Source organism: Lithobates pipiens, unplaced genomic scaffold, assembly GCF_037356315.1.
Source record: "Lithobates pipiens isolate NorthernLeopardFrog02 unplaced genomic scaffold, aLitPip1_a1.2 Scaffold_22, whole genome shotgun sequence".
In the NCBI taxonomy this organism is placed as follows: domain Eukaryota; kingdom Metazoa; phylum Chordata; class Amphibia; order Anura; family Ranidae; genus Lithobates; species Lithobates pipiens.
This window is the reverse complement of record NW_027507784.1, coordinates 97,346,959-97,485,472: the sequence shown is the minus strand read 5'-3', so window position 1 is coordinate 97,485,472 and position 138,514 is coordinate 97,346,959. Positions and strand designations below refer to the sequence as shown.

Sequence of the window (138,514 nt, the reverse complement as noted above, 5' to 3'; positions counted from 1 at the left end):
CATCTCTTCTGCTTCTTATTGCTCTCTCTTTTTGCAGAAAAATAGGATTTTCAACTTACCGGTAAGCAGGAGAGGGTGTGCTTAGTTGGGAAAGCCCCTCCTCCCCTACTGAAGACTCCTGGGATGTATGACATAATTTGCCTAGGCATGGAAACCAGGAAGTAACTGAAGAAATGTAAAAAAAAAGAGGTTTAAAACAAGCAAATATGATATACTTTCCTATCCATTTACTAATGCTAGTGGCATAAGGATTAAAAAATATCAATGTCAAATGAGAGAGTGAAGTTCTGCTTTAAGGATGAGGTATTTACAGCTACCTTTTGGCAATTGGACAATGATTACAAAAAAATAAAATAAAATCAGCTACAGGGATATTACCTATACATCCCCTCCCATATCTAGATGGCTTCGGTTTTGTAAGAAAGCAGTAAAGGAGAGGGGAGGAACCTATGTCTCATAGAGCCATGTCATTAAAGCCAGTGACCAAAAAGCAGGAGACTGTACTGGCCTTTAGGACAGTAGGTCTGGATAAACCAGAAGGGCCCACAGTGTGTCTGCTAGGAGTCTGAATATGTTTGATTACCACATTAGGCCAATTCAGCTTTACAAGAATCACCAGTATCCCCTCCATCTCAACTCTGTTGAGCAGGTGAAGGAGAATCTGGAGGGGCAGAAAAGCATAGATCAGTGAGATCAACTGATCCCATTGAGTCACCAGAGCATTTACTGCGAAGGCCCGTGGATCCCTAGAACTAGCGACAAACCTATCCAGTTTGTTGTTGCATTTGGACACTAGAAGATCCACATCCAGAATCCCCCATTTGTGACAAAGGGCTTGAAACACATCCAAATGGAATGCCCATTCCCACAGATCCAAACTTGATGAAGTTCACCTCACAAATTCCCATGCGTGGGATGTAGACAGTAAACAGAACTGCAGCTTGTAGTTCTACTCTAAGTGAGCATCATGTTTGCTTCCTTTTGAACTGGTGTCACATCAGTTTTTGATGTAGGCCACAACCATGTTGATTTCCGACTGGATTGTCACCAAATTCCCTCACAATTTGAATGGTCCAGTGTTCAAAGGAAAACCAAATTGCCCTTCGTTTTAGGATATTGATGTTAGTGTTAATGTTAGTTAGTGTGCTCAATACTTTTTCTCTGTGTCATTCCATTTTATTACACATAACTTCATTTCTAAACGTATTTGTTTTAGTTTTTTGTATGTATGGATTGCATGGGTTGTTACATAGTTAGTCAGGTTGAAAAAAGGTACAAGTCCATCTAGTTCAACCATAAAAAATAAAATAAAATAAAAAATATCATACAATCCCATATACCCAATCCTATACCCACAGTTGATCCAGAGGACAAACATGAATGCAACATAAAAAACATGTGACATGTGGTGAACATTTCATGTAAGTAGCACCTTTAGAAATATATTTACCTACAAAAATGGTGACGTGTTCAATATTTATTTTATGCTAGAGATATATATACATAGACAATTCTGGACTTAATTTTAAACTAATATAAACTTCTTCATTTATTCTTTTATTACGTCATTTTTTTGGGCTAGCCTTTCATTGGCCTACACTGGCCTCTACTGTTGTGGAACCCCTATTGTTGACATGTTGCTATAGCAACAGGGTTGGAACTTCTGCCAACACTGCTATTGCTATGTCAACCTGTGAACAACTGGGCTCCCACGCTGTGTGCTTACTGAGCATGCGCAAGAATCGGATGTGCATGCTGGGTAAGCCACATGCACAAATTCCAGGAAGTAAAGGGTGCTGGCTTTGGGTGCCCTTCCTTAGCATGGATGCTGGCACACTGAAGGTATGTGCCCCTTCTGTCACAAATAAAAACACAGCATTTTACTATAATTTAGGTGCCTAATTACACAGATCGCTCCCTAAAGTGGTTGTAAACTCTGTGCTACCACTTTTACCTACAGGTAAGTCTATAATAAAGCTTAACTGTAGGTACCGTGAATATCTCCTAAGCTTGCACCATTTAGGAGATATTCACTGTATTGGCACATGCGCACTAAAGAAATGTCTCGCTCATGCCGTTTCTTTAGTAGCTGTGCCGTGACTGGCAGCTCCCATGCACATGAATGACGTCATTGCGGCTGTGGCCATGCACAGCGCTAGAGCCCACAAACTTGAAAAATAACTCCGGTAAACATGTCGCCGGTCACACTGGTGTACGGGGGCCACTGCAACAGCTTCGATCTAAGGTAGGTATTTCATAATGAGCTAGTATGCGATGCATACTAGCTCATTATGCCTTTGTCTTGCAGGTTGTTGTTTTTTTGAGAGAGAGTTTACAACCATTTTAAGGAAAATTTAAGTGTTTTTTATGGGAAATAATGTACTGGGACTGAAGCTCCTCTAAGTTAACACTTGCTAAATATATAGCGGACAGTAACATGAACCAACGCACCTCCAACGTTAATGCCAACCTTATGTTAATTACACTACCAAAATTAGTGTGTGCTGTAAATTGCCTCCAGCATTGCTCCGGTTTATTTTTGCTGGAGGTGGCCATTGTGCTAATGCCCAGAGCCTCAGCAGTAAATCATAAAGCAGAACTAAACCTACTGATTTAAAAGTCTCAAAAAACAGTTACATTCCTGGAATGCCGGGTTTGCTGACTGTCACATTTGCTTTTGTCCTCAATCAAACTGTTAAATCATCAAATGCCTAGTGTCATAACTGATCATATGTGCAGCACCATGGCAGTTGCAACTTCAGCTGATTGGCCTCTACAATCTCGGCAGTGTCTAAAAATGGAGAGCAACCGAGTATGTGCAAACAGTGTATTACAGAATTTTATACAGTATATGCACTTATTTTTAACGTTTTACATAGCTATACCTGTAAAAGGGGCCAGCCTGAAGTCATCTTGCAAGAGTTAATTTTCTGACTAAAGTTCCACTTTAACGACGTTCGGACTAACCACGGTGGATATACGTTGCTACTTTGACTTTAAATGCTGGGGTTATGGCAGCAGATAGCTGTGGGTAGGTGGTCCATTTTAACATAAAAGTGGTTTCAGCAGCGGATTCGCCATGAGATCACTTTTACGGGTGGCGGGAGAGGCTCCTCCCGCCACTTCCCAGTAGTCTCCACCGCTTACAGAGCTGTCGGTAGTGGCGGAACTGATCCGATCCCCAAGATGGATGGGTAGGAAGTCGAATGAGGGCAAGATGGCCCCCGCTCAAATCTATGCCCTTGGAGAACTGAAGCAATGTCAAAACGTCACTTACACCCTCCAGCCTTAAAAGAGACACATTTTTTTTTTTTTTATGTTGCATTCAGGTGTAAAATGTGAGATCTGAGGTCTTTTTGACCCTAGATCTCACATTAAAGAGGCCCTTTCGGGGCATGGCTTGGACATGGCGGAGTGAAGACGATCATTGCAAGAGCTCCTGACCCACTTAACAAGGCTGATATGCCCTCTCCCAGTAGCTCCTTTCCCAGTCATGAGCTACTGAACAATAAGGTATATCAGGGGTTCTTCTAAAGCGGCACCAGTGGCCCAGATATTCTGATCCCTCCAAGACTTATGCCGAACGGTTCCAGTGGCACTTGCTGAGCAAACATGTGGCGACCTTGGGCCTTCATCCTCGCTCTCCTCTTCAGTGGTGGCCTTGCAAAACTTAGTGCCTCACTCCTTGAGGGGACTGTCGGCTCTCCTGGATTCCTTGTCCAGCACCCTGAGCAGCCCTGGGCTCCCTACACAGCCTTCACAGGCCAACGCTGACAGAGTCATGTTGTGGGCTCTCCCCACAAAATCAGACATGGAGGCACTGGTGCTGTAGGTGGAGGAATAGCACAAGCTTGACTTCCAGCAGTTACGCCGGTCAACAGTGAGTGCCTTGAAAATCCAGTTTGCTCACTCACTCTACCAAGACCAGCTGGCAGAGGTGTAGCTCCACATGGAAGATTTGGAGAACTGGAGCAGCCGTAACAACCTATGGATCTGGGGGCCCAACTGGCCCAGAGAACTTGGCGGAGACCTTCCAAGCGATCCTGCAAAAAATTCTGGACTCTGACCCGTCCGCCTCCATGGACCTCGACAGGGTGCACAGGATGCACGGTCCCAAGCCTGGCAGAATGCAGAAGATCACATCTCGCCCTCAAGATGTGATCTTCTGCTTGCATCCCTACAGCCAGAAGGAGATAATCATGAGAGCTCCCTGGCTTAAGAGACAGATAGACATTGATGGTGCCCCTATCCTAAATGTATCGCAGGCTACCCTGCATAGGAGAGCGATGTTGAAACCACTGCTGGAGACATTATGCCACGCAGAGCTGCCGTATCATTGGGGCTTCCCCATCTGCAAAGGAGGCTTCTCGTTCACCCTTAACTGCTATGCAGTTCTCCTGGACCTATTTGCTTTCCTGGAGATGGAGGCAATTCCCCTCCAGGACTTGGCTGCGTCTTTTGTCCAGCAGAGATCCTCGCCAAGCGCCTCAGGTAACCAGATCGGATCTGCCACGCCGCTCATAAAGACGCCGCCGGGGGGGATCAGACACTGATTAGGGTGAACGATCCAGAGATGTGATTCTACAAGGATCTCCACATGAGTAGCCTACCAACTGATCAGCCTGCAGCTTGAGTGTGTGGTTTGTTATGCCTACCTGATGGAACCTGGGCCTCCTCAGGACTCCCCTCCTTGTCTTTTTCCTGGACTTCATTGCCCCCCCGATTGTTCTCCCCCCACACCCCAACACACAGCTATTTTGGTGGCCCATCGGGAGCCTTTTCTGGCCTGCACATAGGACGATATGTGCCTGGCCTGCCATCGTGGATGTCGGGTAAGACCCTCCAACCTGAGACTGTAGCTCAGATTTTGATTTGCAAGGCCTCAAACGGACTGTAGCTTGGGCTTGTGTCTTGCTCTATGCACTACAGTTTAGTCTTTTTTTTCCCTCTTAGCATGTGGAGGGCGGGGGGAGGTTGGGGTTATGTTGGATGATTTTGTGGGGTTATTATCTACTTGTTTTTGTGGGTGGTGTGTATTTTAGGGTTTTTGGGTGTTAAACAACTCTCTTTCCTCCACATATTCATCTTTGGGGTAGAGGAGGGGAACTTGAGGAGACTTTAGAATTACCCTGGAGCTATAGTTATTGTATATTTCATGGTCAGGCCCCCCTCCAGGTGACATCCAGGATGTTTGTGCTTCCTCCTTCCCATTTTCCCTTTCTCCCCACTGTTTTCCCTCTCTCCTTCCCTTCCTTCCTCCCCCCACTCCCCGTGCTTAGATAACCAACCTCCTTCCCTCACTACAGTGTCACATGAGCTGGGCTGGGTGGATCTACCTCTTTGTGTTATGCTCTGGGGGGTTTTGCTCCTTAGGAGAGGCATTGGTTTAATAGTCTAATGCACACCAAGCTGTATACCTTGTACTGTTCTGTTGCATGGTTCCTCACGTGGGGTCTTTAACCCCCCCCCCCCCCAATACTTCACTCCTTTAGATGTTTATTGGAGGGCTCTATTGTATAATCCTCTGTTGCTGCCATTATCTGAGCAACATGGATAAGCTCGTAGGCCTGGACATTGTGTGCCTGAGCGTACGCTCCAGGGCCGCAGTGCCAGCTTGGCTGGGCATGTCAGCCAATTGAATTGTCTTTTATGCATTTTTCTGTTGAAAATTTTACTGTGGTTTGGGTCGGGCTAGGGAGCTTCTGAGCCCTGCTGTATACAACCACTTTCCCCACGTAGGGCCGCACCCAGTTGGTGGTTCTGTTAGAGAATCACTGGGGTGTTCTGGTCACTAGGTCTTCTTCACATCCTTGGCGTATTAGTATTCTGTGATTTATTTTTTTGTCTTTTTACGCTTTTCTTCCCCTATAAACCCCCCCTTTTTTTCATCTTCCAGCAGTCCCCGTGCAGATAAAATACCAAGACTCCATGACCGCTTTTTCCTGATGGCTTACCACGGCTGCTCTTCCGATTCTAAGTGGAAGGGTGTGAGTATTTTGGTCCGTAGCACAACTCTGTGGTTGTTGTGGGATCAGTGGAGTGACGTGGAAGGAAGGGCTCCGTTTGTGAAGGGGACCTTGGGTAGCACCTCGGTGAACCTCTACCTCCCCAACTTGAATCAGATAGACTTCCTGGAATCAATTCTTACCCAGCTGGGTGACTTTGCGGAGGGTACGGTGATCCTGGGGGGGGGAGATGAACTTCACCATGGATCCGACCCTAGATGTGTCAAGAAATAGCTCTCAGATTTCTTATGCGGTGCTGAAACGTCTCAAGAAGAATTTCTATGCTTTCCATCTTGTGGATGTCTGGAGGATACTGAAAGCGACTCAAAGGGGTTATACATTTTACTCGCATTCCCCATGACTCCTACACCAGAAGTGATCTCTTCATGATGCCCCAGTCACTCCTATCCAGGGTGACGTCTGCCTCTATTGGCTCCATTACTTTCTTGGACCATGCACCGGTCTTCATGGATGTCGACTTGTTGCCTCCCATCCCCAAACAGTGGATGTGGAAACTTGGAGACTCTTTGATTCAGACTCCTGAAGTTGTTGAAGATGTGTCCATGGAAATTAAAATGTTTTTCTCTTCCAATGTGCTCCCATGATGATGGTCTGGGAGGCTCACAAGAGCTACATCGGGGAATCTTGATTAAGATTGGATCCCGACTTAAGAAGGCCAGAGCTCAGCAATTTGTAGACCTCCTGGAAAGGATCAGGTCCTTGGAGGCTGTTCATAAAAGATTGTTAGCTGCTTGGACTCTAATGGACCTTACTAGTCTGAGAAACCAGATGCATTCCCTGGCATTAGGGCCAAGGAAGTGATTGCTAAATGCAAACAAATGTTTTACGAACATAGCAACAAGTACAGAAAACTGTTAGCAAGGGCCCTGAGAGCGCAACAAGCCTGAGCCTGTGTGCCTGAACTCCTTAGTGGTAGTAATACCAGGGTCCATGCTATGGAGGAGATAGCTGATCTGTTTTCGTAAGTGCTACACTTCTCTTTACAACTTTCCATGCCCATCCTTGGAGAGGGCGATATCTTCCGAACAAGGAGCCATACACAAATACTTGCAAAAATCGGGGCTGCCCTGTCTATCTGACGAGATATTGTCAGCCCTGGAAGCCTCCCCGTCCAGTGATGAAGTGTCCCTGGCAACTTCCTGAATGCAAGCCGACAAAGCCCAGATGGTTATTCCCTCCTGTATTACAAGACCTTTGGGAATCTATTGCACCCACATTTTCTTGCAACATTTAATGCCGCTGGAGAGGGGGTGATTCCCTCGGAGGCTTACATTATAGTGATCCCTAAGGAGGGCAAAACTATCGGCTGATATCCAGGGCAGGACTTAGGGTGGTGGGGGCCCCTGGGCTTGAGTCACTTTCGGGCCCTACCTTCTATACATTACCATATTTATTGGCGTATAACACGCGCCGGCGTATAACACGCACCCCAAGTTTAGGAGGGAAGTTTAAGGAAAAAAACTTTCGTTTAAACGCCCATCAATGCAGCCTTGTCCAGTGTCATTTGCAGTCTTGTCATTGCAGTCTTGAAGTTTAAAAATTGCGCCGCCGAGATACAGAGTCCTGTGTATCTCGGGTCCTCTTGGCAGCTCTTGGCGGCTCTCAGGTCCTCTTGGCGGCTCTCGGGTCCTCTCGCAGTCCCGAGTGGAGCCAAGAGTAGCCGAGTGTACTCGGCTCGGCTCACAGTCACACCCATTCCCTGTTTTATGTCCATCATAAGGCGGGACTGGGCGTACACTCGGCTATGTATCTCGGTGGGGCCCCCTATTGGGCGGGGCCCATGGGCTTGAGCCCAGTCAAGCCCAATGGTAAGTCCTGCCCTGCTGATATCTCTCCTAAATGTGGATCTAAAAATTTTCACTAAAATCCTTTCAATTTGCTTAATGGAATTGATCCCCCAATTAGTCCATTCCAACCAAGTGGGTTTTGTACCCACGAGGGAGGCTCGGGACAACACTACAAGGGCGATAGACCTGATTCATGCTGCTCGTTTACAGGGGACCCCTGTGCTGCTCCTCTCAACCCACACTGAAAAGGCGTTTGACAGGGTAAACTGACCCTTCCTGATTGAAACCCTTCGGTGTGGGGTTAAGACAACAGATGATGAACTGGGTACAAGAAATCTATTCTCACCCATCGGGTGAAGGTAAATGGTCACCTCTCCCCATCCTTTGGGATAGCCAATGGGACGACAGGGTTGTTCCTGACCCTTGAATCCTTTCTTCACTCAGTCAGGCACAATCCCAATACCATGGGCCTACGCTTAGACGATACGCTATCCCCAACAATTGTGGCGTTTGCAGACGATCTCTTGTTCTTCATAACCAATCCCCTGGTGTCTATCCCAAACCTGCTATTGGAATTGAAGACATATGGAGCACTATCTTTTTTTCAAAATTAACTACCAGAAATCAAAGGCGTTGAACATCTCTGTGCCGGCCTCCCTGGCTTCCCTACTTCGGGGCAGACTTTCCCTTCAAATGGGCAGTGTCACACATCAAATACCTGGGCATCCTCCTGCTAAGTAGGACGGCAGACATTTTCCCCCTCAATTTCCCTGCCCTGCTGACAGCCATCAAAAAAAGACCTTCAGTCTTGGCAGCACGGACTTTTCCGCTGGTTCGGAAGATGTGGCATAATTAAAATGAACATTATGCCTCAGTTGTTGTATGATCTGCAGGCCCTCCCCATCTGGATCCAGAGTTCCTTTCTTAGGGCGGTTAATCGCACTGTTGTCATTTTCCTATGGGCCCAGAAACCCCTGCGACTGGCCCAGTCAATTTTACGATTATTAAAGTTGCTGGGCGGTATGGCTTTACCAGATGTCAACCTCTACCACATGGCTTGCCATTTGACACGAATCTTGGACTGGTGCCATGGCCCTCTGAAAAAGTGGGTACAAATGAACAGCTACTAGCTGGGGTCCAGCTGGATGTGCCAGACGATTCTGTCCAGGCAGACACTGGACCACTCCCACTGTGGGGGAGATGTGGCGAATTGCCCAAAAAGATTTTTGCTATTTTTCCATAGCACCCACTCCTTCACCGCTCACCCTGGTTGTTGGGAACCCATCCTTCAGCCTGAGACTCAGTGGCCCTAGATTGCAGGATCAAAAAAGGGGAAGATCTAAGGTCCATTTCCTCAATGGCCAGTGGATGACCAGGCAACGAATCATGGATGACCCGTACTTGGCGGGGCTTTCATTCTGGCAAAAACTACAGTTAGCTCATTTCATTGGCTCTTCCTTCCCCAGAGCCCTTTAGGAGGAGACTTACTACCTTCAAAACGTTGTGCCTGGAACAGTCCCCTACACGCCATGCAGTCTCTCAGACTTATCATTTGTTCGTATCACCACCCCCAGATTTCAGACCTCCCTATATATCCAAGTGGAAGCAAGAACTAGGACTTCAATTCATGGAGAAGCAAGTGAAGAGACTTTGTCTATTCTCTTCTAAAACTTCGGTTTCCGTTAATTATCCAGAGGCGGGGTCGAAGGTGTTGACCCGGTGGTACTATACACCTGTGAGAATCCATAAGATCTTTCACCAGAGATCAAATTTGTGCTGGAGGTGTGGAGAGGAACCAGGCTCGCTCCTCCACATCTTCTGGTCTTGCTGCCTTGTGCTACCTTTTTGGACCGAGGTCCATCGCATTGTCCAGAAGTTTACTAATCGGGCGTTGCCTTGGACTCCCGTGTTCTTCCTCTTACATCACCATGAGATTTCAAGGAAGATCTATAGGATATCCATCTTACCGCTCCTGCTTACATCAGCAAAGAGTTGCATCCCACTTTTTTTGGAAGCAGACTCAGCTGCTGGCCATCTGGTTGAAAAGAGTAGCTGAAATCAGTGCAATGGAGAACTTGGTGGCAACGGACAGGGGTCTATGTGAGAAGTTCCTCAAGAAATGATTTTATAGGTACGAGTTTGTATATTCAGTGTTTATTACGCTTTTTGTCCCAGATATTTCATTAGTGGCTACCTCTTGGATTCAAGGAAATTAGGCTCCACAATATTCTTTGCCCTCGGTGAGTCTCTTATGATAGGACTAATTGATTATTTATTAAAATTTGTTTACATTGGGTCAGCCAGTCGTTTTGAGTACCTCTTGGTACATTGTGAAATTATTGTGAACATTATTTATTCGTGGCATGTTTATATATACATGCTCAATATATGTTATTTGAAGAACATTTAAAATAAATGTAATAATTGTAGAATATAAATCATAAATTACATTTCATACACTGCAATAAATTAAAGAGAACATAATCTCTGTAATATCCCTCTTTGTTTATAGGTTACGCCGGGGATTTAACCTCCTTGGGCTGAGGTCTGATTTATAGATCCTGAACCTCCTTCTTTATTCTGTTGTTTTGGCCAGTGATGATTGTTGGAGATTTAGTGCCCCCTGCTGTGTGAACTCCAGGAATTGATAGATTTTGATAAGCAGCCTTTTTGGAGTAAGTTCTCGTTAGAGAAATGACTACATGAGTACTCTTCGTATTATGTTATACACGCCCCCATGGTGACTTTATGTTCCTTATTCCCTCTCCCGGTTGGTGAGCTCCTGACACCTTTCAGTCTCCTGGACACCGTACACTTATATTGTTTTCTATTCCTCTTAATACACCATTATGAATTTGAATGGCTATATAAGTATGTTTATATATATATTTTTTTTGATGTTGATTTTGTTTCTCTATTTTTCCATCAGTCACAATAATACAAGCTCCAGAAGAAGTGTGTATTGCACGCGAAACATGTTGAGCCTTCTTCTCCAAATATATACATTATACCACGAATACTGTTCCTTGATTTTTTTCACAGGAATACTGATGTAAATGTGAATTACTCTTCAATCTTGTTTATTTTCAGTGTCTATTTGAAAAATTAACAGATTACAGTAGCGGTAATTGTATCAAATGTTATATATTGAACATGATTATTGTTGTGGAACATGGTTTTAAAGTGTCTGAAGAGTTGTACAATAATTTTTAAGAAATAAAAACATTTATTTTATATATAGTATTGGTGTCTCTGTCTACGGTGCCTAAAAAGTCCATAAGCCCCCCTTAGTAGCCACCCCCTAAGTAGCATATAAATATATATATATATTAGTAGTAATAGTAAATAAATAATAAGGAGACATCTATAATTTCCTCTATATTTCTCCAACACAATTTTTTTCCACATCACAGATATTTTATAAATGCATGCATTACCATACTTGAATGGAAGGAGTTGGCACAGACTTTACATGTAGCAGTGTTTTTCCAGCACAGCAGCATGAAGCAACACAAACACTACATGTTTTATTAAATGGGAACAGTTCTGCCCACTTTCCAGACATACATTGTGGGCTGCAATGGCTATGCAATTCAGGGAGCGATGGTAAAAATTAGCCTAACCCTATTTTTCTAATACTAGTGTGAATGAGGGCTATATGAGGATTTTCTTGCTTTTTTTTTTTTTTATTATTTATTTCAAAGGTTTACAATCACTTTAACCACTCGACCTCTAGAAGTTTTTACCCCCCTCAGGACCAGGCCATTTTTTTCTATTCAGCATTGTGCTACTGGCAATTGCAACACAGTATTCAAAAGGTATATTATATATAAATATGTATTTAAACACCACTGGATTTTTTATTATATAAAACAAAAAAAAGACTGAAAATGTTAATATATATTTAAAAAAATAAAATAAAAAATCTGTTATAAAACATATCCAATCAAAAAATCGAATTTTCTTTATAAATTGAGGCCAAAATGTATTCTGCTATATGTCTTTGATTATAAATAAAAAAAAATCTCAATAAGTGCATATATATACTATGGTATATATACACTGGAATTTAGTGTGGCAGGCAATCTGGCGCTAACACACACTGTCCGGGAGAGTCACTGACGGACACTGGTGTCGCTAGTGACACTAATTCAATGATAATACTAATGACACTGTCAGGGAAAGGGGGGGAGGGTACTGTACAACGTGCCCAGATCGCTGTTCTCTATATACAGAGTTATGCGTGTTTAAGAACACAGAAGTCAGTGTGTGATTGGACACAGCCGATCAGCAGGTTTTAGCCAAAATCATTGTCTGAAATCTGCTGCCAAACTCATGCTGTGTTCAATTCCAGAACAAGTCAGCAGGGGGCGCGCACATGCTCCAAATCTGTGTCCTCTTCAAATGGAAACTTTTTTATAAGGTTACTGGAAAATAAAGGTTTGCACTCTTGATTTTCCCACTCCAGCTTGATTGTATCAAAAAGGGAACTATGCACAGAAAAAACTCTCACCTTTTTCTTATGCAAACCTTTGTACATAAGGTCATGTTTAGACAATTGTACCTTCTCCTCTTCTATATCAAGTGTCGTATATATAGCCTTTAATAAGTCATCAACATCATCCAACGATAACTTATACCTCGAGCCCCTTATGGATTCTTTAGCCCTAGGCCCTGTATCTGACCCGATTCTTCTGGAGAAGAAAGGGCAGATACGGCTTCAGCCTCAGTCTTCACTCTCCGCACTCTGCTGTGGTGTGCTAGGATCGGCTGAAGTCCTAACTGGAGATGGACCCTCTAATTGAATCTGGTCAATTAGAGAGTTTTAAATGAGCTAAACATGGACATAAGCTCATCTGTAACAGAAGTTAGCATTTTCTGACAGGAGACTACTGGATCATCCTTAACTAGGCTGTCTACAGATGTGCGACAAACTGCTTTGCTCCATAAGGAGCTCAATTTGTTTCTGCAAACCGTACATTTATTTTTTTGAGGCTGTACTTGGGCCTTGTCCTGAGTCTTGGCCTGCAAGAGAACAAATGACCCCAATAAATTTTATGCCACCTACACTCCATAACACCCTGTGCAGGAGGAAAGGGAAGAAAATGTGCCCCCTTCACCTAGTTCCTACTGGTAACAAGAGGGAGAACACTCAGAGGATGTGCAAGTTAAATACACTTCAGGCTTACCTGTGAGGTGCTGGTGTTAGGGCCTTCTTCTGGTGCATATATCGCAGGGGAGTCCATACCGCCCCTGCAGTGGTCAGCAGCCTCTGCTGGTTTCACTCTTTTAGACACCAGCTTCCCAGCATCCCTGATTGCGCCGTTTAGAGCCATAAACTAGCGTCTCCAGCGCCTGCTGATGACGCCACACTCCCTGGAAGTGACCTGCCGGGTACTTCCTGTGGGCCAGCTTGGAACGCATAAAGTTGCATCCCTTCATGCGCACGGCTTCTTCTCTTCCCCTGCACACTTCAGCCACGCTGTTTAACAGGGTGAGAACAGCCAACTGTCGCCACACAGCTCGCAGACTGGAGCTCTGACGTATACACTGTGGTGCTGGCATTCCCCATGCACTGAGAAGTAGGGACAGTAGCCACAAGCCTACAATCCCCTGGTGGATGTGCCACTCTGGGACCTAAGAAGAAGGTAGGAATACCACCCAAAACGCCACAGGAGCCATGCTCATGAGACCTAGGAGAACTAGTTCCAGGAAACATGTTACCCCTCGTCCGGAGGAAACACCAACCCTGACATGGGGCTTGGAGGACAGCCCTTTTATCTGGTGGGGGTTAGCGTGTTTCTTGTCCTGGTAGGAGGAGCCCTAGGTCTCATGGTCTGTCCTGGAAGACGCTTAGAGAAAAATAGTCACATGATATTACCGCAAAGGCCTAAGAAAATGCAAAATTTCAGTTTAAAAAAAAACAAAACACTCTATTTAATCTGAGTTTTATTGAAAATGTATTAGACAAATAACATATATTACATATATTAATGGTATTGTCATACCATCAAAACATCTTACAAATACATTTTTCCAGTGGACGACATTATCTCTAACGAAACGGCGTAGGGAGGAGCGGCGTGCTGACATCACCGCAAATCTACGCTGACCCCGGAAGCAACGGGCAGCGATACAGAAGCCGGCTGGCTGGAAGTTTTTATGTTTGATGCTATTTTTTACAAGAGTTATGTAAGTGCAATTTTCTATTTTTATATTAAACATCTTGGCAATATTACACTATGGTGGTTCCTTCCTTTTATCCATGGGGTGGGAAATGAGCGGTTTGGCCGTAGGAATATATTATCGTTGGAGTGGAATGCTTTAAAGGATATATCCTCCATGCAGTTCAGATCTCGATTGAGTGACAAGTTAATGGCGATATCTGATCTCTCACAAGGGATCTAATTAGCTGGTAAGCGTCAGTATTGTCGGTGGCAGAGGATCCTTTCTCACCTTCTTTGTGACAATTTTTTGTTGGTGTGGTGTGTTTCATCACAGTGGAGATTATAAGCAACAAGTGTTCTCATTTGGAGATGGACTCATTTTGGCACTAAGGGTTAAATCATCTTAGTGGTGCATGAATTTATTTATTTTTTATTTATTTTAAAATTTAATCCACTTTGCATGATTTATATTTCACTTTATTCATGTGTATTAATTGACCTTTTGTCTCTGTATTCACATGCATTTAATTGCTTTGGGTCGATCATTACAGCGCAGCTTTTTTTGAAAATACCTAGAAAGATACGTTGTAATCAAGTTGAGCATTGATACAAACAATAGCTTATAGCTTGTTTCTTGGGCTTTTGTTGCCAATGACAAACAATGTGTGAGGGGAAAAAAGACTTATCCCACTCTTCTGTTCTGATTTCATCATTAAGATCCAATGCCCATTTATTTGTAAATGCTGGGAACTCGGGATGATTTTTTTTCAATAAGAATCTTATATATTTCTGATGTTTTGGTCTAGTGTTTTGCACCAAAATGGACTCAAAGAGATTGAAAGCTCTGTTAAAAGATTTATTTGAAGGAATAGAGGACAAAAAAAAGATAATTGCTGATATTCCATCCATTGCCTAAATGAAGGCTGTTGTGTATGCATTAAGTTCATTATGTGTGGGAGTTTACCCTGACAAAGAATTTAAATTAACTCTTCAGTGGTACTTATTCCACATAAGAAAATGTATCCGGTCTACTGCAGGTGGAAATTGTGGGTTGCCCAATAAGGGTGTTATTGGTCCCATTTGTGAAGAGAGCCCTAAACACAGAATAATTTTGTGCCAAATGCTCCATAAATGGGACGTAAGAAAGGGTAGGGAAGAGCACATATCTCAAGGAGTGCCCAGATAAGATAGATCTAACCAAGGTAGCGCCTGGAGGTCAAACTGATTCAACCCTTGTTCTATTGATACCCATTGTTTAGTGTCAGAGTGATGGAACCAATTCACTAGTCTGGTAAGGACTGCCGCAACATACCGTATTTTTTGGACTATAAAGGCGCACCGGATTATAAGGCGCACTAGCAACGACCGGCTGATAAAATGGATATTTCCATATATAAGGCGCATCGGACTATAAGGCGCACCGGATTATAAGGCGCACTAGCAACGACCGGCTGATAAAATGGATATTTCCATATATATAAAGCGCATCGGACTATAAGGCGCACGGTCGATTTTGTGAGAAAATTTAGGCTTTTACGTGCGCCTTATAGTCCGAAGGTTTACGTCAAGATGACAGATACTGTTAACAAAGAACTCCAGCGATGTCAACAGGTCATATATAAGGCGCACCGGACTATAAGGCGCACGGTCGTTTTTGGGAGAAAATTTAGGCTTTTACGTGCGCCTTATAGTCCGAAAAATACGGTAATAGTAATAAAGATCCGGTGCACCCGCTCCTCCTTTCTTTTTAGGTAATGTTAACGTTTTCCAATTTAATCTAGATCTCTTGTTCCCCCAGATGAACTTGACAAAGGCAGATTGTAAAATAGAGAAGATCGATCTGGGATAGAAACAGGGATAGTTTGAAAAAAAGATACAGAAAATGCAGTATTATGTCCATTTTCAATATGTTAATCCTCCCGAACCAGGAGTATAAATTTGAGTCTTTTTTTAGATCTTGTAGAGTACGTTGTATGAGAGGGATATAATTAGCCAAATATAAATGGGTCAAATCTGTGGGTATATTAATTCCTAGATATTTTAAAATGTAGAGGAGCAGAATTTAAACGAGAAATTATTCTTCAGCATCGTCACTTGGTGTGATGAAAGTGACACATTAAAATGTTCCAATTTTTAAACATTTACTTTGAAATTACTCAGGACTCCAAATCACTTAGATTCAGATAGAATAGAAGGCATAGGGATATGAGGATTGATAACAGATTGTCAGCAAAGGAGAGTTTTATTTCTTGTCTTTCCAATTTTATGCCAGCGATAGAGGGGTTCTGTCTGATTGCTATCGCTAAACGTTCCATCACTAGGACATAAAGCAAGAGAGATAAAGGGCATCCCTGACGGGTACCATTTTTTTTTTATAGGGAAGCTTGTAGTTAATGATCCATCGATCCTTATTCTAGCCTTTGGTTTAGTATATAGCACCAAGATCTTAAGTAAATTTTGGCCCATCCCTGGTATTTTAGCTGTTTGGGCATGGTCCATGAGTAAAAATGTTTTTATTGTGTTGTTGCCAGTTTCTCTTCCTTGGATAAATCCGGCCTGGTCTTAATGTACTAGGCTAGGAATAATAGATTGGAGCCGCAACGCAATTAATTTAGCGTACATTTTTATATCTACTCCAATTAAGGATATTGGGCAATAACTAAAGTAGAACGTTAAATATTTACCTGGTTTCAGAATCAGCTTCCAATGTTTGGGTCAGAAATGGGTTAGAGGAAGCGATGGAGTTATAATAGTATAATCTTTGTATGTTTTGTAAAAATTTGGAGTAAATCCATCAGGACCAGGACTCTTACCTGATGGAATTTCTGCGATTACGCCTAATAGTTCTTCCATTGAAAAAGAGCAATCTAATGATTTCCTATAATCATCATCTTATGTCGGAATAGCAGTTTCCTGCATGTAATCATCAATGCTACAAGTATCAGACTCCATGTCTTCCATAAGAGATGATTGTGCCAGATTATAAAGAGCTGAGAAGTATTCCCTAAATCAGTGATATGCAATTAGTGGACCTCCAGCTGTTGCAGAACTACAAGTCCCATGAGGCATAGCAAGACTCTGACAGCCACAAGCATGACACCCAGAGGCAGAGGCATTATGGGACTTGTAGTTTTGCAACAGCTGGAGGTCCGCTAATTGCATATCCCTGCCCTAACTGTTTGTTGGAGACTTTGCGGGTCTGAGGTAATCTCCCCGGACGATGTCCTAATACTAGGTATAAAAGTCTGAGAACAGGGGTGTAATGTGCAAGCTAATTGTCTCCCACGTTTATTTCCATATCTATAATTGCTTAAGGCACATTTATCTTGATATGAACTATGAGATTTTTCCATAAGCTTCAACAAAGATGCTCTAGTAGAGGTGATTGTAGACCGTGAAGCTTTGTGAAGAGTTTGTAATGAATGGAGCTTTGATAAAGTATTTTGAATGGCCACAGATCTTTCTTTTTTTAAGACAAGAACCATGTTGAATAAACAACCCTCGTAGTACTGCTTTAAGAGCTTCCCATTTTAATGGTAATGTAGTCTGGTCCTCTTCATGGTCAAAGACAAAATTACTAATTGCTTCTACAACTGTCTTATTGCAAAGTGGATCAGACATAAGCGTATCATTCAAGCACCAGGTCCAACTTGTGCCTCGAGTCTGGGGAGGATATATTGATAAAAAACACTGGCAAATGGTCAGACCAAATAAATAACCCCATTTCCAAAGGATTCCAGTCCAGAACCTTTGGACCTGATAGGAAATAATCTAGTCTACTGTAAGATTTATGTGCTGATGAAAAATATGTATAATTGTGATCTTTAGGATATAAAAGCCTCCATAAATCAAGTAGTCTGTTTAAACAGTTTTTTTTTTTTTTAAGGGCCCTCACCCGAGAGTGAGAAATATTGGAACGCTGGGCAGAAGTATCTAATTGTGGTTCTAAGGCTAGATTGAGATCTCCTCCTAAAAGAACGAAATCTTCAGCAAAATCCACTAGAAGACGAAGATAGCGAGAAATTTACGTTGTTTGATCGTGGTTAGGACTGTAAAAATTAGCAACTGTGAAAAGGTTATCCCTAGGGCTGCAACTAATGATTATTTTCATAATCGATTAGTTGGCCGATTATTGTTTCGATTAATCGGTTAATAACCTTTAAAAAAAAAAAAAAAAAAAAGTGGGTCAAATTGACGTTCATTTTCAACCACAGAGATGGGAAAATTTGGAAATAATAGAAAACTTCTTAGTCAAAGGAATTTTCAGACAATGTATGTGGTTTTCGTTCAGAAATTACATAAATTTTAAACACAGAATGTTAAAAACAAGTGAAAATTTCAAACAAATTCTTTCATTCAGCGAATGTACAAAGATATTTCGTCTGAATATTCTCATCTGAAAATTGATCCGTGTGGCCAACATAAGGCTCGGTGAACACTTATGCAGTTTGCTTTTGATCTGTTTCTGCCGTGCTTTTTGCTGTATGTTTTGATTTTTGCGCACATGATTTTATTGCAATTTGCATTTTTTTTTGGGCAGATTAAAAAACACAAATTGCTGCAAAAACACATTACATGCTTTTCTGCAGCTTCTCCGTTGAAGTATATTGATCCAATAAAGCACCATTTTGCGTTAAAAGTCCCTGACCCTTTCAGATGTGAACGTGTCCTATAGGAAACAATGTAAATCAACTGTAGTGCATTTCTGCAAAAAGCACCAATAAACACATAGATGTGAACCAGGTCTAAGACGTTTAGTAACATAATGGGGTTGAAAAAAAAGCAGATAATCACTACTGTAAGGGGTTTATTTTTTTTATTATAGAACAGTGAAAGTAATATTTACAGTAGCGATTATTTGCTCTTTTTGTACTATAAAGGGCTAATTTTAGTTTTTTTTAACCCCATTATGTTACTGGCTGATTAATCGATTATGAAAATAGCAATTGATTAATTTCATAATTGATTAGTTGTTTCAGCCCTAGTTATCCCGCAACCATAATTTGAGTAGAAGATATTAATTAATATGTTATATGCTATATGTTCCAAGTGCTGGGCCGGTAAATTTTTCTGAAAAGTGATGGAGACCCCCTAGCCTTCAAACTGGACATACTTCTATGAAACCACTGGGAAAAGTTTTACAAGAGCATACAGGAATGCCCTCTATGCAAAAACATGTCTCCTGGAAGCGTATGTCTGCCTTTGCTTTATGCAAACTATATAGGATCTGTCCTCTTTTTGACTCGTTATTCAGACCTTTGACATTATAGGTAGAGAGTTTCAGTAAAGATGCTAAAGGAAGACCTTTTCGCCATCTCCAAAAACACACTAAAGTTAATTTAAAGGCACACAAACGCAATAAATGATGCAATTTTGGTAAAATATAAAAAAACATGAGGTTGCACTCAGTAAATAGATAGCCAACATGTCAAACCTTAAATATGCGTGTGCCTGTGAAATAGCAACAAACTTCTGTACCCTATATTTCCTATTTTAAAAAAAAAAACCCTATATGTCATCAGTTTAGTAGAAAAATAGAAAAAAATCTGCGCTTAGTAAGAAAACAATAAAATATCAGCAGCTGAACACCATAACCAGTATACTGGGCACAAAGAAAATAAAATAAAAAAAAAAGTACAGTGCTTGGCCACTAAATGTAAATGTGACCTGAACATTTATATCAAGAAAAAAACTGAAACCGAAAATGCTGTGAAAAAAAATATTGTGGAAATTTTATTTTTATTTTTTAACTCAAGTGTCCAATAAATTAATATAAAAAACTAATTGTGAGTTCAAATGTCCATATATAAATTAACATAAAATATAAGTATTGTCCAGTGTATATATATATATATATATATATATATATAAAATAAGTAACTGTAGAAATAACTGAAACTTGTTTATTCAATGAAATTGTACTTGACCACGTGGACCCGTCACCTCTAAACACCACTAATAGATGGAGGCTTACCAGATACCCAGTGACCCCCCCCCCCCCCCGTTAGGGGAGGTCAAACTGCGCGAATTGGATCACAGATCACACTTTCGTTTGTTTTTTAAACAGCATTTGTACTTTTTTTCTTATGACTCAGTGGAGTCGTTTTAAGCGCTTGAGTATTCGGCCTCCATCTATTAGTGGTGTTTAGAGGTGACGGGTCCACGTGGTCAAGTACAATTTAATTGAATAAACAAGTTTCAGTTATTTCTACAGTTACTTTATATATACACTGGACAATACTTATATTTTATGTTAATTTACATATGGACATTTGAACTCACAATTTGTTTTTTTATATTCATTTATTGCACACTTGAGTTAAAAAAAAAAAAAAAATTCCATATTTTTTTTCACAGCATTTGTGTATTCGGTTTCACAGCTTTTTCCTGATATAAATTTTTTTACACATTTTTTTTAGGTCATCAGTTTAGTGTTACGGAGGAGGTCTAGTGCTAGAAATTTTGCTCTCACTCCACAGTGTGTGAGGACAAGTAATGTGTATCGCAATCGGTATTTTCATGCTATTTGTTTACATTTGTAAATATGTATATATGTGAGGGTGGGATTTTGTGTGCTTGGGTGTAACTAATTTTTTTTCATTACATAGGGGACAAAAAGTCCATGTAATTTTTTTTTTTTTTTTTTTTTTTTTGGCGACAGGTTCTCTTTAATGAGACATCAAGGTTTTAAAAACCCTGGATGTTTCCTGTGCTTTACTGAATGTAGATTGTCCATGGTTTTCCACAATTTTGTTCTCAAATCTTCAAACAATTCTTTGCTGCGCTCTCTCTACTCCATTGCTCTGGGTAGCACACAACAGAAAAGTAAATTTTTCACCCTTTTAACTGCGTGCCGGTCGGGACCCCCGTGAGTCCGGTCGCGGGTCCTGCGGACTCGATCGCCGCGGGCATACCCGCGATAGTCTCACGGGACGGCTGAATGGAGGAAATGCCGTGTAAAAAGCATTTATCCATTCTGCCTAGCAACTAGTGACGCTGATCTCTGCTCCATGTGATTGGAGCAGCGATCAGTGTTCACTAAATGAAAGCCCAACCCCCCCACAGTTAGTAACACACCCCTAGGAACACTTAACCCCTACACTGCCACCCAATGGTTAACCCCTTTACTGCCAATGTCAATTACACAGGAATCACTGCATTTATATAGCAGTGATTACTGTATAAATGACGATGGTCCCAAAAATGTGTAAAAAAAATGTCCGATGTGTCCGCCACAATGTCACAGTCACAATAAAAATCACTGATCGCCGCCATTACTAGTAAAAAAAAAAAAAATAATACAAAAAATTATTAATAAAAATGCCATAAAACTATCCCTATTTTGTAAACTATAACTTTTGCGCAAACCAATCAATCGCTTATTGCGATTTTTTTTTACCAAAAATATGTAAAAATACGTATCGGCCTAAACCGAGGGAAATTTTTTTTTTATATATTTTTGGGGGATATTATAACAAAAAGTAAAAAATAATGTGTTTTTTTTTAAATTGTCGCTCTATTTTTGTTTATATCGCTAAAAATAAAAACCGCAGGGGTGATCAAATACCACCAAAAGAAAGCTCTATTTGTGGGGAAAAAAAGGACGTCAATTTTGTTTGGAAGCCACGTCGCACGACTGCGCAATTGTCAGTTAAAAAGACGCAGTGCTGAATCGCAAAAAGTGGTCTAGTCTTTGACCAGCAAAATGGTCCGGTCTTTAAGTGGTTAAAGAGCCGACATACAGCTACGACAGCTAGGGGGAGCCAACCTGCTGCAGTATAACTGTGGCGGCTGGTTGGGAAGGGGTTAATAAATTTTATTGCACACAAACGCAATTTAATACCTAATATTTTTGTCAAATATAAAAGATGTCACGTTAAGTAAATAGATACCCAACATGTCACGCTTTAAAATTGCGTCCGCCCGTGGAATGGCGGCAAACTGCAGTAATTAAAATTATCCACAGGTGATGCTTTAAATGCCTTCACAGGTTACCGCTTTAGAGATTCACAGGAGGTTTGGTGCTAGAATTATTGCTCTCATTCTGATGTTCACGACAATACTTCACGTGTGGTGCGATCACTGTTTACATATGTGTAGGAGTAACGTGTATGTTCGCTTTGGCATTAGCATGGGGGGGGGGGGGGGGGGCACTTTAAATTTTCTTTATTTATTGTATACATAACTTTTTTTTATGCACCATTTTTAAAGGGTTTGTAAAGTCACTTTTTGTTCCTATGAAAATAACAAACATGTTATACTTGCCTGCTCTGTTGCAGTGAATTTGCAGAGGGCAGACCAGATTCTCCTCTTCTCAGATCCCTCTTTGTTGCTCCTGGCCCCTCCCTCCTATTCAGTGCCCCCACAGCAAGCTTTGGGGCACCCGAGCTGAGTCACTTGGGTCCTAGAAGTCCTAGAAGGCTGGCATCTGTTGTCACCACTTTCCAGGATTCTGGCAGAAAACATTTCCCATTTGAGGTTGCTGGATATCAACCACCAATTTAAGCTTGGACGTACGTCTGGAGCCAAGCGTATTGGAAAAATCCAAAGCCTGAATCTTTGTTCCAGACCAACAGGATGGTGTTTTGTAGCAGTCTTGAGTGAAACTGCGCGTAAGGGACGGCCTCGAAGGAGGGCACCATTTTCCCTAACAATCTCATGCACAGGCGAATGGAAGGATTTTTCTTTGTTTTGACAATTTGAATTAGTCCTATAATGGAACTGATTGTCTGGGGTAAGAATACCTTCTTCTGTACAGCATCTATGACCAACCCCCAAGTACTGTAATCTCCTTGATGGTTTTAAGGAGTATTTTGCTAGGTTGAGTATCCAACCCAGAGATTCCAGGTAGTTTACAGCTGTGATTAGGACTGGTGGTTTAGACCTGAGACTGAATGATCTATTAAAAGTAGATAGTCTAAATAGGCTAGGGCCGTTATTCCCTGAGCCCTTAATCTGACTGCCTAGAGGCTGATGCCCCCTGGCACAGGTGAGGAAGCACGTTTAAAAAAAAAAAAAAAAAAAGGACAAATGTTGAAACTACATCTTTACTGGTAAAAGAGCTTTTCCCATTAGAGATCCTTTGGATGTAGTTATCCAGATCACCACCAAATAGCCGTTCACCATCAAAAGGGGAAACTGGCCAAGAGTTTTACACAGTGCTTCGGCTGACCAATTTTTCAGCCATAGAATTCTATGAGAATACACTAGTCCAAGCATAAGCCGTGAGGCTTGAATGATAGTCTTTCATAGAATCTACTGTGAAAACACAGACATGAATAAGGAGGAGGAGGGCGGGTTTAAAAAAAAACCCGACTCCTCCTACAAACTCAGGCCAGCCTGCAGCCAGCCTTACCATTTGTCTCAATCAGAGATTGAGTAAGAACACGATAAAGAAACAAATGGAAAAGACCTGGGGTGTGCAAAAAGGTCACGCGGTCAGTATGCCTAAAGGGGGCAAAAAAAAACAAACATAGGGTGAATCAGTGACAGATTTATTGGAAGTAACATGACAACAGTCAGTCAGGTAAATGCCTTAAAGCCTGAGCCATCTCGAGATGAGTTCTATCTATCCAACTTTTTGGTGACATGAGCCAGGATTCCCTGGCAAGAAGCTGCCCCAATTCTGAATGAGTGACCAGAAAGACCTGCCGGGTTCAACCTAGGCAGGACCATAGCGTGCAGCAATGCTTAGTGAACTGCGCCATCGTGAGGGGAGCATGAGGAAAGGGTAACCAGGGACTATCCCTAGGTTTGTCTGGGACCAGCGCCATGAGCTGGTCTAAAACTGCCACGGGGCACCATGCACTGCCAGACTTTTAGAATCTAACAGCCCCAAACTGCTGCGCCTTGCATGCAGTCAGATGCAACCTGAAATGGCCGGATGTCTGACCAAATGACTGACCATGAGTACCCGGGAACCCGAGCAGGTACGGGTTAAATTCGCCCAACCCGAGGAATCCAAAAAAGCCAAATATATGGCAGCTTTAAGGACCAAACTGAGGAGCCTCTCCTAAGGCAACCTGTCCAGCAAATCAGACATACCCCAGAAGATATGCCCCGTGACCGGAAGTCTGCTGACAGAAGGACGATTCCTTTGGATGCCCCTCAGAATGGCCTTAACAGCATGGGCAGCAAAGATGGAAGTTCCATTCGGATCCTGAAGAGATAAATGGTGCTAAACCCCTGCAAGATATGTCTTAATCGTGCCATGTGACAACTTCAGTTGCGAGTGGCAGAACGCCACAAAAGCCAGCATATAACAAACAACAACATGACCATCGAAACGCGGATACCGGGACTGGAAAATCTGAAAGGTGTTCCAGGCAGAGGTGTAAGCCTTCCTGGTGTTGGTTGATAACGATACATTGGTCAAAGCTGCTGCATCAAGCCAATGGGAGTCTAGTCCATCATCAGAAGTGAGGGCTGCGGGGATGGCATAGCGCATGTGTCTGCATCCCGGGACCTGTCGGAAAAACAATGGGTAATTGAGCCATGCAGAGCATCTGCAGCAACATTCTCTGCTCCACTGATGAACTTACAATGAATATGAAACTGTAGGGACAACCAAAATTAGCCTGTGTACAAAGGACATGATGACCAATGACCTGGATCTACCCTTGTTGATAATCTCCATGGCCGCCTGATTGTCTGTAGAGAAAACCACTGTCGGCCTTGACCATGACCTACCCCACACCCGAGCTTCTGACACTATGGGGAAAATCTCAAACATCGCTGAAGATTCCGTGAACCCTGGGATGGCCAAGATTTCCTCCAGCCAATCAGTCGCTGGAGGCCAAAAATGGCAGCATAACCTACCATGGCCACTGAATCCGTCCCAACCTGAGGAGAGGATATGGACTCCACGGGGATAAACATGGCAATCCCATTCCAATGCCGGAGGAATTAGTCCAGCATGCGTAGGTCAGCCAGTGCGGCAGCATCCAGCTTGAGCTGGGAGTCTAAATCCGGGGCTGATGGCAATAAAGCCAACAACCTATATATGAAAGACCTACCTTGAGGAATGATCCTCATGGCAAAGTTCAACATACCCAACAAAGATAACAACTCCACCCTGGAACAAGCCTGAGAGACAGTAACGGTATGAATACAATCTTTAAAGCGGGACTGCACTGCGGAAAAAAATATTAAAAGCCAGCAGCTACAAATACTGCAGCTGCTGACTTTTAATAAATGGACACTCACCTGTCCCGGGTCCAGCGATGCCAGCAGCCGAGGCCGATCGATCGCTCAGCTCTTGGCTGCTGCCGCCACCATTCTAGGTGAGGGAATCAGGAAATCAAGTGAAGCGGCTTCACTTCCCGGTTCCCTACTGCGCATGCGCGAGTCGTGCAGCGCAATAGTGGGTGTAAATACCTGTCTTTGACAGGTATCTGGACCCCCTCCCCCCTGAAAGGTGCCAATTGTGACACCGGAGGGTTCCAATCAGCGGAAGTTCCACTTTAGGGTGGAACCCCGCTTTAATCTTGTTGAGTTTATATCAGCCGGAAAGCTGGCCTGCATGGCCTCACTATCCAAATTATCCCTTAAAAAAAAAAAAAAAAAAAAAGGTAAGCACCGTCGCCAGGCCCTCCAACTTCTTGACTGCCAGCGGAACATTGAATGTTGCAAAAAACTGGAGTTAGTACTTACCGGTAACTCCTTTTCCGGTGGTCTTCCAGGACAGCCCTTGAGAGATGGAGCTCCTCCCATCGACACAGGAAACACATTGCCACAGTTCAAAAGGCGGTCCCTCAGGTCCCTGGTCAGTCATTCACCAAGAACCGAAGGATGGAACTGAAAAACATATAAACCATAACAGGTAATAACATTAGTACATCACTATAATCAAATAAAGGGTGGGATCGTGCTGTCCTGGAAGACCACCGGAAAAGGAGTTACCGGTAAGTACTAACTCCAGTTTTCCCAAGTGTTCTTCCAGGACAGCCCTTGAGAGGATCCCCAAGTACTTACCAGATTAGGGGGGGACCACGGCCTGGAGGACTTTCCTCCCAAAGGCCTGATCCTGACTAGACATTAAGTCCAGTCGGTAATGCCTTGTAAAGGTGGAAAAGCTTGACCATGTGGCTGCTTTACATACCTGCTCCGGGGTGGCACCAGCTCTTTCTGCCCAGGATGCAGACAACGCTCTTGTGGAGTGAGCTTTAACACCCTCAGGAGGATCTCTATTCAAGGCCTTATACCCCTCTGCTATAGCTAGCCTAATCCATCTAGCTATGGTTACTTTTGAAGCTTTCTGTCCCCTACGCTGTCCGGAAAAAAGGACAAAAAGGGAGTCTGAGATTCTGAATGGATTTGTTACTTTAAGGTATTCTAGAATACACCTCCTCACATCCAATAAATGAAAACGTTCCTCTTTCTCATTTGCTGCATTTTGACAAAATGAAGGGAGGACAATATCTTGGGACCTATGGAAGCTAGATGCTACCTTTGGTAAGAACCCAGGGTCTGTCTTTAGTATGACTCTGTCTTCTAGGATCTGTAGAAAAGGTTCCCTGATGGAAAGGGCTTAGATTTCACTGACCCTACGGGCTGAAGTGATTGCCACCAGGAGTACTGTCTTAAATGTAATAAGCCTTAAGGAGGCCTCTGAGATAGGCTCAAAGGGTGACCCCAAGAAAGCTTTTAGTACAACTGCTAAATCCCAGGATGGGACTTTGGTGATTCTGACTGGCTTGCGTCTAGCGACTGCCTTACAGAATCTAGCGACAAAAGGATTTTCCTGTAAGCGTTCATCTAGGTACACACTTAAGGCAGCTATCTGTACCTTAATAGTACTTAGGGTTAAACCCTTGTTTACGCCTTCCTATAAAAACTGTAGAATATTAGCCGTATTTATGTCACGGCTAGGCTATTCAGCCAGCTATTAAATTTTTTCCAGACTTATTTGTAAATAGCCCTCGTGACTGGTTTGCGACTCTGTAGTAAGGTCACAATTACCTCATCTGACAGGCCCTTACTCCTTAAGATTTCCTCCTCAGTAACCACGCTGAAAGCTTCAGTGTGGCGATCTGTGGATGGTAAAGAGGTCCCTGCGACAGGAGGTCCTGTCTGTAGGGAAGACTTAGAGGCGGACAATCTGTCAATTGTAGCAACGTTGTGAACCATGGTCTCCTGGGCCAAAAAGGTGCTACTAGAATCAAACAGGTTTTCTCCTTGAGGAATCTTGCTAGGACCCTCGGAATGAGATGAAGAGGGGGAAATGCATACGCCAGACTGAAAGTCCATGGAGTTTGCAAGGCATCTATAGCCAGGGGCTGATCTCCTGGGTTTAGCGAGAAAAAATTTGGAACTTTTGCATTCTTTTTGTTCGCAAAAAGGTCTACCTCTGGTTTTCCCCAGTGAGTTGTTATGAGATTGAATGCCTCTGGGTGTAAGGACCATTCTTGGTTCGAAATCTTTTGTCGACTCAAGAAGTCCGCCGTGTTGTTCAGTTCCCCTTTCAGGTGAACTGCAGAAATAGATTCCAGATTGGCTTCTGCCCACTGGAAAATGCGTCTGGCTACCAACATCAAACGAGGACTTTTGGTACCTCCTTGTTTGTTTATGTATGCTACAGCCGTCGTATTGTCTGAACGGACCTGTAGATGGTGACCCTGTATTGTGGGGTGAAAAGCTAGAACAGCTCTCAGGATTGCTGTTAGCTCTTTCCAATTGGAAGAGAAACATTTCTCTTCCGGGGTCCACTTGTCCTGGACCCAGTTTGAGCCGAGGTGGGCTCCCCAGCCCCAACTGCTCGCATCCGTTGTTAGTGTTGAAGTGATAGGAAGGACCCAATGAACCCCTTTGTTTAGGTTCTCCCTGTCCTTCCACCACCAGAGGGAGCGTTATATCTTTGAGGGGATCGATACCTCCTCCTCCAGATCTCTGCCCTTTAATTGTTCCAGCAGAAATCCCTGAAGGTCTCTCTGGTGGAACCTGGCCCATTGTACGGCTGGAATGGCTGCCGTCATAAGACCTAAGACCGACATTACTTCCCTCACCGTACATTTGGGGCTGCATTGAAGAAAAGATATTCTCTGCCACAGATTCAAAATCTTTCCTTCCGGCAGTATAATTTTCTGATCTACAGACTTGATCCAGTAACCCAGATACAGGATCTCCTGTGTTGGGGTTGTCTTGGATTTCTCCTGACTGACAATCCACCCTAATCAACTCAGGTTGAGTTGAGTCAATTCCAGATCCTGAGAAAGACGACTCTCTGAGTGTGCTGTTAGGAGCAGATCGTCTAGATAGGGGATAATTGAGACTGATTGAAGCCTCAGTGGAACTAAAGCCTCTCCGAGAACCTTGGTAAAGATTCTTGGGGAGGATGACAGACCGAAGGGGAGCGCTCTGCACTGAAAGTGGTAAACCTTTGTGTCTATCTGCACTGCCATCCGAAGGAATTTCTGGCATTCCTTCCTTATTGGAATATGCAGATAAGCATCCCTTAGATCCAGGGTCGCCATAAATATCTCTTTCTGCAGGAGATTCTTTATGGAATAAATGGACTCCATCCGGAATCTCTTGTAACGGATGGAGCGATTCAATGGTCGGAGGTTCATAATTAGCCTGAATCTCCCTGACGGCTTTTTTACCACAAAAATGTGCGAGTAAAAACCGTCTCCTTGTTCCTGAATAGGGACTGGTGTCAATACCTCTTGATCCACCATTTCCCCTATCAGTAAAGGTAAGGCCCTGGCCTTTTCTGAGTGACTTGGAAGCTTTGTCACCAGAAATTTGGAAGGAGGGCTGCTGTGGAATTCCAGCGCATGACCCCTTATTATGTTTAAGACAAACTCGTTCGAGGTTGTCTCTTCCCATTGTGGAAGAAATTTGCTTAATCTTCCTCCCACAGGAACCCTGACGTCACTGGGGTTTGGGATCCTGATTGGGGCGGCTAAACAGTATGCCCCCTTTTCCTTTATGTCCCGACCAATGTTTTTTGAGGGTTGAACTCTTCTCTGATTTAGAGGGTTCCTTAAAGGGACGAAAAAATTTTCTTTGAAAATTTTTCTTTTTTGCGGAAAAGGTTTTCTTTTTATCCGCCGTCCTTTCTAAGGCGGAGTCTAATTCAGGCCCGAAGACTAAGTCTCCTGTAAAAGGGACGCTGCACAGGCGGGTTTTAGACGCCGTGTCTCCCCCCCCAAGTTTTCATCCATATTGACCTCCTAGCTGCCACTGAAAGTGCTGCTGACTTGGCCGTAAATTTTACGGAGTCCGTGGAGGCGTCAGATGAAACTGGTGGCCTTAAAAAGCATAGGGAAGGATTTCAGAAGCTCCCCCCTAGGAGTGCCTGCTTTTAAATGTTCCTGTAGTTGTCCATGGGATCTTTCAGATGGCCCATATCCTCAAAGGCCAGATCAGCTTGTTTTGAGATTTTGGACAGAGGGGCGTCTAGTTTAGGATTTTTATTCCAGACCGCCTCTGGGCTCTCATCAAAAGGGAACCTTCTCTTAAGGGATTTAGGAAAGAAAACCTTTTTATCTGGTTCCGACCACTCCTTAAGGACAAGGTCAGAAAGCACCTTGTGTATAGGGAAAACCCTTGCTTTCTTTTTTCCCAGAGCCTCATACATCATATCATGTCTGGATAACTGAGTTTCTTCCTCCTCAATTTCCAGCGTGTCATAGATAGCCCCCATTAGCTCATCTACTTCCTCAAGAGACAATCTATACTTTGAGGCTTTGGATGTTGCTTGATCCTCTTCCTGATCGGAATCAGTGTCAGAGGAATCGGGGCTAATCAACGTGGGGCTAGGCTCCCTGAACATACGGGGCTCCCCTGAGCTGGGTGTTGTAAAGCATGGTGAGGAGGAGACTGCAGTTGTTTTACTCGTGGAGGCAGCCGCAGCTGACCCCACGTCAGTGATTAACTCTCGGAGGGACTTAAAGGTCGACGCCATTTCCTCTTTAAAGGAGCCCAAAAATTTTGCCAAAGGGGAATCTGTCTCAGATTTAAGCAGGTTTGTAATGCATTGCTTGCATAGGGCTTTGTTAGAGCCAGAGGACAACCTATTCCCACAATTAGGGCACTTTTTGCGGCCTGCCTTGTCTTCCTTTGGTATCTCTTTAACCTGAAAATAAGAAGACAAAGGATTTTTAGCACCAGCCCCCTGTCCCTCCTTAGAATCACCACTAACTGCACACAACCTAGACTGTGAGTAACCACCACCGTGGGGCACTACAGAACCCATCCTACAAACACCACCGCTCCACCAGAGTAATAGCATGCCCGGCAGCCTACCTGGGATTGGCTGGTGCCTGTCTCCGCCGGAGTGTCCTGGGGAATAGTCTCCATAGTCCCCCTCTGGCGCTCCGGATCCCGCCGCTAGTCCGGTATTGCTGGACGCTGGTCGGGCTTTACAGGCACAGCGCTGGCTCTCCCTCTCCCCCTTGTACCCTAGAGACCCGGAACCGGAAGTCTCGGCACACAGAGATGACGCGGTTCCGCCGGAAGTGAACGCTCGGCGTCTCCGACCCCCTGCAACGAGGAGGGAAGATGGAAAGTTCCACTCACCACTCCTGGGGGAAACCGGCGTCATTCTGCCCCTGGCCACCTCGGCACTGGAAGGAGGAGGGTAACGGGTCTGCTCCGGTTCAGCTGGACGGTACCCGAGCCAAAGAAAAAAGGTATGGACCCAAACTGCAGCCATAAACCAGGACCCGGTCCCTTAGGCTTGCAGGTTCTCAGGCAGCCCCTGAGAGGGGCCTCCAGGTTCCTGGCAACATGTTCCTCCGACGGAGGAAACACAAATGACTGACCAGGGACCTGAGGGACCGCCTTTTGAACTGTGGCAATGTGTTTCCTGTGTCGATGGGAGGAGCTCCATCTCTCAAGGGCTGTCCTGGAAGAACACTTGGGAAACTGACAATTTCTGTAGATCTACAGGGGCTTGCTTGGGACTCTCAATGAGGAGGAAGTCATCCAGGTAGTGAATGACTGACTGACAACACTCCACATGAATGAGAATCCACCTGAGTGCTTGGGCAAAAAGTATCAGACGAGGACTACTTTTGGAACCAAAGGCGATTTTGGTGGCAAAATAGTACAGCCCCCTCCATTTCACCCCATGCCACTGAGTGACAGCATGATTCGGAGGAGTTTGAATGCATTAGCTATGTCCACTTTGGACAGCCAAGCACCCTTCCCAACCCCGATGATCTGCTGGATGGCCTGATCCACTGACGCATACTTCAAAAGAAAATCCCTCAGACGGGTTTAGGGAATTCAAGCTAGGTACCACGGCGAAATGAGGGATGGAAAAATCATAAAATTAAACTTAATTTATTAGAAAATTCCTTCGACCAACCCCAGAGGATTGACCCTCCAATGCTGGACCAATAATGAACCCTTTGTCCAGTTCCGACTGGAGTAACACGTCCACCGCCCCCAAATCTACCGCAGAAAATCTGAGATTAGGACTCTCAAAAGTGCCGGAAGGTAATGTGACAAACCCTGTATGGAAGCCCCTTGTGAACCCATCCACCAGAAAAGGACAAACTGGGAGAAGGGTGGGAGAACAAGCAGTCGTGCAAAAAAAAAAAAAAAAAAAATAACAGACATTGATATGGCTTAGTCAGCTGCTCTTGCCCTGCCTAAGCAAGCAGGATGACTTTGGATGAGCCCTAAAACAGTCAGAGCAAACATGCAGCAGACGGCACTGACCGTAGTTACAAACACTGTAGTTGAAATTGTTGGAAATCTGCGATTTCCCCAGATAGCGGACAGGCTGACCTAACTTAAGAGTAGCAGCCTGAACAGGAGCTGGCAGAGAACTGGGGAAAGCCCTGGAAGTGCCCGGGAGAACACAGTGTGGAATGATGAGTGGCATGTGGTGCAAACGGGTGACCTCAAACCAGCAAAATGAAGGCAAAAAAGTTCTGTGTACACCCCGCTCCAAACAGTGACCACCTGATGTTGGGAAAACATGGCAGAGGCTTTGGCGGAGAATGACCGGTGATAGTCACAGAAAGCGGTGCCTCCGAACTTGTGATCCAACTACCACCGCATACAGGTAATGGTCCAGCTCCTCCCTCCTCTGGGGACTCACAGAGCATACAATATCCCTGAACATGCTAAACACCAACACAAACTCAGGGATAGAGAGCTTACGGTACAGCCTGTGGTCCCTAGACTTTATGATCACTGACACATCGCCACAAGCATAGGATTTGTTATTCGCCACATCATGGGTAGCAATCAATAAGGATGCCAGATTGACAACCTTGCCTTCCAAAATATCCTTCCTGATATTCCCTGGGATGAAATGGGCCGGGATGACAGAGGGGGACACTAGAGCTAGTACCTGCAGCCAACGGCAAGGGCCTCAAAGCCATGGGGACCTCAGACCCTGCCGCTACCCCAGGAATTGCAAGATCCGGGCCGGATTTGGACTGGTTTCCAGAACCTCCTCCCTGGCCCGCAACACCTGAAATGAGCTTGCCAGGGAGCTTAGGGTAGAAAGGATCTCCGTAAGGGATGTAGCAACCATACACCTGACATGCTCCGCACCAGGATCTGAAGAGGTAGGAAACGATAGTCTGAAAAGTTCAGCCTTGCGGGCTGATGCCGGGTACGAGATACCCCTAAGACGTAATTCCGTAATTAGTCTTGGGCAGACCAGGACCTCAGAAGGCGTGCCGCCCTGTTCCGAACCCCCAGCTGGAGAAGGGGGAAAGGAGGCAAAGTCATCAATGTCCGCTGCTTGCGATATGCCCTAAATTAAAACAAAAAAGAAGATAACAGAAACCAACACTAATGGACCCCCAAACAACCCTCTACCCCCCCACTTCTGCCGCCTCCCAAACCATGACCAAAACCCAAGTGTGCCCAAGAAAATGTACACCCTACCCAACTAAAAAGGCCAAGCAACCTGCAGTCCACAGGCCAATTAAAAAAACGTACACTCAGGCCCTCCAGAACCTGAAAACGTGACAGGTCCAACATGACTAAAAACTTAAAGAATCATGACCAATGACAAAAGGCCTAACAAAAGTAGGATAGAGAAAACGGGTGAGGAGACTTGCCACTGCCCAAGCCAATTAAAAATGATCATCTAAACCCGCTAAGAGCTAAAATGTCACAGTGGAGAATGAGACCTAAAAGTGTGAAAGTAAATGAGCGATAAGAGAATGGAGCACCAGCCAAAATGAGACTTACCTTTGACCGAGCCACCCTTTACCCTAGCGAATGGAGGCTTGCTTCTGACGCCCGAAGCCCACCCTAAAATAAAATCTACAAAAACGGGACTGAAAACGTGTCAGACCCTTGAACAAAGAACGTGAATCTGAAGCAAAGCAGATGCCATGTGAAAAACCCACCTACGAGACCTGCAAAAAGTCCCAGGCAACTGAACGAGTACAACAACGTGAAGCATGATCGTTACATGACGTGACTACAAACAGCTGAGGAGACTTGCCACATCTCAAGTCAGTCAATTAAAAAGCTAAACATCTCAAACCATAGACCCCGCATTGGTCACTTCTAAAATCCCATGAGGCCTGAGAAAGGCTAATGACACCTGTGCGTGCAAGACCTTGCCCAACCCAAAACCAGCCTCCCCAGGTGCATCTGTCACTAAGGTGAACCTATGAACTCCCAGGAGTGGAACTAGCACCCCGGCCGTGGATGACCAGAACATTACACTTACTGAAAAAACACACTGAAACAAACACAGATTGACGAAACGCAAGCACTTTAATCAAAGTCCTAAAAAAAGAAATAATATGACAGACATATGCATCAAAACCTGCAGAGATATGACATGTATAATGACAACTTGACGGTATCGAGATGCAGACTGCGCATGCAAGTTTTTCACTCTGTTGCATTGCAGCCATTTGCTAAAATGTTTTTAAGAGTACAGTGACCTCCATAATCTTTAAATGGAAACGTTTGGGACAACCAGAACCCTTCCTAGAGCTGGCCATGCAACCAAACTGAGCTATCAGGAGAGAAGAGCCTTGGTGAGAGAGGTAAAGAGGAACCCAAAGATCACTGTGGCTGAGCTCCAGAGATGCAGTCAGAAGTTGGGAGAAAGTTGTAGAAAAAGTCAACCATCAACTGCAGCCCTCCACCAGTCAGGGCTTTATGGCAGAGTGGCCTGACGGAAGCCTCAGAGCAAGACACATGAAAGCACGCATGGAATTTGCTAAAAACAACACCTGAAGGACAAGATGGTGAAAAATAAGATTCTCTGGTCTGATGAGACCAAGGTAGAACTTTTTGCCCTTGATTCTAAGGGGTATGTGTCGAGAAAACCAGGCACTGCTCATTGCCTGTCCAATACAGTCCCAACAGTGAAGCATGGTGGTGGCATCATGCTGTGGGGGTGTTTTTCATCTGCAGGGACAACTGGTTGCAATCGAGTGAAAGATGAATGCGGCCAAGTACAGGGATATCCTAGACGTGGCTTCACAACAACTCCGTGACGGTTCTTGAATGGCCCAGACAGAGCATTGACTTAAATCCCAATTGAGCCTCTCTGGAGAGACCTAAAAATGCTGTCTACCAACATTTACTATCCAACCTGACAGAACTGGAGAGGATCTGCAAGGAGGAATGGCAGAGGATTCCAAAATCCAGGTGTGAAAAACTTGTTGCATCTTTCCCAAAAAGACTCATGGCTGTATTAGATCAAAAGGGTGCTTCTACTAAATACTGAGCAAAGGGTTTGAATATTTAGGACCGTGTGATTTTTAGTTTCTTTAATAAATCTGCAAAAATTTCAACAATTCTGTATATGTGTATATATATATATATATATATATATATATATATATATATATATATATATATATATATATATATAGTTTGGGGGTTCCAAGTAATTTTCTAGCAGAAAAAGGTTTAAACTTTAAGTGGTTAAACTTCCTGCATATTCACACAGAAGTTTTATCCCTTTGATCCAAGATGGAAGAGTTACAATGTTAAAAACTTGTTAGACTGCCAGAGTGAGCAGAGAACTCTATACTTGTTAGATGAAAGAAATGGGAAACACTGCAATACAGATCAGAGGGGGTGAATGAGATTGCGATCTTTTAACGATTAATTGTGCAGCTCTAATTCACACTATAGAGGAATTGGATGCAGGTTTATCCACAATCAATTTGACCTTCAGGAAACGGACTGGCTCTCGATGGAGCCGGTTCACACACTCCAGGATGGCTGTGGAGCGAATTGCAGAGGGCCTGTGCGTCTTCTGGTCCGTTTCAGGCCCGAACTCAGCCAAAAATTCAGCCCTGAAATGGTGAACAGGGAACACACTGGACCCCTGCTGTGAGACACTCCGCACAGCCGTGTGAACCCAGCATGAAGCAACTGCACTTTGCAATGTCTGCTTGCCTTTATTCAAGTCAACCCCTATGTGCAGTGACAGAAGATTTTACCTCAGTGAAAAATGTCACTGTAGGGACAAACAGTAAACAATACTTCCTTGTGTCCGATTCGCACTGCAACGCAGAATAGCGCCGCAGCGAATGCAGACATGCTGCGCACCGGCCAAATCGCACTGCAGTGTCAGGCGGCGCAGTACAGCACTGAAGTGTACATTTTGCACACTTCACATGAAGTTGGTTCAAATAAATTTATAAAATAAAAATGGGGACGGTGCAGTGTGCTGAACGGTGCACCACACTGCCCCCCTAGCAAACAGCAATGCAGATCTCCGGCTGCTCTGCAATTTGACTGAGGGCCAGTGTGTATTGGCCCTGAAGCCTGATACAATTCACTCAAGGGCAAAGTGAATTTCCATGGATTAAATACCCTTGGCGTTATTACCTCAAAAAAAATTAAATTAGTATCCAGATAGATTTTATGTATTTTAAGGGCTGGAAAAATTGGCAAGGTATAAAGGACGTCTTGAAAGGAAGATGAGAATGTATGTGAATTCACATGAAATTATAAGGGCATTGCAATACTTGCAGTCATTTTCTGTACCTGCTGAAAATGTTTTTGAAAAATGACTGCAGCCACAATATCGAATGATTGGAAACTTAGGTTTAGATATGCTTTAAAAATATTGGATAGGACAGTTTGGATAGAACAATTGAAGCTACATTGCCATGAGATTTTAGTGACTTACAAAAATTGATGCAGGGGGTGGGGGGTTTACACTTTTTTTAGAAATATATTTAAAATAGCTAAACCAAAAATAACAGACGAAGACAAGTGTCGTGGTCAAATCGAAATCTGTACACGCTAAAAATATGTATTATCCACAACTTTGACACAGACTTAGCTACTAATACATACATTTTACGCAGATTAACAGGACAGAATAAGAAACACAGCCATAGTTTGAGTAACCAAAAAAAGTCTCAATATCCAAATTTCATTTAACAGTTAATAAAGTGGATTATATGCATGCTTAAAAGGGTTTCCACATCTAAAATTAGAGTTCTGCTTAAGACCCCTCTGTATCTCCTCTATCTCCTTTTTGCATAGCTGAAAGTCAGAGACCAGCAGTAAAACTGCTCTAGGTGAAACTTCATATCATTACAGTATAACAGATTCTTGCAAGGACAAGGCCAACTATTGCTTTCAAGCCGAGTGTTTGCGGGTAGGATCAATACAGGGTTGTAAAGCAAAGGTCTCCTCTTAAAAACGGACTTTCCGCTTTATGAAAAGTTTTTGCTTAATTCAGCCTCCACCATACAGCAAACCTTTACAATCAAGAGGCAATCAGAGACCATGTGCTGGAGAAAAAAATGCTCATGTTTTGACTGTGGTGCTATACCAGATTTCACCTGGCGCATCTCCCTACCGAAATATAAACTACATCAACGATCCAGGAGGAAAAAAAAAAATAAAAATAAAAAAAAAGTGGGGTGGGGGCTGTATCAAGCGTGTTCAGTTTTATATTAACAGGAAAACCCCATTAAGGGCAGCGAACAAACCACACTTTAAATGTATGCAGCAGAAAACATTTAGTATACGTTTCATACTATACATATATATTACCCAAGCCTTTAAAAAAATACTTGTAAACATACTTCAAAAGTTTCTAAGATGTTACGTATAGTCTTTTACAGTTACGGTGTAGATGCCATTAGAAACGTGACATAACATCAGGAACCAAAGCACAGTATTTTATCAAAGCATGAACACATGCGTTTTCTGAAGAGCTAATAAGGGAAAACCAAAACTTTCCAGCCCAGAAAAACTAGAGAAAAAAAAAACCCTCAACCAATTTAAAAACACAAAATGTTGACAATGTTATACACCTAAAATTCTTTCATGGAACATTTATTAAAACATGAGCAATACAAATGATCCAGGTTGGGGATTATACAAGAAAAAAAAAAAAAAAAAAAAGCAGACGAGTGAAAGTCTATAAAAACAAAAAAAAAAAAAAAAAAATCCAAAAATATGTCTAATTGTATTACTCATTTTTATTGTCAACACTGTTGGGACTCGACTGACTATTTATTCTTTGTTCCTTTGAGCTGGAAGTACGTCTTTCACGACTGCGGGACCTTTTGCCGTTTTCTTTTTCGTGTGAATATCTTCCATCTTTTTCCCGGTCTCCACTTTTCTCATTGGACGATTGGTCCTCTCTGCAAGTGCTATGCACAGTGTTGGAGTCTGGACTCGTATGATTTCGGCTAGATTTTCTGGTTTGTTTACTGTCTGGACTGCTGCTGCGAGATAACTTCCTTTTGTAGCTTTCACGTTCTGGGGACTTTTTTGGAGAGCCTTTTTTTCCTTCTTTTTTTGCAGAGTCTTCGTTTTTGCTGTGACTGGCCTCGCGATCGGAAGATTTGGAGTCATCCCGGCTCCTACTTCGTTTGCTTCTGCACCTTTCTGGGGTTCTTTTTCGATCTCTGCTTCTGGACCGACCCCTTGCCTTGGATTCTTTGTCTTTGCTTTTAGCGCAATCTCGACTTCTGGTTCGGTCACTGTCCCGGCTTCTTGATGGAGCTCTTTTAGTGTTTTCTTTGCTTTTGCTTCTCTCTTTAGCTGTGCTGTTGGATCTATGTTTTGCTTTCACAGATTCGCGTTCCTTACTCCTTGCTCTTTCATGCCTCTCTTTGCTCTTGTCTTGTTCCTTGCTTTTACCTCGCTCCTTGCTCTTACTTCTACCCCGTTCTTTACTTTTCACTCTCTCCTTGCTCTTACTTCTACCCCGTTCTTTACTTTTCACTCTCTCCTTGCTCTTACTTCTACCCCGTTCTTTACTTTTCACTCTCTCCTTGCTCTTACTTCTACTCCGTTCTTTACTTTTGCCTCGCTCCTTGCTTTTACTTCTAACCCGATCTTTACTTTTCCTTCTTTCCTTGCTTTTACTTCTACCTCGTTCCTTACTTTTCCTTCTTGCCTTGCTTTTACTGCTACCTCGTTCCTTACTTTTCCTTCTTTCCTTGCTTTTACTTCTATCCCGTTCTTTACTTTTTCTTTTTTCCTTACTTTTACTTCTACCCCGTTCTTTGCTTCTCCTTATCTCTTTACTCTTACTTCTTGCTCTCTCTTTGCTCCTTGCTCTGTCCTTGTCATTTTTTGACTTGCTTTGTTTTGCTCTCTCCTTACTTCTGCTTCTCTCTTTGTCTTTTGTTTTGTTGTCCGAATGTTTTCCTTTTTCCCGTTCATGTCCTTTTTCCTTGCTTCTTGATCTGGTCTTATCACGCCTGCTGTGCTTTGCCTCTCTGTTGCTTTTAGCGTTCTCTTTACTTTCACTCCGTCTATCGGACTTTGTCCTTTTTGTGCTCCAGGATTTATCCTCCTTTTCGCCATGTTTCTTAGACTCCCTTTCCCTGCTGCTTGATTTGCGATCCTTGCTTTTCTTCCCATGATCATTTTTTTTGCTTGGACTCTCAGACGGAGCTCTTTGGTCAGACTGTTTCCTCTCCCTTCCCCTTACTGGACTTTTTTGATTGTCTTTTTCATTCATTTCACTCCTGCAAAAATCAACAATTTGTAGTGTAATTAGCAGTGAAAGGACAACACAGTCTAATATAACATTTTTCAGAGAAGTCTTCTGAGTAGACTACAGATATGCCCTTGCCTGCCTAAGATTTATCACAAAACTAAGGTGTAAACTTCTCTGGCATCTCCACCCAAAATACTGCAAATCACAGCCATGCTCTGCAAATCCCAAAGGCTAAGCAACGTCAGTTCTAGGCTTTGTTTTTGCGCAGTTAACATTTCTTTTAAACAATTCATTTACAACAAATTCAAATAAACATGCTGCCGATGTCAAGTTTGCCGACAAGAAGCTCAATCATTCAGTAGCAAGTTAAAACTGCCTGTGTGCCTTCGCCCTAAGCAGTGGTAATTTTAGCTCAGCCAGGACAACAATCTTCAAAAATAAAAGGACAATTATTGTTAATGAAACCTTTCTAAAAGGGCAAACCTGTAATTATTAATTCATGAAGACTAAAACTTTTCTGAACTCTACAGAGATGAGGCATGTCTTCTTTCTAAAGTCTTAAAAGCAAGATGTGGTTTTTCATTACACAATTTGGAATAATTAAAAAATAAGAGACTTGTTATATGAACATTTTACTTGTTTTATGGTCATATCCATGCAAAGTGTTTCTAAAGCCCAAGCCAGATCTGAATCCAAAGCTGTGCAAGAGAGCAACAGCTTTCTCTGCTCTCTTCTTCCTCACCAAGCAGATTGATAGCAGCCATTAGCTCCAGCTGTATCAATCAAATTCTGTGACAAGAGAGCAGGGGCTGGGGCTTGGGGCGGACTCTTGATCTGTGTCAATAAAAGCAAAAAAGGACACCTTGGAAGCGAGCCTGCACAAGTGTCTCCAAGAGCAGCTGTTTTGGGAGGAACTCCCTGAAAAGAAGGAGCCAGGATTGATGGCAAGGATCCCAGAACAGGAGGATTGGGGCTGCTTTGTACAAAACCATAGCACAGAGCAGGCAAGTCTGACAGGTTTGTTATTTTATTAAAAATAAAATGAAAGCTTTACAATCACTTTAAAAAGAATAGTATGCTGAACCTAAAACAGATGGAGGACAAAACAAAATAAGCTTTCCATCTCCAGTAGAAACTACTGCAAAGACATAGAACTGCTCTAGCCCGAAGAATTTGCTATTGAACTCCAATAAATCTAAGAGTCAGTCTATCCAAAGTGAATATTAGTAGTTGGTTTCATGTTATTTGCATTTTAGTTTGCAAATAGTGCATCTACGAAAGGTTATCTTTTAAGTGGTCAGATATTCACAATGCAGTTCCCAGGACTGCACACTAGCTTTGGCAACCCACTTTCCTAAGAGATGCAAGTATCCAGAGGTGATCCAGCCCACTAGATTTCACCACCAATACAGGAAAAGCATACTTGGATGGGCCGACTATTAAAAGTTCGCCCCCTACCCCACTTATGAGCCAAAGTTGTCAATGGAAATCCCTAGGGGTACTTCATAACAGAGACTGGGCTCACAGTTAAATACTGCATAGAACAGCACTCGTGTATTACAAGGTGAGCGCCGCTCTTTGCAGCAGTGAACCTTGACCACCACTGAAGTGAAGATGGGCCCTGCTTGTCACACAACTGTCTGAAAAATGCCTATATCTGTGATATGTAGCTGGGATTTTTTATTTTTTTTTACTTGCTGTGGAGAAGGGACTAAATTAGAGGTGTGTTTTCAGAACCCTAAAAGAACACTTGAAAGCAAAAACAAAATGACACATACTTATCTCCTTTGATCCACCGTTCTCCACTAGAATATCTCATCCTCTGTGTTCGCTGCATCTCTTGCCTCCAGTGTGGGGGAGTCTCACTTCTTCTAAATCGATCTCTAGATCTAGATCTTGATGGTGTACGGTAGCGCTAAAATAAAAATAAAAAAATAAAATGCTAAGTCATTTTGATTTCCAAGACTTAAGGGATCAATCCAAGTAAGCATATTCCACACATGGCTGATCCTTGTGGAGGTGAAGAATCAATGTGGTAGTCACTGCTACTACAGTGACCCTAGTTTCCTGGCCACATACTGGGTGGTTGCCCCGCTGCATTGCGGCGATTACAGGGAGATGTTGATTTCATTCATGTCGCTATACATTATTCCAATTGATAATATATAGTAAGTGTATGGAGCATATTTGATACACCAGATAAATTAATTCTATTTGCATTAATATACACACATACAAAAAAAATAAAAAATGTATATTATATATTATATATCATTTTTTTCAAACACACACTGCTGTGAATAAGTAAAGGTAAAATTTGCCCCTTCTCGATTTTTTTTTTGGCATAATTTCTCACACTTAAATGATCAAACAAATTTTAATATTACACAAAGATAACTGGAGTAAATCCAAGATGCAGTTTTTAAATTATTTCATTAAGGGAAAAAAAAGCAGTTTAAACCTGCCTGGCCCTGTGTGAAAAAGTAATTGCCCCCTCCCATGCTAAATCATGAACTGTGATTAAATCACATTTGTTTGGTAAGCAGAGTTAAAATTCACTTGCCAAACCCAGGACTGATGATTACTGGCAGACTTGTCGAATCAAGAATCACAAATAGAATCTGTCTGATAAAGTGAAGCACGCAAACAGATCACAAAAAGCCACACATGCCACAGTCTAAAAAAAAAATCAAGAGCAGGATTAGAAAAAAAGTAATGTACATGTATCAGTCTAGGAAGGGTTTCAAAGCCATTTCTAAAGGCTTTGGAACTCCAGTGAACCACAGGGAGAGCCATTAGCCACAAATGGAGATAACTTTGAACAGTGGTGAACCTTCCCAGGGAGTGGCTGGCTTACAAAAATTATTCCAAGAGCATGGCGACTCAAGGAGGTCATAAAAACACACAGAACATCTAAAGAACTCCAGGCCTCACTTGCCTCAGATAAGATCAGTGTTCATGATTCAATAAGAAAGACTGGCCAAAAAAAAAGGCATCCGTGGGGAGAGTTCCAAGGCCATAGCCACTGCTGACCAAAAAACACCACAAAACGCTCATCTCACATTTACCAAAAAACATCTCGATTATCCCCCAAGACTTTTAGGCAAATATTCTGTGGACTGATGAGACAAAAATTTTACTTTTTGGAAGGTGTGCGTTCCGTTACCTCTGGCATAAAATACAGCATTTTAGAACAAGAACATCATACAGTCAGACATGATGGTGGCAGTGTGATGGTCTGGGCCTGCTTTGCATCTTCAGGACCTGGACGACGTACCACAATTGATGGAACCATGAATTCTGAGCTCTACCAGAAAATCCTAAAGGAGAATGTCCAGCCATCAGTTTATGACCTCAAGCTCAAATGCACTTAGGTTATGCAGCAGGACAAGGATCCTAAACACAACAGTAAGTCCACCTCCAAATGGTTCATACAAAAGCAAAAACGTAGGTTTTGGAGTGGCCTATTCAAAGCCCGGACTTAAATCCAATAGAGATGCTGAATCATGACCTTACACGGGCCGTTCATGCTGGAAAACCCTCCAGTGTGGCTGAATTAAAACAATTCTGCAAAGAGTAGGCCGAAATTGCTCCACAGCAATGTGAAAGACTCCTTGCCAGTTACCGCAAAAGCTTGATTGCAGTTGTTGCCGCCAAGGGTGGCACATTCAGTTATTAAGTGGCAATTACTTTTTCACATAAAGCCAGGCAGGTTTGGCCAGCTTTTTTGTCTTAATGAAATCATCATTTAAAAACTGCATTTTGTATTTATTCGGGTTATCTTTGTGTTTTAATAAAATTTGTTTGATGATCTGAGCCATTTAAAGGGGTTGTAAAGGTAAACATTTTTTCACCTTAATGCATTAAGGTGAAAAAACATCTGGCAGTGTACTTACCTGACCCCTAGAAAGTCCCACACTCGCCTCCGACATACTCTTCGCCGCTCAGCCTGGCAGCTGATTGGCTAGAGTGGATGGATTGAAAGCAGCGCAGTCATTGGCTCGCACTGCTGCGCGCCGGGGCCAAGTGATACAGTGAGCGGCTATAGCCGCCGAATATCATGGGAGCATGCCCGCAAGTACTTTTCACCATGCAAGGGAGCTCAGATGAACGTGAGAAGTACTTGCGGGGGAATGCCGAGACAGCCGCCGAGTGACTCCAGAAGACCAGGTTCGGGGCCACTCTGCAAAACGAGCTGCACAGTGGAGGTAAGTAGAACATGTTTATTTTTAAAGCAAAATACCTTTACAACCACTTGTGTGGCAAATATGCAAAAAATAAATAAATAATAATAAAAAAATAAAAAAAACAGAAAGGGGGCAAATACTTTTTCAGAGAAAATTTATATACATACACACGCCCAAAATGCATCCCTGGGAATTACAGACCATATAGCCTAACAGCAATGGCATGCGAGCTCTTGGAGGGGGTAAGGGACTATATACAAGATTTTAGTAATGAGAACGGTATCATTAGCAGTAATCAGTATGGATTCATGAAGAATCGTTCTTGCCAAACAAACCTATTAACCTTCTATGAGGTGAGCTGCCATCTAGGTTTATCTGGATTTTGCAAAAGCATTTGACACAGTTCCCCATAAACATTTACTGTACTGTACATAATAAGGTCCATTGGCATGGACCACAGAGTGAGTACATGGATCGAAAACGGGCTACAAGGGCGAGTTCCGAGGGTGGTGATAAATGGGGAATACTCGGAATGATCAGGGGTGGGTAGTGGGGTCCCCCGGCGTTCTGTGCTGGGACTAATCCGATTTAATTTGTTCATAAACGACCTGGAGGATGGGGTAAACCGTTCAAGCTCTGTATTTCCAGGCGATACCAAGCTAAGCAGGGCAATAACTTCTCCGCAGGATGTGAAAACCTTGCAAAAAGATCTGAACAAATTAATGGGGTGGCAACTACATGGAAAATGAGGTTCAAGGTAGAAAAATGTAAAATGCATTTGGGTGGCAAAAATATGAATGCAATCCATACACTGGGGGGGGGGGGGGGAGAACCTCTGGAGGACTCTAGGATGGAGAAGGACCTGGGGGTCCTAGTAGATGATAGGCTAGGCAATGGCATGCAATGCCAAGCTGCTGCTAACAAAGCAAACAGAATATTGGCATGCATTAAAAAGGGGATTAATTCCAGAGATAAAATAATAATTCTTCCGCTCTACAAGACTCTGGTCTGGCCCCACCTAGAGTATGCTGTCCAGTTCTGGACACCATTCCTCAGGTAGGATGTACTGGAAATGGAGAGAGTACAAAGAAGGGCAACAAAGCTAATAGAGTCTGGAGGATGATATTAGTTATGAGGAAAGGTTGCGAGCACTGAACTTATTCTCTCTGGAGAAGAGACACTTGAGAGGGGATAGGATTTCAATATACAAATACCATACTGGTGACCCCATAATAGGGATAAAACTTTAACAAAATTTAGTTTAACAAGACTCGTGACCACTCATTAAAATGAGAAAAGAGGTTTAACCTTAAACTACGTAGAGGGTTCTTTACTGTAAGAGTGGCAAGAATGTGGAGGCAGGGGTCTCAGCTGGAGGCATATTACACACACACACACACACACACACACACACACACCCTTGCATTCTGTGTGTACAAATATAAGGCATTCTCTGAATGGTACTATGTGCCAAGCAAGCAACTCCCTGTGTTCATTGTGCAGCAGGATAGTCACTCAGCACAGTACCAGGAAGACCGCGAGGATCATTCACTTCCACAGATATCGGCGCGGTAGGGAATGTGTACAAAAACGATCCATGCTGGACCAATGTAACTATGCAAAAATATCCATACCTGGAATTCTGCCTTAACTTTAGTTGCTTTAGGTAACTTGCTTTCATATATGGACCAACAGTAACATGCTTTTCATATATACAGTGCCATGAAAAAGTATTCAAACCCCTTGAAATTTTCCACATTGTCATGTTACAACCAAAAATGTAAATATATTTTATTGGGGTGTTTGATAGACCAACACAAAAGTGGCACACAATTGTGAAGTGGAAGGAAAAATGATAAATGGTTTTCAAAACTAAATATGTAAAAAGTGTGGCGTGAGTGCGGAGGTTTCCTACTTTCTGGCGAGTCACTAAGCCTCTAATTGTTTAGGAAACTTTACGTACAGTGTTATTATAACTGCATAAAGTACAGATATAGGGATGCATAAAATTTGCCGTTATTATATTTGTTTTTGATGAACTATCTCTGCAAGTTGTACCTTGATAAATAAAGAATTGACAAAAAAAAAGTGTGCATTTGTGTTCAGCCCCCGAGTTAATACTTTGTAGAACCAGCTTTCGCTGCAATTACAGCTGCAAGTCTTTTTGGGAATGTCACTACCAGCTTTGCACATCTAGGAGAGAGTGACATTTCTGACCATTCTTCTTGCAAAATAGCTCAACCTCTGTCAGATTGGATGGAGAGCGTCTGAACAGCAATTTTCAAGTCTTGCTACAGATTCTCAATTGGATTTAGGTCTGGACATTGACTGGGCCATTCTAACACAAATATGCTTTGATCTAAACGATTCCATAGCTCTGGATGTATGTTTAGGGTCATCGTCCTGCTGGAAGGTTAACTCTGCCCCAGTCTCAAGTCTTCTACAGACTAACAGGTTTTCTTCTAAGATTGCTCTGTATTTGGCTCCACCCATCTTCCCATCAACTCTGACCAGCTTCCCTGTCAAGCAAAAGCATCCCTACCAGATGTGTGTTCAGGGTGATGTGCAGTGTTAGTTTTCCACCACACAGAATTTTGCTTTTAGGCCAAAAAGTTCAATTTTGGTTTCATCTGACCAGAGCACCTTCTTCCACGTTTGTTGTGGCTTCCCCATGGCTTTTAGCAAACTGTAAGCAGGACTTCTTATGGCTTTCTTGCCACTCTTATCACGCCATAAAGGCCAGATTTGTGGAGTGCATGACCAAGTTGTCCTGTGGACAGATTCTCCAATCTGAGCAGTGGATCTCTGCAGCCCCTCCAGAGTTACATTGGCCTCTTGGCTGCTTCTGATTATTGCTCTCCTTGCCTGGCCTGTCAGTTTAGGTGGACGGCCATGTTTTGGTAGGTTTGCAGTTGTGCCATACTCTCTCCATTTTCGGATGAGATTGAACAGTGCTCCATGAGATGTGCAGATTGGGATAGAGATATATATTTATATATATTTATTTTTTTAGAACCCAGCCTTGCCTGGTGTGCTTGCTTGGCCTTCATGATGCAGTTTGTTAACCAAGGTTCTCTAACAAACCTCTGAGGGCTTGACAGAACAGCTGTATATATAGTGAGATTAAATTACACACAGGTGGACTCTACTTACTAATTAGGTGACTTCTGAAGGCAATTGGCTTCACTAGATTTTTAGTTAGGGGTATCAGCATAAAATGGGCTGAATACAAATGGACACCACACTTTTCAGATATTTGTAAAAAAATTGGAAAACCATTTATCATTTTCCTTCCACTCCACAATTATGTGCCACTTTGTGTACTTTTGTTCACATAAAATCTTAATAAAATACATATACAGTTTTGGTTGCAAAATTTCAAGGGGTATGATTTTTTTTTTCAAGGCACTGTATCCACTTCATAAATTAACCCCTTTACAAATCAGGGCATTTCTAAAATTTCTGACATGCATATAAAAAATTTGCATTTTTTGTGCTAGAAAACTATAGATTTATTTAAGCAGAAGCCCTAGAGAATAAAATGGTGGTTGTTGCAATGTTTTATGCCACACAACACTTATCTTTGCAGCCGTTTTTAAAATGCACATTTTATATACACAATAGAATACTACATTTTTTCTAAAATATAAAAAAGACAATGTTACACCACATAAATAGTTATCAACAGGTCACGCTTTTAAATTGCATATGTCCATGGAAAAGCAACAATTGTACCTAAAAAAATGCAGCTTAAAGTTCGGTCTGGCCCTAGAATTATTGATGCAATACACATATTACCGTTTATCGCCATCTCTCCTACGTCTAATCTGTAAACAAAGCAAAATCAGTCCCAGGAGAGCCTGGTAAAAGTGGTGGTGCTGGACCCCTTCTGCTGCCTATAAAAAACTGGGTGGCTGCAAAGCCACTTGGATCACTTAACGTGTAGGGAATCACTGTCTCTAAAGATTGATTATCTGGATCATGGCTGTACCCATGACAGAGATATCAGCACCAGTTTTCAAGGACATATATATAGTACATTGGTCAGGAAGTAGTTAAAGGAACAAAAAATGTAAATCCCTGAATTTCCTCAAAAGCCAGAGCTCTTCAGAAAACTGATATATACCAGAGCTACGTTTATACAACCAATTATCTCCCCTTTCCATATCTAGGAAGAACACTTTTTTGCCTAAGCAGTGCCCTGAAAAAAACAAAACAAAAACAAAAAAAAAACCCCCACACACTATCTTTGAATACTTCCTGATTGAGCCTGTAAGCCCTTGTACACACGGTCGGACATTCCGACAACAAAATCCTTTAGATTTTTTCAGACGGATTTTGTCAGAAACTGCTGACACACGGTCAGACAAAGTTGTCAGAAAATCCAATCGTTGAGCATGACGACGTTGGTTCATTACGACGGGACTACGTTCAGACTAGTAGCCAATAGCTTTGGTCTTGTAATTTGATCTGAGCATGCGTGACACTTTGTCCGATCGGAATTCTCTACAAACAAATCGGACAAAGTCCGATCGGATCATGTTGTTGGAAAATTTTATATCCAGCTCTCAAACTTTGTTTATCGGACATTCCGACGGAAAAAGTCAGATGGAGCCCACACACGGTCGGAATATCCAATCAGATATTTTCCGTCGGAATTTCCGACCATGTGTACAAAGGCTAAGGGTGAATAGAGGGCTAGGAATGGGCGGTTACCAAGTGGGGATGGCAGCCCGTGGTGCCTGTTCAAAAAAGTTTAATGGAAGAAGTCATGTCATTGGTGTGACTGACTGTGCTTAGACAGACACTCTTGTAGCTCTTTTAATAATGTTCCTTTGGGATAAATAAAGTATTCTGAATCTAAAACCAATAGCTGTAAATCTGCTGTGTAAAAATCAAACACACTGCAGCCTCTGGCTCATGAGATGTGGTGATGTCACTGCTGTTCTATTCCACATTCTCCTCGTTTTCCTTACTGGAGAGGAAGTCGTACCTGAAAATCCAAAACTCTCCCTGCTTCATTCATTTTAAGGACCTGTGCTTTCGGTACACCTTACCTCTTAAACTTTACCCTATCAGTCATTATGGTGGTAGGTCCGAAATAAGTTAAGCACTGCTCCTCTAGGACCACCTCCACACAAACATTGGAGAACGAGGTATTGTAAAAGGCAGTACTGGAGAAAAATAAGCTACAGGGTGCCCAATGACAAGATTGGTTACTAGTCCTTTGCCTTGTACTTGCCTTTTTGGAGTACAGCACTTTGAGAGCCCAGATTGACTGGTTTGGAAAACAAGGATACGTGTTAATATAATTAAAACTTACTCTGGGGCCTCTTCCTTTAATTTTTCTTCCAGACCTCGTTACCAACAGTCTTCTCTGGTAAAGGGAATTGCTAAAACACAAAATATACAAAATCAAAACGAATGCAGGAAATACACACCATGGAGCTACAGTTTAGACAGTAAACACCATCAGTCTACAGCTTTTCATATGCAAAGCCATTCTTGGACAAATAAATAACTAAACCACTTGCTTTTCCCTTTCTCGTTCTCTGTCAATGGCTCTTGCTTCTTGCTCATCAACTCTCTGTGGACTCCTCCTCATTAAGAACTTGTTCTCTGGCACAGTGGGGATCTCTTCTGGACGTACAGTGGATGTGACTTGAACCTCATCTTCATGTTCACTCTCAGAACTAAGGAGCATTTGAAGTTTTGACAAAAAACAAAAAAACAAAACACAAATCCATAAGTAATGAAAAACCAAGCATGCCTACGAACCATCTAGATTTATTTAAAAGAAAATCGTGAAGAGCAACAATCATACACAAAAGTGCAGTAATGAAGGGCAAGTGGTTATCAAAATACTGCATACTGCTTGCTAAAGACTACTCTGTTCTCTGTAAATAAAAAAAGTTACGTTTCTGACACTTTCATTCGGCTAACACCAACAACAAGCTAAGGAACAACTTTGCTTGATTTATAAAATAGGATATCATTTCAAAACTTGATGCTGACGAAAAGACAAATGTAACCAACATGGACCTGTACTCAAATACTGCCCCAATCTCTTGCACAACTACATTAACACATGGTAAACAGGCAGTATAAATAACCCTTAACTTAAAGTGATAGTAAAGCTTTTTTTTTTTTTATTAAAATATTAAACCTGTGTAGAGGATGACATTTTGGACAAAATGTCATACGCATGTAAATTTAGTTTTTGGTCTCAGAACAATAAAGGTTCTGGGGGTTAATTGTGTAGGTAGGCCTTAACACCAGTCTGGCCAGGCTGTGTTTGGAAGTTCTTCCTTGTCATGTGAACAGTGAGGTGCACATGACAGGCCAGAACCACGTCTGGTTGGACGTTTAGGTATCGGCCTTCTCGAAGCCAATCAGTGAAAGTGCCAGGGCCCGCTGAGGAGTCTGGGAAGGGATACTTAAGCGGGTGTGGGTCACGTGTTCGGGGTTCTGGAGTTGTTCGAGAGACCCGTGTCTTTTGTTCTGGCTCCATGACCGGGGTAGCCCCGTGAGGGGTCCCAGTCATGGGGTGTTCGACACCCCGCAACATGTTCCTGTCGGTGGCCCCTGATAGACATGCCTGGTCTAGAGTAGGGATCCGCCCGTTCCCGAGTCTCGGAACCTGCTGGTCCGAGGCACAGTAACTGAGGATTCAAAGTGTCTGGGTGTGCTCTCGGCTTGGAGGGACACCACAGCTCGTGGAAGTGACCGGGGAGGACTCTTCGCAGGAGGGCCAGCAAGTGGCATCCTGAGAAGTGCCTGGTTACCGAGTTGAGAAGGATATGGACGAATTCACACTTTTCCAGTACCATTGAGGAGACCGGAAACGTTCCAGGTACGGAGAAAAAAAGGTTCCCGTTCACCCTTAGTTGATTGCTCAAGTTTGAGTCAACGTGCTGACTGCCATGATCTCTGGCTAGAGATCTGTTCAGCCTTGAAGTACCCAGCTGCGAGTGGCTACTGTCTGGGTGCAAATAGAGACTTCGCTAGACCTGCAGTTCAAGGTGCTTGAGTTCTTCACCTGTGCCCTCCGTTCCCTAAGAGACTGTGTTATTTGAGAGTTATTACTGCAAAATAAAACCTTTTAAAAAGAAGACTTCATCTGTGTCAGGGTTCAAGTCCTTGGGTATCAACCCTGGGAACCCCTAGGAGTGGAAAAGCAGGCCAAGAGAAGGTAACTGGTAAGCCCATAAAAAGTCAAGGCCGCCCTGCAACGGGTTATGGTCGCTACACCTGTTTATACTTATCTCCTCTGTGTAGTGGTATTGCACAGAGCACCCCCGATCCTCTTCTCGGGTCCCTCTGCCAATGCTCCTGGCTCCTCTTCAGTGAGTGCCCACCATAGAAAGCCACTGCCTATAGGGGTGCTCGTGAGTGCTTGCTCCTGAGCTGCCCTGTCTGCATCTATAGATACAAACACACCCTTGTCAGAATTTGATTCACAGTAGTGGGAGCCAATCTACCCAGTGAGGAGGGAGAGAGCTGTTATTCTCGTGCACATTGCTGGACAGAGATTGGTAAAACCTTAAGCCTTTAGAATGCGACTAATGCTAGGCACTGGTCAAATAACCACAAAAGAAAGCCTTGAGCAGTTTTCTAAAAGGTAACAAAAATTATGCCAATTTATGAGCTTAAAGTGACACATTTTTTCTGTTTAAAAACAAACATGTTATACTTACCTCCTCTGTGTAGTTGGTTTTGCACTGAGCAGCCCAGATTCTCCTTCTCAGGTCCCTCTTCGGCGCTTCTGTCCCCTCCCTCCTATTGAGTACCCCCACAACTAGAAGCTTGCTATAGGGCAGCGACGGCAAACCTTGGCACCCCAGATGTTTTAGAACTACATTCCCCATGATGCTCTGGCACTCTGCAGTTACATAGTTAGTCAGGTTAAAAAAAGACACAAGTCCATCCAGTTCAACCTTAAAAACAAATAAATAAAATAAAAAATAATCGTACAATCCAGATACCCAATTTTATGCCCACAATTGTGTAGTTGAGCATCATGGGAAATGCAGTTCCAAAACATCTGGGGTGCCAAGGTTCGCCATCACTGCTATAGGGGCACCAGAGTTGAGCCAGTTCCGTGTCACCATTTAGAACCTTCTCTCCCCTCTGGCTCACTGACTTTGATTGCCTGAAGCGAGAGCCAGTGGTGCTTCGTTGCCCCAGACAGCAGTCTCTCGTGCAATATCGCTGGATCAAGATGGGGCTCAGGTAAGTATTAGGGGGGCTGCTGCATACAGAAGGCTTTTTATCTTAATGCATAATTATAAAAAAAATAAATAAAATTCATCTGCCTTTACAACCACTTTAATTGAACAGATATTTCATACTAAAAATTTTAACACCTTTAAACTATGCTTTTAATAGAAGAGAAGCTAGTATGCCAGTCAGTACCAGATTTCCTCAGCAGCAGGAATACATCATAAAACATAAGTCATTTACAAGGACAGGGAAGACATTTTTGAAATACTACAATAAGGTTAAGTAATGTGAAATTACTACATAGCAGATGTTTTCCTTAAAAGAAATGTACCTTTTCTTGTTCTTTTTTCGCTTCTTCTTCTCCTTCTTCTGCTTCTTGGAAGTTTTCTTGTGCTTTTTCTTCTTTTTTTTAGATTTTCCTTCCTCTTCGGAGTCTGATGATGAATCAGAGGAATCAGACCCACTTGAATCTTCTGTGTCACTGGAAGAGGAAGATTTGTGCCTCTTCTTCTCTTTCTTAGCTAAAACCAATGAGAAACACCAATCATTAGATATGGGCAGCACACAATACAACACAATCAGTTACAATGAACCATCTGTTATAGCCATTACCTACAAAGCCAAAAGTTCCCAACCAATGCTGAAGTTTGCCCAACTCCTAGAAGCAGTGAATGCTTTAGAGAAAGCATGTCACTGTGAAAGATACAGGAAGCATCCACTCTGCATTGAAACAAGCAAGGCTTTCTGTAGTTAGACATACTCCAATACTGGATGGGGGTCTCAGATGTGACAGGTAACAGCCGCCATAACATGATTTATGTCGGAATGTCACAACACTCACATTTAGATTTCTGAACCTGAACAAGTTCTCCACAATTCTGTATTCTGACTTCTGCACTTGGTCTGCTAGAAGCATCAGTTTTTTGATTTTCAATCTCTCTTACAAATTCTTGACCAGACACGACTTGACCAAAAACAACATGGAGCCTGTAAATTGTGGATGAGGGGGTAACAATCAGTGAAATGAAAACACATTTGTTACAACAAAAAATAAATAAAAAATTTACCCATCCAAGTGAGGTGTTGGCTTTGTTGTTCTGCGAATGCAAAAAAAAAATAAAAAATACAAAATCAGATTCCAGATGCTTATAGAAAAAGGAATAGGAAAATGCAATTTAACAACTATATTTACAAATGTTGATCTGCTGGAAAATTCTCTCTGGGTCAACGGCCACTACCAACCTTATTCTCCAACAGGGTCAATTGCTACCAATATTCATACAAATGGCCTATCTATAACTAAGACGGTTAAATTAAATCTTTAGTGTATGTTTGAGGTTCACAGATTTAAAGGCTTGAAGGGTATCTAATCCCAAAAACAAATCATAAAATATATGGCATCTTACTAGTCCTGTTAAGGAAGCGATGGGGAAAATAGGATTTTTATAACAGCTTACCTGTAAAAATCCTTTTCTTGGAGTACATCACAGGACACAGAGCCTTAAAGTGGAAGTAAACTCCCCTATCGTTTTCAGCAAAGGGAGCTGCCATCTTTGACTCTGTTTAATCTTCAACTGCTATGGTGCTGCACATGTGATTCGTTATGACACCAGCCATTGGATGGTTTTATAGTTTGGCTGAGAGCACAGCCAATGTGCAGTTAGCATTCCCGGCATGCTTTTTTTTTTTTTTTAACTGTTTACATCGATGGGTTTACTTCCACTTTAATTACTTAATGGGTTATAGCCACCTTCAGATGTTGACACTGGTATACCCAATACAGGAAGTTGACTCCCCTATATAACCCCTCCTCCTTCCAAGAGTACCTCAGGTTTTTGTAGCCAAGCAATATACTTAAAGCCCATAAAGAGGGGCAGGACCTCCGTGTCCCATGATGTACTCCAAGAAAAGGATTTTACAGGTAAGCTGTTATAAAAATCCTATTTTCTTTATCGTACATCATGGGACACAGAGCCTTAATTACCTAATGGCACGTCCCATAGCAATGCTACTTGAGGGGAGGGAGACCCAACCTGTAAGGCACCCCCAGACCCGAGGACTTATACTGCTGCCTGCAGCATACTGCGCCCAAAGGAGATATCCTCATTCCTTCCTACATCCACTTGGTAAAATTTTGTGAATGTATGCACTGAAGACCAAGTAACGGCCTTGCAGATCTGAGCCATGGAGGCCTGGTGACGCACTGCCCAAGAAGCAATAACCGCTCTGGTAGAGTGCGCCTTAACTTGAAACGGGGGAATTTTACCCTTTAAATCATAAGCTTGAATTATACTTGTCAAATCCACTTAGTGATAGTAGATTTTGATGCTGCCTGCCTTTTTTAGGATCCTCTGGCAGAATAAATAAGACATCAGTCTTACGAATCTGAGCAGGTGCCTTTAAATAGATCTTCACTGCTCTCGCCACATCAAGACAATGTAGTGACTTCTTCCCTGGAATCCACATCACCCCTTGCATAAAACCCCAGACTAAAGAATGCGTAGCAAGCGGACTTTGAAATAAAATTGATAAGGCTGAGACTTGGCCCTTAATAGTACTCAAGGCCAATTTCATCTCTACGCCCAATTGTAGAAAGGCAAGAATTCTGCCTATGACAGATCTCAGAGGGTGCCAACCCTTGGATTCACATCAGGAAACATAAGCCTTCCAAACTCTATAATATATAGTTCTGGAAGCTGGTTTCCTTGCATCAATTAAAGTTGAGATAACTGGCCTGGAAAGCCCACGTTTCTTCAGAATGTGGGTTTCAATAGCCAGGCTGTTAAATTTAGTATGTATTGGGTATACCAGTGTCAACACCTGAAGGTGGATATAACCCATTAAGTAATTACTTAAGGCTCTGTGTCCCATGACGTACGTTAAAGAAATTTAGTTTCCTTGTCACTTCCTTAACACTTGACTGAAAGCAGAAAGATTATCTTATTTGTAGTCTAGCCTGGGTGGCTACCATTGCTCACACCACAGATACAGTGTGGGAGTAAGCATAGCAAACAAAGGGACAGGGAATGCATTTTGAACAGGATTACCAAGTGAAAATAAAAAAGGAAAAAAAACAAACAAATACATTCACCTCCTCTAAAGACTGATAAGCTGCAATATAACATAAAATTTTTTATGTTTAGATATTCATTAAGCAATTTAGATGGTGAAGTTAACTTTACCCATAGAGTGCTGTGAATCTCTAAACCAATATGTTTTCCAAGATCTATTTATTACAGTGGGTGACCTTCTGAAACTGACCAATTTGGTGGTATAAAATGAAGATAGAGAGGAATTCACTGTAACCTAGGTTAAATGTCACATACCAGGTGCGTCACTTTTCATTTAGTCTACTTTAAACAAAAAAACAAATTTTACATAACTGGTAAAGTTAAATACAGACACCAGGGAGAATTAGGGAAGGTTAGAGTGAGGGCAGGGTGGGGAGTAAAAGGAACTCTGGGAACACAAAGGATAGAGAGCGCAGCACAATCTAAAATGCAGTACGACCACAGTTTAATGTATAAAAAGGTAAGAACACTCAGAAGGTTAAAGCCACCACCAACATAAATGATGAATGTAGTATTCATCCTCTCTACTCTTGGATGGTAGCTGCTGGTGTGTCTGTGGCCAGAGGTCTGGGGGTGCTGGTGGCTTCCTGGTTTACTCTGGAGACACTTGGGGGCATTGATGACGTACCGGAAGGCAAGCTGGCAAGAGGGGAATCCAAACGGATGGATAAAATGTCATTGGTTAAGGACCCGGCGGCCCCTTGACCAATAATTGCTGGCATTCTTTTCTTTACATTTCAGCTGTTAGTAAGTAAATACCCTTTTTAAACGCTTGATCACTGTCTGGTAACCTTGTTGCTGCAGCTTGGCATTGCATGCTCTTGCTCAGTCTGATCTATTGAGACCCCCATATCTTTTTCCCCTCCTCAACTCCCCCAGAGGTTCCCCCCCTAGCAAAAAACTTGTTTGCATATGCTTAGCTCCCACGTGCATTGCTTTACATCTTTCAATATTAAAGTGGTTGTAAAGTCAGAAGGTTTTTCATCTTAATGCACTCTATGCATGAAGATAAAATAGCTTCTTTGCGCAGGAGCCAGCCCAGCACCCCCTAATACTTCCTTGAGCCCCACCTGCCTCTAGCAATGTCTATGAGTTCCTCGTTCACACGGGACTCTCCTCCCGACTGGCTGAGACAGCAGCGGCGCTATTGGTTCCCACTGCTGTCTGTGTTGCTATGGCCATTTGCATAGTGACTTTATTGCAATAATATGGCTTTAGATATATTATTTAAGAACATGTTTGCAGAAGTTTTTTTCCCTTCATTGACATGTAAATAAACCAGATTTATAGGTTTTGGAGCTGAGCAGAGGAAGTTGGTAGGCAGGAAGTTGGTGGGAGGGGCTTGTGGAGTTTTTGAAAGAAACACGTGTTCGGAAAAGAGATGGGTTTGGAAGGACAATGAGGAAAGACATGGCTACCAGAAGCTGGAGAATTTTGGAGATGCTTTTGAGTTGGACTGAGCAAGGAACCATGAAGGACATTATATCTTAAACCCTAAATTGAGTCTTTTTTTTTTTTTTTTTTTTTATTATATATATTTTTATATTTGTAGGGATATTTTTGTAAGCTATGTTGTATTGTGTATTCTACAGTTGTATGTGCAGCTTTCCTGTTTAGTAAAGCATTGATACACTACAGAAGTCTAAGCTTCCTTGGTTTTACCGCAAGAACCGTAATAGATAAGACGCAAAGCAAAACACTGTCAAAGTCAGTTAGCCAATCAGGAAAGAGAGGGGGCAGGGTCAAACCAGGGCTCCACCTTGACTCAGGTGCCCCCATAGCAAGCTGTTTGCTGTGGGGGTGCACTTGACAGGAGGGAGGGGCCAGGAGAGCCAAAGAGGGATGAAAGAACAGGAGGTTTCGGGCTGCTCTGTGCATAACTACTACACAGAGCAGGGAAATATAACAAGTTTGATATTTTTAGAGAAAAAAAATAAAAATAATGAATAAAAACAGACTTTACAATCACTTTAAAGAGGAAGTAAACCCTGATGGGTTTACTTCCTCTTTTTTTCCCTGCAAAGGTAAAGCATAATGGACTACTATGCATCGCATAGTAGCTCATTATGTGTCACTTACCTGACACAGGAGCCAGCGAAGTCGCCGCTGATCCCTGTAGTCCGCCGCGTCCATCTTGCTGGTGGCGTCTCGCAGCTCCGACCAATGACAGCGGCGAAGCCGCGATGACGTCACTCCCGCGCATGCGCACGGGAGTCGCGCCTCGCAGCTGTCATACGGCGAGGCCGCAATGACGTCACTCCCGCGCATGCGCACGGGAGTCGACAAATTTGGCAAATCCATTCTTGGACTTGCCGCATTTAGTGCGCATGCGCGCCGCTGTCTACGGCGCATGCGCCGTAGACAGCGGTGCCCATTTTCGGGCAAATATCTCCTAAACCATATAGGTTTAGGAGATATTACTTGGACCTACAGGTAAGCCTTAATCTAGGCTTACCTGTAGGTCAAAGTTGTTTGGAAGGGTTTACTTCCATTTTAAATCTTTTCTGCCACATAGCTGCTCACCCCTGTATTTTATTAAGGTCTTCTTGTAAAGTTGCTATATCCTGGTGTGAAGTTATTGCCCTCTTTAGCTTTGTATCATCATCAAACTTCTTTTGGAAAACAAAGTACAACACACACACATAATAAATATATATATATATATATATATATATATATATATATATATATATATATATATATATATATATATATATATATATATATATATATATATATATATATATATATATATATATATATATATATATATATTTTTTTTTCAACTATTTATATATTTGGCAACCTTCCTTCAACAAAAGGGGGATAAAAAAAAAACATGTTCGGTACATGTATAAATTGCATTTGTTTTGCTTTAGTATTATGGAGCTATTAATCTCATCTTGCTCAATAGGTAGACTAAAAAACATTGAATCTCTTTGGTGTAAAGCTTCTTGAAAATAAAGGTAACATGCATTTTAGAGAACAGCTTGTAATTTTGCCCTATTTCAATTATATTAACTGAGGTTCGCCAATACATACATAAAAAACTGTGAGCCATTGGTGTCCTTGCCCCGGTTGGCCATGGAAAGGAGGAATTCCTTGGTGTGTTGAACAGAGAAGTTCTCATCTGAAAGGTTAGAGAATCCATTTTAACATACATTGTCAGAAACTGAACAGATTATAAACCTACATAAATTAGGCCAACCACAGTACAACTCAAAATGTTTACCCTGTAGATGCCCTTTATCCACTTGCTGCAAATGGACATACCCATATGTCCTTGGGATACGGTGGTTCTACCAGGGCCATGGCTGCCTTCATCATCCTGGTGCCTTTACATTTTTTTCCCCCCTTTAAGAGCTGGTGATGCTCTAAAATGTAAAAGTGATCCAGTGGCTGTATAGTCAATTGGATCACTTTTACTGGGGAGCCCAGAACTGAAGCCAGCAGTTGGGGTTCCCCAATCAACTCAATGGTCTATGAAACTGGAAGCGACAAGGATTTTGTCACTTCTGGTTTCAGGCTTGTTGTATAGAGTACCTATCACTGTCCATGCCATCACAAGGGATGTTGCTCATCCTTTAAAATCAATAAAAGTTGATTATGTAAAAAAAAAAAAAAAAAAAAAAAAAAAGAAGGTGTCCCCCCACCCTCATGCTCAAAAATGAATGCATACGTAGGTCCCACAAGCAACTGTAAATGGTGGTTATACCACACAAGGTATCTATGTGAATGTGGCAGCAAGCGATCAAATGAATAAGTTAATGGATGGCCACTTTTTTCATTAGAACAGTTGAGGATGAACACTAAGGCAATTGGTAACCAAAAAAGGGGAGGCAATCAGATTATTATCTCACATGTTCAAATAAAGCATTAAGCAATCATAATTTGAATCGGCATGCTTTAAAATACATAACAAAAAATCCCCAAAAATCTCTTGAAATATTTAGCCTTTAACACCATGAAAATCTGCCACTTAAAAAGGGATTGTAAACGATCCCTTTGTAAAAACAACCCATTAAATTTAAAGTAGAGATGAAAAAAACATTTTGTGTTCCAAAAAACAGCCCTTGAGACCTTATCTCCAGTGCGAGGCGGAGCTTGGGAAACAGCTTTGGAAAATGCTTATATATATAAAAAAATAAATAAATAAAAAAATAAAAAAAAAGTGTTCTACAGATGGCATTACACCCTGGCCAGATTTGCGAGTTTTATGTTCCGTCGGTGTCCCCAAGAGGGTACAATGGCGCACATCTGGTGGGCGTGCCCCAGGGTGTGCAGACTGTGGGTCAGAATTTACACGCTCCTTCGCAACATTTTCAATACCAACCTAAAGAGGGACCCTTTTGAGGCCCTTCTGTGGAAATGGATTACAGAACTACTTCGCCAACTGACGTCGCATATTTTTACTGCAACTAAATTGACCCTAGCAAGAGCCTGGGAAACTCCAGCCCTCAATTTCAAAGCAGTTAAAAACAGAGCAAATTACATTATAGTAAACGAGAAACTGACAGCCGTGTCAGATACTCATGACAAATTCCTCCGGGTATAGCAACCCTGGGTGGCTCATAACCACCCTTCACATTTGACCAAGCGCTCCTGTCTCTCTAGTACGCCTCTGCCCCCACCCCGTGGGCTCTGCCCCCTTCACTGCCTTGCACACCTATCCTATTCTTTCTTTGGTTTTCCTCCTTTTCACTGCTTCTTCCTATCTTTTTTATGCCTCTCTGACCCACAGACCTGGCCCTGCTGGAATTGGAAAAGGCTCATTTTTGAATAATGGCATACACTACCTTTCCATTTAGTTTTTTCTCTTTTTGAAAGGTTATGTTTTAAAACATTGACACGTTTTTTTTTTCATATGGCTCTGCAAGACCACTAGCATGTGAACCTAATCTAGGGTGCTACCATCTTATCAGGACTTACGAGTGCATGACAACCTCTTGCTGACCAAATGTGATCGCCCTTGGATTTCCAAGAGCTTGCTTACATTTCTGAATCTCGGTCTAACTTTCTTGATACCTGAAGTTTTTACAACTATTTCTCTATGTTGTGTCCATCACGGTTTCTGTATTATCCTGTTGATTTGTATTTTCTATAAAACCCTTTGTACAAGAAAAAAAACATTTTGCAAAGATAAAACACCCTTTTTCCCCCCTTTTTTATAAGTGATCACATGCTCTGTTCTCAGATGCATAAGAGCTGGGGGAGGAGGAGAAACAGCAGCACAATGCGCTTTCCAGTGAATGACTGTGTAGCTGGGCTGTCAGGACAAGTCTGATCATTGGAGGAGAGTGGAGTCCCCAGTATAGCTAGGGAACTGAGCACAGTGTGCACTCCTGCTTAGTGTGGTCAGTTTTTAATAGGAGGGACTGGCAGGAACACCAGGGATATCAAAAAGGAAGCAACACAAAGAACAGGATACTTTTTCATACGAATACATGGGGTCCCCTACTTACAAACATCCAACTTACAAATGGAGGGAGATAACAGGAAGTAAGAGGAAATCTACCTCTAGGAAGGGAAATTCTCTCCTGTAAGAGTTAATATGGGAAAAAGGTGACTCCACTGATGCTTCATCACCAATCCTTGTTTCCCTAACAGCCCGAAATTTCAAAATCCAATTATCATTGGGACAGAAAGTGAGGTGAAATCTTCTGTACAGGGGCACAGACCCTTCCCTATGTTATCCAAAAAGCTTAAAAATAGATTTTTTTGGCTGGAGCTACACTTAAAAAATGTACCTGTTCCGACTTACAAACATTCAACTTAAGAACTAACCTATAGTCCCCATCTTGTTTGTAACCCGGGGGCCCCTGTACATAGTACAGCAGGCACATATGAGGAATATTAAGTGTTGAGGTAACAAACACTTTAACGTAACATTAAACCCTCCGGTTTTTTAGTACTTGTAGCAGCCGATTTCATTACTTATGGAGTATGCAGATTCGTTTTTTATTATTAGTCCTTGCCTAGGTTCCACTTTAACCTGGTACCATGACCGTTGCCCCAGGTTTCCCATTTCAGGGTGTCTGCTTTCTTTTGAGGCCTTCTATGGAGCCATCCTGGCATGCAGGGACTAGAGATGTGTCTCCCTATACTGTGTGCATCAATACACAGCCCTGTAGCATAGGCTAGCAAGGCAAGGCCCTACTCCTCCAAGCCAATAGACTGGAGATAGCACTGTCCACTGTGGACTCTTTCCCGTCAAGAGAAGAAGCTCAGGGAAGCTGCACTAAGAGCAGGAGCCAATAGCATTGAAGGTCTCAAATGGCAATTGCTTGGGCAAGAATTGTAACAAATAGATTACCGAGGAATGTCAATTTTATTGTGCTCAATGTTAAGCAAAACCACAAACCCCTTTTTTTCTTTCAATCGTTTTTATTAATTTTTCAAAACAGCATACAGAACATTATGCCCAGATATTCATCAAAAGATTGTTAAAACAGGGATGCAATATACAATGTGCTTGTTGAGGAAGGAATCATGATCCAGGACACCTTAGGTTTTAGATGTCTGGGGATTTCCCCAGATAAGTCAGTAAACAACCATGTTTTGGCCTCTCTGAGTATATTTTGTCCTGTCACTGAATAGATCAGGTTGAATATTCTGATCCAAAAACGTCGGACCTGCGGGCAAGACCACCAGACATGATACATATTGCCTTCCTGTCTGCACCCTCTGAAACAAAGGGGTGAGGTGCCAGGGTATAGATCAGCTAGCCTTGTAGGGACAACGCGCTAGCACCTTCCTTTTTTCTTTTCTTTTTTTTTAACCCCACATAACAAACATGTCATACTTGCCTCCACTGTGCAGGTCATTTTGCACAGAGTGGCCAGATCCACGACTTCTGGGGTCCCCCAGCGGCGCTGGTAGCTCCACCCCGCATTGAGTGTGTACGTTGGAGAAGGTTCTTCTAAGGTGCGGGCACACTCCCGAGTCCTGCATCTGTGTACATTCACACAGAATGCAGCACTCGGCCCCGCCCCCCGGCTTCAAGTCATTGGATTTGACTGCTAGCAGCGGGAGCCAGTAGCTGCGCTGCTATCAATCTATCCAATCAAGAGCTGAGACAACAGGCAGAGAGGAAGAGCGCATCTCTGCTGAGGGAACAAACAAGCACAGGTGAGTAAAGGGGGCGGTCAGTGTCAGAAGTTTTTTTTCACCTTACTGCATAGGATGCATTAAGGTGAAAAACCACAAGGGTAAAAGTATTTCAATGACTTAAAATCTAAGTCTTTTGGGAAGATTTACTATTAGAATTTTGAGAGAAAATATTCTATTACCGTATATACTCGAGTATAAGCCGAGATTTTCAGCCTCTTTTTTGAGGCTGAAAGTGCCCCCCTCGGCTTATACTCGAGTCATCGCTGTCTGCCCGCTCGATCAGCGTGTCGAGCAGACAGACAGCGGCCATTCTGATTCAAAAGCCGCGCCTCCGGCTCCGCCTTCGCCTGTGATAGGCGGAACACTGAATTTCCCAGCAGCCTGTGTTCCGCCTATCACGGGCATCTTCTCATCCTCGTACTACGGACGAGGATGATACGACGTCCGTGATAGGCGGAACACAGGCTGCTGGGAAATTCAGTGTTCCGCCTATCACAGGCGAAGGAGGAGGCGCGGCTTTTGAATTTTACAATGGCCGCCGAGAAGAGCGGCGATCCTGGAAGGACGGAGGAGGCTCGGGACGACGGCTCGGGACGGAGGAGGCACGGGACGGCGGCTCGGGACGGCGGCTCGGGACGGCGGCTCGGGACGGCGGCTCGGGAATTGACTTTGTGGGTATTAGTCTAGCAGAGCTCTGTGCAAGGAGCAGTATAAAGGTAAGAAAAGGGATCCTCCCGTCAAGTTCTCCTTAATTATTTTGCTGATAGCGATTAAGAAAAGTAAGGGCTGTTTTAGAAGTTAATTGATCAACCTCTGTGTGCATTGTATTGTGTGACTGGTATAAGTGTAAAATGATTTCATAAACACTGGTAAGCTTTAAAGTGCAGCAAGTCCATACAGGATTTCTACACATACTAATTGGCATTGTAGATTCAAAAACAAACAAACTATAAACTATGTCCTTATTCTCCAATAATAATCCATACAAATCCCCTACATAATGGCCGGTGATCTATTTTTTCATGAAATAGTTTCTCACTGTGGGTTTTGCTTCCTTGTAATGCCAAATCTTTCCTTTCCCCCATATCTTTTTGATTGGAGCAAGCAGTGCACATTAGTCGTAGTCACACAAGGCTGCACGGACACACACACACAAGGCTGCACGGACACACACACACAGGGATGGATGGATGGACACACACACACAGGGATGGATGGATGGATGGATGGACACACACACAGGGATGGATGGATGGACACACACACAGGGATGGATGGATGGATGGATGGACACACACACAGGGATGGATGGATGGATGGACACACACACAGGGATGGATGGATGGATGGACACACACACAGGGATGGATGGATGGACGGACACACACACAGGGATGGATGGATGGACGGACACACACACAGGGATGGATGGATGGATGGATGGACACACACACAGGGATGGATGGATGGACGGACACACACACAGGGATGGATGGATGGATGGACGGACACACACACAGGGATGGATGGATGGATGGACGGACACACACACAGGGATGGACGGACACACAGGGATGGACAGCCATGTCTCACCCTCGGCTTATACACGAGTCAATAAGTTTTCCAGTTTTTTTGGGGGTAAATTGGGGGCCTCGGCTTATATTCGGGTCGGCCTATACTCGAGTATATACGGTATTTCCTATATGTAGCACTGCAACCGTTTTGTTGTAAAAAAGGTCAAGCCCAGTTGGCTTTGTCTCATGTGTGCATGCAAACAGTGCAGTAAGTTTCCATAATTTACACTTTCACCTGTGGAGACCTACTGGCACCCAAATATAAATCATGTTAGTGTCCGAGACGTGTGGGTACTGAAAATCTGCAAAGAACCTTAAGCAGGCCACACATGGATCAAATTTCAGAAGAATATTCTTACAAAAATCTTAAGAATTGTGTACCATTAGTGGGCTGCAGCAACAGCAAATTTTCGTGCGGCTGTCAAATTTGAGTGATCCGGCATGTTGGAAATGTTTGGAAAAACAAATTCATTTGTTATCAATGATGGGAGAATCATGCAAGAAATAATTGAAAAAGAAATGCGCATGCACACAAGAAAAATTCCCAAAAAGAAGATTCCCAGCAGAAGTTGAAATTGAAGGCTTAGTTGGTTGAATTTCTAAATAAAACGGTGGCACCATTGGATCACAAAATGCACAATTTTACTGATTTTCGAAAGAAAAGTCGTTCGGAATTCGAACCATGTACTGTCTGCATCACATACTGTATTTGCTGTCAGAATCCCCCCCCCCCCCTCTACAAATTCTTAATTTAGCAAAGAAGCAGTTACCAGTACATCCAAACAAAATAGAATAAAATGCAACCATTGGCACAAAATAACCATAAACTTCTGATGATCATGACAGCTATACAGAAAAGTAATGCGAGGTTGATGATACAGACTAGGTAAGGTTTAAAAAAAGAAAAAAATTATTCATATCACAGTCAGAGTCATTCCATCAATGAAGAGATACGCATGAGTAAAGACTAATTCAATAGGGAGGGTATAGAAGCTGGAGATGAACCTCATTCAATAAAAAAGGGTAAAATAGTCACAATGACAGCAAATACAGTATACACAGCATACCTATGGCAAAAGGCAGAGTTTATGTAATGGGAAAGGGAATAAAGAGACGAGTTGAGTGAAGCAGAGAAATGGGGTGGGGGGTTGTCGTCATAATTTAAACATAAATCTGAATCTTATTACCTTCAAAAAATCCTCCATATATTGATTCTCCTCCTCTTCCATTGCCTAAAAAAAAAATAAAAAAAAAATAAATAAATAAATAAGAAATTAACTCTTCAAAAAGAGCAAACAAGTGGAACACTAACAGGAACACATGTGTAAGCAATTACTACACTATGAAAGTAATGCCAGGATAGTGACAATACCACCACTACCCCCAAAAACGTAACATATTAATGTCACAGTGTGTTCTGAAGTACCTTATTGCCTATGGCTGTATTACCAATTTTACAGTGGCATTTAAAAAGGGCAAGTTGAACTTTACAGAAAAATCTGTAAGGTGAATTTACACAGAACCCCCTCCTCAACATCACCCCCCTCCCTGCTGACCTGCAGCTCAGCAATCTTACGCTCTGAACCACGGTATAGCCGCCTAACCGCTCCGGGGGTTTAGAAATCCCCAGAGCTTAATCTAAATGTACTCCCGTCAGGAGGTATATTTAGGAGCATGCCAATTGGTCAGCGCAGCATAACCCGCCCTCTCAGCGGGGAAGAGGGAAAACTGAGGGGATTTCTAAGAAGCTCCTGAGCTGTCAGGCAGCTATGCCGGGACTCATAACGGGTGATCGCTGCGCTTTAGGTCGGTGGGGGGGGGGGGGGGGTTGAGTGAGGAGGGGGTCCTGTGCAAGTTCATCTTACAGATTTCTCTGTAAAGATAGACTTGTCACGAACATCGCTAACCCAGCAGTGAAGATGGAAGCACCAAGAGCGGTGACAGCTCAGTGCTGAAGGGCTTAATTTCACAGGCAAGTCTGTCCTAATGTGTGAATATGCAGTGCTAGTATGCAATAAACCACCTGGGTCTAATTTTTATTTTTTTAAAGAAAATTTAGGAATTACTGCTTTAACGTGTATAGAATCCATTCTGTATAACGTAAAGTTCAAACATTGGCCAAAAAAAAAATAAAAAAAATAATAAAAAAAAACCCCTTAACTTGGAAAAATGTATTGCTAGTAGCAACCACCTTGGTGTGACAAGGTTCTTGTATGTTAGATATTTGCATAGTGAATTAAATCAAGCAACATGTGTCATTACCTTCACTAAAATCTCCTCCCTGAACCATGAAATCCTTTACCACTCGATGGAACAAGCAGTTTTTGTAATGCAATGGCTTCTGTGTGCTTTTCCCAATACCCTTTTCACCTAAGAATAAAAAAAAACAAAAAAAAAAAAAAGTCAAGTAAATTTAACACGCCAGAAATATGAATCATGTAAGGACTATTGAAATGGAAATGTCAATGCACAAATCTTTTCCTCCAGCTGTCGATTAACAAAAAATTATCTCTAAACATTTCTGATATTACCAATAACTGCCATACAGTACAAAAAATCAGTACTATGAGAAATACAGGACATGCCATTGGTTAGCTGACTGGCTATTATGGATTTTCATTCTCAAACCCACACTCCCAGGTCACTGACCTGAACCAAGCATCTTGATTAGAATGTTAGAGTGCAGTCACACCTTCGGATCTGCGCATGTGCTCAGGACTGAAGTCAAAGGATTAGCATGGCGGTCAAGCATTAAGATGTCAGCAGCAAAAGTAGCTCCTGTATTTAAGGACCACATCTTTTTAAGAGCAATTCTAAGCAACAGGAACCATAATCCATAGTGATGGGCTTGGGTTTACTTTGAACCTGGAAGTTAGATTTAGTTGCTGGGCCAATGGGTAGGGAGCAGAGATTTTCTGCCCCGCAGCTTCACATACACAAAAGGGAAAATCTCCTGCCCATGTGCTCATTGGCCCTGAAACAACCGCAAAGGACAGGGTTCGGACCACACCCAACCTCATCCCTAGTTAATCAGTAAACTACTAATCCTATTCAGGTAACACTGCAATCTACCAGTTTTGTGCAATTCACAGAGGCCAGAATTCTGAGTAACTTAAAAGGTCACCACCTGGACTTTATTTTCTGAAGTCTGCGGTGTGCAGATTTCTTTCTGCAGGTTCCTAGTATCACTACTCTCATTCAAAACATACAAGGCAGGCTTGAAACTGAAAACATTAGCACTGACATTTTGTTGAAATCAGTTTTTCTGTACACTACATACAGCAGTGGTGTATAGGCTCATCACAGGACTCGACAAACCCCAAGCACCAGGTTGCTGCGGTGAGTAGAAATTGCGTCCTGGTGCCTGGGCTTTTGTTGTCGACTTCAGTGACTGTAGCTTGGGGGGGGTGAAAAGCAAGTTAGGAGTGATACGCGGCTGTATGGAAGTAGGAGGAGCAGGTCGGGGGGAGAAGCGGAGTGGCGCCCCTGGCAGGAAGTGTCCCCTGTGACACCAAGGCGATGCAGACTTGAGCCTCCCACCCCAGGCTCCTTCTACAGGATCACTCTGTGTGGGTCAAAGCTGAGCATGGGCCCGGCGGAGCTGCACTGGCTCCGAGCCAAACAGCCGGAACTGGTGCAGTTACCTATTAGTGCCTCCTCATCGGTGAAGAAAAAAAATGTTTATTTTCAAAATTTTATAGCAGAAGTGAAAAAATCTTTTAGGTCTTTTTTTCATGTAGTGAAAGAAGCGGTGTGATAAAAATTTATAGAAATTTTGTATGGGTACATTGTTGCATGACTGCGCAATTGTCAGCGACAGCCCTGAAAATTGGCCTTTGCAGGAAGGGGGTAAAAGTAACCAGTAAACAATTTTATTATTTTTTTTTAAATACTAAAAGGCTCCTCGACTGAAAAGCAAATTTATCAAGCCCTGTATTATCACTCCTGTATCTCAGGGATTGTCAGACTATAAAACAGAACAGTACACTACAGCAGGGCCTGGACGAAAAACCAAAGGACTATTTATGGTCTAAGGCTGTGTGCCATATAGGCATCTTCAGGCCAGAAAGAGTTTCTACACTCTTCTACTACAACAATCACATCTTATGTTTTCTTAAATGAAAACCTGTAGTGAGGAAGTATGGAGCCTGCCACTGATTACCTATGCCAGCTGCAAGTGTTTTGTAAACTGTATGTAGAAAGGAGTGGTGTGGGAGCACACGCAAGTAGAGTACCAGTAAGCCTTGAAACAGATCAAGTTACCATTAGCGAGCAAGGCGAAAGTGCCTCAAAGCAGTGTTGCAGGCTTTTTTCATTTCTTAATCACTTACGGATCGCCCGCCGTCGTTTTACATTGCTACTTCGAAGAGGGCTATCGTTGTTATGGCAGCAGCTAGCTTAACCCTGGTATCGTCATCTTCAACGAGCGGTCTGCTTTCAGATAAAAGTGGTCTCTTCCCGCAAGATCACTTTTAATCAGCAGTGGGAGAGGCCCCCCCCCCACACCTCCTGCCGTGCTCCAGTGCCCTCGGTAGTGGCGGAGGCGATCGCGTCCGCTCCCTGGCTTAGTAAGGAGACGAGTGAGAGGGAAGATGCCCACCCATCTCTATATCATTGCAGGGCGGATGCGATGTCAAATTGTCACTTCCACTTATAGCTCTTAAAGGACCCTTTTGCCCCCACCACCACCCCCCCATGACTTTTTTTTTTTTATATAAAATTGCATTTTTGTGTAAATATGAGACCTGAGGTCTTTTTGACCCCAGATCTCATATTTAAGAGGTTCTGTCATGCTTTTCCTTGTAATCATGTAATACGAATAAAAGTGACAACTTTTTTAAAAGAACAGTGCAAAAATAAAAAGGTAAAATAAATAAGAAAAATAAATAATGGTTTTAAATGCGCCCCGTCCTGCCGAGCTTGCATGCAGAAGTGAACACATACGTGAGCAGCGCCCGCACATGAAAATGGTGTTCAATCCACACACGCGAGTTATAGCCGAGATCGTTAGAGCGAGAGCAATAAAATTTAAACTTCGCCCATGTATGTGTACAGGTATCTGCACCCACTTCCGGCGTAGATTCTGCAGAAGGTACGCCCCTTTCCTCAGAATCTACGCCCCTTTCCGAAAGTCCCCCGCTGCCTGCTGGGAAACACACGGATCCCAGAGACAGCGGGGACCATCCTTATTGTGCAGCGCGACTCGCGCAAGTGCAGTAGGGAACCGGGAAATGAAGCTGAAAGGCTCCACTTCCTGATTCCCATACCCAAGATGGCGGCGGCAGCACCCGAGAGACGATCGAGAGATCGGCTTCGGGTGCCGACATCGCGGGCACGCTGGACAGGTAAGTGTCACTATTTGAAAAGTCAGCAGCTGCAGTATTTGTAGCTGCTGGCTTTAAAAAAAATAAAATAAAAAAATAAAAAGCGGACTCCCGCTTTAAGAGGTTAAAATCAGCAGCTACAAAAAGTGTAGCTCCTGACTTTTAACAGACACTCACCTGTCCCACGGTTCAGCAATGTAGTCACACAGAACATCACTCCTCTCTGCAGTGGTTCCATTGAAACTGTGGGCAGCTGGTCGTGATAACTTGCAGCTTCACGGCCGGACACGTACTGTGTGCGTTGCGCTCCCCGAGTGGACAGGCAATCTTCTGGGACCTGTGACATGTCCCAAAAGATTGCAGAAAGGGAGGGGCAGCCAAGGGGGAGGAGAGGAGTCACCACCTAGGCGGCCCCTAATCGGAAGTGGGACAGGAAGTCCCACGCTAAACTAGTCACCCACTCCCCCCCAAAAAAAATTAAATGCCAAAATGTGGCATGCAAGAGGGCGAGGAGTACTGGAACTCCGCTTTAAAGTTGTAAGGTTTTATTTTTGTAATTTTTTTTTTAAACTAAAATAAAAGGTTATAAAAGTAGTATTTGTATCTTTAGTGTGCTGCTGTCATATTTTACAATTATGATTTTGCTTTAGTGCAGCGAGAGGATTTCTTTTATTGTGTTTTTCAAAAAAAGGAGGAGGTTTTACCTGCCTGCCCTGGGCAAGGGTATTGCACAGAGTGGCCCTGGACCTCCTTTTCTAGGCTGCACTTTGGCTGGCTCTGTGCACTCTGCCTCTTCTCTGTGTGCCACCATAGCAAGCTACTTGCTATGAGGGCACACTCCCAGGCTGGGCTGAGGGCATACATAAACACACAGAGCAAAGAGGACAGAGCAGGGGTTGGACCCAACTGGATCTGACTGACAGCGGAGGCATACAGAGAAGACCTGCAGATGGGCACAGTGTTGGATCAATGTAGGACTTGGATAAGTACTTAAGGAAGGGGAGAAGGAACATAGTAAACAATGGAAAATGTATGTTACATTGAGAGCTGTATTAACTAACCTGTGCAGAGACATCGGAAATTTTCACATGTTTTCGGACAAATATCTGTAAACAGCTCAAAGACAACTCTTCCAACTGCAAGTAAACCATGAACAAATTAAATATCTTCATTATTTACCTAGGCTAAAATGAGAACATCAGGAACAAAGTGAACACAAGCCATTCTTATATATACACATTTGTTATTAAAGTAACCAGTGATGAACAAGATGCATCATGGTAAGCAAGGGCTAGAACAATCTAAAAGCTGTCTCAGCAGCCGAATTTTTTATTTTTATTTTTAAATAAAATAAATCAGCCCCTCCGATTGCAAAATAGATTTGTTATATTTAAAAACAGAAGAAGAAAAAAAAAAAAAAATCTTAAAACTGAGTGTTATCAGTTTAACTGCCTGGCAGTGAAAAATAGGATTTTTATAACAGCTTACCCTTAAAATCCTTTTCTTTGAAGTACATCACGGGACACAGAGCCATAGTAATTACTATGTGGGTTATAGGCCACCTTCAGGTGATGAACACTGGCACACCCTAAACAGGAAGTTGCCTCCCTATACAACCTCTCCCACTACTGGGAGTACCTCAGTTTTTGTAGCAAAGCAATACACGTGTATACCAGAAAGAGGGGAGGGACCTCTGTGTCATGTGATGAATATGATTTTACAGGTAAACTGTTATAAAAAATCCTATTTTCTTAAACGTACATCACGGGACACAGAGCCATAGTAACTACTATGTGGGATGTCCCAGAGCAATAACAACTGAGGGGAGGGAGACATAACCAAAGTAGGGCAACATGATATCAGAGGACTTATACTGCTGCCTGCAGAACACATGCTCAGGTCTTTTTACATCCACCTGATAGAATCTGGTAAATGTATAGACTGAAGACCAAGTTGCGGCCTTGCAGATTTGAGCCATGGAGGCTTGGTGATGCACTGCCCACAAGAACCCATTTAGAAAATAGTAGATTTTGATGCTGCCTGTCCTTTTTTTTAAGACATTCAGGCAACACAAACAAAACATCAATTTTTCAAATCTGAGCAGTCGCCTTCAAAGAGAGTTCCCCTTAAAAAAAAAAAAAAAAAAAATAATAATAATAATAATTAAAAGTCAGCAGCTACAAATACTGCAGCTGCTGACTTAATAATCAGAACACTTACCTGTCCCAGGTTCCAGTGATGCGGGGGAACGAAGACCCGCTCGTCCCCCCTCCACTCGGCGGCATCGGCATTGCAACTGTGGGCACCTGGCTGTGGCTTCACAGCCAGGCACCCACTGAGCATGTGCGAGCAGCGCCTCACGCTGCGATTGGCTGCGTAGTCATCTGGGATCCGTGTCCCAGATGACTGACAGGAGGGAGGGGGCAGAGCTGAGCCTTCCTGCGCCGAGGGGAAGTGATGTCACGAACCCAGGCACTGAAGGAGGCAAACTACGAGGGCAAGTTAAGAAGAAAAAAAAATTCCCAAATATTTTTTTTCTTAATTTTTTTTTTTAGGAATTTTAAACTTTTTTTTTCTGTGTGGACCACCACTTTAAGTAGACCTTGACTGCTTTCACCACATAAAGACAATGTAGCAATTTTTCTTCCATAGAACAGGGTTCTGGAAAATGAAAGTAGAACAATATTCTGATTTAGATTAAAAAAAAAAAAAAAAAAAAAAAACTGACACTACCTTCAGTAGAAAGTTAGGATAAGGATGCAATACTACCTAATCCTTGTGAATAATATGGCTCTGTACAAGAAAGATCAGCCAACTCGGATACCCTTCTTGCCGAAGATATGGTTGCCAGAAGAACTAGTTTCATGGTCAAAATGACCAAGAAAATATGTTGTATCGGTTCAAAAAGGCTGTTTTTGTAATGCCTACAGAACTGAATTCAAGTCCCAAGGGTCCAGGGGTGATCTAACCAGGGGATTGAGCCATGTTACACCCTGAAAAAAACCTACAAACCAAAACAATGCGAAGCAAGTGGTCGTTGAAACAATACTGATAAGGCCGAGACTTGGCTTTTGAAAGTACTCAAGGCCAGCTTCATTTCCAACCCCATCTGCAGAAAGTCAAGGATTTTACCCATGACATACTTCCTGGGATGCCAACCACTGGATTCCTCCCAGGAGACATATGCCTTCCAGACTCTAACATGCTACTCTGGAGGCCAGCTTCCTTGTATTAACCAAGGTAGATGCCACTGAATTTGACAGCCTACATTTCTTCAGAGTCACCCCTTTAAAATTTAGCATTTGTAAGGTAGGATGGAATACTGGACCTTGCGAGAGAAGGTCTGGATGTGGTAGTATGGTCCAAGAACCACAACTTCCCTTCCTGCTTGATCTTGCGAAGAAGTTGTGGATGCAGGCAGAATAGGAGGGAATGCATAAATCTGTGAAAATGTATTCCCCGGAACACCAAGGCATCTGTTCCACATGCTAGCGAATCCTTTGTTCTTGACACAAAGTTGTTGATCCTGAACGCAAACAGATCTACGTCTGGGATCCCCTATCTTTGACATATTGACAGGAAGATATTGGGGTGAAGGAACCATTCTCCCGGGAACCACTGTTGGCGACTCAAGTAGTCCATCTGCAAATTTTCTATTCCTAGAATGAAGACTGCCGAAAGGCAAAGTACATTGTTTTCTGCCCAAGATAGGATAGGATTCACCTCTCCCTGGGCCACACAACTTCTTGTGCCCCTTGCTGCTTGATATAAGCTATTGCTGTGGCATTGTTGGATTGGATCCTGACAGGACAATTCCGTAAACTGAATGTTCAGGCCCTCTGGGCCAATCGCTCTGCCTGAATCTCTAGAATGTTAATGGGCAAGGTAATTTCTGATCTGGACCACTTCTCTTTGGACAGCTGCCTCTTCCAGGACTGCTCCTCAACCTAAAAAAAAGGTTGGCATATGTTGCTACCACTTCCCAGGTAACTGTAGGAAGGAGTTTCCCCTTTGCAGATTTTTGGTTATTAACCATAAACTGAGGCTCCGGTGCACCTTTGAGTCAGACACATTGGGAAATCTAAAGCTTGGACCTTCTAGGATTCTTCTTTGATTTGATTGCCTGAATCACTTTATGGCGCCGATTTTTGCCTGGGGCAAGAATACCCTTTTCTTGGTGTATCTATGATCAGACCCAGGTATTCTAGCCCCCTTCATAGGTTTAAGGAAGATTTCTCTAGGTTGAATGTGGCGACTATACTTTGGTCTAAGCGGGCTACTGACTGGTCTCAGACTCAGTACACTGTGCGATACAAAAAAAAAAAAAAACGCCACTTGCACCCATCTATAGCTGGCTATCGCAGTAAGACACATTGGAAGGCTAACAGGTATAAACAAGACCAAGGATAAATCCAAGGGGAAAAAAAGCAAGTTTAACTTACCGACCAGCCCTCAGACAACCAATTAAACCTAACAGTATGCATTAAAAGCAGGGGTCTAGTCTGCACACATTTGCAAATGCATGCGTAAGCCACAGAGCCTCATCACAGCCCCCTGGTATCCGTGGTACCCAACATTAATTTTGTCTTTTTTGTACCATGGTCATGGTACACTCCTGTACCTTTAATAAGGGGTGGCTCCCCTTCAGTCCACCTGCTCTCACCTATCCATCAGAACACATGTGCCTCCATTGTGGGGACACACAAGTTAGTGTTAGGTACCACAGATACCAGGGTGCCATGACGAGGCTCTGTGGATTACACATGCATTTGCAAATGTGTGCAGACTAAACCCCTGCTTTTAAAACGCATACTGGGGGTTATTTACTAAAAAATCCACTTTGCACTGAAAGTGTACTTGGAAGCAAAGTCGCTGTAGATCTGAGGGGGACGTGCAAGGAAAATAAAAAAATAGAATTTTAGCTTGCACATGCTGGGATAAAATTGTTTGTCCTGCACTTATGTGAGGGTTAACTGCCAACAGTGGGCTGAAGCCCGCTGTCAGATGACGTCACAGAGATGGTACATTCTGGGGAAAGCTCCCAACCATATGGTCAGGATCTACCCAGGAGCATGGATCGGCACCTGGCACAGCCTCTCAGCGAGTCACTGAGAGCCTGAGCCATCCACTCCTGTCCCCTCCACAGATCTCCAGTGAGCGCTGGAGGAGCACAGAGTCAGTGACTAACAGTCACTGGCTCTCTGCTCACCAGGCACTGAAAGCTAAGTGATCAGCAGTGTTTTAGCACCCAGTTCTCACCGGCCGGGGCCAAGATACAGCAGACTAATGCTGCATCCACCAATTTAGGATTCTAAAAAAAAATTAAAAAGGGGGGGGGGGGGGTTGATTTTTTGAGGTGAACTTTCCCCTGGCAAAAACCTGAGAATTGATCAAACATCAAAACGTTATTTTCTAATTTAGTTTTACCTGTAACATTGTTGATTGATAGGTCAAAAAAACATCGCGGACGTTGAACTTTGATCCCCATGTTTTTTACTGCGAAAAAGAGAAGAAAAAAAAGTAACTGTGCTGTAAAATAGGCATTGTATTACAAACCATTAATGCAAAATATAACTAACACAGAGCAGAACTACAGATATCCCTTTTCTAGAATCAACAAGTATTCAAAGTCACTGACATGTCAACCAAGAAACAGGACTCTCTATAGTAACATGACTGCACACTGAGGATTGACACTGCAATGCTTACAGAAAACCTGCACTGAGGAATAGTGGTGGCTGCTATTGTTGACCTGCATTTTTCTTTGCCAGTGGCTATAATACAACAGCGTAAAGTTGAACTCCAAGTGTAATCTAGATTACAAAGTTACATTCCAGCTTGGACCAATGTAAGTAGGCATACCTCATACCTCAGGGACTGCAGTGGAAACAATGTCAGCACTAATACACTGATTGCCGTGATGTTCCGGTTCATGTGCCAAGCGGCTGCTCTACTGAACCCTGACCATAGAGGGTCATTTGTTCGGCACAGGCCCCATTCACAGAATGCTTTGCAATGTTCTTCAAAACATACAAAAAGGCGTCAATTAAAACTTGCTGCCCAGAGTTCGACACCTTAGACCAGACCTGGGCAAACTGCGCCCCAGGACCACATCCGGCCCGTTGGCTGTCCCTGTCTGGCCTGCGATGCCTCCACTGTCATCCTGCCTCTTTGAGCATCTAAGCTTCCTGAGAGATCTTCATGTGGAGAGCAGCAAGAACCGTCAGAAAAGAGCCAGAGGATCTGATATGGAACAGCGGGAAGGCTCAGGTCTATCTCGAAAGCATTGACTAGAACACATCTTGATGTTCTCCTAACACTCTTCTACCCAGCCAAGTTCTTCCTCTGTTAGCACCTGTGCCTTGCAAACCCTGGGAACCATCCACCTGTTCTTCACTCCAGGTCAGGATCTGCAGAAATCCCCGCTGTACCGATCTCAGGCTCTCCCCTTCCAGTTACAGTGCATTTCACTTACGGTTAGCAGGCTTTATATCACTGTATTATATTGCCTCCTCATAACCTGATTAAACTTCATCATGCTGCTCTACAATTGTGTGCACTGCACATGGTTGTGGCAAGTGCCCACCGAACTCAATGGGCAAGTATGACGAGCAGCACTGCCTGTCAAACTCAGCACTCCAAATTAAAAATGCCAAGGCTGCAAGGCATCTCAACTGTAGCATGTGTACAGTCACGTTATAGTTCAGGCTGGTGGTGAAGGGGGCACAGCAGCCTGTTTTTACCACCCCGACAGCCTTTCTGAAAAAGGCTTATTTCACTTGATTCCTAATGCCGGGTGTTCTTTTCTATATATTTACTTATGGACCTTACCAGATCCAGAATTTGAGTAAAAGTAAAGACAGAATTTTGAAAAAAATAAAAAATAAAAGTTTCTTATAAAATTTTGCAAACATAGTGATTTTTTTCTTCTTCGCTGATCTGTACTAATTGGAAATTTTGGAGCTGAAACCGAAAACGCAGTATGCAAACTAAAATATGTATATTTTTTTTTTATTAGGGATGAGCTCAGGTGTGTTCGTATGGTCCACGTGCAGATCCGGCCAAGTAGTTGGCGCTGCGCTAATCACAGGCAGTGAGACATTGCTCCGACGCAAAGGCTGCAGAGGTCGGGAAATGTCTCACTGCCTGTGATTAGCGCACAGTGTTGCGTTAACTTCCTGGCGGGCTCTGCGCGTGGAGCATGCGAACACGCCTCAGCTCATCCCATATATCCCCTGACTTTACAATATCATGAATTGAATTTATTGTTGCCCATTATCGGCACCTTCAGCACAAGAAACACTCTAGAAAAATGCATCCCTTTACATTCCATATATAGGTCTTCACACTGGTTCCTTGTGCTTCAGTTGGGGTGTTAAAATCTTGCTAGCAGCATTTTTGGTCAGGGAAAAAAAAAAAAAATAACTCCCCCCTGGAAAGCACTGAAAACGCATCAATAAAGCACCCGCGTTACATTTTTGACATGGGTTTCTAGTGACATGACCTCTGAAAACCACACCATCAGTACAATAAAATCACGTGTGTTTTCGGCACCATTACCATCACCTTTATCTTTATAAGCAAAATGCTGAAAACACAATTTTCAGCAGATATGTTACTGCGGCCAAAATTTGGGCGTCTCTCTACTAATTAACAGTGACAATGATGTCCTGACAGGCTTGCCGGTTAACGGCTATTTTGTTTCCATCTCACAGACACAGCCTGGGAGGAAAAGAATGTCGATAACCGGCAAGTTTGTCTACACATGATCTGTTGTGATTGGCATGTTACCCTGATCTGTGATCAGCTGTGTCCAATGCCCTCCTAGAACTGGACGACCACGCCGTTGCCGTCTTTGAGCTATAACACGGTCGGTAAATGCATTGAATTCAGGCAAGGTACCATGGGACACGTAGTCCTTAGAAATTTAACATTAACAGCAGGGAAGCTGCAAAGCATGATGGGAATCCAGGACGTTGTTGAAAGAGACGGGCAGAAGTCACAAAGTGAACGAAGGTTATTCAAGTAAACTTATATTGGATTGTCAAATAACTGTTTGTATTATTATTATTTTTTTGTATTATTATTTTTTTGTTATCACAGTGCTGATGTTATAGTGAATGAGTGAATACTGTGACCACAGAACTGTAAGTCAGTGAAAGGTTCTCTTGAAGGAGATCAGTGCTGGATGTGATCTCTATGGGGGGTGGGGCCTTACACCGGGGACCCCACTGTACTTCTCTGTAGGGGGTCTCTGCAGACATTGTGGTATACACAGAGCTCCTCCATACACATGTACAGTACACACTCAGGAGGAGTTGGTGGGTGGGGGGGTGTGTACAAACCCCGAGAGACCCTCATATCCCCTCCCCAGCCCAAGGAGGACTCCCGGCCAGCACACCGCACTCACCTCCTCCCCAGCAGCCTCCAGGCCTCACTTCCGCCCTTTCTAGCGCTCACTGTCCGAGCCTGGCGGTAACCGCGTTGGCGAAATGCAGAAACACAACTCCGCCACCATTCAGCTCGGTCCCGCCTCCCAGCTCACCAAACGATGACCGATAACATCGCTGCAAAACACAGCCGTACACTCTACAGGAAATACGGCCTATCCCAGCAAAAGGTCACGTGACCGACAAAGGTGGAAATACGTAATAGCCAACCTTCGACGAGCGACTTCTGCTGCCTGGAAATAGTTCCACCCCCCTCTCGTGGTTTTCTCGCGAGATTCGGGATGAAGCGCACGAATGTTTCTCTGACCTTCGGGGTTGAAAGGTTCTGCGCATGCGCAATAAAGCCTGAACGCTCATGTAAACCCAGATCATGGAATATTTGAGTCTAATGTCTAATTTGCACCTTGAACAAGCAAACGCTCACAATCTGCTGTTTACACAGACACAGTGGTTGTTGTTTGACAGCTTTGAACCTGCAAGTGATCCAAGCTGTGGAGGAGAACAAATTTATGTAATAGGTTCTCATAGCTCCCAACTGTCCCTGATTTCAAGAGACTGTGCCTAATTTGGAGCAGTGTCCCTCATCCCTCCTCATTTGTCGCTCATTTCGATCTGATCTATATAGATGTAAATAAAAAGGGACTTTTTATCAATCAGAAAGTGTTTTCCAACGCTAAACCTTTCATCTGATTTCTAAATTGCTGCATTTGTAAACTCCAAAAAACAATATAAAGGAATAGTAGTGGTAAAAAAAGCACTTGTGGGTTGAACCAATCTTTTATTTTTGTACAATTCTCCTTTAAGGGGGCGTGGCAAGAGGTGTGTCCTATGCCTCCGTACTTTTGCTGATAAGTGTTCCTCATTCCCATCTCACAAAGCTGGAAGGTATGGGTTCTGGGTTTTGCAACAAGTCTGGGAACCACATACTGCACTTTAGAAGTGATCATCCAAATCACTTTTACAAGAAAGCCAGCACTTGAATAGAAAAAACATTCAATGGTGAACTTTTAGAATGATTTTATTTGCATACTGACATACTAGTGGTTTGCTGCATTACCAATAAATGCTGCAGATGTGATGTTTAGTCTGTTGTGGTGTTTTGGCTGCCCTTTCAAAAAAACTGGGCTGCCCTAACACCCAACGCCAGCCACATGAATCGGGTCCTCCACCATGCTGCGCGTGTGCCTGCTATGTCTCTTGATGGAGCAGACATACAGGTACGGCGATTCACAGGAAAGGGTCGTCCTGCCACCGTATAATGACAGCGGCTGGTCGACAAGTGGTTAACCAATCAGTTTTCAGGTTTTTATTGTTAAAGCTTAATTGAACAAGCTGAAGTTAGAAGCGTATTGGTTACCATGCGCAGCTGTACCAGATTCTGAGTTTGTTTGTGTTTTGTTGTGGGTTTTTTTTTTTCACTTGTATAAATAAGAATCACTAAGGCTGCTTTCACACTGCAGCGGGAGCGGCGTTCGGCGGTAAAGTGCCGCTATTTTTAGCGGCGCTTTACCGTCGTTTTAGCGGCGGTGTGCGGGCGCTAGCGCGGTGGTTTTAACCCCCGCTAGCGGCCGAAAAGGGGTTAAACCCGCCCGCAAAGCGCCGCTGCAGCGGCGCTTTGCCGGCGGTATTGCCGCGGTGTCCCATTGATTTCAATGGGTAGGAGCGGTATAGGAGCGGTGAATACACCGCTCCTTCACCGCTGCAAAGATGCGGCTAGCAGGACTATTTTTACCGTCCTGCCAGTGCATCGCTCCAGTGTGAAAGCCCTCCAGCTTTCACACTGGAGTTAAAGGGGCCGGTTTTTTTCAGGCGTTACACAGGCACTATTTTTAGCGCTGTAACGCCTGAATACCGCCCCAGTGTGAAAGCAGCCTTAGGGACTTATCAAAATAGAAGTAGGGGATTTTCTACAACACAGTACACAGGGGGGGGGGGGGGGGTGGATAGCGCCCCCCCTTTTCTCCCCCTTAAAGAAAAAAAAAACGTTTTTTTTCCTCTCTTTCCTCCTCTTTCTTTCTGAAGAGGAAGTCACTATATCACATATAAAGTGAAAGATACACTATATGGGCTTACACAAATTTAATAGGGGATTAGGGGAATAATGATGGGGAAATAACTGGGAGGAACTGGGGGCAATTCAATTATTTAAGAGGGGGGGGGGGGGAGAGGAAGAGAGAGGGAAAAAGAATAAATATTGTTAAAATAAGCGAGTAGGTGTAATGAATTATACTAGGAAAAGGAGGGGAGATGGTGGACAATTTCGAGCTTCTTTGAAAAGCATATCGAGACTGATTCATGTGTTGTGCTGACTGTGGTCTGTTTGTGTTCTTTTTATTTTTTTGTTTCTTTTGTTGTTTATTTGTTATTTATATGTATGTATAAGTACTGTATATGGATGTCTATATATAAGAATTTGTAATAATGTGGAATGTTTTTTATATACGTGAAAAAATTTATTAATAAAAAGAATTAAAACACAGATTCTGAGTGCTCCGGTTTTAGTAAATCTCCCCTTTTGGTTTGGGAAGCTAGTACAGAGGACAAGAGCTGTTTTTTGAAACAAATACATTCTCCACTTCTAACTGTAGCACTGGCTCCTGACGAGCATGCGCTATATGTTTTTGAAAGTTAATATTCCTGAAACCACAGTTGGGTTTTAGGGCGAATTTTACTAAATGATGGTTTCAGTACCAGTCCAGCTGGGTTGCACTGGGTTCTCCTTGGCCGCAGGTGTCGCTGTCACCGTCGGCAAGTGTGAGAACGCAGTTTAGCTGGGTGTATTGAATGCCACGTTTCTTTCGGAACCAGCCCAGTGGGAGTGTTCTCCTGCTGTGCATTCTGGGAGGTGGTATTTAAGGTACAGAGATCACGTGCTTCGGTGTTCCATGCCAGAAGATATTTTCTGTCTGTTTGGTTCTGGTCCTCCTGACCAGCCTCCATGGCCCTCCTGGCCTGGGGTGCGGATCCATGCATTTCCAAGTCTCAGTGCTGGCTAGCCTGAAGCAAAGCAACTGCAGGGACAGGCCTGAATGTATATCGGGGCCTAATGATTCAAAGGTGGTCCGGTGCCGTCTCATCTAAGGAGAGGCCCAGCAACTGGAGAAGCATCCAGGGGAGTACTCTTCAGGAGAACGCCGTGCGCAAGGCTGGCTTCTCTGAAGGAACCTGGAGGCTCAGTTGAAGGACACTTCATGGATCTACACTCATACAGTATTGCTGGACCCCATCAGAAATACTGGTACCGTATGACAGCTCTTTAAAGTTGTCTATGTCCCTTAGTTACATTTAAGTCTTTGGCAGAGACTTTTCTCAAGTGTTCTACATCCAAGTCTGTGGCAGAGACTTTGCTTTACTTAACACCCTCCCAGCTGCTAGGCCTAGTGAGATGAGGTCTATCCGCGGGTTGTGAAATCCAGCTGTGAAACGGTTATTCTCTGGATTTCTTCTATAAGAGACTTTCCATTTTTGCAGTCCAAAGTACCTGAGCTTTCTCCTAACCCTCTACCCGAAACTGAGAGACTCTGTTTCTTTTTCAAATAAATAACCCAAAAGAAGATTCAGTGTCAGTTTTCATATTTCTTTAGGCAAAGACCACGGGAAACCCTAGACGGAGACGAGGTCAAGAAGGTAACGGCAAGCCCAATAAAATGAGCAGCTTCTTCGGGGGTAAGTGCTTAATTACTTCAACCTATTGTCACTCAAATGCCAACATACAGTTAGGGCCATAAATATTTGGACAGTGACACAAGTTTTGTTATTTTAGCTGTTTACAAAAACATGTTCAGAAATACAATTATATATATAATATGGGCTGAAAGTGCACACTCCCAGCTGCAATATGAGAGTTTCCACATCCAAATCGAAGAAAGGGTTTAGGAATCATAGCTCTGTAATGCATAGCCTCCTCTTTTTCAAGGGACCAAAAGTAATTGGACAATGGACTCTAAGGGCTGCAATTAACTCTGAAGGAGTCTCCCTCGTTAACCTGTAATCAATGAAGTAGTTAAAAGGTCTGGGGTTGATTCCAGGTGTGTGGTTTTGCATTTGGAAGCTGTTGCTGTGACCAGACAACATGCGGTCAAAGGAACTCTCAATTGAGGTGAAGCAGAACATCCTGAGGCTGAAAAAAAAGAAAAAATCCATCAGAGAGATAGCAGACATGCTTGGAGTAGCAAAATCAACAGTCAGGTACATTCTGAGAAAAAAGGAATTGACTGGTGAGCTTGGGAACTCAAAAAGGGCTGGGCGTCCACGGAAGACAACAGTGGTGGATGATCGCCGCATACTTTCTTTGGTGAAGAAGAACCCGTTCACAACATCAACTGAAGTCCAGAACACTCTCAGGGAAGTAGGTGTATCTGTCTCTAAGTCAACAGTAAAGAGAAGACTCCATGAAAGTAAATACAAAGGGTTCACATGTAGATGCAAACCATTCATCAATTCCAAAAATAGACAGGCCAGAGTTAAATTTGCCCAAAAACACCTCAAGAAGCCAGCTCAGTTCTGGAAAAGTATTCTATGGACAGATGAGACAAAGATCAACCTGTACCAGAATGATGGGAAGAAAAAAGTTTGGAGAAGAAAGGGAACGGCACATGATCCAAGGCACACCACATCCTCTGTAAAACATGGTGGAGGCAACGTGATGGCATGGGCATGCATGGCTTTCAATGGCACTGGGTCACTTGTGTTTATTGATGACATAACATCAGACAAGAGTAGCCGGATGAATTCTGAAGTGTACCGGGATATACTTTCAGCCCAGATTCAGCCAAATGGTGCAAAGTTGATCGGACGGCGCTTCATAGTACAGATGGACAATGACCCCAAGCATACAGCCAAAGCTACCCAGGAGTTCATGAGTGCAAAAAAGTGGAACATTCTGCAATGGCCAAGTCAATCACCAGATCTTAACCCAATTGAGCATGCATTTCACTTGCTCAAATCCAGACTTAAGACGGAAAGACCCACAAACAAGCAAGACCTGAAGGCTGCGGCTGGAAAGGCCTGGAAAAGCATTAAGAAGGAGGAAACCCAGCGTTTGGTGATGTCCATGGGTTCCAGACTTAAGGCAGTGATTGCCTCCAAAGGATTTGCAACAAAATATTGAATAAATAAATATTTTGTTTGGGTTATGTTTATTTGTCCAATTACTTTTGAGCTCCTAAAATGTGGAGTGTTTGTAAAGAAATGTGTACAATTCCTACATTTTCTATCAGGTATTTTTGTTCAACCCTTCAAATTAAACGTTACAATCTGCACTTGAATTCTGTTGTAGAGGTTTCATTTCAAATCCAATGCGGTGGCATGCAGAGCCCAACTTGCGAAAATTGTGTCACTGTCCAAATATTTATGGCCCTAACTGTATTTAAAAGATGGATGTTATTAGGTTACTTGAAGGAATGCAAGTGGGACCAAATGTTATATTAGCAACCATTGATGTGAATTGGTTATATCCAAATATCAAACACCAGGATGGAGTGGAAAAGCATATATAGGCCTTAAAGAAATATAGTACCCTGAAAAGAATCCAAACAAAGTTTATTATCTACGCATTAGAGTTTCAGAAAACTGTTTCTGGTATGGTGGGAGTTACCATATCCAGAGAAAAGGTGTAACAATGGGTGCCAAGTTCATGCCAAGCTTGGTGAACATTTTCTTATGGCCAAGTGGGAAAAGGAAGCAATTTCTGATAAAAATGGGAGGGGCTTAAAATATAAGGAGGATTTATGAGGACTATGGACTCTTTAAAATGGTTGTAAACCTGTGTTGTGTTTTTTTTTTTGGTCACCTGCAAAGGCATAATGAGCTAGTATGCACCGCATATATTAGCCGGCCCGCCTCCCTGCCTGAAAGTGGAACCCGCTTCCCGCCCGAGCCAATCTAGTACTCACCTTCAACATTTTTCCACTTGCCAAATGTGGAAATTTTGAGGGCTGGTTATAATATTAGTTGGAAACCTCATGTAGTATAGTTACCGGGGACTGTTGTGGTGGTGGTGGGTGTTGTAGCTAGAACAGATGGGAAACGGAGAGGTAGGTCATTATATACAGCAACACAAAACTATGTAGTGTCAGCCTAAACAAGTGGGAAACATTTTTTATATTTATTCTAGTCAAAATTTTACAGGTTTTATTGCTTTTAGAATTATAAGTATACATATGTACAGTGGGTATAGAAATTAATCACCCTTTAAAATAATCACATTTTCTTGCTTTGCAGCCTAAAATGAAGACAGATGCAGTTTTTGTTTTATCTAGCTGTATTTGCTCAGTACAATTTATAACTTCCAAGGGACTGAGCTTTGCCAAAACGCACCTCGAACATTCTTAGGTCACATGGAACAAGGTGTTACAATCAGATGAGACCAAAATTTAATTATTTGGCCTCAACACTGAACAACATGTCTGGTGGAAATCCAATACAGCTCACTATCCAAATAACAACATTCCTACAGTAAAGCATGGAGGTGTTAATATCCTATTATGGAGGTATTTCTCTGCAGGAAGTACTGGAGCCCTTTCAGGATAGAAGAAAAATGGATTCGGCAAAACTGTGTCAAATTCATGAGGAAAATCTGCTGCCTTCTACCAGAAAGTTGTCAGTGGGAAGAAGGTTTACCTTCCAACATGACAATGACCCAAAGCAAGCAGCAACAATTACCATACAGTGGTTGAAGGAGAAAAAGATGAAATTCCTTGCATGGCCTAGTCAGAGCCCAGACTTGAACCCAATTGAAAATATGCAGTCAGGGGCGGACTGACCATTCGGCCACTCAGGCACTGCCCAAAGGCCCCGGCCACTAGGGGGCCCCATCAGGGTTGCCCCCTAGTGTAAAAATCTGTGTTTTTTTTATATCTGTCTCTGGAATGTCCCTTACCGACATCCTTTTGGTCTAAAAATCCAGAGATTATAGCTGCCCCACCTCTCCAGTACCTACTCAGCCAATAGAAACATGTCTATGTATACTGTGTGATTGTATACTGTGTGGCCCCATAATCTCCGATTGCCTGGGGGCCCCATAATCTCCTTTTTCCCGGGGGCCCCAACAGTTTTCAGTCCGCCCCTGTATGCAGTCCACAAACAATAACCATCAAATTTGAGGGAACTTGAGCATTTCTGCAAAGAAGAGTGGGCAAATTTTGCAAAGTCTAGATGTGCAAAATTAATAGAGACATCCCAACACACTAACGGCTGTAATTATTAAAGCAAAGGGTGCTGACATAAGGGGGGTGATCCTTTTTCCAACTCTGTGATTCTGTTTTTGAAAGTTTTTTTTTTTTTCTATTTTTCTCTGACATGTGGGTGATATAGTTTTCACGTGGATGTTATAAGTTGCACTAGTAAATACAGCTGGGTAAAACAAAACTGTTTCTATCTTCCTTACAGGCTGTAAAGCAACAAAATGTGATTATTTTAAAGTGGGAGATTTGTTTCTATACCCACTGTATATGTACAGGTACAGTATATAGAAAGAGATTTAGCTGCTTCTCCACCTACTTTTGCAGTTTAAACTGTTGAATGTAGTATTATAATACTGACTAATGCAAATCAAAAAATAAACTAAGTGAACCTAATCTTACCTCATCAGTTCACAGGAACAGATTGGTGGAAGAGTGAGAAGGACACCTTGTGTGAATGGACCCTAGGATAGGAAGTGTGTTACTGGCCAGATCACCAGGTGAAAATAAAAGAAAACAAAATCCTGTGTGTAGTTGGACCCTACTTTTCAAGGTGTTATAACAAGAGGTACTAAATACTGCACTTACCTGGGGTGGACCATGCTAGATTTCAGGGCACAAAAAGAGAAGAAATATAGTGAGAGATGGTTACAATGTAACATACAAGACACGCAAAATTAAAAAATCTGCAGCTGTCAGGATTGTCTGACCATGATGTAAACCAGGGGTGGGCAAATTATTTTCCCAAGGGGACATATGAGAAACTGGGGCTGTTTTGAGGGCCAAATTGAATTCTGTTTAACAGTAAACTTATACTAAAGTCTATTTTTTATTTTTATTTTTTTGTTTGTTTTTTAAATAACAAACATATTATACTTACCTGCTCTGGATTCCCATGGAGCAGCCCAGATCCTCCTCTTCTCTGGTCCCTCTTCGGCTCTCCTGGCTCCTCCCTTCTGTTGAGTACCCCCATAGCTTGTTATGGGGGCACCCGAGCTGAGCCGCAGCTCCCTGTGTCTATTCAGGCATGGAGCCATGGCCCGGCCTGCCCCCTCTCTCTTAGGGTTGCCACCTGTTTGGGATTCACCCGGACAGTTCGGGTTTGGAATCATGCATCCTGGTTTCAGACTGTCTGAGACCCGGACACATTATTCAGACTGGACTGTCTCCCACCTTCTCTCTCTTGCCTCTAAGTGAGTACGCTAAGGTAAATCTCATTACATCAGAGGTCCCCCTTACATCAGAGTCCTCTTTGTACACCAGAGCATCCCTTATGTTAGAGTCCTCAGAGTTCTCCCTTACTTCAGAGTCTGCAGAGTCCCCCCTTACACTAAATGGAAATTCTGCAAGTACAGATGTAATAGGAAAACTCTGCGGACTATGATGTAAAGGGGGAACTCTGTGGACTCTGATTTAAAGGGGGATTCACTTCATATGATTAGAAATTTTATTTAATAGCAACATCTATGCATAGTTTATCTATGCATACTATGAAAAAAAATTGCTGTGCGATGCTGAAGTGTTCGGGTTTGACTTTAAGAAAAGGTGGCAACTGTACTCTCTCTGCTCATTTGCTCGCCGACTTTTCAAGGTTCAATGCAATTGAAACAACTTTACTGAAAGTTCAGTAGAACGTGTATGACATACAATAACACTCTCAGCCTAACTACACCTAAGTGAGGCTGCCCCGGGTTACTTGAATGGGTGAAGTAGTATTGGGAGTAATCCATTCCCCCTACCGGGGCAGCCAAGCTAACTAAAAATCCAGTAAGTCACCTGCCTTCAAGTTTATTGTGTAAACTCAGTATTAAAATTCTAATCATTTTACCCAATGCAAATTGATTTATTATATCACACTATCTGCTTTGTATACTGGTTTTATCATTTTCTACATATATATTAATTTAAAAAAATAGCTGTGATGAAGGGGACTTGTGGAATACTTTTATGAGATAAAGACATTTTTTTTTTAATGCTGAATGTGTTCCTACTAGGAAGAGTTATGCCGCGTACACACGGTCGGACTTTCCGACGAGAAATGTTCGATGCGAGCTAGTTGTCGGAAAGTCCGACTGTGTGTATGCTCCATCGAACATTTGCTCTAGGAATTTCCAACTACAAATGTTTGAGAGCAGGTTCTCAAATTTTCCAGCCACTTCACTTGTTGTCAGAAAGTCAGATCGCGTGTACACAATTCCGTTGCACAAAAGCTCACGCATGCTCATAGTCAAGCAGAAGGAGCCACACTGGCTATTGAACTTACTTTTTCTCGCTCGTCATACGTCTTGTACGTCACTGCGTTCTTGATGTTCGGAATTTCCGACAACATTTGTGTGATTGTGTGTATGCAGTTTGAGCCAACATCCTTTGGAAAAAAATTCACGGTTTTGTTGTCGGAAATTCCGATCGTGTGTACCGGTATAAAGCCTCGTACACACGATCGGATTTTCCACAGACAAAACCTTGGACTTTTGTCTGAAGGATGAACCTGGATTTTGTCCTGCATACAAACGGCAAGCAATTGTTGGCCAACAAACACAAAATTAGTGACCTACTTCGTGTTTTTTTAGCTCTTTAGCGCCACCCTTTGGGTTCCTTCTGCTAATTTCGTGTTAGTAGAAGTTTGGTAAGTGTTGATTCTTGCTTTTCATTTAGCGCTTTTCAGTTCGCGCTTTTCATTTCGTGCTTTTCAGTTAGTCTCTGAACGGCCGTTCGTCAACCAGACATGTTGCGGAATCGGAGGAGATAACGTGTTATTTATTATTGGCCTTGGATTTATTGCTTTGACCCAAGTCCAGTCCAGGAACAGGAGGAGGAGGATTTCTTGGACCAAAAATCAGTTGCTTTATTAACCCCCCTGGCGGTATTCCCGAGTCTGGTTCGGGGTGTAAGTTTTGTACCAAAAGCGGTAACCCCGAGCCAGACTCGGGACCGCATCGCTGTATGCAGGAGGAGGTTTACCTACCTTCTCCGCTTGACGTCACCACCATTCCCTGTTGGTCTAGGAAGGACGGGCAGTGTGAGAGAGAGAGAGAGAGAGACGGCCGGCTCGTTATTTTATCTACACGCATGTATACGGCTGAATTGTGAGTTTGCAATCTTGATTTTATATTGTTTAACCACTTGACCACTGGGCACTTAAACACCCTTAATAACCAGACCAATTTTCAGCTTTCGGTGCTCTCACATTTTGAATGACAATTACTCAGTCATGCAACACTGGACCTATATGACATTTTTGTCCTTTTTTTCACACAAATGGAGCTTTCTTTTGGTGGTATTTAATCACTGCTGGGTTTTTTATTTTTTGTGCTATAAATGAAAAAATACAGAAAATTCTGTAAAAAAATGAGTTTTTCTTCGTTTCTGTTATAAAATTTAGCAGATTAGTAATTTTTTCTTCATAAATTTTTGCCAAAATATATACCACTACATATCTTTGGTAAAAATAAGTACAAATTGGTTGATATTATTTGGTCTTTGTGAAAGTTATAGAGTCCACAAGCTATGGTGCCAATATCTGAAAATTGGTCACACCTGAAGTACTGACGGCCCATTTCAATTCTTGAGACCCTAACATGCCAGAAAAGTACAAATACCCCCCAAATGACCCCTTTTTGGAAAGAAGACATTCCAAGGTATTTAGTAAGAGGCATGATGAGTTTTTTGAAGTTGTAATTTTTTCCCCACAATTCTTTGCAAAATCAAGATTTTTTTTACTTTTTTTTTTTTTTTTCACAAAATTGTCATATTATCAGTTTATTTCTCACACAGCATATGCATACCACAAATTACACCCCAAAACACATTCTGCTATTACTCCCGAGTACGGTGATACCACATGTGTGAGACTTTTACACAGTGTGGCCACATACAGAGGCCCAACATGCAGGGAGCGCCATCAGGCGTTCTGGAGCACCCAGGACAATTCTGACATTTCTCTCCTACATGTAAAAATCATCATTTATTTGCTAGAAAATGACATAGAATCCCAAAACATTATATATGTTTTTTTAGAAAACACCCTCCTGGAGAATACAATGGTGGTCGTTGCAACTTTTTATCTCGCACGGTATTTGCGCAGCAATTTTTCGAATGCTTTTTTTTTGAAAAAAAACAGTTTTGTGCTTAAGAAAAAAAAAAAAACACACAGTAAAGTTAGCCCAATTTTTGCATAATGTGAAAGATGAAGTTACACCGAGTAAATCGATACCTAACATGTCACTCTTCAAAATTGCACAGGCTCGTGGAATGGCGCCAAACGTCGCTACTTAAAAATCCCCATAGGCGACGATTTAATTTTTTTTTACTGGTTATATGTTTTGAGTTACAGAGGAGGGCTAGAATTATTGCTCTCGCTCTAACGTTCTCAGCGATACCTCACATGTGTGGTTTGAACACCGTTTTCATATGTGGGCGGGACTTACGTATGCGTTCGCTTCTGCATGCGAGCACATGGGGACAGGGGCGCTTTAAAAAAAATATATATATATTTTATTGTTCATTTTACTTTATTTATTTTAGTTTGACATTTTTTTACCCAAAAATAAATTTTTTGATCACTTTTATTCCTATTACAAGGAATGTAAACTATCTTGTAATAGGAATATGGCATGACAGGTCCTCTTTACAGTGAGATATGGGGTCAATAAGACCCCGCATCTCATCTCTAAGCTGGGAAGCCAAAAAAAAAAAAAAAAGATTCTGGATTTGATCGTATTGGCGAGTCGGTAGAAGCACCGGAGGGCAGCGGGAGGGGGGGGGGGGGGGTGTCTATGGCTGGGTATTGCAGGGTATCACCGACTATAGCTGGGTATGGCTGGGTATCTCAGAGTATGGCTGGGTATCTCAGAGTATGGCGTTGCAGAGTATTGCGTTGCAGAGCATTGCAGGATATTGGAGGGTGTTGCAGAGCATTGCAGAGTGTTGCACGGTATTGGCTGGCGTTGCAGAGCATTGCAGAGCATTGCAGAGTGTTGCAGGGTATTGGTGGGTGTTGCAGAGCATTGCAGAGTGTTGCAGGGTATTGGCGGGTGTTGCAGAGCGTTGCAGGGTATTGCAGAGTGTTGCAGAGTATTGCAGGGTATTGCAGAGTAATGCAGGGTATTGCAGAGTAATGCAGAGTATTGCAGAGTATTGCAGAGTATTGCAGGGTATTGCAGAGTATTGCAGAGTATTGCAGGGTATTGCAGAGTATTGCAGGGTAATGCAGAGTATTGCAGAATAATGCAGAGTAATGCAGAGTATTGCAGGGTATTGCAGGGTATTGCAGAGTAATGCAGGGTATTGCAGAGTATTGCAGGGTATTGCAGAGTAATGCAGAGTAATGGCAGGGTATTGCAGAGTATTTGCAGGGAATTGAGGGGTTAATTTACGGTGAGCAGCGATGTGGGCACTGCAGATGCAGCCCACATCGCTGCTGACACTGATCTCTTCCCCCTCCGCTGTTCCGATCATTTGACGGAGCGATCACGTGGTAAACGGCCGCTATGAGCGGCCGTTTACCGTGATCCGTGATGCGCCGGGTCCTGTGGATCCGGAGGTCACGGATGCTCTCGAGTGCGCGCCCCAGGGGGCGCACGAGAGCGGAATTCTGGGAGGACGTCATATGACGGCCTCCCAGAGTTAAGAAACCGCCCTGCAGACGTCATTCGGCTATAGGGTGGTTATTAAGTGGTTAATAAAAGTTTTATACAGAGTTACGCTATGTGACCCTTTCTGTTTTATCTCATTAAATGAATGTGGTTGAAACGAGAGACATTCTGAGGAGGGGACATACAGATTGGAGATATCAGCTGTATTTCTTAAAGGTCCGGATTGGTGGTTTAAATTACAGGAACGTGTGATCTCCCTAAAAAGAGCTCTTGCTAGCTGGTAAGCCTCACTGGATCTAGTGGTGGAGGATTCTTTTTCTGGGTGCACTTGCTTCATACTCTGAGGGTGTTGTATGCGAACTCACCTAAGTGGATTGAAGTTTCATCTCCACATTCTCCTGCTTTTATATTTAATATTATTTTTGGACTTCAGGTTTTACTTTTTATTACTGTTTTTCATTTTTTTGTGCTTATATCAATAATTTGTACACAAGGTGGAAAATAAGTTTGTGTTATGGTGTTAATGATATCATTTAGCACTATTTATGATATAAGTTTTTCAGCGCAGCTTTATTTTTTTAATTGCTTTATATTGTGTGTATCTCACATTAAGTTGCAGTAGGAACTTCTAATATATTATTTTCACGGATATTCTTTTATTATTTATGGACAGCGCTGGTTTTTCCAGTTTTTTCATTTACTTACCTTCTCCCCTGGATCCAGCGATGTCCCCACGCTGTACGAGCGGCTCGTCCTCCGCTCGATTCATCACGGAGCCGATCTCCGTTCCCTGCGAGCGTTGCGATGCACGGGGACGGAGATCGGCGCCAAATTCAAAAAGTGAAACACACAGTATACATACAGTACAATGTAATCTTACAGATTGCATTGCTGTATGTAATTATTTCACATTCCCTTTGTCTCTAGTGGTCTGCCCAGTGTCCTGCATGCAGTTTTATAATATAAAAACTGTTCTTTATGCCAGGAAACTGGAGATTGTCAACCAATTATTAGCAACCAAAATTGTCACTTTACATCAAAAATGATTTTAGACCAGCTAGAAAACAGCAATAATAAATTGGAATCACTCACAGAATTGAGGGATAGCGATTTGTGCGGAGATCCGTCATCAAATATTGAACAGTAATGACAGTAAAAATTCTGCAACTGAGCAAATTTCAGTGTTTTTGATTTGATTACATTATTGTATATTTTTTATTATTGTTATATTATTATTTGGTATAATTATTTATAATTCTTTATTATATTATAATTTATGATTTCATTTTTCAAACTTTATCATACCTGGGATGTCTGCTAGACTCTGGTTTGGACAGATTTAAGTGAGTTATTCCTAAGAATTACAGGACTACAATATAAAACACCAAATTTTCATGCAAAATAATTGTACCGCTTTCAGCACCTAAAATCCGAAATAATCATACCACCAGGGAGGTTAATCGTGACCAATTTGGTCATATGCCTTTGCTGCGGGAGCTCCAGGAGAATAATCCAGATGATTTTCAGAATTATCTCCAGATGACGGACCCCTGCTTTCACCAACACTTGGCATTGACCCCCCTATATTAAGAAGCAGGACACATGCATGAGGCTTTTATTTTATTTTTTGGTTGAATGATGATTTGATTTGCTATATTCTATATTTTTGGATGCATAGAATGCACTTTTTGATTAAGCTCTATTGGCAGATAGCATGTCTAATGTTATTTGTTTTCTTTTTTTAATGCACAATAAAAAAATTGTGGAGAATAATACTTGGCTATGTGTTTTACATCAAATGACAGTTTGGAGAAGGCAGTTATATTTAACAAAATACAATGTAAAATTGACAAGGGACACCAACATAGTTGTATCTTTGATCTTAAAAACAACGGGATAATGGTGTTGTGCTAACTTGCCCAAAAAAAAAAAAAAAAAGCATAATATTTTATTCTTGATATCACTAGAAAATAAAAGCTTTTTAAAATACGTTTGGCAGAACTCCATCAGTATCACCAGCAAAGCAGCTTCATTATTATCCCATTAAAGAAGAAGAGAATGTGCGCTGCATTTCAAGATTTCATAATTTGCAGTGTCACGAATGTCAAATCTCCATTATGAACGCTAGTTTACAAGACCGACCACTTCTGGCTTGTCCTTGCTTCCGATCATGCGTGTTTGTACTTTGGACTTTTGTCCGACAGACCTGTGTACACACGCTCGGAAAATCCGATAACAGACATTTGTCCATGGAAAGCCTTTTCAAAGCCTGTCATCCAACCAACAACAATTGTCCGATGGAGCATACAAACGGTCAGATTTTCCGCCAGCAGCCTGTCACACATTTCCTGTCGGAAAATCCGATCATGTGTACGGGGCTATAGGCTGGGTTCACACTATTGCGAATTGATGCCGGTTTCCCAGCATCCAATTCGCGTAGCAGGAGATTGTGACCGGCTCTCTATGGAACCGGTTCACACATCTCTGCAGCGGCTCCGGTGTGAATTGCACAGGAGCCCTGTGCGTCTTTTGGTCCATTTCAGGTCCGAATTCAACCAAAAATTGGTGTTGAAATGAGACCTGAAACAGTGAATGGAGATGCACCAGACTCCTGCTGTGAGCCGCTGAGTTCTCCAGTGTAAACCCAGCCTCACCCTCTTAATATTTCCTGGAGACCATTGTTGCCAGTAAAGAAACCGTAAAGAAGGTGATAAGAAAAATATGTAATGTTACAGTTTTTACTGGGACAGTTGTTAAAGGACAATATTTCAGTGTGGACAGGTGTTTTTACCTCTTTCCTACTGTAACCCAAAGCATAAAAATAGGTTTTGGCTTTAGATACACTTTGACCAAAAGTATTGTGAAGTCACCCCCCTTTGTATGTTAGATTCTGTTCTTGTAGCCTAATTGTATCTAGTCTATATACCATCTTAGAAATCAGAACCATTTATGCAAGTACAAATCGCATATTGTAAAGCTGAGCGCTGCTGCAGCCACTCACATTTGGAGGCCATTTGAGAGATCTTGGAGTAAACCAACCAGATTTCGTTGTTCCAAGTTCTGGTCAGTATTTGAATAATTGATTACCCCAGATTTTTGAATATTTGAATATATTCTCTGTACCCCATTAGTTACCTGATTTGATGGAGTTCATTATAATAGCAGAGAAGTACAGCATTTAGCAACTGACTACAAGATTGATATAAGTAACTTTTCCTGAGATATATTTAATGATACGGTTTGAAAGATTAGCCAGGCTCATACAAATAAGTTCACCTTAGAACTATAGTATATATGTGTTGTATTTTGAAAGTCAATCCAAACATCTCTCTAATGTGTTTTTTAAAATCTTTGTAGCTGTGACAAAAGGACATCTATCTGAGATAGGCAAGTTTATCACCACCATAGTAAGTGATTCTGTACTAATACTAGAGGAATCATCAGACAGTCCAGTCATCATTGGGGGAATTCTTTGTTTTCCTCTGTGCTTTTTAACAAAGAAGTCTCTGGATAAGCTCGCCATCTTGGTGGAAGGGGTAAATATAGTGTGTCTGCCAAGTCTAATGTATGATTACTTATAAAGGAATGTGTTTACATATGATATATTGTAATATTGATATATGTCTTTTTTGATGTATTTATAGAAATGTAAGACCCCCCTGAAGAAGACCACAACCTCTAAGGTCGAAATGCATTGGGGCATTTTATAAACATCGGATAGTATAATTATAATTTATCAGTACTGTGAGGGAGTACCCTCTGATGTATATTATTTATCGGTTATATCACATAGCACTATTTACTATTTGCTTCCCCTTCTTAGTCCAAACTGACTCGCATTGTGTACACCAGAGCTCATATTTTAACTTCTGTATCATATTGATGTCCAATCGTCTCTTAATGAATAAAATTAATATTTTTTATGAAAAAATATTTTCTGACTCCTAATTGCTGCTAAAAAGCCCCATGTGGAATTCTTCACTTCCATTTAAACATTTTGTATCAGGGTGTGCAGCTTTATCAGACTCCCATACATGTGTCATTCATTGCTATTAGTGATGGACGAACTTCCGACGGGACGTTTCGCGAACGCGGACCGCGAACGCGGCCGATAGTTCACGAACCTGAACGTTCGTGGCGGGCCCCATTGACTTCAATGGGAGGCGAACTTCGCAAACCTACAGGTCAAATTTGCAGCCACAAAATAATTAATAGCTGTGCAAACATAGTCCCACCACATGGCCAATTACATAACACATGTATGAGGTGAATCTGGGATCGACAACTACAAGCATTCTTTTTTTATATGGGAAATTGTTGTGACAATTCAGGACTGTGGAGCGCATGAAGGCAATGGAGGAGAGGGAAGGTCAGGGACCAGGGTAGGCAAAGAAGAGGGTGCATGAGATGATCACCAGCAGCGTGACATACAGCAATGACACCTGCACCGTGATAGAGTCATCTGACAACAGCACCGTGATAGAGAGCACTGACATCAGCAGCATGACATAAAGCACTCACACCAGCACCGTGATATACAGCACTGACAGCAGCACCGTGACAGAGAGCACTGACATCAGCACCGTGACATAAAGCACTCACACCAGCACCGTGATATACAGCACTGACAGCAGCACCATGATAGAGAGCACTGACATCAGCAGCGTGACATAAAGCACTCACACCAGCACCGTGATATACAGCACTGACAGCAGCACCATGACAGAGAGCACTGACATCAGCAGCGTGACATAAAGCACTCACACCAGCACCGTGATATACAGCACTGACAGCAGCACCATGACAGAGAGCACTGACATCAGCAGTGGGACATAAAGCACTCACACCAGCACCGTGATATACAGCACTGACAGCAGCACCGTGACAGAGAGCACTGACATCAGCACCGTGACATAAAGCACTCACACCAGCACCGTGATATACAGCACTGACAGCAGCACCGTGACAGAGAGCACTGACATCAGCACCGTGATATACAGCACTGACACCTGCACTGTAAGCAGCCCCAGGAGGAAGTCAGCATAGCACAGGGATGGTGGGAGCCCCTCATAATGAGCATAGCACAGGGATGGTGGGAGCTCCTCATAATGGGCATAGCACAGGGATGGTGGTAGCACCTCAAAATATGCACAGTAGAGGTACAGCCCCAGGAGGAAGTCAGCACAGCACAGGGATGGTGGGATCCCCTCATAATATGCACAGCAGAGGTACAGCCCCAGGAGGATGTCAGCACAGCACAGGGATGGTGGGAGCCCCTCATAATAAGCAGCCCCAGTAGAAATATGACACCGCTCAACCTCTTCAAGGAGGAGGGTACGGGAATATAGTACGGTGTGCTTTTTTTGGACAAGGAAGTGAGCCAAATGAAGAAAGAAGGTCTCTGTGCTCGATTAAAAAAATTGTTTATAGACATATACATGGTCTACTGGTCACATGTGTTAAATTCCTCCGAGATCCATGTCTCATTCATTTTTAGAAATGTGAGGTAGTTAACACTGTCGTGAGCTAGGCGAGTACGCTTATCGGTCACGATCCCTGAACGTCCTTTCGGACAGGACACTGGATGAGGGGCAAGCCAACAGTTCCATTGCAAATTGGGCAATCTCTGGCCAGAGGTCAAGCCTGCCCACCCAGTAGTCCAGGGGTTCATAACTCCTCAGAACGTCCACATCGGCCGTTAACCCGATGTAGTCGGACACCTGACGGTCTAGGCGTTCCCTGATGCTGGATCCGGATGACACCTGTCGATGGGTCGGCTGAAAGAATGACCTCATATCCGAAGTCACCAACATATCTTCAAACCCGCCTCTTCTTGCAGGCGCTGTTGGATTGGTACCCGCAACTCCTTCTCTGGGAGTGGGAATTGCTCCTCTGCCAGCGCACGCAAAAGCAGAATGCAGCATTTCTCGAAGCAAGGCCTGGAAGTGCTGCATTCTGACAGCCCTCTGCGACGGCGGTAACATTTCCGCCATTTTGTGTTTGTACCGGGGGTCTAAGTACGTTGCCACCCAGTACTGGTCCTTGACCCTTATGCTTTTTATACGGGGGTCCCTATTAAAACACTGGAGCATGAAGGCCCCCATTTGCACTAAAGTGGAAGCGGTGTGGTGGCCTGGCTCCTGCTTATCATCCAGGATAATGTCGTCCTCTTCATTCTCCTCTCCAAATCCACGCACAACAGGGATCCCAGAAAGGTTTAAAGCATGCTCTTCTTGCTCCTCCTCATCCGCCCCGGCACCATCCTCCTCTGACTCCTCTTCAGACTCCTGTTGTTGACTTGTCTCAGATAGAGTAGCCCCCCCTGGGAATTCATCCAGCATTGCGACTTCCTCATCTTCCCGCTTGTCAGGAAGATCCTCCTCACGGACGTCCGAGCGGCGAAAGTCGCAGAAGATCTTTTGCCCAGTTTCAGGAGCGTTACCGCGATCAGCGGTCCGCGCGTGCACGTGCGCGCGGGAGCGCGCACGCGGGAGCGCGCACGCGGGTGCGCGCGCGGCCGTTTGACGCAAATTGGCGCCAATAGCGCTATTTAAACTGGAACCATGCTTCACTGCTTTGCTGCCTGATCAACAGCGTTCCTGTGCTTCCTGGTGATCCGTATCTGAACCTGAACCTGTACCTGTACCTGTATCCTGATCCGTATCGAACCCGGCTTGTTCCCGACTCTGCTGTTTGCTGCCTGCCCCCCGACTTTGGCTTGTACCCGACTACTCTTCTGGATTCTGTTTCTGTACCTGATCTGCCCGCCTGTGCCTGACCTGGACTGTTACACCATCTGTCAACTGTAAGTTGCTTGCTGCTGTACTACAGGACACCTCCCAGTCCTCCGCAATATTTGGCTGTACTCCTTCTGCGTTTGTAGCCTTCTACCTCTGGCTGCAGACTACTGGACTCTTCCACTTCCGCTTATCCATTGCACCTGCATCCGTTGTTGGACTACAATACCCCTCCGTTGTTTGTCACTTCCTGCAATCACTTGTATGCCGTTGCTGGACTACAGGAACCCTTCTGCTGTCTGCTGAACCTTATCTCACCTTTGCCTGCATTCTGACACCGGACTACAATACACCTCCTCCTTCAACGGTCTTCTGCCTCTACCACCTGCTATCCAGTCAGGCACTTGTGCCCCTCTGTGCTCCTGAGCCCCTGTCATCACTACCAGGGTCTCTCGAGTCAGAAGTCTACGAGAGGCCACTCCCTGCACTCCGGGCTCTGCTTAAAGGTACGTGACAGTATCAGGCAGCCATGTCTGAGCCCACGCAGGGAGATTCGGCCATGGATGATTTATGCCGTCATCTTGCTGGACTTACCCAGGCTGTTAAATCTCTACAAGAAGGCTATTCTCGGTTGGAAGAGAGTGTCCAGGTCTTATCTACCACAGGCCCTACCGTGTCGGGAACTTCTTCTGCGCCATCAGTGGTTATGTTGCCCCCTGAACCCAAGGTCCCAACCCCGGAGAGGTTTTCGGGAAATCGCAGCAAGTATAGAGCTTTTCGCAATGCCTGTGAACTGTTTTTTGCACTTTAACCCAGAACTTTCTCTCTAGAATCCACTAAGGTGGGTTTTGTTATCTCCCTCCTACTGGGTGAGCCCCAGGCTTGGGCCCACCGCCTTTTGGAGCAAAAGGAAACAACCTGAATACCTTTTTTCAAGCAATGGGTTTGCTCTATGAGGATCCCCAACAGGCGGCCACAGCAGAAGCAGCTTTATATTCTCTTCAGCAAGGCCGCAGAGGACTATGCGTCTAAATTTCGGCGCTGGAGTTCCGATACTACCTGGAACGATGCAGCTCTGCGATACCAGTTTCGCATGGGACTCTCTGAACCTCTAAAGGATGAATTGGCCCGGGTGGGTGTTCCAGCAACTCTTGAAGCCCTTATCAACCTCTCCATCCAGATAGACAGACGCTTGAGAGAACGGAGAGCAGAAAGCACTGCCGGGCCGTCCCGACCAGTCTGGATGTTACCCCGTGTACCTAATCCCCCTGCACATCCTGCTGCTGACACGCCTGAACCCATGCAACTGGGCTTACTTAGACCAACGCTCACCACCGAGGAACGACAACGCCGGCAGCTCAACAATCTGTGTCTTTACTGTGGGGAACCTGGACATTACGTGAGATCCTGTCCTGACAAATTCCGTAAGCATTCTTCTGTATTTTCTCCTGTTTTACCTGCTGTGCCTAGTAATGCTACTCACCTGGCTGTTCCCGTCTCTCTTCAGCTACCCGGAGGGAACATTCAAGTCCCCGCAATAGTTGATTCTGGAGCATGCAGTGGATTTATGGACTTATCGTTTTCCCAAAAATTCCAAGTGCCCTTACGGCCCAGGGTGAAGGGGTTGTCTGTACACCTTGCCGATGGGTCAGCTATCAAATCAGGACCGGTGACACAGGAGACATGTCCTTTGACTGCTACTATTTCCGGTAACCATCAGGAACAACTCTGCCTGGACATTATTGAATCTCCCCTTTTCCCTATCATACTGGGTATGCCCTGGCTCCGGGCACACAATCCGCAAATAGACTGGTCCACCGGAAACATTTACTTTTTCTCTCCCTATTGTCGTCAACACTGCTTCCAAGAATCAATCAAGGTCTCACCCCATTTAATGTGTATGGAGACCGACGTTGAGACGCGCCAGCACATTCCTGAGGCCTACCATGACTTCTTGGACGTGTTCAGCAAGAAGGGGGCAGAAACACTTCCCCCTCATAGACCCTACGATTGCCCAATTGAGATCCTTCCCGGAGCCGAAATCCCTTTCGGGAGAATATTTCCCTTAACAGAAGTGGAATTGGAGACTCTCAGGACTTACATTGATGACAATTTAAAAAAGGGGTTCATACGTCCTTCTACGTCCCCAGCTGGGGCAGGAATCTTTTTTGTAGAAAAGAAGGACCATTCTCTCCGCCCTTGTGTTGACTACCGGGACTTAAATAAAGTTACAGTCAAGAACCGGTACCCATTGCCTTTGGTACCCGAATTATTCCAGCGCCTTGGATCAGCTAGTATCTTCACAAAACTGGATCTGCGCGGAGCCTATAATTTGGTCCGTATCCGAAGTGGGGACGAATGGAAGACTGCCTTCCGCACCCGCTTCGGACATTTTGAATATCTCGTAATGCCCTTTGGGCTGTGCAACGCTCCTGCGACTTTCCAGCATTTTGTGAATGATATCTTTAGAGATTTTCTCGACCTGTTTGTTATAGTATACCTGGACGACATCTTAATTTTCTCCCCCTCTCTGCCAGCTCACAGGGAACACGTTAAGAAGGTTCTCACTCGGCTTCGCCAACACGGCTTGTACGCAAAACCTGAGAAGTGCGAGTTTGAACGTCGCAGCATTCAGTTTTTGGGGCTGATTATTTCGGTGGATGGAATCAAGATGGACCCGCAAAAAGTTTCGGCCATCCTGGACTGGCCAGCCCCTACTGATAAGAGAGGAATTCAACGCTTTGTGGGGTTTGCAAATTTTTATCGAAAATTCATCAAGGGATTTTCTACAATCATCGCTCCAATCACCAGATTAACGAGACAAGGTATCAAGTTCCAGTGGACTCCGGAGGCACAGGCCGCATTTTCTTCCCTTAAAGAACAATTTGTGTCAGCATCTGTCCTGAAGCATCCTAATTCTGCGCTACCCTACATCCTTGAGGTGGATGCATCCGAAGTTGCAGTGGGAGCAGTCCTTTCTCAGAGACAGGGCCCCAAGGCTTTATTGCATGCGGTGCCGTTCTTCTCACGTAAGTTGTCTGAAGCGGAAAGGAATTATGATGTCGGGGACAGGGAGCTACTCGCTATCAAAGCTGCACTTGAGGAATGGCGCTATCTCCTGGAGGGAGCAGCCCATCCCATTCTGGTATACACTGACCACAAGAACTTAGAGTATTTGAAGACTGCTAAGAGGCTGAAGCCGCGTCAGGCCAGATGGGCACTTTTCTTTACAAGATTTTCCTTCCACATTACCTATAGGCCCGGATCGAAAAACACCAAACCCGACGCGCTATCCCGGATGTTTAGCGAACCCGAAGTTCTTCAACCCACAGACACCATCCTTGCGCCCGGATATTTCCTTATGCTCCAGGAAGATCTTCTATCCCAACTTAAGCAGGCTTCATCTTCAGCTTCACATCCCTCAAACACCACCTTACTCTCTAGCAATGACTTGTTATGGCATGAAAATAAGATCTACGTGCCCCAACAACTACGGGTTGCTGTTCTTAAGTCTTGCCACGACCACAAGCTGACCGGTCATTTTGGGGTACACAAGACCGCCGAACTTCTCCAACGCACCTTCTGGTGGCCTCAGCTGCTAAGAGACTGTAAACTTTATGTAGAATCTTGCATTACCTGTACCCAGAACAAGAGTAGCAAGGCCAAAGCCTGGGGGTTGCTGAAACCACTCCCCATCCCGGAAAGACCTTGGAAAATGATTTCCATAGACTTTATTGTAGAACTACCACCGTCAGAAGGCTTTACCACTATCCTTGTGGTGGTCGACAGATTGTCCAAGATGGCTCACTTTCTGCCCATGAAGGGTACACCTTCTGCCCCTGAGACCGCAAGGATCTTCATTAAGGAGATTGTAAGACTCCACGGTATACCTGCGAACATTGTTTCCGATCGTGGAGTACAATTTACATCAAAATTTTGGAGAGCTTTATGTAAGTCCTTGAAAATTGATCTTTCGTTTTCTTCTGCCTATCATCCCCAGACCAACGGCCAGACCGAACGAACAAACCAGACCCTTGAGCAATATTTGCGTTGTTATTCTTCTTTTTCGCAAGACGATTGGGTATCCCTTTTACCACTTGCCGAGTTTGCCTACAATAACTCTGTTCATTCTGCAACTAATCAATCTCCCTTCTTTGCGAACTATGGTTTTCACCCTCAGTTCTTATCAGCCAATATTCCAGAATGCACGGTTCCAGCAGCTCAAGAAACTTTGAACTTTTTCTGCACCAATAACAAGTTGCTTCAAGAAACGATGGCAAGAACCCAAGAGCGCAACAAAGCAGTTTTTGACAGAAAGAGGAGAGGGGAGCTCGATCTAAAACCCGGAGATTTGGTTTGGTTATCTACTCTGAATCTAAAATTAACATGCCCATCTAGAAAACTGGGCCCAAAATTTGTGGGTCCTTTCCCAATCACCAGGAAAATTAATAATGTGGCTTATGAACTGAAATTACCAGAATCGCTGCGTATTCACCCGGTGTTTCATGTGTCCCTCTTAAGACCTTCAATCCAGGATCCCTTCACTGATCGGAACGTGGGCCCTCCTGAACCTGTGCTTATTAATGGTGAAGAAGAGTTTGAAGTAGAAGCAATTTTGGATTGCAGAAAGAGACGCAACCAGGTCCAGTATCTGGTGAAGTGGAAGGGGTATGGTCCAGAAGAGAACTCCTGGGAACCAGAGACTGGCATCCACGCCAAGAGGTTGGTTCTGGCATTTAAAAGATCTCACCCAGGTAAGATGTCCCAGTTGGGCATCCGGAGGCTGCCCATTGGGGGGGGGGGCAATGTCAGGAAGATCCTCCTCACGGACGTCCGAGCGGCGAAAGTCGCAGAAGATCTTTTGCCCAGTTTCAGGAGCGTTACCGCGATCAGCGGTGCGCGCGTGCGGCCGTTTGACGCAAATTGGCGCCAATAGCGCTATTTAAACTGGAACCATGCTTCACTGCTTTGTTGCCTGATCAACAGCGTTCCTGTGCTTCCTGGTGATCCGTATCTGAACCTGAACCTGTACCTGTACCTGTATCCTGATCCGTATCGAACCCGGCTTGTTCCCGACTCTGCTGTTTGCTGCCTGCCCCCCGACTTTGGCTTGTACCCGACTACTCTTCTGGATTCCGTTTCTGTACCTGATCTGCCCGCCTGTGCCTGACCTGGACTGTTACACCATCCGTCAACTGTAAGTTGCTTGCTGCTGTACTACAGGACACCTCCCAGTCCTCCGCAATATTTGGCTGTACTCCTTCTGCGTTTGTAGCCTTCTACCTCTGGCTGCAGACTACTGGACTCTTCCACTTCCGCTTATCCATTGCACCTGCATCCGTTGTTGGACTACAATACCCCTCCGTTGTTTGTCACTTCCTGCAATCACTTGTATGCCGTTGCTGGACTACAGGAACCCTTCTGCTGTCTGCTGAACGTTATCTCACCTTTGCCTGCATTCTGACACCGGACTACAATACACCTCCTCCTTCAACGGTCTTCTGCCTCTACCACCTGCTATCCAGTCAGGCACTTGTGCCCCTCTGTGCTCCTGAGCCCCTGTCATCACTACCAGGGTCTCTCGAGTCAGAGGTCTACGAGAGGCCACTCCCTGCACTCCGGGCTCTGCTTAAAGGTACGTGACACCGCTCCTGCTCCTCCACAGCTTGATCAATGACACAACGCAATGCACGCTCCATAAAGAAGGCATAAGGTACCATGTCACTGATGGCGCCATGGCTGCGACTGACCAGTTTGGTGATCTCCTCAAATGGGCGCAGAAGTCTGCATGCATCGCGCATGAGCAGCCACTGGCGCGGTGAAAAACCCTGCTCCCCAGAACCGGTTCAGCCGCAGAGTTCATACAGGTAGACGTTAACTGCACGTTTCTGCTGGAGCAGCCTATCAAGCATATAGAAGGTTGAGTTCCATCACGTCAGGCAATCGCAAATAAGACGTCTGACCGGCAGATTGTGTCGCCGCTGAATGTCAGCAAGGCAAGCCATGGCCGTGTAAGATCTTCTGAAATGGGCTGAGATTTTCCTTGCCTGCCGCAAGATGTCCTGGACCCCAGGGTATTTGACAACGAATCGCTGCACGACCAAGTTTAAGACGTGTGCCATGCATGGCACGTGCATGATTTTGCCCTGTTTCAATGCGCTAAGCAGATTGGCACCGTTGTCACACACCACTTTACCAACTGTCAAATTGAGCGGTGTTAGCCACTGATCTGCCTGTGAACGTAAAGCCGAAAGGAGTGCCGGGCCAGTGTGGCTCTTGGCTTCCAGGCACAACAGACGCAGCACGGCATGGCAACGTCTCACCTGGCATGTCAAATAGGTTCTGGGGAGCTTGGGCGGCGCAGCGAAAGAGACGCTAGCAACGGAAAAGGAGGAGTCAGCTGAGAAGGAGAGGGAGGAGGATGGAGTAGGAGGAGGAGGAGAAGAAGAGTCAGGCCTGCATGCAATCCGTGGCGGTAAAACCAAATCTACACGGGTGCCACGGGTTACATGCTTGACGGCCGTCAGAAGGTTCACCCAGTGGGCAGTAAAAGTGATATACCTTCCCTGCCCATGTTTGCTAGACCACGTGTCTGTGGTCAGATGTATCTTGGCACCGACACTGTGTGCCAGAGATACATTCACTTGCCGCTGAACATGGCCATATAGCTCTGGGATGCCCTTCTCTGAGAAATACTTCCTTCCTGGGACCTTCCATTGTGGTGTTCCAATGGCCACAAATTTGCGAAAGGCCTCCGAGTCCACCAGTTTATATGGCAGTAGTTGGCGGGCTATGAGTTCTGACAAGCCAGCCGTCAACCGTTGGGCAAGAGGGTTATCTGGCATCATCATTTTTTTACGCTCGAACATTAGGCCCACGGAAGCCTGCCTTTTTGCAGAAAAACATGAGCTTGGCGTGATGGAAGGTGGAGTGGAGGACAATTGTGAGGAGAGAGGAGAAGGAGAAGTAGAAGACGAGGCTGGACGATGAGAGCCTGCAGTGTGGCTTTGTGTGTTCAGTTGCTCCCACTCGGCTCGGTGATGGCTGCCCATGTGCCTTCTTAAGGCGGTCGTCCCTAGGTGAGTGTTGGGCTTACCGCGACTAATGCGTTGACTGCAAAAATTGCAGATGGCAACGCTATTGTCAGCAGCGGACACGTTAAAAAAAGCCCACACTGCGGAGCCATGTGCCGGTGTCCTGGGAGCGCCAGATGGTGACCGTACATGGTCGATGACTCGTTGTTGTTGGTGGTAGTATCTTTGGGGGTGCACATAGCAGAGAGTGAAGAAGAGGGTGCAGATGGAGAGGATGAGGAGGGTGCAGAAGAGTAAGGCTGAGCGAGCCATTCAACCAAGTCTGGTGCGTCCTTTAAAGTAATTGAACGCACCTTCTGCAACTTCCCACTTTGGCTCAAGCCTGTTGCTCCTGCCCTACCCCTACCACCCCTGTGGAAGGGCCTGCCTCTTCCTCTGCCTGTCATTTTTTAAATGACCCTGTGACAAAACTCTCAGTCCCTATGCCGATGAAGGACTGCTGCAGTATAGGGCAGCGGTCAGCAGTAGTGCACCTCAACCCTATGTATTGTGGACCGATACCAGTCCTTATAGAATAGCAGGCTGTACCTCACTCAACCCTATGTACTGTAGCACCCTAGACAGACCAAGTTACCAGTCCTTATAAGCAGATTTGTGGACCAAGTAGGTTGTGGGTGAGTGATTAGCAGACTGTACGTCAGTCCCTATACCGATGAAGGACTGCTGCAGTATAGGGCAGTGGTCAGCAGTAGTGCACCTCAACCCTATGTATTGTGGACCGATACCAGTCCTTATAGAATAGCAGACTGTACCTCACTGAACCCTATGTACTGTAGCACCCTAGACAGACCAAGTTACCAGTCCTTATAAGGACTTTTGTGGACCAAGTAGGTTGTGTGTGAGTGATTAGCAGACTGTACGTCAGTCCTTATACCGATGAAGGACTGCTGCAGTATAGGGCAGCGGTCAGCAGTAGTGCACCTCAACCCTATGTATTGTGGACCGATACCAGTCCTTATAGAATAGCAGACTGTACCTCACTCAACCCTATGTACTGTAGCACCCTAGACAGACCAAGTTACCAGTCCTTATAAGGAGCTTTGTGGACCAAGTAGGTTGTGTGTGAGTGATTAGCAGACTGTACGTCAGTCCCTATACCGATGAAGGACTGCTGCAGTATAGGGCAGCGGTCAGCAGTAGTGCACCTCAACCCTATGTATTGTGGACCGATACCAGTCCTTATAGAATAGAAGACTGTACCTCACTCAACCCTATGTACTGTAGCACCCTATACCTTACAAGTCCTTATAAGGACTTTTGTGGACCAAGTAGGTTGTGTGTGAGTGATTAGCAGACTGTACGTCAGTCCCTATACCGATGAAGGACTGCTGCAGTATAGGGCAGCGGTCAGCAGTAGTGCACCTCAACCCTATGTATTGTGGACCGATACCAGTCCTTATAGAATAGCAGACTGTACCTCACTCAACCCTATGTACTGTAGCACCCTATACCTTACCAGTCCTTATAAGGACTTTTGTGGACCAAGTAGGTTGTGTGTGAGTGATTAGCAGACTGTACGTCAGTCCCTATACCGATGAAGGACTGCTGCAGTATAGGGCAGCGGTCAGCAGTAGTGCACCTCAACCCTATGTATTGTGGACCGATACCAGTCCTTATAGAATAGTAGACTGTACCTCACTCAACCCTATGTACTGTAGCACCCTAGACAGACCAAGTTACCAGTCCTGATAAAGAGCTTTGTGGAACAAGTGAGTTGTGAATGATTAGCAGACTGCAGCAGAAGGGCAGCAGTCAAGTATAATATTCTTTCTATATTTGGAAGAAAAAATATTATACGTGTACAAGCCTATTACCATACCACTGATACCAGTCCTGAAAAGAACCTTTGTGGAACTAATAGTAACAGCTACTGATTAAACTGACCCTCACTGCCTCACACACTGCTTCCTGCCTGTCCCTATATAAACTGACAAAACAGAGGCTACTGGAACAATAACTGGAATAGCACTTTTGTGGACCTGATAGTAACAGTACTAACAGCTAATGATGATGACTAAACTGACTGTCCCTACAGCAGACACAGCGTCCTGTCCCTTTCTCTAAACTGACAAAAGACACTCAGGCTGCTGCAACAATCAGTAGCACAGCAAACCTATATACACCTAACACCTATACCAGTCCTGAAAAGAACTTTTGTGTACCAAATAGCTAGCGATTTGGGTCACTGTAATCTCTCCCTGCTCCACACAGCAACCTTTCCCTATAGTGACAGAAGAAAGAATGTAAAATGGCCGCCGGATCGGGTGTATTTATAAGTTAGGGGGAATGTCCAAGTGTCCATGTGCTGTAATGTCTCAATTGGCTGCCCTGTACCCCATGATGGATGTGTCATCATAGGTCAAAGTTCTTTTACATAGTAAACGCGGAAGTCCACCGGGCGAACGGCGCCAATAGTCCGCCGAACGGGCGGACCGCAAACAGCGAACAGCCGAAATTGGCGAACCGTTCGGGCCATCACTAATTGCTATAATTTCATCAGACATTCTCTGCCAAGAGAGATAGTGGTGGCCACTGTCACTGAACTTTTTCACAATGGCAGCACAAAGATCAGCGAAATGGTCAAGATGCCATGCTATGTAGCCAGAATACCGTTTCAGTTTACTACATTTAGACCAGAGAAAGCGAACTTGTGATCATTTAGGTTACTAAATATTTCTGTTCCTCATTAAATTGGAATATTGTTTTAATTGCAAATTAGACCATCCTTCTTTGTAGAAGTCACACATTATACAATTTTCTTATTCAATTTCTGTTAGATTTACCTTCAACTATGTAGTGCAGGGGCCTCATATTATATAGTTTTGGTAAATTTAAAGTAAAATTGTAGAAGAGAGTTGTATACTGTATGGCCAGCCTTACTCCCCTCAGCTTATAGAGAAGACACTCCTGATGCAATCCTGAATACAAGCTGGCATGTGACAACCAGGGCCGTCTTTAGTATAGTTTGGACCCTGGGCAAAAATTTTCTTGGGCCCCCCCCCCATGCAATTTGCCTCTCCACCTACTCTGAGACATACAATAAATAGCAGCTATACTTAAAATCAGTTTTCTGTATCAGATCAGGCAGCGATTGAGATTGGTTGACAGCAGTTACAGCATATCATTATTGCTTACTGACTAGTTGCTAGAGGTTACAGCACACATTACGGCTCACTGATTAGTTGCTAGAGGTTACAGCACATCATCTCCTCACAGCAGGGGAGCATGATATACATAGGAATGCTGCCTTTATTTGCATACCAATGCTGCCCGTCGCAGCTATTAACTTAGTATTGTCACCGCTATTTACATACGAATGCCGTTTATTTACATGTAAACATAGGATCTGCAGGTCAGTCATCTGCACACAACAATAGGGCAGAGTTGGGCAGCATTAGTACCAGCACTGCACACTGAGATATTGGGGCACAGCACAGGAATAAAACTTCAAGGGACAAGGGAATTTAAACCTGGATAGTTGGCAAGTATGAGGCAGCTGTTTTGGGCCCCACAACAATGACAGGGCCCAGGGCAGCTGCCCCTTTTGCCCTGCCTTAAAGACGGCCCTGGTGACAACTGTATATAAACACAGATCTCAGATCAACTGGCTAAACTAAATAAAATAAATAAATACTTAAACTAAAGGCTATTTGTATAGATAATTATACCTGGAGAGGTTTTTATGTTAACTCTCGATTTTATTAAGTATTGCAGAGAATAAAGTACAAAAGATAGATGTCCATGATGAACCAGAAAGTGCTACTAGTTATCGGTCTGCAAGGATTTTTGCATGGCTAAAGCAGTTGCAGCTCGTCTTTCTTCTGACCTACTCTGGATGAATGTTGTTCTAATTTCCTATCATATTAGGCCCCTTTCACATGGACGATCCGTTCAGGTCCGCCTGTCAGTTTTTCAGGTGGACCTGAACGGATGCTCCATAGAGGTCTATGGAGCGTCGGATGTCAGCTGTGACATGTCCGCTGACATCCGACCCGCTCCGATCCGAAAAAGTGTGAAGGAGGAAAAAATATTTTTCCATCCATCATCGGATCGGATTGGGTGATGACGGACACTGCAGTCCGTCGTCATCTGATCTCCCATAGGGGAGAGTAGCGCTGTGACAGATTCGTCCCTGCTCAGTGTGCAGAGACAGACCTGTCATCTTCCTGCTCAGCGGAGATCGCTCTGGCGATCCCAGCTGAGCAAGCGGATATCCACGGGGCGGATAAGCACTGATTTGCCCCATGTGAAAGGACTCTTAGAGCTGGGACAACAGGATGGACCGTATCTCCATTTTTCATCCATCCGTTTTCAGATGAAAAATGGACATACATGTATCCCTATGGGATAGCGGATGTCAGCGGATGAACATCCACTGACATCAGTCTCCTCTATGCTCAGTTTCTGATGATGGAGGAAAACCCTACTTTTCCATCCGTCTGTGGATCGGATGAAAATGGACTCTACGGTCTGTCTTCATCCGATCCCCCATAGAGGAGAGCAGCGGTCTGACAGGTCAGTCCCTGTACAGTGTGCAGAGACAGACCTGTCATCTGCTTGCTTAGCAGGGATCGACAGAGCGATCCCCCCGCTGAGCAAAGCAGAGCCCATACACGGACATGTATTCTTGCTAACTGTATAAAATAACGATGCTGTTTATTTCAGTGCACATAATATCAAAACACACAAAATCATATAAAATTAATCAGATTACTACATTTGATTCAGGCTTTTTAAATGATTTATTTACTGATTTATCATTTTATGTAACTCACATATCGATTGAATGATTTATATTTACAGTGTATAACTGTAGGTTAAAAGGCAAAAGAAGAGCATTGCAGTTAAACCTGTAAAATGACCATGTGCATGTTATAAAGCACTAAGTACAATCAAGATTTACTAAGCAGTCCTTATACATTGATAGCAATCCCCCAAACTGAAAACTTGTTTTTAGTCTGCTGATCAGGAAAAAAAAAAACCACACTCATGATTATCATCCATAATAGAAGTCTGTAGAATATTAAGAAATTTGTTTCTTCAGAATTGCATAGTTTTCATATTCTAGCTGTAAGCTGTGTAAATGAGAAAGAATGAATTAGTAAGAGTAAACTGAACTAGAAGTTTAGGTTATTAACGATATCTTAATTAAAACTAATATTCTTTAAAAAAACGTCTTTGGCCACTAGGGTTTGGTTAAAGTGGAAAGAGCATGGAATATAATTGTAGTCATTTTATTTTTGACTTTTATTTTAATTACGTGTGGCTATGAACACATTTCATTAATAGTATAGTGGCTGTCTATATAATTTTATGTACAATATATATAGTATATACTGTATATGATTTAGTTGTCAGGCAAATATGAAATAATGGATAATATTATGATGTTTCCATGTAATTAGAATTTGAAGTATAAGGCTCTGTTCACACCTAGGCGTTTTTGGGCATTTTTCTGCTGTAAGCCTCAGCTCTAAAAATGCCCAAAAAGACAAATCCCATTAATTTCAATAGCCCCTGTTCATATCTGTTTGCCCCCCCCCCCCCCAAAAAAAAACAAACGCCAGCAAAAAAACAAACGCCAGCCACCACTGCCCCCGGGCCACTGATGCCTTGTAAAAGGGCTGTACCAATCTGCTCGTGATTTGTGCGGTGTGTCCGGGGTCCTGTACGCCACAAGCACATCTCAGTATGGCAGCCGGCATCTCTCCCCACTGGCTGCCTCTTAGCCCAATGCGTCGGAATGTGTCCTATCGGACTGTGTCGTCGGATAATCCGACTGTGTGTGGTATGCATCGGACTGATTCCGTCGGAATATCCGTCGGACCCAATTTTCCAACATGTTGGAAATATTTCCCGACCAACTGGTTCGATCGGACATACTCCGATCATGTGTAGAGAATTTTGATCGGACCAAGTGCCACGCATGCTCAGATCAAATTCCTACATCAAAGCTATTGGCTACTAGCCTGAACGTAGTCTCATCGTAACGAAATTACGTCATCACGTTCTGAATGATCGGATTTTTCGACAACTTATTCCGACCGTGTGTATGCAACAGTTTTGGACAAGATCCGACGGATTTTGTCCGAAACTGGTGTTGTATACACACGGTCGGACAAAGTTGTAGGAAAATCTGATAGTTCGGAACGTGATGACATTCATTCGTTGCGACGTGACTACGTTTGGGCTAGTAGCCAATAGCTTTGGTCTCCTAATTTGATCTGGGCATGCGTGGCACTTTGTCCGATCGGAATTCTCTACAAACGATCGGACTTTGTCCGATCGGATCATGTTGTCGGAAAATTTTATATCCAGCTCTCAAACTTTGTTGATCGGACATTCCGACGGAAAAAGTCCGAAGGTGCCCACACACGGTCGGATTATCCGACAACACGGTCCGATCGGACATTTTCCGTCGGAATTTCCAACCGTGTGTACAAGGGCTAAGACACACACAGTCCAAAGCCCTCCTCCTTCTCCTCGGCTGTGATGTTTTCCTGTAAGCAGAGAGTAGGAGGAGGTGGGGAGGAGGCATACCACTCTGCCTGAGCCATGCTGATCTGAGGTCTGTAGTAAATACACTATACATCAGACCTGCTGCACAGAAGGACATGGGGACGTGGACATGGGGGGCAAGTTTACAAATATAATTTGGAGTGATTGGGGGGAGGATGTGTGCTAGGGGGCACCTTGGGAGGGGAGAGGACTTGTCTTAGAAGGGGGTTGGATATTAAAGTCCTCTCCCCTCCCAAAGAGATCCCTAACACATATCCTCTCCCTTCCACTTCCCAATCAAAGAAGTGCTGGCTGCCACAGAGGGGATGGCCTAGGCACTCCACAAGAGATGTGAGGCAATTGCCCCAGGTGCCCAAGCTAGTGCACCCCTGCCAAGGCAAGTTAGTTGAGCCAAGTGCCAGAACTCATTCCAGCACTGCGTTCCAGAACACAGGGCTGGTTCACACCATTAATTGCATAGGAACGTGCTGTGCTTTTCTGTATTATTCTGTATTATTCAAATGTGACCCGGGTAGAGTGAGATTTTCACTGCAGAATATGTTCCATAGGAAACCATGTTAAATGGACTGTACTGAAAATCTGAAAACTGCAAAAATCCAAAGGCTAATGTCCACATGTAAGTGTCCACTCAAGAAACTGTATCTTCTATTCACAGCTTGTATTCCAAGTAAGCTCTAATGATAGGGCCAATATACACAGATAAGAGAATGGATACTCTTACCGTAACGGATGGACACATATACCATATGGCAATGCATGATACAGGCTTGTGAGGTTAAATAGCCAATGATGGTCAGTGCCCGACTTGATGGTGTCACCCAGGCTTGCCCCAGTTGAAGACTAAAGCCGCGTACACACGGGCGGACTGTCTGGCCAACTAAGTCCGTCAGACAATCCGACGGGCAGTCCGTCCTACTTTTGAATGAACGGACTTGACCACACACGATGAACAGACAGTCCGTTGAAAGCTTGCGCGATGACGTGTACAGCACGTACGACGGGACTAGAAATACGACGTCCAATACACTGCAATGCAACCTTCGGCCGTGTAAATCCTTTCTGAGCATGCGCCATACTTAGTCCGTCCAACTTGCCTACTCACGAGCAGACTGTCCGCTGAAACCAAAGTTGGACGGACAATATTACGGAAATTCCGAAAGACTTAGTCTGCCAGACTGTCCGCTGAATAAGTCCGCTGAAGCCCACACACGAGCGGACTGTCCGCTGAAATGTGTTTCAGCGGACTAAGTTGGACAGACAGTCCGCCCGTGTGTACGCGGCTTTAGGCCGCGTACACACGGGCGGATTGTCTGTCCAACTTAGTCCGCTGAACCGTGTTTCAGCGGATAATCCGCTCGTGTGTGGGCTTCAGCGGACTTTTTCAGCGGACTGTCTGACGAACAAAGTCTTACGGAATTTCCGAAATTTTGTCCGTTCAAACTTGGTTTTGTCCGTCCAAACTTGGTTTCAGTGGACAGTCCGCTCGTGTGTAGGCAAATTGGACGAACTAAGTATGGCGCATGCTCAGAAAGGATTTACACGGCCAAAGGTTGCATTGCAGTGTATAGGACGTCGTTTTTCTAGTCCCGTCGTACGTGCTGTACACGTCATCACGCACGCTTTCAGCGGACTGTCTGCTCATCATGTGTGGTCAAGTCCGTTCATGCAAATTTTGAACGGACTGTCTGTCGGATTGTCTGACGAACTTAGTTGGGCAGACAATCCGCCCGTGTGTACGCGGCCTTAGAATTCGAAACTCGAAAAAGTCGGACCAGCACATTCTGCTTCCCATTTTGCTTTTTTTTAATTATCACGTGATTTTTTATCTACCAGCTTTTTTGTATGGTATTTTATCTCTAATAAACCTTCATTGGTTGATCTATGCTATGTGGAGCGTCTCCATACTTTTTTCCTCCTTTATGTTCGCAATCTGACAGAAACCCCTGGATCATCCTTTGAGGGATCGGTTTTGGCTGTCCATCTACTTTGGAGCTATCTACCTGGAACCATGGACTCCGATTGACGTGGATGCGAGCCTTAGCCTGGGTGACACCATCAAGTCGGGCACGACCATCATTGGCTATTTAACCTCACGAGCCTGTATGACGCATTGCCATATGGTGTATGTGTCCATCCGTTACGGTAAGAGTATCCAATTATCCATTATCTTATCTGTGTATATTGGCCCTATCATTAGAGCTTACTTGGAATACAAACTGTGAATAGAAGATACAGTTTCTTGAGTGGACACTTACATGTGGACATTAGCCTTTGGATTAACGGTCTTTGCTGCTGTTTTTTTCACATACTGCTACATGATTTATTACTTTGGATTCACTTTATTCTAGCGCTACACTATAATTTTTGTTTCTCTGTTTGGGCTTTGTTTGTTCGAGTGTTAGCAGCTTTATTGTGTAATTGCACACATTTATATATATTTACATATTCGTTGTCACATATGTTTTATGGTTTAGCGCAGTATTTTCCTCACTTGGACAGAGTGTGGTTTCAGCCCATTCATTTGAATGAGCTGAAATCATGCCAGACCACACCAAAAGCAGTGCACGCACTACATTAAAAAACACATAGCAACTACATTGCATGGTATTATTGTACTATGCGATCTGGTGCAGGAAAATGCACTGCGTTTGCGACCGGCATTTGGGGTGTCCCTAAGTTAACATTGATGCCCGCTGCAGATAGCAACTGCAGTGCATTTTGAAAGTGGTGCAGGAAATAAGCATGCACCATTCTGGTGTGAACTGTCCCTTAGTCCAGATATGCTGGATTTTGTTCATATCTCAGGGAGGTCCCACCAACCCCAAAATTAGGAGAAAGTATTTGTTATTTTTGGGTTTGTACAGGGAGGAGGTATTTGGGTGGGAGGATTTGTGATAGAACTGGGGAGAGGACTTCACCAGGATGGGGTGGGGGGGGGGGGGGTAGAGGATTCTGCTGGAAGGGAGGACTTGGGGAAAAGGATCTGTTATAGATGTGGGGTGAGAAGTTTTGGGGTTTGGGTGGGGGGAGATTTATCCTGGTGGGTTTTGAAGATGGGGAAGAAGGGTTTGTGTTGGGATGGAGGGGTAAGGTGGCTTTATGCTGTAAGTAGGGAAGCAATTTGTGCTGGGACTTGGGATTTGTGGGTGGGGTATGAGGAGTTGTGCTGAGAGGGAGATTTGGGGGGGGGCGATTTGTACTGGGAAGAGGGAAAAGTATTTATGCTAGGAGAAGAATCTGTTGGGGATGTGTTGGGAAGTGGGATGGGGGTAGGGATATTTGTGCTGGGGGATTTGGAGAGGGGGAATTGGATGGGTGAGGATCTGTATTGAAATGGGGGGTTGTGCCAGGAGGAAGGATTAGGGGTGGGGTGGACGTGGATTTATTCTGAGAGGGGTACTGGGGAGAGGAGGATTTATGCTGTGAGGGGGAATTGAGGGGTTTGGGGATACGTGCTAGGATGTGGAAGAAGGGGGATTGTGCTGGGACTAGGGATTTGAGGCGGGTGGAGGAGGATGTGCAGACGAAGGGGAAACAAGATTTGTGTTAGAACGGGGGATTTGTGTGGGAGGATTTGTTCTGTGAAAGGGAGAGGGGATTTTTACCGAGGGGGGTTAGAGTGCAAATTAGTGCTGTATTTATTGTTTATTATTATTATTACTTATTAAGTATTGTTTATTATCTGTGCATTATGTACACCTGAACCCTGCTCTCTGTGTCATGTACTCCTAAACCCAGCACTGACTACAGCCCTCTTTGCATTTCATACTCCTGATCTTTAAACACATTGCAATACACACCCTGGACCCCTAAAGTCTGCGTTGTGTATCCTAAACTCAACACTGACTGCAACACTCAGTATATTTGACATCCCCAACCCCTGTGCTATGATTTACACACTTCTGCACTATATACTGTACCCAATACTGTACATTACATACTTCTCATAAAGGTGTTCATTGTCTCAACAGTTGCTGGTTATGCAGTCCCTGTCTATTTTAATGAAGTTCTTCTTTAAGGTAGGCTCAGACAAAGCAACCAAAGCATATTTTATAGCTACAAGGAAGCATTTTTTTTTAACCACCCCCCTTTAGCCCCCCCCCCCCCCCTGTTAGGAGTATGGCCACACCCACATTTTGCTGTTCCGCAATACACGCTCCGCAGGTAATTTCCTCCTCCCAGTGTGCCTCATTCTGAAGTTGGGAGTTATGCACACTTCTTCTGCCGCAGAAATGCCTACCAGTGTCCTATTGAGTGCAGGATAAGGACAGAGCGCAGGACATTACTCCCACCCTCCCCCCCCCCCCCCCCCCAGCATGGATGGTGTACGCCATGTCCAAGCAGAGGCCGGCTGCTACCGAGTCACCCCAGCTCCCCCCTGCTGGCCAGTTTGGGAACCTAGACTTAGTGCACCAGGCTCTTCCAGCCCACTCGGGGAGCAGAGAGTACCTAGAGCAAAGCTTCAGCCTTGCATGGGGTTTAGAAGGAGGCAGGGAAAAGGGAGAGCAGGAAGGGGGCGAAGTTGCTGCACCATGAGCCTCTGCACTGCACTTGCCTTCTGGCCAAAAGTTGTCGGTCAGCCCCTGGTTAAGTGGATTTTTACACACAGTTTTACAGCTGCTATACAGGAACTGCTAAATAGCCGTTGTGACATGGGAAAGGTAAAAAAGAAAGAGCTTTACGAAAACCTCTATGTGCAGGTCATATTAAATGAGATAGCAAGAAGAACCAAAATACCCCACCAAAATATTTGCAGTTCAAAGAATTAGATTTATAATATATAAAATACTTACATCATGTTGAATAAATCAACCTTAATTATTATCATAATAATTATAATAATCGTTTCCATCTATGATGAAATAAAACAACAGAAAAAAGTTAGATAAAAATGTTAGATTCAGAAGACAGATATCTCTGGTATAGTTGTATTTACAATTATCTTTTGTTCTGGTGACAACTGTATTGGGTTTCCCATAATTTTCTGTCCTGTAGCAATCACCATGATATATGTAGATTCGGGGGTGACTGTACCTGGTTCGAACACATGTAAAGCTGATTGTGGTTTTGATCCTTCCCTACTGTACATTAACTAAAAACACGTGATTTACATTTTTTAGCTTTGCAGTTTTCATTAAAATAATTCCTGGTAATCCTGCCAAGAAGCTTCTTGCACTCATAATTCCTGTTATAAGGTGACAATGCTCTGTCCCCTGTCTTCCAAATGTGGTGCGGGGCTGTCATCCTGTCACATGCTCTCTAAGTGGAGACTACAGGCAACCATGCCAACACACATTGCACAGGCATGATTCACTGTTGTCTCCACCAGGAAACCCACCCTTTAGCAGGCCATACATTATACAATTTTCTTATTCAATTTCTGTCAGATTTACCTTGAACTATGTAGTGCAAGGGCCTGCCTGATTGTATACAAATTGAAACTGTTTAGGTTTGACCTAAATATATATAATATATTGTACAGTGTATGGTCAGGCCTATACAACTGCCATACAGCTACCACTGAAGTGCATGTTGACAGGAAGTGGCTGCAAAGAGGTGACAAAAATTTTGCAGCAATGGTACACAACAATGCATGAGAAAAAGGCAGAAACATTATTCTATAAAAAAAATTCTTTCTGATTCATAGTGCTTTCATTTAAAGTGGTTTTAAAGTCAGAAGTTTTTTTTTTTTTATCGAAATCCATTCTGATAAAAAACCTTCTGTGTGAAGCCCCCCTAATACTTACCTGAGCCCCATCTCCTGATTGGTTGAGACGGCAGAGCAGCGCCATTGTCTCCCGCTGCTGTCAATCAAATTCAGTGAGCCAACCAGGTGAGGGAGGGGGCAGGCCGGGCCGCAGCTCCGTGTCTGAATAGACAAAGGGAGCTGCAGCTCGGCTCGGATGCAATCTGCTTGCTGTGGGGGGCATTCAAGAGGAGGGAGGGACCAGGAGGAGCAAAGATGGACCCGAGAAGAGGAGGATCCAGGCCACTCTGCAAAAAACACTGCACAGAGCAGGTAAGTATACCATGTTTGTTATTTTTAAACAAAACAAAAAAACAAACAAACAAGACTTTACAATCACTTTAAGGTTTACATGTACTTTAAAATGATCGTATAGTGTTTTAGATGTGTATCTTTATTCATTATGTTCAGAGCTAAAACAAAATACATTTTTAAACTATATGTTTCAAAATGTTGATTTAGGCATTTAATGTTTCACATTTATATTTCCAGGCAGCAGTTGGAGCTTTAGGCACCTTTTTTACCTTTACCTGTTTACCTGACTAACCTTAACTACGCTGTTGACAAATTCAGTTGTTGTTTAGACAGCTAAATATCTGCAGCTTAAATCACAAACTCACATACTTTTAATTAACAAACATGTCATACTTACCTCCACTATTAAGCTTGTTTTGCACAGAGTGGCCCAGATCCTCGACTTCTGAGGTCCCTCGGCGGCTCTTGCGGCTCCTTCTCACTTCAGATAAGCCCCTAGGAGGTTATCCTGCCTGTGGCCAATTATGGCTGTCCTCGCTGCCGGCACTGTGATTGGCCATGCATGCGGGGTCACAGTGCATGCTTGACCAATCATGAGCCAGCAATGCACTGCGATGGCGCAGTGCATTGTGGGCCATGAGCGCCACACGAATATGGCACGAACGGGCCACAAAGTTCTGAATTCGCCAAACAGGCAAACAGCCAGTGTTCGAGTTAAACATGCGTTCGACTCGAACACCAAGCTCATCCCTATTCATGGCATAGATTCAGCAAGGTGTTGGAAACATTCCTCAGAGATTCTGGTCCATATTTTGGTCCATATTGACAGAAAATCACGTAGTTGCTTCAGATTTGTCGGGTGCACATCCATGATGCAAATCTCCCTTTCCACCACATCCTAAATGTGCTCTATTGAATTGAGATCTGGTAACTGTGGAGGCCGCTGGAGTACAGTGAAACCAGTTTTAGATGATTTGAGCTTTGTGACATGGTGCATTATCCTGCTGGATGTGGGTACACTGTAGTCTTAAAGGCGTGGACATGGTCATCAACAAAGATAGGCCGTGGTGTTTAAATGATGCTCAATTGGTACTAAGGGGCCCAAAGTGTTCCAAGAAAATATCCCCCACACCATTACACCACCACCGCCACCAGTCTGAACTGTTGATACAAGGCAGGATGGATGCATGCTTTCATGCTGTTTACGCCAAATTCTGACCCTCTCATCTGAATGTCGCAGCTGAATTTCAGACTCATCAGACCAGGCAATGTTTTTCCAATCTTCTATTGTCCAATTTTGGTCTGTATGAATTGTAGCCTCGGTTTTCTGTTCTTAGCTGACAGGAGTGGCACCAGTGTGGTCTTCTGGTGCTGTAGCCCATCTGCTTCAAGGTTCGATGTGTTGGGCATTCAGAGATGGTATTGTGCATACCTTGGTTGTATTGAGGGGTTATTTGAGTTACTGTTGCCTTTCTATCATCTCAAACCAGTCTGCTCATTCTACTCTGACCTCTGACATCAACAAGGTATTTTCATCCACACAACTGACGCTCACTGGATATTTTTTATTTTTCGGCCCATTCTCTGTAAACCGGAGAGATGGTTGTGTGTGAAAATCCCAGTAGATCAGCAGTTTTTGAAATGCTTAGACCAGCCCTCTGGCACCAACAACAATGCCACGTTCAAAGTCATTTAAGTCTCCTTTTTTTCCCCATTCTTATACCCGGTTTGAACTTCAGCAAGTTATCCTCATCATATCTAGATGTATAAATGCATTGAGTTGCTGCTATGTGATTGGCTGATTAGCAATTTGTGTTACCAAGCAATTGTAAACGTGTATCTAATAAAGTGGCTGGTGAGTGTATGTATATATATATATATATATATATATATATTGTAAGGGATCTTCCCGGGGTAGGGCGTGTTTGGAGACAGTTCACAGCAGACTTGGAATTTATAAAGCAGATCTTGGCGTTTATTCGTGGTACAAACAGTCCAGCAAACAAAATATACAGCAACACCGTGCTTTCTAAGTACAACAAAAATAAAAGTCCTAGCCCGGCTGGGCGCTTACTAACAGGTTCTGCTCACCTATCTGACACTTACAAACACAGCGTCTTTCGCCTGGATATCGCAGGGTGAGTTTTAGCTCCAGCAGTGGCAGTGCTTGCAGCTTCCTTCAACACACAGATTGTTCATTCCCTGGCTGAGAGCGATCACCTGCAGACTCTGCAGAGCCTTTAGCTTCCCAGGCTAATTAGGATCAAAGCTCACCTGATCCCAAACCCAGAACTGGATCGGGGGATGTGGAATGACAGGTCCCTCTACCAAACCTACCTGCCATTCCATATAAACCCAGGCCCGGCAAAATTTAAATAACAACTCAGCAGCATATCGCTGCTGAGAAACTGATCCATCCTGGATTTACCATCTCACACTGTGTAGCAACCTAGGTGAGATGTACACCCCCTCGATCACTTCTCCAGTGACATGTCTACATATCCCCCCCCTCTTTTCCAGACCGGAGGGCTGAGCCTTTTGTCCCCACAGACAACTTACCCTTGACAATGCGTCAGCATTTGCCTGTAATTTCCCTGGCCTGTGTTCCACAGTGAAATTAAAGTTTTGTAGGGAGAGAAACCATCTAGTCACTCTTGCATTTCTCTCCTTGTTTAACTTCATCCATGTTAGGGGGGCATGGTCTGTCACCAACTTGAATTTCCTGCCTAGCAAGTAATACTTTAACGATTCTAGGGCCCACTTTACTGCCAAACATTCTCGCTCCACAATGGCATAATTTTTCTCGGCCGGGGTTAGTTTTCTACTCAAGTACGTCACTGGATGCTCCTCACCATTCACTATTTGTGAGAGTACTGCACCTAAGCCTGTGTTAGAGGCATCTGTCTGGACCAGAAATTCTCGCCTGAAATCGGGGGTAACTAAGACAGGTGGTTGGCACAAGGCAGACTTAAGGCTTTGGAAAGCCTTCTCGGCCTCTGGGGTCCACGTGACCATTGCTGTCTTTCTGCCCTTTGTCAAGTCAGTTAGTGGAGCAGCAACTGAGGCAAAGTTCGGCACAAATCTACGGTAATACCCCGTAATACCCAGGAAAGCTCTAACCTGTTTCCTTGTCAGGGGTCTAGGCCAATTCTGTATTGCCTCAATTTTATTTAGCTGTGGCTTAATCAACCCTCTCCCAATAATGTAGCCTAGATATTTGGCCTCTTCTAGGGCTAGAGCACACTTCTCGGCATTTATGGTCAACCCCGCATCACTTATGGCATCCAACACGGCCTGTACCTTACAGAGGTGACTTTCCCAATCAGGGCTAAAAATGACCACATCATCGAGGTAGGCAGCTGAGTAATCACGATGTGGTCGCAGAATCAAGTCCATCAACCTCTGGAAAGTTGCAGGCGCTCCATGTAACCCGAATGGCATCACTACATACTGGAATAGCCCATCAGGGGTGGAGAATGCAGTTTTCTCTTTAGCCTCACCAGAAAGTGGAATCTGCCAGTAGCCCTTTGTGAGATCGAGGGTGGTTATGTACCTGGCGTTACCCAACTTCTCAATCAACTCATCTACCCTGGGCATAGGATACGCATCGAACTTGGAGATCTCATTCAACTTTCTGAAATCGTTACAGAACCTCCAAGTTCCATTGGGCTTTGGGATTAGCACAATTGGGCTGGACCATTCACTCTGGGACACCTCAATTACCCCCAGATCAAGCATACGTTTTACCTCGGCAGATACGGCTTCCCTACGTGCCTCGGGTATCCTATAGGGCTTAAGGTTTACTCTGCTTCTAGGCTCAGTTTCAATGTGATGATGGATGAGGTGTGTACGCCCTGGGAGGTCAGAGAACTTGTTTTTGTTTTTCTGTAAAAATTCCTGAACCTCCTGTTTCTGTGACACTGATAGAGTATCACCTACCTTGACTGGAGGGATTGGTGGTGACAAATTATTAACAGTATTTGTCGCCACCAAGGATTCCCTGTCTTTCCAGGGCTTGATCAAGTTTATGTGATAAACTTGGAAAGGCTTCCTTCTACCTGGTTGGTGCACCTTGTAGTTCACCTCACTGACCTTTTCAACAATTTCATAGGGACCTTGCCACTTCGCCAAGAATTTACTCTCAACAGTGGGGACTAGTATAAGGACCCTATCGCCTGGGTTGAATGTCCTGATTCTTGCGGACCGGTTGTAAATTCTACTTTGGGCCTCTTGAGCCCTCTGGAGGTGTTCCCTTACCAGGGGCATTACAGTGGCTATACGGTCCTGCATTTGTGCTACATGCTCAATAACACTCTTGTATGGGGTGGACTCATTCTCCCATGTCTCTTTTGCAATGTCTAGTAGACCCCTAGGGTGATGACCATAGACCAACTCGAATGGTGAGAACCCTGTGGACGCTTGGGGCACCTCCCTAATAGCAAACATGAGGTAGGGTAATAAATGATCCCAGTCACGACCATCTTTTGCCACCACTTTCTTCAACATATGTTTCAAAGTTTTATTAAATCTCTCCACCAATCCGTCCGTCTGGGGGTGGTACACAGAGGTACGGATGTGTGAGATTTTAAATAGTCTGCATAATTCCTTCATTACTTTCGACATAAATGGCGTACCTTGGTCAGTTAGGATTTCTTTGGGGATCCCAGTCCTAGAGAACATATAAAACAACTCACGTGCAATTGTTTTAGATGCAGTGTTTCTTAAGGGTACAGCCTCAGGATAGCGGGTCGCATAATCCAGGACTACCAAAATATACTGGTGTCCTCTAGCTGACTTTACAATGGGACCCACTAAATCCATGGCAATACGCTCAAAAGGCACCTCTATAATAGGGAGCGAAACCAAAGGACTGCGAAAATGTGACACTGGGGCACTAACCTGACATGTGGGGCACGACTCACAGTATTTTTTAATGTCATCATATATGGCCGGCCAAAAAAACCTCTGGAGAACCCTCTCTCGCGTTTTGTCAGTCCCCAAGTGTCCCCCAAGAACATGGTTATGTGCCATGTCAAGCACCTGACGCCGGTACGGCTTAGGTACCAGAAGCTGTTCCACAATCTCATCCTTAACCTTATTAACTCTATAGAAAAGATCATTAGTCACCGAAAAATGTGGAAATCTTTTTTCAGCATCTGGTTCCTGAGGTACCCCGTTCATAACAGCAACCTGCTCTCTCGCATTTTTGAGAGTGGGGTCCTGTAATTGTGCAGTCCCAAAATTATCGCTAGACACCTCTAAGTCTAGTATATTTTGCTCAGTTGGAGGAGCCTCCTCCTCCCCAGCCAGGACCTGCAAAGGAAAACAATCATTTTCATCCTGCACACTTTTATCATTCACAGTGGACAAGGCAACCCCCTTAGAGGTATCCTCACTCCTTTTGGGGATTTTTCTTTTTTCCCAGAGAGCCCAGAATAAAGGAAAATCGCGCCCCAATATTACATTATGCATGAGGTTTTTAACCACACCCACTTCATATTGTACTGTGCCTTGTTCAGTCCCGACTTTAGCCAGCACTATAGGGTACACTTTTGTATCACCATGTATACACACAACGCTCATATGCTTTTTAGACTCTAAGTCCCCAGTCACCAGGCTAGCATGCACCAAGTTTACAAGGCTTCCTGAGTCCATTAACGCTTTAACAGGAAAGTCATTGATTGTAATATCGCAGATTTGCGGTTCAGTCTCTAGTCCAGGAACTGCAGCACAAGATGGTTCCGCAAATAGCGACTGACGCCGGCTAGCGTCACATTCCATGGGTTCAGAGGTAAGAGGGCAATGGGCCGACACGTGTCCCGCCTCATGGCATCTCCAACACTGGATAGGGCCTGGTCTCTTTGGCAAGGAGTCTTTTCGAGAGCCCCTTAGCCACCCGGGACCATCACCAGTCTTTTGTCCCTGAGACACCACTTGAGCCCTTTTCCCCCCATCAGCACCCCTCCACACTCCCCCAATAGATGGAAGTCTCTTACCAGCCGACGGCACAGATCTGGCGCTCCGGGGAGGTGAAGATGCTGCAGGAACATCACGGAGGTAGTCCTCAGTCGCCTGGAACCTCTCCACAAGGTTGACAAGTTCGTTTGCATTCTTAGGATCACCTTGTCCCACCCAGCGTTGCAAGTCAGTAGGAAGGGCTCGGAGGTAGCGATCCATCACGACCTTCTCTAGGATTTGTGCAGGAGTAGAAGTGTCTGGCTCCAACCACTTTCTTGCCAAATGGATTAGGTCATACATCTGGGACCTCGCTGATTTGTCCAGACTGTAGCTCCAGTTGCGTACCCTCCGGGCACGGACTGCAGTAGTAACTCCTAGTCGGGCAAGTATCTCCTCTTTTAGCCGAGTATAGTCCTTAACCTCTTGCTCACTGAGGTCATAGTAGGCCTTTTGGGGTTCACCTGTTAAATAGGGCGCAATTACCTCTGCCCACTCAGCGGCTGGTAACTTCTCTCGCTCAGCCACGCGCTCAAATACTGTTAGATAGGCCTCAACATCGTCCTCAGCAGTCATCTTTTGCAGCGCTTTCTGCACAGTCCTTCTCCCAGAAAAAATCTCTGGAGCGGCTCCCATCACCACAGGCGCCTCTCGATTTGCTATCAGGTGCTCGATAAGTTGTTGTTGTGCAGCCATGGACTGTTCATGTCGTCTATTGGCCTCTATCTGAGCCTGCTGTTGTGCAGCCATGGACTGTTCATGTCGTTGCTGTTGTTGCAAACTCACTTGCATAAACTGCTTCAGCATCTCCTCCATGTTGCTGGACTGTTCCTGGAGTGTCATTGCAGCTTTCACCCAAGACATAAGCAGCTGTAGCCAAGTCTGTCCACACCATTGCCCCTAGCAACCGACTTTGCCCGCATTCGAACACCAATTGTAAGGGATCTTCCCGGGGTAGGGTGTGTTTGGAGACAGTTCACAGCAGACTTGGAATTTATAAAGCAGATCTTGGCGTTTATTCGTGGTACAAACAGTCCAGCAAACAAAATATACAGCAACACCGTGCTTTCTAAGTACAACAAAAATAAAAGTCCTAGCCCGGCTGGGCGCTTACTAACAGGTTCTGCTCACCTATCTGACACTTACAAACACAGCGTCTTTCACCTGGATATCGCAGGGTGAGTTTTAGCTCCAGCAGTGGCAGTGCTTGCAGCTTCCTTCAACACACAGATTGTTCATTCCCTGGCTGAGAGCGATCACCTGCAGACTCTGCAGAGCCTTTAGCTTCCCAGGCTAATTAGGATCAAAGCTCACCTGATCCCAAACCCAGAACTGGATCGGGGGATGTGGAATGACAGGTCCCTCTACCAAACCTACCTGCCATTCCATATAAACCCAGGCCCGGCAAAATTTAAATAACAACTCAGCAGCATATCGCTGCTGAGAAACTGATCCATCCTGGATTTACCATCTCACACTGTGTAGCAACCTAGGTGAGATGTACACCCCCTCGATCACTTCTCCAGTGACATGTCTACAATATATATATATATGGAAACTGGTACTAACTATTCCTTTTCAAAAATAACCATTACCTTTTTACTAACACAGTTATAATATCAGGGGTTTCACACTGCTGCGGTTTGGCCGCAGTGAGAGTGCAGCGCAGTGTACCCGCGGTTTGGCCGCAGTTTTCATGAGGGTTACCTATGGTTTCCCATTAGAACACGTGTTTGGGGTGCAATTTCTAAAACGCACCAAAGATGCAACAGGCAGGACTTTTGGAGTGCTTTAGAAAATGCAGCAAAAAAATAGAAGTCTATGGGAAACCATGCGAAAACTGTGGGAACACTGCGCTGCACCAATGCTGTGGCCAAACCGCAGCAGGGCAGAGTGAAACCGCCCTAGATTGGAAACATCATGCAGTATAGTTACCTTTAATAGATACGTTGATGGAAGTGACTGTGACATCGGTGGTGGTGGTGGTGGTGGTGGTGGGTGTTATAGCTAGAATAGATGGGAAACAGAGTTAGGTCATTATATACAGCAACACAAAATAATATATTTTGGCAGTGTCAGGCTAAACAAATGGGGAAAGGTTTTTATTTCCACAAATATTTGTATTCAAAATATATCTCATTTCGAATTTTAGGTGTAGGTACAAGTACATAGAAACAAATGTATCTTCTTGTCAACCTACTTTTGCAGTATAAACTGTTGAACGTAGTAGAGTATTTTGTAGTAGAATACTGATTGTAATACAAATCAAATAAGAAACGAAGTGAACCTAAAACTTCCTAAACTCTGTCAAAGATCAGGACCTACATTCAGTTATTGCCACTGCCTCTGCATAACCTGATAATCAGTGGTTTTGTCTAAAATACTAAGGGCTCATTTACAGTAGCAGTTAAGGAGAAGGGGGTTGTACTTTCCTCAGCAGCTGTCTCCTACATTTTCAGCTGATGGGGTAGGTGCAGTCACTGTAACATGAACTTCAAAAGGTCCACCACAGGGATCATGAGTCCCTCCTGGACCCTGACACAATAACTGGTTTACATTCTTTCCAACCAGTTGACTGATTTGTTGTAAAGAAGCTTGAGGGGCGAGACAAGTGGATCCACGGAAGCCACTGCAAGAAGCTGCTCAACTACACCAAAGGATGAGTAGTATCTTTGTCTGTTTATATTTTTAGCTTGGTGTATTCTCCAAATAGCTAAGAAAGCAAACAGGACCAATTGCTGGGTCTACTCTGAATCTCCACCGAGCTTTAGTACCCCAGCGATGACATCGTTACAGGCTATTTTTCATGTTCATATTGGTATGAGGAGTTTTGACAAACTAGTAAAAGCTCCTAAAAGACACTTGTCAATAGAACTTAACAATATATTTCTAGAGGGTAAAATGAGTTATAGTTTTAACAATAGCTCTGGTTCTTGCCAGTTTGGGTATCGGGACAACTAGGTATCCCACAAGTGTGCTTCAACTTTAGTTTGGTATTTATGCGGGTCTACAGCTTATAAGGTAATTCCCCCTATTGCAAGAGGTTCATACGTTCAGGTGAAACTCGCCCCAGCATCTGATGGTGCGAGAGAAGTTAAGAATGGCAGGAACAGCTAGTAGGGAATTGTTCTCCAACCCCAACCAGGTCTGGACATGGTGTCCTGTTTGTACAGGGTGGGGGCTTGAGCTTATGAAACAATTGAACAATTTCTCATCCAGTGTGGATGGGATGGTCAATGTAAAGCTGCGTACACACGGGCGGACTGTCTGGCCAACTTAGTCCGCCGAAACACATTTCAGCGGACAGTCCGCTCGTGTGTGGGCTTCAGCGGACTTTTTCAGCGTGCAGTCTGGCGGACTAAGTATTTCGGAATTTCCGTAATACTGTCCGTCGGACTCGCATTTCGGCGGACAATCCGCCCGTGTGTATGCCAGTCCGCCGTACTTTTGAAATGAGCAGACTTTTCCCGCCCGGAGAAAAGTCCGCTCATTTCGAGCGGGTATCCAGGTAGGCGGGGCCCACGAAGGAGACGTCGCTGGCCCCGTCGCCTGGTATGGACTTAAAGGGGAACCCCAACGCCGAAAAAAATCGGCGTGGGGGTCCCCCCCAAGTTCACAACAGACCCTTGTCCGAGCACGCTACCCGGCCGTCCAGGAAAGGGGGGCGAGCGAGCGCCCCCCCCTCCTGAGCCGTACCAGGCCGCGTGCCCTCAACATGGGGGGGTGCCTTGGGGAAGGGGGGGCCGCGCGGCCCCCCCACCCCAAAGCACCTTGTCCCCATGTTGATGAGGACAAGGGCCTCTTCCCGACAACCCTGGCCGTTGGTTGTCGGGGTCTGCGGGCAGGGGGCTTATCGGAATCCGGGAGCCCCCTTTAATAAGGGGGCCCCCGGATACCGGCCGCCCACTCTATGTGAATGAGTATGGGGTACAATGTACCCCTACCCATTCACCTGTAAAATAAAAGTACAAAAAAAAAACACAACACACGATATAAAATACTTTATTGCACAGCTCCGGGGGTCTTCCGTCTTCGGGGGTCTTCTCGCCGGACTCCTCCGCTATCTTCTTGTAGCTCTTTTGCTAGCGGAGGAGTCCGGCTTTTTTCCTCGCCGCCGGCCTCTTCTCCCCTCTTCGGTTCTTCTGCCGGGCCACCGCGCCTTCTTATAGCTCTTTTACAGGCGGTGGCCCGGTCTTCTGTCGCCGCCGCCGCCTTCCGTTCTTCTTCTTCTTCTTCTCCAGGAGATGTTGCCTCGACGATCTCTCCGGCCGGAATGCCAGGGACGCACTGCGCGGCCACTTATATAGGGACAAGGGGCGGTGTCACATGGCTTTATGTCACATGGGTTGGTGTCACATGGTGACCCCGCCCCCTTACGATGTCATAGTCCCCATGTGACATCAACCCATGTGACCAACCCATGTGACATAAAGCCATGTGACACCGCCCCTTGTCCCTATATAAGTGGCCGCGCAGTGCGTCCCTGGCATTCCGGCCGGAGTGATCGTCGAGGCAACATCTCCTGGAGAAGAAGAAGAAGAAGAAGAACGGAAGGCGGCGGCGGCGGTGACAGAAGACCGGGCCACCGCCTGTAAAAGAGCTATAAGAAGGCGCGGTGGCCCGGCAGAAGAACCGAAGAGGGGGACAAGACCCCCGAAGTCAGGAGAAGAGGCCGGCGGCGAGGAAGAAAGCCGGACTCCTCCGCTAGCAAAAGAGCTACAAGAAGATAGCAGAGGAGTCCGGCGAGAAGACCCCTGAAGATGGAAGACCCCCGGAGCTGTGCAATAAAGTATTTTATCTCGTGTGTTGTGTTTTTTTTGTACTTTTATTTTACAGGTGAATGGGTAGGGGTACATTGTACCCCATACTCATTCACATAGGGTGGGGGACCGGTATCCGGGGGCCCCCTTATTAAAGGGGGCTCCCGGATTCCGATAAGCCCCCCGCCCGCAGACCCCGACAACCAACGGCCAGGGTTGTCGGGAAGAGGCCCTTGTCCTCATCAACATGGGGACAAGGTGCTTTGGGGAGGGGGGGCCGCGCGGCCCCCCCTTCCCCAAGGCACCCCCCCATGTTGAGGGCATGCGGCCTGGTACGGCTCAGAAGGGGGGGCGCTCGCTCGCCCCCCTTTCCTGGCCGGCTGGGTAGCGTGCTCGGACAAGGGTCTGTTGTGGACTTGGGGGGAACCCCCACGCCGATTTTTTTCGGCGTTGGGGTTCCCCTTTAAGTCCATACCAGGCGGCGGGGCCAGCGACGTCTCCTTCGCGGGCCCCGCCTACCTGGAGACGCGCTCGAAATGAGCGGACTTTCCTCCGCGTGTGTGGGCGAGTCCGTTCATTTCAAAAGTAGGGCGGATAGTATGGCGGACTTAGTACGCCGTATTAGTCCGCTCAAAAAGTGGTGTGTGTGGTCAAGTCCGTTCATTCGAAAGTATGACGGACTGTCCGTCGGATTGTCTGACGGACTAAGTTGGCCAGACAGTCCGCCCGTGTGTACGCGGCTTAACTGTTGAAGCTACAAGGAAGATCCCACAGGAACAATGGCAGATCAAGACCCTTCTATTTAAAAATGGCTCATGATTATCTGTTGGCATCCAAGGGGGGGGGGTTACTGTGAATTCAAAGGTAAAGTGTTGTACCTGGATCGGTGTCAGGGCTGGCTCAGCCCTTCCTTCTCTGAGCTGGCCACTTAGCTGTCAGCTAACTGCCCGCTCTCATCTCTCTCCACAGTTAACCAGCTGTCGTGGATCTTCTCATCAGTCCCGCCTACTTAAAGATCTCCAGCTCACTTCATTCCTGTCTTCGCGTTGGTTACATCACAAGAAACCATCTCCTGCATTCCTGTTTAAAGACTGGCTTTGCTGACATCCCTTCTGGCTCCTTATCCTGCCTGCTGTACCTCTACTTGAATCCCTGACTTCTGGCCTGGCTGATTACCCGATCTGGTTACTGAACTCTGGCTTGGCTGATTATCCGATCTGGCTACTGAACTTTTGCTTGGCTGACTACCCGATATGGTTACTGGACTCTGGCTATGCTTTGACTACGCTTACTCTATTTACCTTTTTATTTTTATAAATAAACAAGTGTGATGTTACTGTACTTCTGTCTCGGTCTGGTTCATGGTTTCTGACAATCAGGGATACCAGTGACAAAGTTCAGGCCCATATGGATAAGGTTAGATCCCTGCAAGGCAAAGCCAGAGCTATAGCTAGTGAAGCTTGGAATCCTTTTAAGGGTCTGGGAATCTTTGGGGATTTTTTTTATTTTTCAGCAGATCATTGTTGAAGGAAGTAGAGGTATATATACTCTTGATGTTTTTGTTTCTATTCCTTCTGTATGCCAGGATAAGGTGCTACTGTTGCCTGATTGGATGAGTGAACAGAGCCCGAGCAGATGACCACATCTTCCTCGCTGAGATGAGACACCCTAAAGCTCAACCCACATACAAGTCATAGTGAATCCCAGACCGGCTTTCATGTCCTTCTCTAAGTCAGTGGTCATCAACCCTGTCCTCAAGGCCTACTAACAGGCCAGGCTTTATGTATTACCTTGGGGATAGGCAGACTAGAATATTGCAATCACTGAGCAGCAAATGATATCACCTGTGATGTATTTCAGTTATTTTGCAAACCTAGCCTGTTAGTGGGCCCTGAGGACAGGGTTGATGACCAGTGCTCTAAGTCATCCCTCCTGAAGAACAGAGTCTATAAGTCAAGTTGTGTTATGAACTCATATGGACTATAAGGACTGATTCGTTTTCCAGGTGTAAGAAGCAGATCAAGATTCATCGAGGGACACATGGGAGCATATGACAAAGAGGAGGGACTGTTGTGGAATTTTTTCTGAATGTATGTTTTCAGATATCTCCCAGTGTCAGTTTTGCTGTAATGTACTCATGCGAGCGTATTCACACATACAGACTTTGGTGGAAGACCATAGGCTGCGCAAACCTTCCTGTCGACACGGCAGATCTATTTGCTCTTTTAGGGATGTTCGTGTATGCCTCACCAGGAGACTGGCCACCTTATCGTGACTGCATTAACGCTCCAAGCAAGCAGATCTGCATACATGGGAACCATAGCTTAACCATACAAAAATGATGGCCCACTGAGCCATCATAGCGTACAGCTCGTGTCATTGGTAGCAGTGGGAATGTGCACACGATCGTGTTCAGAGCCATGTAAGTAGTGTCTCACAAGATGCTTGCCGCATGGCTCTACACACGACCGTCTGCACACATCCCTACTGGAATTCTATTTGAATATATACATGTATGTGATTGGTTCTTTTGAAATAATACAAGTGTCTGGCTGATTTTGAAGCCACCACCTTCCTTTGTTATACATTTTTACAGTATAAATAAAAGCAGTAGAGCATTATATGGCAGGATTTTGCTAAGCTCAACGTGATACCAGCATCTGTTTGTGTTACTTGGAGATATACAAGCGCGCTTTCCCGGCACTATACAAGAGAGTTATGATTGTGCTTATTAGCACATGGAATTATTTGCTTAATTGGAGAAGCTTTAATTAATCCACAACAGAATATCTGCTATAGTGACAGATATCTAAAAATTAGATTTTCTCTTGATTCTGTTGCTTTGGAGAGTTTTTCTCTTCCTATTGTGTCCCTGGGACAGGTTGTAAAGGGAAACCTCCCTGACAAAACACAGACAGCAGAGAAAAATATATATTTCCTACTACATGGAAAACTAAAAAAAAAACTTAAAAAAAAGGTTTGGGATTTACATACGCTTTAATGAATGCAACGAATACCCATTCACATGCAATGAAAATGGAAAAAAAAAACAGCATTTTTGATTGCTTATGATTGGATGATGGAAGTTACCTCATTCACTAAGCTCTGGATATTGCAATGCAAATATTTGCAAATTGAACAGTCTATTTTCCTTTAGTAAATCAACCCCACAATGTACATGTTCTGCCCTGCCCTAACTATGCCATACACGGAACACACCCTTTCATCCAAAAAAGGCCTGAAGGTTGCATCATCCCAGGACCCGATGGATCCATTTCTTTATTTTATTCAAATATTCTAACAGCAATGCCTACCAAGAAGTGGAATATAAACTCCTTACACACTGGTAGAAGGTTCCCACTGAACCAAATGAAGGTCCACTTCGTCACGTTTTTGGGACTGCCCCAAACATCAGTACTCACGTAAAAATCATAATCTAGAACGATAAAGACTACCAACTACCATAATTTTTCCTCTTACACCACAATGACCTTCCTTGGAAAGTGTACAAAAGATCAATACTTATCCAACATATAACCTTATGCTGTCAGGGCTTGTATTCTAGCTCACTGGTTTACCAGGATCAATGACATTAACCACTTCCCGACCGGCGCATGATGATGTACGTCGGCAGAATGGCACGGGCAGGCATATTGGTGTACAGGTACGTCCATTTCTATATGCCGCCCTGCCATCTCATGTGCGTGCCGCCGGCGGCGTGCTCGCATGCCGGTCGGGACCCCCGTGAGTCCGGCTCGATCGCAGCGGGGATACCCGCGGTCGTCTCACGGGGAGGCTGAACGGGGAGATGCCGTTGTAAACAGCATCTCCCCTTTCTGCCCAGCAACAAGTGACACTGATCTCTGCTCCATGTGATTGGAGCAGAGATCAGTGTTCACTAATTCAAAGCCCAGCCCCCCACAGCTAGTAACACGCCCCTAGGAACACTTAACCCCTACATTGCCACTCCTTGGTTAACCCCTTCACTGCCAGTGTCATTTACACAGGAATCAGTGCATTTGTATAGCACTGATTGCTGTATAAATGACAATGGTCCCAAAAATGTGTCAAAAATGTCCGATGGGTCCGCCATAATGTCGCAGTCACAATAAAAATCGCTGATCGCCGCCATTAGTAGTAAAAAAAAATTATTAATAAAAATGCCATAAAACTATCCCCTATTTTGTAAACGCTATAACTTTTGCGCAAACCAATCAATAATCGCTAATTGCGATTTTTTTTACCAAAAATATGTAGAAGAATACATATCGGCCTAAACTGAGGGAAGAAACTGTTTTTTTATATATTTTTGGGGGATGCTTATTATAACAAAAAAAAAAAAATATCAAAATATCAAAATTGTCGCTCTATTTTTGTTTATAGTGCAAAAAATAAAAACCGCAGAGGTGATCAAATACCACCAAAAGAAAGCTCTATTTGTGGGAAAAAAAGAACGTCAATTTTGTTTGGGAGCCATGTTGCATGACCGCGCAATTGTCAGTTAAAGCGACGCAGTGCCGAATCGCAAAAAGTGGTCTTAAGCCAGCAAAATGGTCCGGTCTGAAAGTGGTTAAGCCTATAAAAATCACTTTCTATTTGTGTGTTCTCCTTGCTGCTGTCAAGAGAGCGAGAATCAAGGTAAGGATTACTCTTCTTTACACCTCCCTAGACTAACCAAACATATAACCTTGCTATAGCTGGGGGAGGGTAAACAGCAGTACACCAAGCTTCCCAGTGAAAGGCTGTGTGGGTTTTTTTTGTTTTGTTTTTATATGTATTATAGCAGAAAGTAAAAAATATAAAAAGGACATCAATTTTGTTTGGGTACAACATCGCATGACCGTGCAATTGTCAGTTAAAGCGAAGTAGTGGTGTATTACAAAAAAATGGCCTGGTCATTTGGGGGGAAATCCTTCCGGGGATGAAGTCGTTAAAGAAGTGCAGTGCTGAATAGCAAAACATGGCCTGGTCATGAAGGGGGATAAACCTCTTGGAGCTCAAGTGGTTAAATCAGGGATTAATATATCAAATTGGGCTTTAGCCTAGGAACCTTTCTAATGATCTAAAGAAAGTTTAGTGCTGAAAAATGTTAGAAAGAAAAGTGAAATAGCATTTTACCTTCATAATTAGTTTGATAACGAGCCTCAAAGCCTCTGCCTTCAATGGATATGTCACTTTTAAATACAACGGTTATTGTATTAGATGATGAAAAGAAATTGTACACTCCGGGCTGGCAAACCTTCCCAAGAACGCTGCTTCCTATACAGCCATCCCTTATTTCCACATAATCATAGGCGCAAGATGGATTACTTTCTAGACTGTTGAAACAAACATAAGAACAATTAATTTTTTTTTTTTTTAAATAGGATCTTTACATATGTATCTCCAGAATAAAGATAACACATATACTCATTGCCTGAGAGTTTCAGTTGCTTACCAATTTCCGATTTCTGATTTCATTGCTTTCCAAGCATATGTATGTGTGTGAGACTATAGGAATAAAACTCGACCCGGAGTGCAACAAATGCCCTTGCAATCTCAGTTATTACCTTGTAAAAGCAGAGCTGTAGATAGGATCCAGCAGGTTCACCCACTACAGGCTGCCTGCCTCTTAAATTCAATAATATTAACCACAAACTGACTCTTAAATTATCACATTCAATAAATGTATGCAAATTGGTCACTTGACACTAATATTGTATATGATTCCTTACCCCCTTTTCTTTCTTTCTTTTGTATTGTACATGCTTTGTCTCTTCTTTCTTTTATTTGCTTTTCCCATTATTCTACAATAATGTACCATGTATTGAGTGGCGCCGTGCCCTTACTTTATTGGTGCTGTCTTTTTGGCACTGTCAGCTTGTAATAACCTGTAATACAGATTATGGGTCTGTACCCTCTATATGGAATTTAATTTCTGATGTTGCTACAACTGTACCTGTGTATTTCTTTGTGAAAACTGTTAATATAATTTACACTTAAAAAAATAATAATGATGTTGCATGCGATAAACTTTAGTAAATTGACCCACCCACCACTTGCAGCTTTTACATTGGACTTTGAGTGGACATATCTGAAAGATGTCTGCAGCTGCAGCGATTCCCTGCAAAGTAAAATCCCTCATAGTGGCTGTTTAGTCGCTTGATTGCTTTTTTAGGTGGCGAAAGGGGATGTCTCACACCTCCTGTCGCCCTCCGGTGCTTCTCCTGGCTCACCCGTGCCACCAGCGAGCCGGAGGATGAAACTGCCCGCAGTTTACCATAGAGCTGATGCCGAACCAGATGGTCTCCGGCCATCTCTAAGACCCCCCAGAGGCTGGAAGCGGCATCATAATGTCACTTCCGGCGCCGACAGATGTAAACACTGCTAGTTTTTTTTTGCTGAAAAGCCTGAGATCTTTTTTTTTTTACCTCAGGTTTTCCAGCCTAGAGGAGAGATCTGGGGAATTATAGACCCCAAAACTCACTGTAAGGAGGACCTGTCATACCCTATGCCTATTACAAGGGATGTTTACATTCCTTGTAATAGGAATAAAAATTATTAAAATAAAATTATATGGAAAGTGTAAAAATAAAAAAATTAAAAATTAAACAATAAAAATTAAATCACCCTCGTCCCCACGTGGTCACGAGCAGAAGCGAACGCATACATAGGTCACGCCTGCACAAATACCACGTGACATAAAAAATTGCAGCAAACCCCATTTTATTCCTTAGGGTCCCTGATAAATATATATAATGTTTGGGGGTTCAGAGTAATTTTCTAGTAAAAAAATTATTTTTATATGTAGGAGAGGAATGCCAGAATTGGCCCGGTATTGAAGTGGTTATATGATTTTTTTCAATAGATCAAAAATGTTACATCTTTGTGTAATTTTTTTTTTTAATTAGCTACCACCAGTTTTAATTAACAAGTCTTGGAAAAGTTAGTACAAACCTGATACTTTTGGGAGTGTCGGATCCTACAATCTGTACCCCGCCTTTCATTCACGGCTCCCTGCTGGTATTGACAATGGGAGGTGCTTACAGACACCTAGATGTAATCTAAGTACTGTCATAATGTGGCTATGCCAACTCCAAAGAGACTCTCTCCAGAGTGACAGGACTGCACGAAAACAAATCTTTCATTATGGCAAAGGCTGGCCATACATAAGTCATTTTTTTTTTTTTTTGTTCAACCAGCAGGTTTAATGAAAGAAAATTACTCAGTTCCCCCATCCATACATTTGATATTGATGCAGAAATTCCTCCTGCTGAGCTACTGTGTTCTGATCAGTGGTGGCTGGTGCTCAAATTTCTTGGGTTGGGGGCGGACTGCAGCCTCCCTAGCCAGCCAGCCAGCAGCCCAGAGCCCACCCTTTTGAAGACAATTAGAGCCTCAGGTTCTGACCATGTGCTTTGAAAAAAAAAAAACCCCATTTGAATCCATGCGTCCGGCGCCCTGCATGTAATTTAGGGGCCGGGTGCATGGATTAGGGGGGTGGCACCCCTGCGGCCTGCATGAGTGGCTACCACTGGTTCTGACAGTGGGGAGACTTCCAGCCATCAGAATACACTGCTCAGCACCGCCGGCCACGACCGGCCACGCTGATCAAGAGAAATTTTTCCAACAGGCTGGATGTACACAAGTTGATCAATAGATCAACTTGTGTGCAACCAGCCTGCCCATACATGGATTGAAATTTGCCTGTGCCCTGCTGAACTGGCTAAGTTTTGATCCATGTATGGCCGGCTTAATTCTGCAAACCACTCCCGCTCTCAGCCTCAGTGCTCTTCTGGGAGTTGCAGCCATTTTCACACACTTGAGACAACTCCTGAGTCTCTATAGAGCTGTGTGTAAGCAAACTCACAATGACAGTGCTTTTATTACAACTAATTATTTGCAAACAGCTCCCACTGTCAATGTCAGCAAGAGAATTGCTTATATCCCAGATGAAGGGTCATCAGTTAGCAAGATCAAACATTCTGACACTACATTTGAATTAAAATTGACCCAAGGATGTACATTTTTTACTAAATTAGATTAAAATGTTAGAAATGGTGAAAAGGTCTCCTTAAATGTATTAGTCATCTTTCTTTAGTTTTTTTGCATGGTTTAAGTTGAAGATGACCATTTATGTAAAGTTATTGCACCACTTGTTCATATAAAAGCAAAGAGAAATATAAAATGCCCACCTTTCAATGTCAATGGTGATCTGTATGTAGGTGGATTTCTGCGTCACAATCTCCCAAATGCAGAAAGTATTTGATGCATACTTGCTTGGGTAGAAGGGACTTGTTATACAGCCCGTGGCCTTGGTTAGTTGACCTCCGCATTCTTGGATTGGCACTGAAATCAGATTCATTTATATTTAAATAAAATCAGAGATACATTCTTCAAGTAGCTACAATGGGGACAGAATATCCCTGTACAGGTTTCTGAGGTGTGACAGCTTTATTCCAAGCTAAACATATTACATTTCTCAGTTCAAATACGTTTATCAGGATATACAATATTATATTTTTATTAAAGTGGTCGTAAACATGCGCCGTAGACAGTGGCGCGCAGGCGCACTGGGCAGGCCGCAGATCGCGGCGATATGCCGCGAGTGTCGGATCCCGCGCGCATGCGTGGGAGTGACGTCATTGCTGCTCCGGCGAATCACAGCGCCGGAGCAGCGAGACCCGGAAGTCACTCCGGGATACATGGCAGCGGCAGACATGAAGACGGAGGACCGCTTTGGGGGCTTCGTTCTCAGGTAAGTTATTCATAATGAGCTAGTATGCTATGCATACTAGCTCATTATGTCTTTGCCTTGCAGGTTGCTTCCCCCCCCCCATGGGTTTACAACCACTTTAACCACTTGCCGCCCGCCCTATAGGCAATTGACGGTGGCAAAGTGGTTGCATAATCCTGATCGGACGTCATATGACGTGATCAGGATTTCGAGCCGCTGCCTGCCCCCGGGGGCGCTCATCTCGGCGATCGTTGTTGCGGGGTGTCAGTCTGACACCCTGCAACTACGATCTCGGTAAAGAGTCACCGAAGGAGACTCTTTACCATGTGATCAGCCGTGTCCAATCACGGCTGATCACAGTGTAAATAGGAAGAGCCGGTGATCGGCTTTTCCTCACTCGCGTCTGTCAGACGCGAGTAGAGGAGAGCCGATCAGCTGCTCCTCTGACGGGGGGGTCTGTGCTGATCGATTTTCAGCACAGCCCCCCCCCGAGGATGCCCACACTGGACCGCCAGGAATGCCACCAGACCACCAGGGATGCCCAGCAAAAGGTAATCCTCCCTAGGCCACCAGGGATGCCAGTCAGTGCCACAATGGATGCCAATCAGTGCCCATAATGGATGCCAATCAATGCCCACAATGGGCATCACTGATTGGCATGCATTATTGTTTGGCACTGATTGGCATCCATTAGTACAGTATAACACAATACAATGCTGCCTATGAGTGCCCACCTGTGCCACCTATCAGTGCCCACCTGTGCCGCCTATCAGTGCCCACCTGTGCCGCCTATCAGTGCCCATCCATGCCCATCTGTGCCGCCTATCCATGCCCATCTGTGCCGCCTATCCATGCCCATCTGTGCCGCCCATCCGTGCCAATCCGTGCCAGCTATCAGTGCCAATTTGTGCCACCTATCAGCGCCCATCAGTGCCACCCATCAGTGCCACCTATCAGTGCCACATATCAGTGTCCATCAATGCCACCTCATTGGTGCCACATCATTGGTGCCCATCAGTGCCGCCTTATCAGTGCCCATCAGTGTAGCCCCATCAGTGCCGCCCCACCAGTGCCCATCAGTGAAGGAGAAAACGTACTTATTTACAAATATTTGAAACTGAAACAAAAAAAAAACATATTTTCGCTATTTTTTTATTTGTAGCGCAAAAAATAAAAACCGTAGAGGTGATCAAATACCACCAAAAGAAAGCTCTATTTGTGGGAAAAAAATGATAAAAATTTCATTTGGGTACAGTGTACCATGACCGCCCAATTGTCATTCAAAGTGCGACAGCGCTGAAAGCTAAAAATTGGTCTGGGCAGGAAGGTGTTTAAGTGCCTGGTATTGAAGTGGTTAAAGGAGTTTGTTTTCTTTATGTTCAAAGCACAATTGTACATCAAACCAAAGTGGATTTTTCCTTAGTTTAGTGAATGTGGTGAAAATTTTGCAAAAAATTCCCAATCACGTGCAAGGAAAAAAAGAAGAAGAAAGGATAGGACCATGGAAGCTAGAAGGGTATCCTTTCATTCACTAAGCTAAGGGAATGTTCCCTAACAAAGTGAAAATTCATTTGCCAATCCCATAGAGTCTTTCATGTAAAATGCCAATATGATTTAGGCAAAGACTGTTTAAAGAATTATTCCAGGCATCAGCATGTTATACATAATTACATTGGTCCAGCTTGTACCAGCGTATTCTATGTATATGACGACATACCAGGCTGGGGTTGCTGAAAGCTAGGAATCACTGTAGTAGACAATGCTACTTCGGTGATCTCCACTTGCTTCCAGGTCATGCATCAAGTGGCTGCTCTCCTGCATTGTGAACACAGGAAGTCGGCAGATTGTCACGGGCACCATTCAGAGAACGCTTTGCATTTTCTGAATGAAAGCAAAGTGTTTTCTGATTGGACGAGGTGGAGAGTTGGGAAGGTGACATCATGCTCTCCACCTTTCATTCATAAATTGCAAAGCATTCTCTGAATGGGGCCCAAGCTGAGTGCCTGACCTCCTGTATTCACACGGCCAAAGCTGGACCAATGTTACTATGCATAATATGGCAATGTCTGGAATTATTCTTTAATAAAACAGGTTCAGGGATAGAACAGAAAAAAAAGCGAGTATTTGGTCCCATTTGACAACAGAGCTGACATTTATGTGGTAAGAAAACTTTATTTGTCAACAAATCTTGAATGAATGCTTCTTCATCCACAAGGTGATGTAATTAAGCACACATTCAAGCTGGCTTGTGCTGTGTGTTCATAATTCTGCCCATACCTCTGCAAAAGGTAAATGCTGCATGTGCTTTAGTGAGTAGGCTCACACTTGCATGCTTGGCACTAGTATTGGTAGTCGGCAGCTTATATAAACTGAAACAACAAGGGGGGTTTTGCTGAGTGGTCTCAGATAGTTCTCGTTTACCTGAGACCTGATCTGCTTGTTTTGCCTTACCATGTATGACCCGGCTTGCCTCCTGATCTGACTCTGTGCTTGTGCCTCTTTGTTGTGACCTTACCCTGCTTTCTGGACTCTACTTACTGCCTTTTGCTATGTACTATGTTTGCCTCGCTGTTACTGACCTTGGCTTGTTTCCTGGACCCTGTATTTGCCCCCTGATTTGGTACTACGTTACTCCACACTGTTTCTGATCTCGGTTTGTGTCCTGCCTCTGTCTTCTGATTCAGTACCCCACTGCCTAAAGATGCCCACCCTCACAAGGGCCTCAACCTAGTGTCTGTAACCTGTTCTGGTACCACAATGTTTCAGTGCTTGGTTCCTGTTTGGTGGTCCTCTGTTCCTTGCTCTGTGCATCTGACTTCAATACTGATCCAGTACAGCTTCCAACTCTGGCACTCCTGCCATTCTCTGTCCTCACTCTCTGTCACCAGTTTCAGAAGTGTTGAGTAAGAGGAGACTCCTCACCTACTTGGTCTCGGTGGTTAGGGTATCTTCATATAAGTAGTAGAGCTGGGAGCCCATCACCCAACTAACCCCTGCAAAACCCCTCTTTTTAGTCCAAAGACCATTGTACTCTCGGAACCTCATCTTCTCTTATGACCAATGTCAACATCCTCATTAGAACTGCACTACTCAAAGACGTCATGCTAACTGTCTAAGCTCTAAGCCAGCCTTTCTCAACCTTTTCAACACAGAGGAACCCTTGAAAT

The 138,514-nt window shown here is 44.0% G+C and overlaps 1 protein-coding gene and 1 long non-coding RNA gene across 3 annotated transcripts; one reads left to right on the top strand and one right to left on the bottom strand.

Moving 5' to 3' along the window:
• Positions 1 to 36,156: 36,156 nt before the first annotated feature.
• Positions 36,157 to 76,929, bottom strand: PPIG (peptidylprolyl isomerase G). Its single transcript, XM_077447947.1, has 13 exons — positions 76,751 to 76,929; positions 73,768 to 73,836; positions 69,402 to 69,476; positions 65,279 to 65,386; positions 64,204 to 64,248; positions 57,375 to 57,462; positions 52,329 to 52,358; positions 52,103 to 52,248; positions 51,593 to 51,782; positions 48,573 to 48,731; positions 48,362 to 48,431; positions 40,630 to 40,766; positions 36,157 to 38,879 (listed from the first exon to the last, which is right to left on the bottom strand). Exons 2-13 carry the CDS (start codon positions 73,826 to 73,828, stop codon positions 37,367 to 37,369), a joined length of 2,622 nt encoding a protein of 873 aa, XP_077304073.1. The 5' UTR covers positions 73,829 to 73,836; positions 76,751 to 76,929; the 3' UTR covers positions 36,157 to 37,366.
• Positions 76,930 to 76,972: 43 nt separating this feature from the next.
• Positions 76,973 to 127,972, top strand: LOC143923974 (uncharacterized). Of its 2 annotated transcripts, none has more exons than XR_013261800.1 (3): positions 76,973 to 77,675; positions 80,375 to 80,456; positions 127,601 to 127,972. It is a non-coding gene; the product is annotated as an uncharacterized LOC143923974 (long non-coding RNA). The 2 variants fall into 2 exon arrangements; XR_013261801.1 differs by lacking the exon at positions 127,601 to 127,972 and adding an exon at positions 84,382 to 84,608.
• The last annotated feature ends 10,542 nt before the right edge of the window (positions 127,973 to 138,514 follow it).

What these genes read in the sequence shown, in the direction of transcription:
- PPIG (XM_077447947.1), bottom strand. Translation starts at nt 73,828, where the DNA reads ATGGGGATCAAAGTTCAACGTCCGCGATGTTTTTTTGACCTATCAATC. An exon ending in AATGGCTCACAGTTTTTTAT is followed by an intron (nt 52,359 to 57,374) that starts GTATGTATTGGC and finishes TTGCATTCGCAG; the next exon opens with AACAACAAAGCCAACACCTC. An exon ending in AGAGAACGAGAAAGGGAAAA is followed by an intron (nt 48,432 to 48,572) that starts GCAAGTGGTTTA and finishes TTTGTGTTTTAG; the next exon opens with CAATTCCCTTTACCAGAGAA.